General features: G+C 43.1%; 2 protein-coding genes and 1 non-coding gene across 4 annotated transcripts; 1 reads left to right on the forward strand and 2 right to left on the reverse strand.

Moving 5' to 3' along the window:
* Positions 1-25,227: 25,227 nt before the first annotated feature.
* Positions 25,228-106,055, reverse strand: Tgfb2 (transforming growth factor beta 2). 2 transcript variants are annotated; one of them, XM_051186521.1, is made up of 8 exons: positions 104,575-106,055; positions 91,367-91,450; positions 51,596-51,759; positions 35,639-35,771; positions 35,418-35,528; positions 32,765-32,942; positions 31,125-31,278; positions 25,228-28,061 (listed from the first exon to the last, which is right to left on the reverse strand). In XM_051186521.1, the coding sequence occupies exons 1-8, from the start codon at positions 104,918-104,920 to the stop codon at positions 27,903-27,905; spliced, it is 1,329 nt and encodes a 442-aa protein (XP_051042478.1). In that variant the 5' UTR covers positions 104,921-106,055; the 3' UTR covers positions 25,228-27,902. The 2 variants fall into 2 exon arrangements, with proteins under 2 accessions (XP_051042478.1, XP_051042479.1); XM_051186522.1 differs by lacking the exon at positions 91,367-91,450 and having other exon boundaries at positions 104,575-106,053.
* On the forward strand, positions 77,194-77,326 carry LOC127223775 (small nucleolar RNA SNORA70). The gene has a single exon (XR_007834656.1). It is a non-coding gene; the product is annotated as a small nucleolar RNA SNORA70 (small nucleolar RNA).
* Positions 106,056-118,416: 12,361 nt separating the features above from the next.
* On the reverse strand, positions 118,417-135,165 carry Rrp15 (ribosomal RNA processing 15 homolog). Its single transcript, XM_051186524.1, has 5 exons — positions 134,992-135,165; positions 131,056-131,321; positions 129,205-129,302; positions 127,934-128,132; positions 118,417-118,822 (listed from the first exon to the last, which is right to left on the reverse strand). The coding sequence occupies exons 1-5, from the start codon at positions 135,134-135,136 to the stop codon at positions 118,688-118,690; spliced, it is 843 nt and encodes a 280-aa protein (XP_051042481.1). The 5' UTR covers positions 135,137-135,165; the 3' UTR covers positions 118,417-118,687.
* Between the last annotated feature and the right edge of the window lie 9,014 nt (positions 135,166-144,179).

Raw genomic sequence — 144,179 nt, forward strand, 5'->3', positions numbered from 1 at the left:
AACTCCCTTCTCCAGAATTAGTCATCATTAGGTTTCCAATATGGGTCCTTCTACATCCCCAAACATCTAGACAACATGCCCACTGCACCTTAAGAATTATCACATTCATTCCAAGCGAAGAACATGATCAGGTACACCACTTGGAGTTCTAGCCATCAGTGAGTATTTTCCCTTGAACACAACTTTAAGGTTTTACCTATTGGGTTTGGGGAAATGCTACCAAAGCATGAAGACCTATCCACAGACTATGCCCATGGATCCCTTCCCCTGTAGCAAGGCCATAGGTGTATGTCAAGAGGAAAGAGGCAGTGAAGCAGGATGAAGGGCCGGGAACATCAGTGCATTCACACACCCCACATGCAACTCCCTTTGCTTTCAGGAATCTACCAGAGCCTGTTCTCATTCATATGACTTCCATTTCATCACTGTGCCCCCTAGCCATGCACAACATCATGAGTCAAATGCATGTCCTGTCTCCTATAGCTGGAACTATGGTGCCACAGTGGTGTGAGAGCTCAGAGCAAGGGGAAGTCATGGAATTCTAATAGAGGGAAACAGCAGGTGAGAGTCATTCATAGCATCCCTACAGGCACAATCTCGGTCTCAAGAATAAGGCAGGTTTATGGTGTTACCTAGTAATCTCGGTCTCAAGAATAAGGCAGGTTTGATGAAAGAACTGTGACCCATGCAACTCCTGAGAAAATGACAATGGAGGGGATATCTGATATACACTTCTGCAGATAATAACCTGTGGCTGGTAAAAAGCTCTCCCAAATTGCATATAATTTACATTGTGTGTAATTTAAGTAAATAGGCACTTCTCATTTTTTTTCTCTGTCCATGGTGCATTCATGTTGTAAAGCTGTAAAAACAAAGCTCACCCTCTTGTTGGTGCTTTGTTTTCTCAAGATTTAGAAAAAAATGTGAAATGGATGAAACTATGCAACATCTAGTCCACCATCAGCCTGGAAATATTCTGCATCATGTTTTGAACAATACTATAAGCCATAGGTATACCTCATCTTAACTGATCTTTGATGTAGGCAGAGCTGATTCCTGAATTTATAAAATGAAAGAAGCAAGCATTGCTCCTGTAAACTTTAAGAAAATGAGCTACTATGCAGGAAACAGTGTGGTATAGCCTCAGAAAAACATTGTTTTGAAGGAAGTGTCACCATCTCACCCATCATGACCTAAGGAAAGACTCCTCTTAAGTGGTCCTCCCTCCAGTATTGGATTGACAGAGATCCAATTTTTAAAAGTAGAATCAGACCCCTTTAGTGTAGAATCTCTCTTCCCCTCCCTCCCTCTCCTCTTCCTCACTCTCCCTCCTTCTCCATCCTTTCCTTTCTCCCTCTGTCTCTCTGTTTGTGTTTGTATACATATGCATATGGGTATGCACACGCATGAAAACTAGAGATCAAAATCAAGTGTCTCCCTCAGTCAGTCCCCACCTTATTCTTTGAGACAGGGTCTCTCTCTGACTCTTCTAGAACTAGAGCCTGTCTGGCCTGAGACCCACAGACCCTCCCCAGCACTAGGGATCTCTAATGAGAGTCATTGCATTTGGCTTCTTCCATGGGTGCTGGAGACACAAACCCAGTCACCCTTGCTCATACAGTGGCTCCAAGAGCCTTCTTTCCAGTCTTTCTGGTGACTTCTAGTCTGTATTCTCAGTGGTGACTGTGGTCTACAAATCCTTACCATTATTGCCTGAATTTCTAAAACCTTCTAGTTTTTCCTGTAGTGAATGTACAACTGTGACTTAACAAAACAATAGATACAAACAAAAGAGGCAAAAGTCAAAGGAGACTACAGTGACAAGGGTCACTGCAGAGCTGTCTTCATTAACACTGACTGCAAAGATACTCCCAGCATGAGGGGAAGATAAATTTGGCTTCTGGGTCTATTCCAAGCTTCAGGAATCCATCTAGCATAGGCCGTGCTACTACTCCCTGGAGAGACCGACCACCATAGCTCTGGGAAGCCAGCCTGCACATCACAAAGTGGAGGAAGATGTTGATCAGTGAAGAATTGATTGTATGTATCACACAGGGAAAGGGTGAGGGGAACAAGGAGTGATGACACAAGGGCAAGGCTCATTTCACAAGTTCTAGGCTGCTGTGGCCCATAATCAGACTCACAATTCCATTGTCCACACTGTAGAGGATGCTTACAGTAGTCATGGGTCAACATGCAAAAACCTCCACTCCCACCGTGAACTGAGTTTGAAGGAGAAGTTCTGTGTGAATAAGGTTTGTTGGGATTTTATTTTCTTTTCGCATATGGCAATATTTATCTTCAAAGTTCTCTTTTCTGGCTCCCAGGCTCCTTTGTGGAGCGGCTGGTCTTGTGTGGCCTCATTGTGACATGACTTGTGTGATTCGGTAGCTTATTTGTCCAGTGGTTGGATGGAATTTATAAACTACATACTATCATTCTAGACAATTTTCTTTTTAGTAAGAAGCCACGATTTCTCCAGTGTGCATGACTGGGACTGGAATTAGGTGGAGCACTAAAGATATTTCTGTCCCCACTTCCTTTGTTCGGGAATGACATTAAACAAAACAAATTCTTGCAATTAAACACAGAGATGGCAACGAGGCCTGAACAGACAAGTGGGGTGGGAAATTAAACATGATTTGTCTATGTTTTACGTAGGAGAGCTTGCTAACAAATGTTAAATCTGACTACTATGAGCCACAAGCATCTTCTAATTAGTCCTGGCTGTTCTCTGAAAGAAAAAAAAAAAACAATTAAATATGGAGCCTCTCTTAAAAAAAGGCCTCTTTGGCTAATTTTGGTTTGTCCCTAAACAGCCATTAATAAATGGAAATGGTCTCAGTTAGTTGTGACACTTTCCTTTAATGATGAAATGTCTACAGTGCTGCCAGACCTATTAAAGAACAAAACAAAACTCTAAAAGCAATTTATATTCTCACTTTTCCTTCTATTAAAAAGAAGTTGCTTGTATGTTTTGTTGTTGTTGTTGTTGTTGTTTACCAATAGTAATATTTCTGAAGTGTGAATGGAACTTTCGAAGTACTTGGGAGGAGAAAAAAAATCTGATAAATCCAGAATCTTGGGTGGGGCTTGAATTTTAGAATGTTAAGCAATGTGGGAGCTGGACTTAGCAGTTAAGAGCAAGTACTGCTCTTACAGAGGACCTAAGTGAAGTTCCCACACACATGTCCATCTGGAACTCCTGTTCCAGAAGTCTGGCACCCTCTTCTGGCCTCTGTGTGTGAACAAATGCACATACACATGCACACAGACAACTGGAGAGAAAGGCTTGGGGAGAACTAAGAATATGATAATGAGTCAACACCTTAACTCTTTCCAAGCAGTTTCCATTTTAGCATTATGTAAATCAGTTACTGTTGCTAAACTGCATTCCCAGGGAAATTTTTAAGCAACCACCTATGATTCCAACAATGATAACAACAAGATGTTTTGATACTGACCCAAATTTTGGCCTAAGCCTCTACAATCTTCACATAGGTCCCAACAAGTCACACACTCCACACTGCCACCAAGGCTCCAAACTAGTCTTCTAGTCCTTGTTCTAGTCCATTTCTTTCTTAGGACCCCTGGTAAACACAGTCCCAGGGGATTGTGGATTGGTCATCAAACACCATTTCCTGCATGCCCACTTCTCTTAGCAAGGCCTACCCTTGTTTTGTTGTTTTCTAGTTCCTAATATCCATGGGGACCTCAGCTGGAGATAACCGCATGGCTGTCCCAAATCCATCAGGGATTGGAAAGCCTTTGTCCCAAGGAGAGAAGGATGGAGGTGTTATCGTTTTTCAGCTTCTTCAGCAAAGCTTCACGCTGATCCCATCCTCTCCCAAGACCCACAACTTCGAAAGCCAGGGCTCCTTCTGCTAATATCAAAGTATCCCCTAGCTCCAGCAGCTCTGGGGCTGCATAGTCTCCAGTTAGTCCAGGCTTCAGCACCATCCCATTGTTAGAGTTCCATCAGTATGCTGAATCACAGACCTTCCCTTTCTCTGCATTAAAGCATCTGTGGTCACTTCTAGATGGGTCTCTTCCTAGTCTCTACCTGACTTCTCCCATTGGATCCAGGTTTGGGAGTCCCAGGGAGAGCTTTATATTGCTGGTTTGATCTAGGCCTTCTTCCTTCATTGGGTCCCTAGCAATAAAAAAAGAGCATGTCAACACCCCCACTTCTCCTCATCTTTTACTACATTTCCCCTGCTAAGTTGGAGGCCAATACTGGATATGCCAGCCACATGTCCCTCTCTCCCTGTAATTCTCCTTTTATACCTGGTCTCCACCCACCCCACCTCACCCCATCCCCAGGATATTCTATTTCCTATGGCAGCAGCCAGGCTGCCTCTGAAAATGCTTGTGACATCTCTCCCCTGATGTGCAACTCCCTACAGAGATAGGCCACCACAACACAATGCCCTCTGAAGACCCTTGTGCAATTTTATTTCATCTCATTCCCCACACCAGGGACTACACCACTCATTCATCACTCTTCTTAAATTCATGGTCACTTTCATTGTATCCTACAAACTACACCAAGTGTTGCTAAAATTTCTTCCCAACCCCTCATCCTAAGGTCTCAACAACAAATCGATTCCAGCAAAGTTCACTCTGGGGAATCAATGAATTTGTTGGGGTTCCTTACAGAGCAAGGATAAGGGGTGACTTACTGGAGTTGTGAGTTCTTTCCCCATAAAAGGTCACACTGAAGAGCCTTTACCTAGCAGAGATGATGGCTGTTTCTTAAAGTTCTATAAATGGAGGCTCCCCTACTCTACCCCTCCCTAGCCTATATACTCCAGCCTCTCCCAGAGACCATGTGCAATTAGCATCAAGGTACGTATAATAAGAAACATGGAGAGGCTGGATACTCATCTGAGGACTGTGGCTCTCCAGTCAGCATGAGCTTAATAGTCTAGTCCATGCAAACAGTCAGCAAGTCCAGCTGGGACAACCTTTTGCAAGTGGACACAGCTGAACTCTGAAAGATGGTGGCTGTTTGGCTCAGAGAGTAGTAGTCCTTTTTACATCAGTCACACAGCAAAACTTGGCACTCAGAACTTAAAGATGGGCAAGTGGATCTTATCAGTAACCCCACATGTGGTCTGAATCTTGAGGTGACACAGAGTAAGTTCATGGGAATTTAAGGGTGTAACCCAAAACATCGTCCAATGCCCTGAATCTCACTGCTCTCCAAGCACTGTTGGAACTGTTTCCATCTGCCCAGCTGAGCAGCTGAGTCATTCATGTGAACATTGTCCACTGGCATAGAACTCAAACATGTAGATGGGAAATGTCTTCACAATCGTGTCATCCAAGTCACGACAGGATACAGTGAAATTCCCAACCTCTCGAAGGGAACAATGCTCCAGAGATGCCTGTATTTTCCAGAACAGGACATTTCAATGCTTTAAGAGTGAACCTCAAGTTGCGGTTCTGACATTGCTTGTTCTCTGTGCTACAAAATTTGCTTTTGCTTTAGAGAGATCTTGATTGTTGTCACTAAGCATCAGATGAAAGGTGTGCTATTCACTCCCTGTATATATATGCCATATGCCTATTAGACTTCTATCTCTTAGATTAGTCAATTTACATTTTCTCTAAATCTATCAGGAAAACTTGGCCATTACCCTAGTGTGTCATCATCAAGCTTCAGTGAACAATTGATCATTGACTGTAATGCATTGAGAGAGTATGTGATAAGTACATAGCACCAGGTTGAATACAATTAAGGACATAAAGATGAAGGGCAAATATTAAAGTTCAGGGAATGAGACACACACACACACACACACACACACACACACACACACATTCAAGAGACCAATACCCTACAGTGTGTGATTTAATGGCAAATACGAGGAAGAGTTAAAGGAGGTGGTAAACAGAGTAAGTCATAGAAGGTTGAATAGAAGTCATGACATACAGAAGAAAGCCCACATGTGTTCCACCTTGGTAAAGGTAGGATTTCTTTTCTAGGCATTATGGATGGGACTGTCAGTCTGATCTTGAGAAGACAAACACTTTCTCTGAGCACTGTGAGATGTTAGTAGCACCTCACCACCAAGCTAGGAACCAAAAATTATCCCTTAGAGAACAACTAGCTAAAGATGATAATCACCTGAGTGAATTTTTCAGCTCATCCTTAGAGATGAATGTGCTCAAAAGAGAGGCCAGACAGCCAAGGATGGGAGTGTTGAACGCAGAATGGAAGCGATGAGATGAGCAGATAACAGTAAGGAGTTGTGTATGGGGAAGCCTCAGAGAAGAGGTGGGCCTGGGGCCAGATGTAACACAACACATAATTATGCCTAGTTTTTTCTCTTGGGCTGATGTCTTGAAAGTGATTAAAGTGCTCCCATCTTTACAGTTGAGGGTTTACAAAAGTGGATTCTTTGAAATTCTTCCAAATAAAGGGAGCAGATGGCTGCACAGAACTAATTATCTCAGGAGACATGTAAATATCTTTGAAGACAACTGAGGGTCCTACAGGAGTGAATGTAATTACAGGTGTGGAATCCCAGTTCTTTCTTTACTCTTGTAGATTTTGCCTATGAACTGGAAAGCTAACCAGAGTACCAGGAATATATTGTTAGATGGTACATTCCAAAACAGCAATATTTTCACAATTCACCATAAAATCCCTTCCCAGAGGGCTTTTTTCCCCTAGCATGACTTTGTGTGGGTAAAATCCCAGTGAGTGCCACTCACAGATTCTGGTTTCTCCCAAGTGCCTAGTGGAACACAGGTTAGAGGGAGAAACTTACCTACAAACACTGTCACTCTGCTTATGATTCTGGAGGCAGGGACAAGAAAAGGCACTAGCAAAGACTAATGCTATGGCAGCTCATCAGCATCCGTGAAGGGACAACTTCGGCAGGCTCTGTGGCTCCAAGATTCATTCTGTAATGGTTCTTTGAGGCTGTGGGCAGCCCAGTGAGTCACTCAGAAATACATCCCTTAGAAACAAAGAAAGGCAAAAGAACCCTACTTGACTTCCACAAGTTGTTTAAATGCAAGCCACTTTCTGGTTTTGCTTGTTTTCAAGTCTGCAGGACAACAGGTACTGAGAGGGTACATGAGCTATCAGTAAAGGTCATCTGTTACAAGAGCTGAAAGCAGGACAGTGGGCTATCTCCAAACCTGGCCACCTGGCCAGTTGAATGTTTCCTCCCTCCCTGCCTCCCTCCCTATCTGCCTGCCTGCCTGCCTCCCTCCCTCCCTCCCTCCCTCCCTCCCTCCCTCCTTCCTTTCTTCCTTTTTTCTTTTGACTGGCCTCCTGCATGGAAGGAGCAGCAGAGAAGAAACAATATTGATTCACAAAGTCGAGGAGCCAGATGCCCTGCTGAAAACCGAAGGAGAAAGGGGGTTCTGACCGTGATGGGTGGCTGGCAGGACAAGGCTCTGGCTTTCTACCTTTGCTTGTACAGGAAAAAATACCAGCATCTCCCCAAATTTTGTTTTGTTTTGCTTAAAAACAAAAAGGAAATAACACCAGAGTTTAAAGTAGATTTTTAAAAGGAGTGTCCATTTTCTTGTGATTTTTAAAGTGTTCTGGTAGGCTTCAATTTGAAATGCCATAAGGTAAAATATTCTCAAGAGATTTCTCCTTCCCTCTATTGTGAGACAAAATCTTTCTCATGCACGGAGTCTATGAAGATATTGGTCAATGCTAAGGGTTTTGATGCATGATGTCTTTGAAGTTATTGATCAATATTAAGGATGATTTTTTTTCTTTCAAAGGCATTTGCTTTCTAAAACAAACAAAGAAAAAAATGTGAAGCACTTTAATGGAGGCCTATAGTTAACTCGCTCCAGGACTATCCTTAGATTGATGTATAAGGAATTCACTCACCACTCCCTTCAGGATGAAGGAGCACTGACCTTTGGAACATGGCCTTTATATGCTTGTCAGAGTATTTTTAAGAATGGGAAAACCCAGGATACAGATAAACAACAACCAGTTCCAAAGCAGAGTTATTTTTAGACCTGAGATTCCAAAGTATATAAAACCACAGACACCAGAATGGTTCTCACCCTAGTCATGTGCCTTCCTGTCTCTGTACACTCTCCATCCTTTTAGCATGTGCTCACATGGGGACTAACAAGCTCAAAATCTTTGGATCTTTTTTGAGATAAAGTCTAACTATGTAGTCCAGGATAGCCTCCAAGTCTCTGAGATCTTTTTGGGGTGTGTGTGTGTGTGTGTGTGTGTGTGTGTGTGTGTGTGTGTGTTGGAGGTGAAGAGTAGAGATAACACACTAACTTGTTCCTACAGAGGCTTGAATTTTGTTAACGCTGGATGGCCAGGGATCTCCAAGGATCCTCTTGTGTTTCCCCTCCCCAGAGCTGACATTACAAATGCATGCCACTGTGAGAAGAAAAGGGATAGTTACAGTGTTGGACAAAGAAACATACAAACCAAGCAAACTCAGCAATGCATTTTCTTTTTGTAAAAAGGATAAGCCAGAACCCAAACCAGGCTAACACACCCTGGGGCCAAGGCAGTGTCCATCTTTTATCTTTGACATGGAGGGCAACCCCATCTCATCGAATTGATTCACAACCCACTGTGATTTGCCAATCAGAGGAAAGAGGAAAAGATGAGTTGAGCATTTGTGTGTGTGTGTGTGTGTGTGTGTGTGTGTGTGTGTGTGTGTGTGCTTGAGGGCAGACATGTGTGGTGTGTGTATGTGTGTGTGTATGGGGGGGGGGGCAAGAAACATCAGCCCTTGCCAGTCTAACTACTTTGATAAACAACTACAACAGAAAAACAGAAGTGTTTCTCACACCACTATGCCTGACTTGGTCCTTGAATTTGCATGTTAAGCACTTTACCGCCAAGCTACTTCTCCAGCCTGGACCCTCTTGCCTCGGCCTTCCAAGTGCTAGGATTACAGGCATGCACTAACACACTTGGCTGATAACTAGTTTTGTTAATAACTCAACCCACAATGACAAGTAAAATTATATGTTTTCTTTTGATTAAAGCTCAGTCTTTATGGAGCATTCCCACAAACTTTCTTCAAACATGCCAGGGTGATTGCAAGCTCTTCTATAAGGAAACAAGTTTGGCTATTTCTCCTAGCAAGTCTTGAGCTCTCAAGGATAAAATGGGAACATTGGATAGCTGTTATCCCTCCTTTTGTCATTATCCATCCAGTCTCTGAAAAATTGTCAGGCAATCAATTGAAAAGAACAAAGATTCCTTACATGATATTGCATATGAAATCAATAATGGAAAAGAACATTGGGGGACACCAGTTGCCCCAAAAGAGTTAATGGGCTCTAAAGACAGCGTAGATTCTCAGCCCACTCTAGAAAGAACAGTGGATGGATGGCTCTGGCGCCTGGAAGAAACCAGTTTCTTTCTCTAGCTGCTTTTATCCAACTCATAGTTACAGTTATGTTCCAGAAACTGCATCCTATTCATTGAAAAAAATGCTAGTCAATTAATAAAAATATCTGGTATTTCTTTCAAAAGAATCCAATGGAAACAACGAGAATATAAGTAGAGATCTAGGCCAGTCATAGCTGGGTGGAGCAGAGAGGCTTCCTTACCCTTCTTAGTACTTTGGTGTATGTTTGAAATTTTCCATAAGAACAATAAATTTCAAAACTCTTTACAGAGCTCTTCATTAATTTTGAGTACTAATTATTCGAATGTTCTCTTTTAAAAGGAATACTTTCTTTCTTCTTAAGATACTGGTTCTGTGTATTTATTTTAAGTTAGTACGCAAGTAACAGATTTCATTATGGCATTTTTATGCATAAATGTCATTATACATCATCCTAACCCACCCCCTCCCCGATTGCTTTTCTTTAGCTCCCCATATGTACTCTTTACTTTCATGTCTCACATGTTCCATGACCTCTCTTTCAAAGATATGCTTTCTAAGCCGGGCATGGTGGTGCACACCTGTAACTGCAGCCTTGGGCCTGAGGAGGTGGGTGCAGGAAGCTGGAGTCAGAGCTATCCTGAGACACCCGGACTACAACAATCAACAAATGCACACTGTCCTATTTAAGTCACACTGTGGTGGCATTCTGATCGCAGTAATGACCAAGTTTGGGGAAGCTGAAGGATAGCATAAACAGTAAGAACCCCAGAGACCCAAGTGTTAACTACCAATTGCAACCAGAGAGATTTTAGAGAACATCCCTTAATGCCCTTGGACTTGGCCATTTCATATGTAACCAGTGGTAGTAATGCCCATTGTATCATACAGCTGTGGAATTAAAGAATTTAAAATGGAAACAAATGGATACAGTAGGTACTTAACAACAAACCTGAGGTTTATTTTACACACACACACACACACACACACACACACACACACACAAATCCACAGAATACAAAAAGTGAGTTCCAGAGTTTACACAGAAAAACCCTGTCTCAAAAAACAAAACACAACAAGCAAAACAAACAAACAAAAAAAATTGAATTATATGAAGTACATCATATCCTGTATCTCTTTCTTTCTCTACCAAAATAAATAAATAGTGAATAGATGTTTGCTTAGACATGCATTCATCCTACATCTGTTAAGCACCATTTGTATACATTTCATGGTGCTGGGTGCAATGCAGACTAATATATAACCATTGTTTTAGGATTCTGCAGCCTAGCAGTAGACAGATATATAAATATGTGTGGCCCCCTAGGGAAGAGCTAAAATAAGGATATGTGTGTAAAAGTCCCGGTGTTCTGGGAGGAAGCTGTGAGTTCAGCTGGGAAGGGCTCAGTGAGTGGCTAAGCCACTCTACTATAGCATCCCACTGACAAGTAAGGCCTTCTCCAGAGACAAGCAGGACTCTCAACCAGTCCTCTGCCTCCTTTGGCCATATCCTAGGTGACCGCTGGAAAGCCACCAAAACGTCTCATTCACAGTGGAAGAAAACACAAATAGCTTCTGGATTGCCCAGTCATTTCAAGACAGTGCATCTGAACTGCTAATAAACCCAGAAAATCTATAGTGAGATACAGAGCAGACTGGGGAGTCCAACTGAGAGACCAGGAGGCAGAGGGGTAGAGGAGCCCTGGCAAGCCCCCTGAACATCAGGAGACTATCTCTTGCAGTTTCTGCCATCCATTAGGGGACAAAGAAGGCTTGGAAACTGGCAGAGAGAGCTAGCTGGCAGGAAAGCAAGGGTGTGGAGAGAGAGGCAAGGCTCCAAGTCCCTGGTCCCTCCTATTTTCTATTGGCACTATAAATACCATTCTAAAATGTTACGGTAACTTAAGGAGTCTCTTTTAGGAAGCATTTGGTAGTGAGTCACCAGCTAGCTATGTGTGCACACTGCTGTGACTCCTCAGAGCTCTGCCCCTGGCTCTCAGGACAGTCTGTTTTAGAACTCCCTTGTCCTGTGGCAAGGAAGAACATTTACCTTTTGCACACAAGGTCACCTTTGCTGCTGTGGCATTGCAAATCGTTCTTCCTTTTGTCTTGCTCTGGGGACTTCTAGGAGAGGAAGAGGAGAGTCATAAGCCTGGATGACATGAACTGGATCCACTTTTAGAACAAAGGGCTGAAACTAAGAGTTTCCTCAGCAAGACTGTGCTGCCTAGTTTTGTGTGTCAACTTGACACAAGCTAGAGTTGTCAGAGAGGACCGAGACTCAGCTGAGGGAATGCCTCCATGAGATCCACCTCTCAGGCATTTTCTCATTGAGTTATCATTGAGGGAGGGCCCAAACAATGGCGAGTGGTGCCATCCCTGGTCTTGGGTTCTATAAGAAAGTAGGTTGAGCAAGCCTTGGGAAGAAAGCCAGTAAACATCACCCATCCATGGCCTTTGCATCAGCAACTGTTTCCAGGGATCCTGCCCTGTTTCAGTCCCTTTCTTGACTCCCTTCAGTGATGAACAGCAGTGTTGAGGTTTAAGCCAAATAAACCCTTTCCTCCCCAATGTGTTTTTTGGTCATGGTGTTTTGTTGAAGCAATAGAAACCAGTACTAAGGCCAAAACCCCTTTGGATTCACAAAAAAGGGAACTAGACCTAGACCTTAGCTCAAGAAAACTAGGAACCGTATCTTATTCCCATATATGCTAGGTGCACTTTTGCCTGGTATCAGGCAAACGAATGTGACATTTCTCAATAATGAAAATTATCATGTATTCTATTTTAAAGTGATAATTATTTTGATTGCCATATCTAAAATTCATTTCATTCATTTCTTTGTACTTTTTTAAATAAGGATACTGAAATGTTTGAAATAGACATGTGGTGGGCATCCTCTAGAATTTGAGGGATGAACCTGTAGAGCTCACACATCTGTTGAAGTGGCTCAGCCACTTCAGGCCAAGCTGCCACCTGCCCAAGGAAATTCTACACACTTTCACTCTGGGAGTCCTCCCCTTAAGAAAGTCCTCAAGTCAGTAGTCAAGGGTCTATGCCACACACAAATGCTAGCACCTTAATGCCAGAGGAAGAACATTTGGGTTCTATTTAATCCTGCCAAGCCCTGTGTATTTCTTATCTGACACGCGCTGCTATCTTTTGAATAAAATGAGCTATAGACATTAGAATACACCTACTGCATGGACATTACACTGAAATGGTAATATGTAAATATGGCTGCTACTTTCCCACAGACATGGGGGTGTGGCCTGTCATGTTTTTTGTCTGACATAAACAATGCATGAAGACACATTTCAAGGGAGCATTGCCCTGCTTTCTTGCGTGTGCTTAGCTTTTCCTAAGACCTGTGTGACTTGAGCCAATTTATTCATGATTGTTCTTTGTTTGGTTTGAGACAGAGTCTCTCTATGTAGACACGACTAGCCTGGAACACTCTGTAATTCAGACTGACCTTGAATTTACAGGTCTCTTCCTGCCTCAGTGTCTTAGTTTGCATTTCAGTTGTGATAAACACCATGACTGAAAAACAGTTGGGGAAGGGGGGCTTCTTTCATCATTCACTTCTGGGTCACAGTTCACTTCTGAGGGGAGTCAGGGCAGGGAGAGTTCAAGGCAGGAACCCACTAAAGAGTCTGCTCACGGGCTTGCTTCCTTTGGTTTGCTCAGCTTGCTCTTATACAACCCAAGACCATCTATCCACCCAGCGGTGACAGCACCCACAGTGAGCTTGGCCCACTCACACCCATCATTAATAAAGAAAACACTTCACAGACTTGCCTGTGGCCCAATATGATGGAAGCAAATATTTAATTGTGGTTCCCTCTACTCAGATGACCCTAGTTTGTGTCAGGTGGTCAAAAACTGTAACTAGCAGAGTCGGCTCAGAAATTTTACATTCCTCGCCAATATTTCTACTTAACTGTTCCTCTTTGTTAGTAGTAGCGGTGGAGAGCTAGTTGATCCATTCATTTGCCACCAACCATGTGTGATGGCTGGACACAGTACATGTGAGCTGCGATATGTAGAGCATACAGCACATCTTACAGACAAGGCTCTTTGAAAACGAATGTGACATTTCTCAATAATGAAAATTATCATGTATTCTATTTTAAAGTGATAATTATTTTGATTGCCATATCTAAAATTCAGTTCATTCATTTCTTTGTACTTTTTTTTTATAAGGATGCTGAAATGTTTGAAATAGATACGTGGTGGGCATCCCCTAGAATTTGAGGGATGAACCTCACACATCTGTTGAAGTGGCTCAGTCAAAGCCAGGACATAGGTAGCATCTTCTGGTTTGGGGACCAGAACCTTTCTGGATACATCCCTAGAAAAAAGAATCAAGGTCCCCGCACTGCCTTTTTGTGTAGGCTGCTGTTATTGAGACTCTTTCCCATAGTGTCCAGGAATCCTCTACACCATAAGCATCTATACATAGTCCAGGCTGTGTTTTGTTTTTGTTTTTTCTTTTCTTGCTTTACAGCTGGAGAAATCTAACTCAATGTTGCACTTCTGTATACAGAGGCTGTCTTACATCTCACAACCCAATAATTGCTAACTTTGTACCAGTGTTTGTGTGTATGAACATGAGTACATGTGTATACCTATGTATGTATACATACATGTAGAGGCCAGAAGTTAAGATAAGCTGTCTTTCCCTATCACTTCCTACATTATTACTGTTGTTGTTTGGATTTTCTTTGGTTTCATATTTTGAGAATTTTTGTTTGGTTTTCTTTGTTTTGTTTTAGAGACAAGTTCTCTCATTGAACCTGAGTGGTATTGATTCAGGCAGGAGCAAGCCTTAGGGATGCTCCTATCTAGACTGACAAGCACACAATACTTCACTTAGATATTTTTTTCACATGAGTGCTGGGGATCTGAACTAGACTCCTCACATTTGCACAATGAATACTGAATGAGCCATCTCTTCAGTCAAGTATTGTTCAGTTTCATAATTGTTTTACTCCCTAAAAGATGAGTCTTGGAAAAAATAAGTATAGTCAAATTATGGGACAAGGAAGTATAAAAAATGGTTATGAATAAATAAAACTGAAGCCTAACTTTTTGATAAGTATCATCTAATTTGGAAGCTGTGATGGTTTATGTGAGGGACTGAGGTGCTGCATTCCTTGACAATAGTTTTATTTTTCTTTCATTAATTTATTGTCTGTGCCTTTCCTATACTCAGGAAGGCCAACTTACAGTGAAATAGAGTAACAGAACAGGCTCTGAGTGACAGCAGAGAAGGAAGGAGAAGAAAATTCTACTTGCTTATGGTGACTCAGGACATGCTCAGAGCAGAATTTAAAATTCAGCCATGAAGAAGCCAAGATAATCTATGGGCCACATTCCCCTTGTCTCATTAAAGAAAGCCTCCTATTGCATCAGGAAATCATACATTTCCTTTAGCAGATGACTGTAAGAGGAATTATTGTATGGCCTTTTGTATATGAGAACACAGAAAACATACAAAGCTTATATTTTACATTTTATCTGAAACAGTGCTCTACTCATAAATATTCTTCATGCCTTTTTCATGCTGTCTAAACAAAATATTATTTGCTTTTAAATTTGAATAGTTTCTCAAAAACTAACAAACTTAAGATCCTCCTATCTCAATCTTCCAAGTGCTAGGATTACAGACAGGGTGTGTGCCATCTTTCCTGACCATGATGTCAGTTTTTAACTGATTCTCTCTTCTGAATGGGCCCCCCTGCTCTGCAGGTGCAGCTTCATTGATGTGACCATATTGCCCCACCACTATCAATCACAATGCAACCCATGGCACCCAACATGCCACCACCTCACACTCATAGAGTGAGGGTTAGGCAAAAGGGACAACTAAGACAGCAGAGAAGTCCAGCAAGACAAGTCACTGTGAACCTCTAGCCATGCCTCCAGTGGATTCCTTTCTTTGGTAAAGTTTTCCTTTGTGGGTTTCTTTGAGCACTTGACCCATAGCCCATGGAATGTGTCAGCTTTAATTGCCTGTGTGGATTGGCACAAGTCATGCCTCAAAATTGGAAAGCTGTCATATATAACATAGTATTTCAGAGGGATAAATGTGGAAAATGTTTTACCCATGCATTCCTTAGAAGCAACTGTGCTCAGCCACAGGAAGGGCTGAGGACCTGGACAAGACCTAATGAGTACATCCCTAAGGTACCCAGGTGTCACTGGCTTTCAGGATGCTGCTGCCTTACCCTATTCCTGGAAAAACAGGGCCCCTCCCCACAACCCTATGGACATCAGGCAATGGTGATTGCCTGCTGGAGTATTCTGACACTGTGGTAGCCAGGGCAGTTTTCCAAGAGAAGGGGGTAATTGAGAATTGCTAGAACAGATGAGGGGTCTGAGGGCCTGACATCCCTTCGTGTGAGACTCTTAATTGAAGAAAAACTCCTACAAGTACTGCCTAAGGACCAAGTAACAGCTGCTAAGAATGTCTCCTAGTAACAGAGCACAGAATGCATGAGATCTGTCTGAGAGCAATACCATGAGGCTAGCATCTAAGGAAAAGAAACACGCTGGCATGGGTTGAACGCCTTTTCTGTTCTAGGCTTTGTGAACTTAATCTAGGATTCTAGTGATCAATCTGTCATTGTGACCCTCTTGATAAATACAGGGCTCCTCAGATAGATATTTTATTCCACTACTATCCTCACCATACAGCCAAACACCAGTAGAAAGACATATTTGTATCAAACAGCAAAGTAGAGCAAAGATCGTTTCGTATTTCATAAATTCAGATAGCTTTGTTCTTTCCACAGAAACAATCCTCATTCAAGGTATATAGTCAAAACCATCATGCTGTTACAAAAACATTCAAAAGATTATTTGGGGATCTGAAGCTACTAAATGTATCTGTTTAATTTTGGAGGTAAAATTAGCCAAGTATAAGTGGTTTCTACCATGAGATTGAATTAACTAATAACAAAACCAGAACTTTCCATCAGCTAGGGAGGGGCAATTAATAACTGCCCCCAGGGAAGGAAGGTCTCTCTTCAAGAGAAGCCAGCATGAAAATTCCCATAGAAAATGAAGGCCCACAGGAAATGTCTAGTTGAGATGATGAATCACAGACGGCCCCGCTTGTCAAACTTCCATTCCAATCTCTTTCAGGCGCCATCATGTGAAGAAATTGTTTTCATCCCGAAGTACATCTTTTTGGGAAAATAACAGTCTGTGAGCTTCTAAACATCTTGTGATGGACAGTTCACATTTTCCCAAGAGTTTGGGCCAGGCTCCCACCGTGCAATGGGATTGAAGCAAAGGATGTCCTTCATAGACCCATAATCTTGCATTTGGAGAGCAAGGCAGACATACAAGCATCTCCTACTTAAAACATGAAGCCAATGAGCCAGACAAACAATCCATCTCAAAGAACACTTACAAATAAAGATGTGTAGACTAAGGGGTATACTTTGTGACTCACTGGGCCACACTACAACTTCCATGACAAGATATTTTATTCTGTTTTGTTTTGTTGGCTATACTTTTACATTTTGTTTTGTTTGAGGGGATCACAAGGGAGGGGGTGAGAGGACAGGGAGATGAATGCAATCAGGGTGCACGAAGTGAAATTCATAAAGAATCAATAAAAAGTTAAAAAAAATAAACAAAAAGCTCCATGACACCAAGGTGATAGGAGTTCTTGGATAAATGAGCATAAGACTGCTACCATGAAACATTATGAGTATCTGTCCTCTGCTTGAGAGTTTTAAGAGTCTTTCAAAGACTAGCAGTCATGGGAAACTTTCTCTCACTAAAATGGTCCCATTTATGTGAACATGTTTGTGGCACTGGATGCATCAGAATATAGGGTGTGTGTGTGTGTGTGTGTGTGTGTGTGTGTGTGTGTGTGTGTGTGATCTTTATTGAAAATTCTTTCTGTTTTCCAAAATTATCTCAGCAGGGCTGTCCTTCCAAAGCCATCCTGAGGACTACCAATGATCATGAACCCTGACCTTGGCCTGGGATCAACAACAACTGGTAAAACCATAACCTGCAGTGAGGATTTTGCCCCTTTCCATAGCTCTAGATGTTTTTGGAGATGAGTTAATGCTGTGGTCTAATTGGGCCTGACATTTATTTACTGCCAGAACTATCTGGTCACTAGGAGGTTTATATGACCCATTGTTTTTAATGCAAAATATTATTCCTTGAGCTTCTGTGGAAATAGCTAGCCACTCTGCTCAGCATCTAAGAGTTTCATTGACAGGGTGAATTGTATACCCCCCCATCCTAACCCACGGAGTCTTACTTATGGACTTGTTTGGAAATAAACTCTTTATATTAACAGCAACAGAACTGGAGGTATGTCTCAGTGGGTGAAGACACTTTCCACCTAACTTGATATCCTGAGTTCAATCCGAAGGTCCACATGTTGGAAGACGTGAACCAAGTACCACAAGTTGTCCTATGACTTCCACACACAGAGAGGCACACAGTAACTAACATTGTAAAGCAAACCCACCTACAATAACAATTGCTTCTTATCATTGTTTTTTGCACACCTTGATATTGACTGGGCAATTTCTGTCTGAAGTCCTTTGAGCACTGTGAGGAAGTCCGTGGCTGTGATGGAAATCATGCAAAAGTTTTCCCTTTTATTGACTCAGGTTTTCCTCTTTACTGATTCAGGAGACTGTCAACTTGGACCTCAGCTAGAGGTGCTGGCTAGAGTCATGAAACATGGTTTCTTCACATGGCTTGGGTTTCCTACAGCACAGTGGCCAATTCTTTGAATGCAAGAGAACCAGATAAAAGCTATATTATTATCTTTCATGATCTAACCCAAGGTACCAAGGAATATTGCTTCCTCTATTGTCTCAGGAAGGTTCTGTATGTAATGAGAGAAGTGTCAATGTCATATAATATAAATAAGCAGGGTGAGATTGATATGGGGGCCAACTTTGGAAATCATGGGTTCATAGACTTTCCTGCAACTACAACTTTTGTCTTCCTCTTCTCCTAGATGCTGTAAACACAGCTCTCCCTTATGGCCTCCCCTTTTTTTATACCATGGACTTCAGAACCAGAGGGTGTCACCTGTACCAGATATAGGTGAGGATGAGGTGCAGGTGAAGTCCCATGGGTCCAGCTCCTCTGATCAGTGTTTTTTGACCTGGAGACCAGGAGAACATCGCCACTCCCCAGTGACTGACCAAGCTGGGATAGGAAAAATATGTGTTCTTTCTGGAAAAGAAGTAAAGTGTCACAAGTGAGTAGGGAAAGAGGACTGGAGGCAATTGGCTGTGCTCAGCTAAGGCGCAGAGACTAGACAGTTAGTTTCTTCCTTGCTGTGGCCAAACACCCAAGAGATATATTTTAAAGGGGGGGGATATCCTAACTTGCAGGTTTATAGGCTTCTGTACTGCAAGGGGGAAGGGGAAGAGCAGAACAGTTCACACCTTGTGGTAGTCAGAAAGGAGAGACAGAGGGAGAGGGAGGGGAAGAGGAGAGACAGGGAGATGGGAAAGGTAGAGAGAGAGGTGAGGAGGGAGAGGGGAGAAGGGAGAACGGGGAAAGGGAAGGAGAAAGTGAGAGAAAGGGGACCAAGGAGGAGGGAGGAGGAAGATGAAGGGCATGGGAGGCAGAGAAAACACTCATGTACTTATCTTAAGGCTTTCTCCTTTATCCCTTTTTTACATCAACTGGGTCATAATATATGGGATGGTGGCACCTATATTCAGGTATCTCATCTCATGGGTGAACCTCCCTGAAACACCCTCAGTGATACATCCAAGAGGTGTGGCTTATTAATTCCCTAGGTGAGTCTGAATCCAATCCCACTAATAATCAAAATTAACCACCACAAGGAACAAGGTCTCTCACACAGGGCAAGTTTGAGGAAGTCCAAATTTTCTCCACATCTAGGGATATACTCAGTAATTCTATTTTTTGCAAATGAACCAATGAATGGATTGGTCCAACCACAGAAAGACACAGAAGGTCAACCTCAAAGTCAGAAAAACCAAAGTGGCTATGAAGGACTTCGAGAACGATCTCACCCAGTGCTCTTCTTTACTGAAGAAACCACTGAGAAGTCGTGGGCAAGGAGATGTCACAGCCCCACCTGTGCTTCCCCTCAGTGTAACTAATTTTTAATACATTTAACTGATTTATTTGTGTGTGTATAGGTGTTCTGTCTGCATGTATGTATGTACACCACATACTTGCAGTGTCTTTGGTAATAGAAGGTGGTGTCAGATCCCCTGAACTAGAGTTACAGATAGTTGTGAGCCACTATGTAGGTTCTGGGAATCTACCCTGGATCCTGTGGAAGAGCAGCCAATGGTCTTAACCACTCTAGCACACGCATGTGCATACACACACACACACACACACACACACACACACACACACACAAGGACTTGGAACCTATGTTAAGTAAGAAGGTGCCCAGAATTTGGAGTAGACATGCTCACTATTCTGACACTCCTAGGAAGGAGGATGTGGCATTGCCCTAACCCAGGACATCAGGGCAGGATAGGAGCCTCAGCACTTCTGCAAGCAGCCCTCTTCCACACTTCTCCTGACAACAGTGATACAGCAGGCCTCTTTCCTGGCTCTCCTGTTTGAAATTAACCCCATTGGCCCATTTGCCCTGTTTGTCTTTCTACACTTTGTCACAATTTTGCTTGCTTGCTGTTTGAGACAGTGTGTCACTTAGCAGTTGAGATTGGCTTGGAACTTACTATGTGCACCAGGCTCGTCTTGAACCTATGGTAATCTAATCTGCATCACCCTACTGAATGCTGAGGTTACAGGCATGCATCACCACAGTCCACACAGGCATTGTAGTCTTCATTAAAGATGCTGGTCACATAGTAGGTATCTGTCCTCCATTTCTGGTCACCTCCCTTCATCTCTTCTGCTCTTCCACTCCCATCCTACCTGGAGGTCTTGCTTTGTCTCATTAGTCTAGGTTCCCGAAGGGGAGTGAATGAGTAGCTATCAAGTTTTAAATCCTTGAGTTGTAATTATTTCTTATGCTGCACCCTTAAGAACATTAAATTCATACACACATAGTATATACTTATAACTATGCATGTACATGCATATATACATAAGTGTATATATATACCTTCATACTTCATATTTTCATACTAGACTGTCAGATCTATAAGAATAGAATAAATTCAAGAGGTTTCTGGGCCTCCTGAAGACTCCTCAATGTTCTCTCACCAGCTTCTTTCTATATGTCCTCATGTTGGGATCTGAATGTAACCTAAGGTTCCTTCAAATTCTGGCCCATGAGCAAGGGGAAGACACACACATGGCAATGGGAAACTTGATCCAGTACTGCCATTTGGTTGAAAGTTCTGCTCAGTTTTCTGTACTGTTTAATTTTGTTTCAAGTGAAGAAATTTGTGTTCCACCCATACTTGAGAAGGAGCCAAGCTGCATGACTTCACACTGACTTTAGGACAGCATTGGATTGCATAACTGCTTAGTTTGTTTGCTCCTATCATCCTGAGATGGAAGAGCTGCTACATGGTTCAGAAAGGAACATTGGACCTATGGAGAGGGTCACTGTCACCATGGCTGGCTGGAGATTGTGGATGTTGACCAAGTGACACAACTGTTCTCTTTCAGTTGAGCCGGAATCTGCAGCAGAGAAAATCCTACTCTGAGGGAGACAGCCAGAGAGATTATATTGGACCTTTTCCTTTACCACTGGTTTTTCTTTGTTTCATTATGTCTACTCTCTTTGGGTGGACCATTTCTCTAGTTCTGACCACACAACACAAAGCATCCCTTGGTACATTTTGTTCCTTTTATTAGGTCTCTGCCCGATTACAGGAACACACTCAACTCTTCTCCAAACAGCCATAACTTACTTAAAAAACAGCAACAACAAAGCACTTCAGGGAAATAAAGGCTCACTCATGGAGAAGCCTAAAGTAATCTTTTAAAGATAAGGTCACTGGAAAGCATTTTCTTTGCAATCTCACATAAAATTAGAAAGGAAAGTTGGTAGATGATAGATAGATAGATAGATAGATAGATAGATAGATAGATAGATGATAGATAATAGATATAATAGATAAGTTTGGTGGATGATAAAGAGATGGTAGATACATGATAGATAAGTAGAGATGATATATAAATTATAGATGATACATAGAGCACATGTATGTGGCCATATAAGATACATGGCCACATGATGGAGATAGGTGACAGATGTTTTCAAAAATGATTAATAATAAATCTACAAAGATGGTAGAGGTAGATACAGAACAGATGTTTTAAATAGATACCATGATCTAATATTTACACCAATTGCTCCAATATCATAGCATCTGGTAAATACAATTTTAAAGGAGTTGTGCAAATAATATTTCCCCTGTTGCCTTTGACCTGGAATGTTAGTAAACTTGGGATCTTATTTGCCTTCATCACAGGATGGGACTGCAGAGACAAGGAAAAGCAACAGAGAATGTTGCTGGCAACTTTGGTAGTAAGTAAAGGAAGAACGAAGTCTGAATTTTGCTAAAAGTACAGTCACAACCCTTGATAGAAACAAAGGGATTAGTTGCCAAAGATGAGTTTTCCAGGACAATCTTGAAGGCTACATGTCCTGGCTTTTCATGTCTGTGTGCACCTCATAAGCCTCCTAGCTTTCATTTTGGGTTAAGTATCCTATGGATAGAGATCTGACTCCACCCCTTCAAGGTCCAATAGCTAGAGCCATGCAGCATGTTTTCTTTGCTGAAAAATTCACATTGTCTCAAAACCAGTGACTTGAGCAAGCACAGTAAGTATTCAGGTTTTTGTTTTTCCCTTAGGCAGGGTAGGAAAGATTGCCACTGGAATATTAATGTAGCCTTTATGGGTTGAAAGAATTTGGTTTAACAGCTCAATATGCTCAGGAAGAGGTTGAACTACCTCACTCCATTGCCAGGAGATAACCACCGATCATATAGGAACTTGGACACTGAGGCTTATGAAAGGTCCATATTTGCCTTCTGACCTTTGTCATTGAAGACTTGGTGTTAGGTTGACCACTAAAGGTTGACTGACCAAAACTGCACTTTCACAGGGTAGGTCCTAACATTGTTCGATTACACATTAGTTAGAATAACAAAGACTGATAATATAGTTTATGGGAACAGCTCTGCCTTTGTTTCCAGGCAGAGGGGCTCTCAAATTCTATAGCTGTGCTAGGTGCGACACCTGTAATCCCAGCAATGGGAGGATGAGTGGCCTGGGATGCATAGTGAGAGCCCATCTCACTAACCAGAGGAAGTAGAGAAAAGAACCATCTTATAGAACAGAACTCAATTCAAAATACAAAACAAAACAAAAAAAAAAAAACAATTTACTCCAGAACCGTCTCATAGAATAGAGCTAAAACCTCAACTCAAAATAAAATAATAATAATAATAATATTTTTAGCAACCATGTAAAATAATTTTATAGAAAACCAGCTGAAATTAATTTTAACCACATGCTTTATTTAAACACATGCATACCCAAGAATATTTAGATATGTAATAGGTATAAAAATGATTATACTGAGACAGTCTAAATTTTGCAAGTGTTTGTACGCAAGTCTTTAAAATTTTAGTGGGTCTTTTATACCTGTAGCCTGTTTCAAGTCAGATTGGCTATTTTTTAATTTTCCATGTACTTCATGTGACTCATGTATTGGATGACACTGTTCTAGACCCTCCTTTTGCAAACTGTATGAGTGCTCAATGCTCTGTGAGAACCCCCACTTACTCTCCCATAACATGATGTTATATAAAATATAGTTAGGGCCTAGCGAGACTGCTCAGTGGTTAAGAAAGCATACTACCCTCGTAGACAACAGGAATTCCTTTGCAACTCAGTCCCAGGAAGTCCAACACCCTCTTCAGGCTTCTGCAAGCATTTTACTCACATGTGCACATACCCATACGCACATCACACACACACACTTTTTTCTTTTTTCTTTTTCTTCCTTCCTTCCTTTATTTATTTATTTATTTTGGTTTTTGGAGATAGGGTTTCTCAGTGTAGCTTTGTCGATCAGGTTGGCCTCAAATTCATAGAGATATACCTATCTCTGACTCCTGAGTGTGACATATACGTAATTTAAAATAAAATAAGTCTTTAAAAAATGCATCTACATGAAAGGTTAAGTGTGAGAGAAAATCAGCTAAGAGGGTCTGGTTATGGACCACTGTGTTACTGTTACCATGCAATGAAGTTCATTGAACTAGGTATTTTTCAATCATTTTGGGTCTGTCCTGTTATCAGAAGGTTAATCTATAGAACTTTGAAATAGCCTCAGGAATACTTTCAAGAGATATGGGTCTAAAGAGTTTTACATATTGAGTACCAAGATAGAGATGTGTGGCCCCAATGTATGGTCTGAAAATGAAGAGTTCATTACTGCAAGGGCTGCCACAACCCAATGCAGAACAGTCAAAAGAATATCACAATGGATGCTTAATGATGAGCCGAAACAGCATGCAGGATTTCCCCTCATGGCTATTCCCAAGTAGGCAGATGTGCAAATTGGGTACTCTTCTCTTCACTGGAAGGTAGTGAAACACCTGGGAGTATGGCTCAGCCATACTACATTTGATTAGTATACAGAATGCCCTACATTCAGTCTGCAAGACCACCACCAGAAAGAGAGGGGAGGAGGGAGGGAGGGAGGAAGGAAGGAGCTGGTCAATGATGGCACACAGCTTTAATCCCAGCACTCAGGAGGCAGAGGCAGGTGGATCTCTGTGAGTTCAAGGCCAGCCTGGTCTACAGAGTGAGTTCCAGCACAGCTAGAGCTACAGAGAAACTGTGTCTCAAAAAAAAAAAAAAAAAAAAAAAAAAAAAACAAGAAATAAAAAGAAAAAGAAAGAAAGAAAAGGAAGGAAGGAGGAAAGATACTGTTAGTAAAGAGAGTGAATGGAAAAATTTCCAATGTTTTGGGGCTCCTAGATGGTTTTTTTTTTCCATTGCCTAGCCTGTATACTACTCTGTCATTCTCACCCATCAATTAACTGTGACATGAGCTAGGATGGATGACAGATTTTGGCTATCTCATTCTACACAGGACCCTGGACTGAGATTAGAGAAAGGAAAGCTTTCTTCCACTCTGGCAGAAACAAACAACAAGATGGCAGAGGAGGGACCCTTCCTCTATTCTACCTCCATGCTCAAACTGATGGCTTGTTTCTGTAACATGTGGACAACACAGCGGGTACCAAGTAAGTTCTATCATTGGAAAAGCAAGAAGAGCAGACTGAGTCTCGTCTACTTTCTCACCAGTTTTATATTAAGAGGTTGGTAACTCTCTTAAGTGGGGTACTATAGGTAAGGGCCAAGGAGATTTGAGGAATAGCACACATGTTTGTGTGTATGTGTCTGTGCACAGTGCTATGGGTAAAACTGAGACAGGAGTAACTGTTCTCAAGCAACGACCCCCAAAGTACACATGGCTTTTGTTATATCTGGCTAGCTCAGTAACTATCCAAGTTATGGGGCGACAGGGGATCCTGTCTAGACCGGTTCTTTTGGCCTTGGGATTGGCAGAACATAGTACCAGAAAGCCTAATCATGGCCCAAATATCTCTGCATTTTTTTTTCCTGGTAGACAGTCAAGCTGGGTGGAAACTAAATCCCAAACAATTACCAAATAGTAATAAATGAGAAAATAAAAAGACAGCGAAGCCTTTCTTTGGTCCTTGATAGCTATGTTTTGGCCCTGAAGCTGTAGCATGGTATTTCTGAAGTAAACAGCTATGTGACAAAAACACAGTAGACAGCCTTTTTCAGTGGAACTGTCATCTCACTGTGTACATGTGTTTTCTAGTCTCAAACATGATCCTTTGATAGGAAGAACACAGCAACATATAACTGAAATAATTTATTTACCACTAGAGCACCACAAAAACCAGACATACATTGTGTTAAAATACAGTATAATTGGTCATCAAAACACATAACAGCTATTCTTATATTCCATTTTTTTAAAAAACCATGCCAACCATAAAATTGTACTGTCGATTAACACATACAATCTGCGGCCCCACCCATATGCTAACACACCCCTCCCTCCCTCTTCTTACCCCTCCCATGGCAATATTTATTAATAGAAATAAAGACCTGTAGACCCCACAGACTTTAAAAGAGAGAGAGAAAAAAGTTCAAGAAACCTTACAAAAGAGCAGTCAGTGCATTCAGATGGAGAGATAAAATCATACAGATCAAAACCGGTCATTTTGTCTGAGAGGAAAATATATGCAGAAATAGGGGGGGTGTTTATACAGAACTAACAGAAGAGTGGAAGGGGACAGAAAATGAACACACAGGCAAATCTGGGTTTGTGTTCCACGGGACACAAGAGCCATTCACCAGCACTTGTTGTCTGTCTTCTGGTTGGCAATTCCCTTTCCTCCATTTTCACGAATTTTGAGGGAAGTTCCCCAAATAAGTATACCATGTCAAAGACATTCTCTTTTTATTCATATCTCACTATGTTGCCCTTTGGGTAAGACCATAAATATTCCATAAAGTCAATATTCTGGTAAGACCATAAATACTGTTTTATAGATTAGCTTACATTTTGAAGCTAAGTAAGTGACAAAGCCCGTTGTCAGGTCTCACCTCTGAAAAATAGGACAACATATTTCCTTAAGCCAAAGCTAACCTCAGCCATAGAGTGTTCTCACCCAGATGAAAGGAAGAAAATTTGACAAAGGAGAATTTGGCTTGTGCCTTTTCAGCCTTCAAAGAATTTCTTTCAAGGCCTGAACTTCGGGGAAATGAATAAATTGACAATTGCTGGTCTGGACTTTTTTCCCATTTGAAAAACCCAATCCAAGGGCGTATCTCTCAATTCTCCCCAAGAAACCAAAAGCCCAATTAAATAAAAAGGTGCCTCACCCACCCCCCTTTAACTGTCTATGTTTTAACAGCAACAAAATTCCACAAATATATGGACTAAAGGAAGCTAGAGAAACTTTTCCTCACCCAGTCACCAGGGTTCTGAGTTCGGAGTCTTAAACCCTCTCTAACACTACGTTTGTGTTCAATTATCTGCATTGATACATAGCCATATTTCTGGGAGAAGCTTTGCCATCCAACCTGACTAGTTAGTACTGACATAGAAGAGATGGAGGAAGACTGTGGAACTCAAACATACCTTTTTGGTTTTGTTTGTTTGCTTTGTTTTTTGTCTTTTGGAAAAGAAAAGTAAGAGGGGAAAATGGAACCAGGTATCTTAGGTCATGAAATGGACAATACATAAAAGACAAGCAGAGGAGATAATTATTTTAAAAATGAGTTTGTAGTGCAAGTCAAAATCTAGGGGTTTTATTCAAAGGTACTGGCCAGCTAAAGGAAACAAACATACAATCTTCAAATGATCATTAAAAAAAAAAAAGTCAAATTTAAGTTCAATCTAAACCATAATCATTATTACAGAATATCAAAAATATGGTATGGATCTACATATTACATATAAAGTAGTTAATGTTTTGATTTAATAGTTTGTAAAAACAGATTTGCAGATGTGTTTTCAATTTTGCTGGCTTCTAGACCCATCTATTTTAATAGTATCAGTGTGATTACATATACCAAGACAAAGGAAAACACCTGTATCAGAGCTCTACAGACACTTCACGGTCCAAAGTATGACAATACACGTCAAAACAGGTCAACATTTCACTGGCTTGCTTAAACTGGCAAAGAACCATTTACAATTAAAAGAAAAAAAGGAATCTTCCAGATTCCCACTGACTCCAAATTTTTGTCGTTAACAGGCCTTCTCAGAGTATGGCCGTCCATGAAGCTTCTGCAAGCAGTTGGTGCACAGAACATCTTCTTGGGGTTTCTATCCTCCTCAGAGTTGCTCAGTCATATAAGGACTCATGGGGGCTTCATCCCTGTATGCCCTCCTGTTTTTCCAGCCTGTTTGAGTTCAAATTCCTTAAGTCATCCATGAGTTTGTGGCCAAGAATTTGGTTTCCACTTTATACACCTGTTTTGTTTTCCAAGGGCAGTGAAAAGTTCATTATATAGTAACACACAATAAATAACCCACTGATAGCTCAGAGAAAGGGACAGGGGAAGTGTGTACTGCAGAGCAATACAGAGGAACCAGGAGAAAGAAGCAGGGTTGAGGTGTGTGTGGGGGGGAAACAATACGTACAACTCCACCGAACGGATTTTCCTGTTTTGTTTTGTTTTTTTCTTTCACATAATTAACACTAACAAATTCTTCCAGTGTTTATTTTTTTCCATTAAAAAAAAAAAAAAGATGTTTTCTTTTGTGTCTCTCACAAAGTAGGTGAAATGCAGACTAAAGCCTTCCATGGTTTTGTTGTTGTTGCTGTAATCACAGATGCCAGTTTTAACAAACAGAACACAAGCTCGCAAAATATTTGAACTAGTACCGCTTTTTCTCCAATTTTCCTAAACACTGATGAATCAAAACTCCCTCGTGTCACGAACATCATCATCGTCATTGTCGTTGTCGTGTGTCATTGTCACCGTGATTTTCGTGCCGTGGCGTTTCTGAGGACCTTAGCTGCATTTACAAGACTTGACTATCATGTTGGAAAGTTGTTCGATCTTGGGTGTGTTGCCAATGTAGTAGAGGATGGTCAGTGGCTCCAGATCTTGAGACACACAGCAAGGGGAAGCAGAAGCTTCGGGATTTATGGTATTGTACAAACTGAGGACCTGAGTGACACAACACAGGGACACACACACAAGCAAGTGATTAGTTTCATTTATTTTATTTTTAAACTTTGTACTTACATGCATGTGTGTGCACCTGAAAGCAGGGGCCAGTGGTTGATGTTGGGTGTCTTCCTCAGTCTCTCTCTATATCTATCTATCTATCTATCTGTCTATCTACCTACCTACCTACCTATCTGTCTGTCATCTATCTATCTATTGATCAATCAATCTATCTATTAATAATTTATCATCTGTCTATTTATTATCTATCTATGTCTTTCTGCCTATCTATCATCTATCTGTCTGTCTATCATCTATTATCTCTGTTATCTATCATCTGTCTGTCTGATTGCCTATCTATCCATCTATCTACCCTTCTATTTATCTATCATCTATATATCTATTTTAGGCTGATCTCTCATGGAACCTGTAGCTCATTTGGCTATGTTGGCTTGGTCAGCAAATTCCAATTATCCTCCTGTCTCTGTCCCTCACATCTCTGAGGTTATAAGAATAAATCACCACATTAGCTTTTATGTGGTTGATGGTGATATGAACTCCAAGTTCTGATGCTTACAGCATTTTATCCATTGAGTCATCTCCTCGGCTTAGAGCTCAGGACCACTGAGTAGGCAATCTTAATTATTTTTTTCTTACCTCTAAATTATGGTCAGACTGGATTGGAACCTTAGTAATGACCAATTTAGACTTTTCCCACAGGATGCCTTTTGTTCTTTTTGTGCATATTAAACAAATGATTCCATAAAATGTCAGATTACACCAAATTGTTCAGTTAGCAGATTTTCCTAATTTTTTTTCAAATCATCTACTGGCCTTTGTTATACAAAGACCCCAGTCCTCCTGCTATTTGGCCTTGTTTCTATTTAAATTTGGAACCAAGGTTCCATGAATACCTATTTTACACTCCCACACTGGTTAAAGGCTTCTTGGGCTCAGGGACTTGACTAACTTTGTTTATGTTTGTAACTCTAGGAAGCTCTTGTCTGCACAGTATATGACTGATATGCTTGGGGACAAAATGACAAATAGAAGGATAAACTATCCCATTGAAGTTCTTGTAAGAACTATAATCTATACTCGGGTATAGAAAGGATGTCTGCCTGCATCAGGATAACTTCCTGTTAAATGTCTCCACAGGCCAATGAAATGTCACAGTTTCATTTTCAAAAAATGCTTTTACTTACCCTGACTTATAATTACAGTGATGTAAAGAATGGAGGAGAAAGCAGCATGAAAGCCACATGGAGTCTTTGTTTCATCACACTTTGATACAAAGTCTTCCTTTGTAGCCCACACTATACAACAGACCAGGCTGGCCTTGAACTCACTATATAGTTCAAGCTGGCCTTAAACCCACAATCCTCCTGCCTAATGTATGGTTTCAATTGTTCACTTTCTTCTATTTTGCTTAAAACAATAATAGTAACTAACCATCCATTAACATTCCTCATGCTAAATGGGGATGGCTAAGCTTAAGAACTAAATACCAAGTCCTCCAATAGAAGACAAAGTGCTGTACATAGTTCTGCAGTTTTGTCCCAGTCTCCACCACAGGAGTGAGTGGCTCTTGTTGATGGAAGTGTGTAGGTTACCCAGTGATGACAGTGACATTTCTAAGGATGCCATTAATGTGTTAGTCAAACAAGTGACCTTTTCCTCGAGATTCCCTGGGATGTTTTCAACTGAGGACAAGAGACCTCTTGAGCGCAGCAACACTGACTACTTTATTAGGCTACCTCTGGCTTCTTGGGGAACTGTCCAAACCACATATTTGTGACCATGACAGTTATTCTTCCTCCTCCTTGAAAAACAAGCCTGGCCCCAGCCCTCACACACTCCCTCTGTGTATCAGGGAGAATTACATTTCAACTTGGCAGCCCAGCCCTGCCCGAGTTACAGCTACTGCTGTCGCAGTCCAGATGAAGCAGGCTGGCCAGAGAGCTCAGACAAAGGGACAGGCATGAGCCAGCTTCCCTCACATGGCCAAGCACGTGGTCACCCCTGAGTACCAAGCCTACAGGGGCACTGGGAAAATGACTGGAGGAGGGGAAGCCATGTTTGTCCATTTCAATTCCAGTCCAGGCAGGCATTTATAAGTAAATAGACCTCACGTTCCACTAATGCATAATTTTTCATAAGCAGGAAGAACCATTTTTATAACACAGATTGCCTAAAATAATTGATAACCCCCCCAACTCTTGAATTCAGTCAGCCAAATGCGATCTGCTGGCAGCAGACTCGTTTTCCTACCCTGCAGTGAAGGCAATGCTTCTAATGCCTCTTTAATAAGGAGATTTACAGAGGCATAAAGAGCAGAACAGAAACCTCTACTTGCTGCCACATTTTAGGAATTCAGCTCAGAAAGATGGAGCAATGGGGACTGGGTTATAAAACAAACAGGGCTACAATCCAACCTCTGGGCTATCACTGGTTTCACTTTCATCTTGGGCAAGGCACCCACACAATCTAAATCTAATTTCTTTGTTTTTAGGAAAATTCTGTTTGAACAAGACCAAATCTAAAGTTCTTCCCATCTTTAAAAATTCTACACCACGTGCCACAAAGAGGAAACTCATGGATTAATATATCAGTATATAGAGAAAATTTGTGCTCATCTGGGCTAGGGATGCATGGGATCCACTCTTTGATCTTCTTGCTGAGTTAGCCCTCTGTCCTCATTAAAGAAACTGGATAAAATATTTAGCCAAGTGTTCACTTTTGGTCCTAATCATAAAGATTTAGAGAGAAGGGTGTGGTAGTACACGCCTATAATCCCAACACTTGAGAGACAGAAGCAGAAGGAAGGTCATAAATTCAAGGCCAGCCTAATCTACATAGTGAGCCTCAGGACAACCAAGGCTACACAATGAGATCTGTATCAACAAAAGCAACCACCAACAAATGAAGTTTTAGAGATATTCACCTTAAATATATATGTGTATTTCACAACAACTGTTGAGTTTGGCATTGTTATTATTATCATTGTCATTATCATTACTGACTGAGGTATGAGTAGGAGAGGCAAATAATTCAGATACTTACTTTGGTGTGCTGAGTGTCTGAACTCCATAGATACGGACATGCCCCAGCACAGAAGTTGGCATTATACCCTTTGGGTTCATGGATCCATTTCCACCCAAGATCCCTCTTGAAATCAATGTAAAGAGGGCGGAGGCAGCAATTATCCTGCACATTTCTGTTAAAAGAAGAAAAGTTGATTTCGCATGCATCTCACCCTGAGTCAGAAAACTGAGTCATTCACTCATTCCACTTACAGCAAACACTATGAGACTGGCCTTGATGTCTCTCTTGTCATCCCACATCAACAGTGCAATACCACAATGAGTCCCTGGACTACTTTCCAGTATGTATTCTATACCCTGGCCTTCTTGTCTGTGACCTAGAAAATCAATATTCATCTTCAATGAACTAAGAGTAAACAAGAAGACAGTAGAGAGGGACAGTGTCCATCCTGCTGAACAGCTGCCATCTAGCCTCTACTGCTATTTTGTGCACACAATAAATAAAGTACAAAAGATATTTTCAGAGAGCCCATAGAGGCATTTCCCTTTGAGAACTTATCCTATGCTTTATCACTTGTTACTATATCAAGAAGTGAGTCAGAGTTCAAGAAATATCAAGTCTTGTTGCCATAATCACTGTCTTTGCTGACCAAAATATCCTCTTCTGTCTGTGATCTATGACATGGTGAACACCTCATGAATGGTACTCTGCCCCTGATATACAACTTCCAAAACAAGAAGTCCTCCCCCTACAAGGAGCACCAAAGCCCATGAATCTTCCCCTTCAAGAATTCACACATAAATGACAAATAAATTCTTGCAGACAAAGGTATGGTCATCACCCTTCTTCTGCCATCTTATTTCTACATCTCAGAAAGAAATCAAACCTCAGGTGAAGAATTCCTATAATGATGGATCTTACTGATCTAGCCAAAACCTCAAGGAAACTTGCATTTACTTTGTGGGCAAAGAGCTATCAGAACTTATCAGAACCCAAGCACATTAGAGAGACTTGTAGGAAACACTCAGGGCTAGTTTTCTCTTTTCACACCTGGTTCACTGATAGAGAGCTAGAACCACAGCAGGGAAGGAACTGTTGAAAGTCTTCAAGAAGCATCAATGATATGGCTGCCTAAACAAGACCCAAACAAGGACACCAATTGACATGCCAGCAAGGATGGGGTAAATGTCACAGGGCCCTTCTCCCAGATACAGACCTATAGGCCATTAAGGATGGCTAAGAGATGAAGAGTTAGCCTTCTCCAGAGATGCACCCCCTAATTGGTTATCCAACACAAAGTGATCAGCCAAAACATATATAAATAAGCAACACTAATTGGAGTCAAAAAGTTGCATCTATGTATTTATTTGTGTGGCTGCTGCGTGCGTGTGTAACAATAATAACTGAAGAAAAAGAGACCATGAAATTTGGATAGAGCATGGGATAAAAGTGAGGGGTTGTAGGGAGGAAGTGATGTACTATAAAAAATAAAATATTTTTAGAAATTCTTTGGAGAGAATGCTGCCATGAAATCCAAAGGCTTTACTATCCCTGTCCTTGAGCAATGACTTCAATTCAGGTCAATATATGAAGAAGAAAGCATAGGCAATGCAAGAGTTGGCAGTTGCAATCATCTGTTTTTATTTTCATTTCTTTACCTAAAGCAATAGGCGGCATCCAAAGCACGCTTCTTGCGCCGGTTGGACTGTTGAGACTCCAGTCTGTAGGAGGGCAACAACATTAGCAGGAGATGTGGGGTCTTCCCACTGTTTTTTTTCCTAGTGGACTTTATAGTTTTCTGATCACCACTGGTATATGTGGAGGTGCCATCAATACCTTGAAAAGATGCATTTGGGTAATAAACATTTAGCTTTACCTTTGTCAAATATAAGCAGCAACATTTATACAATATAGTTTCCTCATGCACACAGTCACAAACAACAGTGATGACTATTGCAGCTGCACTGACTGGCTATCATCATTCCCCACAGAAGCAGATATGGCACAATGGGCCTCGCACAAGGGACAATGAACACATCTGAATGGGCCTCTTGTCCAGGGGCAGTTCTGTTGAAGGCATGGCTGTTACTGGGAAAAGTCACTACAAAAAGTCTTTGACCTATGGTCCAAGGGCAATCTAGGCAGTTTATTTTAGTTCATCCTCAGTGTGGGCTATGTTCAAACTCTCAGCAACAGAGCACACAGCCATAGAGCATGCCTTGTCGCCTGCTGGTTCCCTCTTTTCCAGAGACCGTCAACCCAGAGACTTTCCTAATGAGCATAACCTGAGTGCAGCTAAACGGCCGTGAACTTGGTTCAAGTGAAACAGGAGTCACCCTTACCTAATGCTATTTTGGGAAGCTGCTCAGAAAGAGCTTTTTCATTTACTTTATGGCATCCTCAACACTTTTCTGATTCCATCTGAGATTTAGAAACTCAAGCCCCCTAAACATGCTCGGGAGAGTGCCAGTTTAAGCATTTAATCTCCACTCAGAGAATCTCAGTTAGGTCAGAGACCAAAATAAATCTCTACCCCTTCAGGGAGTGTTTTTCCATGACCATGGGCTGCTGGGGATTGCTAAAAGTGGACTGAGGTCCCAGGTGAGGTTATGAGGAAAGGATGGCAGATGCCACAACAGTGTTTACCATGGACTTCCCTTTCACCTTCTCACCCAATAGTTCACTGTCTTGTAAGTCAAATGACTTGAACCCTCGACACCTTTATTCACTCTGTATATTGATGAACTCAACTCCAAGGTGAGCAGGGGAAATGAGAGCCCCATTCTGTGTTTATTAGCTGCCACTGAAATCTGGTAGGGAAGCCACTTGCAATAGTGGGTGCAGGCTAGAAAGTGGTGGTTCGTCCTGACACCTGGAAGGTAAGGTACAGAGACTGAGATGGGGGACCATTCTTGTCTTTGATGAAATGTACTTGTTGGTGCTTGAAATTTTGCTTCTGGGGTTCGAAATGGATTTCCTTGAATCCTGCTATTGACTTCAATCATCTCAGCAGGTAGGAAGCTGACTTGCTTAGTTAGAGTGAGGAATAAAGGCTTCACAGACCAATAGTTTACAGTTTTATCACTAGGCAACAAGCAGTGAAAATCTGGAGTCTATTCCTTCCTTCCAATCCTTTCCATTAAAAAGGAAATATTTGCATTTTTAAATTATGTATATGTGTGGATTCCCAGAGCTTGGCCTGCCTGGTGCTTAATTGTGGATCTCTGTATCTGTATGATATCTGTATCTGTATGAAAGGTCTGTGATGACAGGTTGGATAGTCACCAATCTGATTATAGAGGAAGGCCAGTTCAGGCACCCTCTCCACTATTGCTAGGAGTCTTAGCTGAGATCACCCTTGTGAATTCCTGGGAATTTCACCAGCACCATAGCTCTTTCATTGCTCTCCCACTTTGTCCCTCCCCCAACTTGACCATCCCATTCCCTCATGTTCCTAGCCTTTACTGCTCCCCACCACCCACAGTTTACCCAGGAGATCTCATCTAATTCCCCTTCCCAGGGTTATCCATGAAGAGAGGAAGTAGGGAATACATGAGCAAGGAAGGTCAAGATCATGATGGAGAAATGTACAGAGGCAGGAGAACCAAGCTGCTGGGAACTCATGACCTCTAGACCCACAGCCGTGGTGCCTCCAGGGGACTGAACTAAGCCCTCTACATGTGGGAGACAGTTGTGTATCTTGGTGTACCTGAGGGGCCCTGGCAGTAGGACCAGGATCTATCGCTGATGCATGAGCTAGTTTGTGGGAACTGATTCCCTATGGTAGGATGCCATGCTTACCCTGCAAGGAGGGGGGAGGGGCTTGGTCCTGTCTCAACTTAATGGGCCAGGTTTTATTGACTCCTCATGGGAGCCCTTACCACTCATGGGAGTGGATGGGGAATGGGCTGGGAGAGAGGCAGGGAATGGGCAGGAGGTGGGATGGGAGGGAGAACTGTGATTGGAATGTCAAATGAAATTAAAATAAATAAAAAATTATGCACATGTGTGAGTGTATGAACTTAAGTACAGGTGTCCTTGGAGAACAGAAGAGGTAGCCAGATTCCCCTGCAGAGGGAATTTTAAGCAGTTGTTAGCTCCCTGGTGTGGGTGCTGGGTACTGAACTTAGATCCTTTGCAAGAGTAGTGCCTGCTCCTAACCACTGAGCCACCTCTCCAGGCACACTTTTCTACTTTCTTCTCTCTTCCACCAAGCCAGTCCCACCCATCCTCAAACAATGCCATTTTCACATGCAAGCTGACATCACCCCTCAGAAGACATCCTCCCAGTGAGGATGAAGCTTCCATTACCTGCAAATCTGGCTTCGAGCTCTTCACTTTTATTCGGGATGATGTAATTATTAGATGGCACAAAGGTACAGCAGGGGCAGTGTAAGCTTATCTTAAATCCCAGGTTCCTGTCTGCAAAACATTAAGTTAAGGAAGTCATTTGTACATGTGTCTAAGTCTGCAGTCAGTTCATAAGCTGTCCAGACCACATCTAGGGAGAGAACAAGAAAGAACTTTGTAACCTTTGTGGTGAAGCCATTCGTGCACGGCATCCGTCACGTCAAAGGAGAGCCATTCCCCCTCAGCTCTCGTTTTCACAACCTTACTATCAATGTAGCGCTGGGTTGGAGATGTTAAGTCTTTGGATTTGAGGATCTAGAGAGGGGAAAGAACATGAGAAACCACTCAGCCGGACACTGACAGAATGACTGAACCCAAATCAACCACAGTATTCCAAGTCATTGTTGACAGTTAGCGCCAAGTCTGTATTCATGCATTGGCATCCCGACAGTGTGGTTCCATATGTGACACATAACAACAGGCCATTTGCTCTGAAAAGTGTAACTGTGAAATCTATTGCGTGTGCTGACAGAAGCTCTGTAAGAATCTGCCATAATTTTTTTTTTTTTTTTTTTTTTAATGCTATGAAGTGACTTTGTTGTTCTGTCTCTGCACTTCTTTGATTTGGGGATCTTGGAGATGATGGTTCAGTTCAGAAGACCACTCCCTCCCTCCCAAGTCCCTGGATTATAAATCCTTAAGATATGTGGCCCTGCTTTTGAGTTAAACCGCTTGCTGGGTTTTGACTCTCAGTGTGATTTGTGATTGGTGGTGAAATCCTGCATCCTGCCATCTCAGAAGAACTTCTGGCAGGAGCAGTGTGGCACTGTGTGCCAGTGAGAGTCTGAACGGATCCATCTGAGCACTGAGACTTCAGGAAGATAGAAAAGGAGCTGTGACAGGACACTCTGTGGTTTCAACGGGAAGTGTACATCTGAGGTGGTTTCTACAACTCTCTTTTAAAATGATCATATTTTATGAACAAATCTGTGACCCTAAATCTCCCGGAGCTCTAGTGAATCCTACGCTATGTACAGCCCATGGCTTGCATTTCAGTGGTACTTGAGGGCTCAAGCCGTGGTGTTTTATACAGATCTTCGTAGTTCCCAGTCTAATTTTGAAGGTGTTTTCCTACTTAGGGATTTGGTTCCTCCAGTAAATTCATAAGCTTCTCTGATCATGGGGTCATGCCATCAACTTGACAACATTTCAAAGAGGAACACTCTACTGATTCAACAGCTACTAAATGACTCTAGAGATATCTAGTTGATACATTTTTTTCCCTGGTAAGCTGCAAAACGAAAACATATTACCAACTAGTTGTTAATGCATCCCTCCCTGACCTACATACACACACACACAAACACATTATGTCTTCACAGTTTGCTTGAGATAATGTGGCAACAAATGCTTCCTGGGATATTTGGGGTTAGAGTAGATTCACCCTCCCCCCCCCCCCCAGAGTTAAGGAAGTAGTATGAAGAAGAAAGAAGCAACACCTGGGGCTGTAGCTTGGTGGGGGTGGCGGAGTGCTTGCCTAGCCTCCAGGAGGTCCTGAGTTACATCCCCAGACTAGAGAAGGGAGGGGAAAGGGATGGAAGGAGGGAGGGAGGGAAAAAGGAGGGGAGGGAAGAACAAAGAGGGCTGGAGGGAGGAGGGAGGGATAGGGGAAAAGAAAAATGGTACAAAAGGAAATAAAAACAAAGTCATAAAGAGAAGGGAAAGGAAGAAGGATGGAGAAAAGAAGAAAAATGGAAAGGAAGGAAGGGGAAGAAGGGGAAGGGAAGAGAAAATGGAAAGGAAAGGAAAGAAGACTCGTAATTTACATGCTTAGGTACCCCCCTGAACTTTAGATAAATTTATGGCACAGGCCTGCCCCATGGATGAGCCCCACTAGATGGAAGAGTGTGGGATAATCGTGTCCCTGTAATAGGCAAGAAGTTCTTTTCACTAAAGACCAAAAGATGTGACTTCAGGGCCGGGTACAGTGGACTCTGGGCTTGTCACACTCTATTTGGTTTAATTTAATCCTCCAATGATTCCTATAAAGTAGATTAAGCAAATGGAAAAGTGAGGGAGGAGTCAAAGCCCACCCCACTCCCAAGCCATTGAACCATGTTGCTATGACAATCAGAGTGGGACCATGGGGTCACAACCACTTTTCATAGGGTAGGATTTATTCAATAATCGAAGCAAATATCTTTGGCCATGATTATACTGACTCTTGATGCTGGCAGAAGGCAGACCTAGACGAGGCTGATGAAAAACACTAACAGCATCTGTGAGTCCTGTAGGGATGAGAGGCTGACTTGTCAAAGGAGATACAACTTACCCAGCTGAGAATAAATGGCACAATGTGCCCAATATGGGAAAGAATATGAAACAATAGTGGACATGGAATTCCATCTCCTTCCCTTACTAGCAAACAGTTCAGAGCATGCCCAGACTCATCCTTCTGCTTTGGGTTTTTCTCCTAGAATGTCTTCCCTTAGGTGGTGTATTATTATATGGTAATGTGCATATTTTCTGTTAATAGTTTATTCATCTTGATGTAATTAACAGTTTGGAATACTACCCAGAACAAAAACTCATTTTCATTGTTGAAATAATTACATATAAATTACATTTTATATGATTATCTGATACTATGATAGAAAGGTTTATATTATAAATCTTGCATATCAAATTAAGTGTACATTAAATATACATGACACGTGTATGTGATTCTATCTACACAAACACACACTCACATGCATATACATAATATCAAGTCTCACTTAGGACAAGAATATCGTGACCTCATTAATCAATTGAAAGGAAAACACATACTAGCACACTGATAAAAATGTTTTATTCTCATTACACTTCTGTACACGTGTGAGTGTGTGTGGAAGCACGTGTGTCATGGTAGTGTGGCTTCAGAGCACAGGAGTTGGTTCCCACTACCACTGCGTGGGTCTCAGGGAGGGGCTCAGGTCAGCAGGCTTGCTGGCAGCCATCTTTGTCTGCAAGCCACCCACCAGCCCACTGATGGGACTTCTTTACTGGATGTAGCAATAAATGTATATTGTACTGATTTACAGCAAAGGAACTCTGGCTTTTTCTGTTGTGAGTCCACTGCAGAGTTAGGGTTGGGGCTTCCTCAACCACAGAGCATTGGAAGACCCAGTCAATGGAAACACACTTTTTTTTTTCTTTTTCTTTTTTTAAATCGGAGAAGGGCCTGCTGGATTGTTTTTGTACAGGTTTCAGAGTCATGAAAAGGTCACGTGTTGATAACCCCAAGAAAAACAGGAGGCCCTGTAATTCTGAGACAGAGAAGGGATAATTTTCTTTCTGCTTCAGTGTCTTGAACTCTCCAGACAAGGATTTCTTAAAGTCACTTGCAGTCCTGACTCCACTCTTCTCCCATCCTTAGCAGAAACAGGAAACAGCTGTTTCTCATCACTCAGAGGAGAGTCCTCAGGCTCCTGAAGACTCTCATTAAGTCCCCCTCACCATGCCTGTTTTCTCTCTCTAAGCTAAATAAACGGAGTTCCTTTAGAACAAGTACAGAGGGGCAGACTCCCAAACCTTTAATCACTGAGTGGCCAACAAGGACCGACGGTGCTTTTCAAAAGTGTCCTTCCACAGCTTTCATGATTCCCCCACGGAACTGTCTCAAAGAGTGTCTAATCACAACTCCTCATGCAGTCTTCACTTCATAGCTACCTTCAAAAGCTACAGGTGCCACTCCTCCAATTCCTCATTTATTCCCACATGTCAGCATGTTAAATTAAGTCTAATTAAGTCTAATTAAGAAGATGCGGAGTATGCGGAGTCGACCTGATGCCTCAGCCCACTGGTCCTTTCTTGCATTCAAGAAGTCACAAAATGTGCTGGGGAGATAGTTCCAGCAGTAAAGTACCTGTCCTTCAAACATGGGGTTCTGAGTTCAGATCCCCAGGGATCACCTGAAAAGTCGGGCATGTAAGCATGTATTTGTAATTACAGTACAAGAGTAGAGGCAGGAGGATTTCAGAAGTTCCCCAGCCATTCAGCCTCGCTGAATGCATAAGCTCCAGGTTCACTGAGAGGCCACTTTAAAAGGTGGAAAGCAATCAAAGAGCACATCCAATATTGATCTCTGGCCCCCACATGCATGTACACACACACACACACACACACACACACACACACACACACACACAAATAAAGTCACACAAAGGAGGACTAGCCTTTGCTACCTGAGCCTTTCTCTTGTCTTTAAACCAGGGCATGGAATGTGACCAGTTGTTGGTTCCTTCTGGATCCAAAGTCACTTGCTGCTATGTTTCTTTCTACAACTTATTGGGACAGAGGTAATTTGGTCAACGAGCAGCTTATCTTAGTCAGCCCAGTTAACCAACAGTGCCCATCCATCCATTCTAGATCCTATTCTCAGCTGGCTAGAACCTGCAATAAGCTGGGGCTCTTCTGGAACATGACTTTCTAACCACATCTGGTCTTGCCAAGTGAATTGAATTGCATGTTTCCCAATTGACTGATGATACCTGGACTTGGTATTGAGATTATGCAAGTTAATTAAATGCCTAGAAGCTAATGACGTACAAGACCAAAAGAAAAGAGAAGTAGGACTTCTGAAAAAAACAACAAAAACACCAAAGCATTCTAGAAGGTCTTCATAATGATGACTTGTATAAGGAAAATGTGTATTTCTGAAAACAGCATGACAGCTCCTCCAAAGAGTAAAGAGAATTGCCATGTGATCCAGAAAACCCACCCCTACCTATTACCCAAAAGAACTGAGAGCCCAGGTACAAACAGATAATGTATATACCAATTATCTTAGTCACCGTTCTTCTGCTGTGAAGAGACACCGTGACCAAGTCAGATTTGAAAGAAAACATTTAACTGGAAGCTTGCTTACAGTTAGTCCATGATCATCATGATGGGTAACATATCAGCTGACAGGCAGGCATGATGCTGTAGCTGAGAGCATATATCCCAAAACACAGGCAAAAGTCAGAGAAGGTGAGAGACTGGGCCTGGCATTGGTTTTTGAAACCTCAAAATCCAACCCCCAGTGACACACCTCCTCCAACAAGGTCACACCTCCCAATCCTTCCTAAACAGTTCCACCAATTGAGAATAGAATATTCAAATATATCAGCCTACCGGGGTCATCCTCGTTCAAATCATCACACCCATGTTGACAGCAACACCATTCACAGAGCCAAATGATGGAGAAAGACCAACTGCCCATCAGAAGATGTGTAGATGAGCCAAATGTGATACATGCATACAGTAAACTATTGTGTACAGCCAGGGAGGGAAGAGCAGTTCTGACATCTGCTTCAACATGGATGAATCTGGAGGACAAGAAGCTCAATGCAGGAAGCCAACACAAAACCAAAAGTGTCTCACTCACATGGAAAGCTAGACTAGGAGAACTCAGAAAAAAAGTAGAATAGTTGTTGCAGGTTTGGGGGCACAGGGTAATAAGTAATAAGTAATAAATGGGTGCAGTTTCCCAGGCTGGTGAGATAGATATCTCAGTGGGTAAAGGCACTTTCTTCCATGGTCGGTGACACAAGTTTGATACTCAGGACCTACGTGGTGGAAGTACCGACTCCCCCAAGTTGTCCTCTTATCTGAGCTTACATACTCACCTATTCACACATGCATACACTCACAATAACTCCAGTTTTGTTTTGTTTTGCTTTTTTTAAAGGGAAGAGTTTAAAATACTATCAGTGGGCAGTGGTTGCTAACCTCACAGCACTGACAACATGATTCCTATGGCAGCGAATAGAGGCAGCCAAAAGGTGAATTTTATTCTGTGTATGCATCTTATCACAATAAATTTTCCTAAATATAGTTATAAAATAAGTAACAAAACAAAGACTATACTAAGAATCTAGAAGGATCCCATTCTTCGGCTTTCAATGATTTCCTTGAAACTCTCTATTTCAAAGAAAGTAAAAATTGAGGATTAAAGATGACAAAGGCTAATACAATTTATGGAAAAAAAAGTAACACAGATCAGCAGTTAGTGTAGCTATATAAAAACCACTCTTCCACTCTCATAAAACCAAGAACAGCCACGGCATGCTAATATGTGGAAACATATATACATGTACACACATATATGTATTTCAAGTTAATACAGTAATGTAAAGTTTCTCTTATTTTTATAATCCTCTGTGTGTGTGTGTGTGTGTGTGTGTGTGTGTGTGTGTGCGTGTGCATGTGTGCATGCTTACTCTTAAGTGATACAGTGAACTTGTACAGGTCAGAGCACAACTGTGACAAACCTGACTCTTCTTCTACCTAGTAAGGTAAGTCATAGGGATCTAACTCAAGTCTTCAGGTTTGGCAGCAAATACCCTTACTCACTGAGCCATCTCACAGGCTCTGATTTCTTTTCCTTTACTGAGCTGACCAACAATAGATCTTCACCAAGTTAGAAGCAGGGCAAGCTTGAAAATAAAGATTCCCCTGTCTGGGGCTTAGCTGCCACCCATGGAGCTGCCTTCATTGTGTCACTGATACGGACAACTTATACACAACGTGTGCAAAATGCTCACATCTCACCTTTGGCAAGGCTTTGAGTTCTTCACTGAGTTACAAAACCTCTACACCAAAGGATTCATTCATCTCTCCACCCCTGGAAAGAAGCCAGCTCGGGAACAACTAGAGGTGAAAGTCACCATGTTACAGAATAGTTTAGGGGTTTTTGTCGTTGTTGTTTTGTTTGTTTGTTTTCTTAAGTAAAAGTATAGTTAAAAATTGCAGCCAGAAAAAAAAAATCTTCACCATAAAAGAATAGTACTGTAAATCAATTTGGGGGATTTGGCTCAATGCCAAGTGTGACATTCTCTTCATGACATACCACAGTATTGCAAGAAGGTTGTGGGAATTGGACATCTCTATCTGAATCTACACATAAATGACCCTTGAAAAGAATCAATTCAACCTGCCTTCCAATGGAAAGGAGATTTTACAACACGGCCATGGAGAAAACCTGTGCTAACCTAATCAGTGTCAGCCATCTAGCTGTGACAGTTTTAATGTTTCCAGTGTCCCAACTGTCATGAATGTCTTAAGTATGTTTAAATATGACTAGGGTTTCAAATGTTATTAATGAATACCAATTTAAGTGCATACTCTGTTGGCTGAGACTCTTGGATGTGCTTGACACCAAGTTATGAACTCTGAATCACAAAGCTCAAGACTGGAGAGGCTCTTCAGAAGCCAGCTGCTCCAGCCCAACCAAGCTCACTCCCATCTCTCTTTTTGTGCAGAGGCCTCTCCTCTTGACTTTACAAGAGAGGCCACCTGTCACCTCTAGACATTTCAAATTCTTCAGATTCTACCTTAATGAACATTTCCATCAAGCAGGCCCAGCTTATCATAGTCTTGTGGCTGTGCAGTTAATGGAGCTCTTCAAATATTTCTAAGTTTACTTTGAGTCCAACAAAAACCCTGCAGGTGCAGTAGACATCATGTCTCTGACTATGGCTAGAGTCAGGAAGCCTGAGGTATTCATGTCATTGGCAAAGACAGGGGAGAGAGCCTGGATGCAGAGGGAAGAGGATTTTCGAATATTGCATTTTGCTTGCTCAAGTAAAATGGGAAATTCTCTCTTCTCCATGACAGGAACTCATGAAAGGCAGTTTCCGTCAACAGCTTCCTTCGGGTCAAGTTCAAGGTGCTTCACTGTTAATCCCTCCTCCAGCCCTGCATTGGGTACTGAGGTAAGGCCCAGTCCTCTGTCACTGAGCTCTAGTCCTCTTCTTATCTTTAATTTTAGCACAGGGTCTCAGTAAATTGCTCCTGCTGGCATCGAATTTATCCTGGATCCCAGGCTGAATTTGTACTTGCAATCCTCCTCCCTCTGCCTCCATCCTGGGTAGCTGTTAATTTAGGTCTGTGATACCAGGCAAAGCTGTCTTTTCCACGTCTCTCTAAAGATTATTTCTTCAGTAAAGTCAGTGTGTGATATAAAGTATGGAAAGAATACAGAGCCTGGTGAATGTGATCCGGGCAGAGTAGGGGTGGCATCTACGGTCCTTGTTTGGGGTACACTCTTAATGAAAATGGCTTTATTTGAGCAGTTGCTGCATCCATTATCCACTGAGTCAGTAATTTGTGTCTCTATCTCTCTGTCTCCATCTGTTGTCTGTCTGCCTGTCTATCTTTCTCTCTAGCCCAGCCTCAGCATTTCCACTTTCATAGGATAAGAACACAAGAGGCTCTATTTGTATCACATTTCCATATGATTCAGAAGCATCAGAGCAGGTCACACTCTGGACCTCACTCCTGTAGTCTCCACTTAGGTAATTTATATTTTGATCACAAATACAGATGTCTTCCTTTCAACTTTGAACTTAATTGGTCTATCCAGGTTTTTAGCTTGCTGGATTCTCTCTGAATGCTACTTGCCACTCTATGTATGTATGCATCTATGTATGTATGTATGTATGTATGTATGTATGTATGTATGTACATGTCTTCCTTTTCCCCTTGTATCTGTTACTTGCTTACTCAATGTCTTTATCATGTTGGTGTCAAAACTAGCCATCATGGCACCAAAACCAGAATCTGTTGCTAGATGCAGTTACTTCCTTCCTGGCTGGTTGTATCTGAAATCACACTTTATGGTATTCTGTCTGCATCAAAGAAACTGGAATTTCAACAAGTGAGAGAGCTGCAGGCCTGTTTAGATGGGCAGTCTCTCTCACCTGAGTGAAGGATCGTTTATTCCCCCACTCTGTGACTCTTGAGAGATTCTCTGTGCAAAGGGCCCTTGAAGATCATCAGTGCTGTCATAGCTTCAGGGACTTTTGAAGTCAGACACACCCACACTCTCACTCTCTAGACCTGGGAAGTTTCAAACCTACTTACATATTAGCTAAAATGTCACGAGGTGCAGTCCCTCCTGTGGCTCTCAAATTTCATGTGGCCACCATGTCATGGACATGAGTGAGACAATTATTAGGGGCCTGTCCTCCTCCATATGGTCCCATCTTTCCTAATTATCCCTCCAGTGAACTTACTTGGAAACTAAGTCATAGGTTAGGGATTGGTGCTTCAAGGATATCCACGGGGAGGTGGGAACAAACCCACTATAACAGTGAGTATCACACACCGTGCGGTGGAGAGAACTTTGAAATGTGCATCCAAACTATAGAATCCTTCAGAGAAAGAATGTTATTTCTGACAACTCTTATTATCCTATACAGCCTTCCCCTGGCATTTTATACAGCCCTGTCCTGTATAAATTCCCACCACTAACAAACCTAAAAACACTTGGTCAAGTGGTAAGTAAGTCCCTGAATATTCTGTCTTTGATAGTGACAAATGAAAAGTACCAGAGTTTTCTACACACCCACAGACCAACCACAGAGGTTACACATTCCACCAAGAACAGAATCTCTAGGGTTTGTGATGGGATAGTGAGGAGGCCCTTTCTGCTGTGTTACGTGTTGCTAGGAGAATACGAACGGAGTGGGGAAGCAGAAAAGAGAGCTGCCAAGGGAAGGAAAGTGGACCTTCTAGAGAATCAGAGCTAGGCAAGGCAATTTTTTGTTTCTTTTCCAGAGACAGAAATGCAACTCTCTTCCTAGTCACAGTGGGCCACTTTAGGGGTACCTGACAAACAAAAGCTAGCATTATTAACCTTCTGAGGAGGCTTAGCAGACCTAGTCCTTACTACTTCTGCTAACACCGTGTCCTATAATTGTCATGGCTCCTTTGTAATTGTACCCTTCCAAGAAGTCTTAAGTAATGTATGCCTGGCAAGGACTTCTCAGGAGCCTGCAAAAGGCATCAGCTTTGGAAGAAAGAAGAGAAAGAACAGACTTTCTCCTGAGCTCAGAGATCCTTGGCCTATGTTGTCATATGAGCGCTTTCTCTTTATAGTACAGATGGAGCTCAGCACTTGATAGACACCTACAGTATACATAACCAAGTGTACCTTCCATCAAGGAGAAGAACACAGAATCTTTTTTATGCTAATGTCACTAGAAATGTGTTGAGACACCCCCTATCCCCCCCCCACACACCTCCTGTGTGATGGAAACACCTTACAATACTCTATTGTTCCCCTTTCTTTCATTCATTCTACAGATGGACCTTTGTGCTAACTGTGGTTGCACATAGGCATAAACAAGTAAATTCACTGCTCCAGGTCTAAGGGATGAAAGAGACCTTTGTCACTTGAAATTTGCCAATGCTGCAGCTCAGAGGGACATGCAAGGCCATCACAGACATCACACGGCTTAGAAGGTATTCTACCAGGAGATCTGAATTCTCAGGAAAGAGATCATGACGAATAGCATCTCATGGTTCAGGCCACAGTATCCTTCTGTTGGCTGAACTTGCTCACTCCCTAAGGCTGTACCACATAGCCTAGTACTCCACCACAGATGTGGATGGGTGTCAAATAGGTCCACGAACTCCCTAGGGCTCTCTTCTGATTTTCTTATCTGACTTCCTATTGCAATTCTCTGGTCTGACACTAACACAGACAGGTTAGAGAACATATTTCTAACACCTTGTTCCTACTTCCTGATATTGACAACACAAGTGGCCTGTACTGTAATTTATGCACATATTTACACTCAAGCTGAGCATTTTCAATAGTGGTTGGGGCTATCTGGTACTAAGCTTAAATAAGTCAAGACTTAGCCTGGTTTTTGTTTGTTTTAAAAAGTATAGAGAGCTTAGGGGTTATGGTCTTAGTTTGCTTCCTGTATTTGTATTGTGGATAAGAGAGAGAGGGAAGGTCCAGAGGCATTTGGAAGAGTCCAGAGCCGAGGAAAAGAGAAACAGATTGGACATGGCCAAGGCTAGGGGAGTGGAGAGAATAGCAAAGAATAGCAAGAGAGAAAATGCCAAGAAGGGTAAAAGAGAAAGCAAAAACAGTGGTGGGGAGCTTTCCCTTATTAAAAATAAAAGTGGGGAGGGAGTCTGGAACAGCCTGGGACTATCATAGTGGAGGGGGAGTGGGAGGAGGTAAGAAGGGCCAGGAGGCTAGTGTGGGTGCTTTGGAAAATATAAGCAGGGACTAAGGGGGCCTGGGGGCCAGCATGCATTTTGCTATGCCAATAGGTGTCACAGGTATATAACAATGGTGAGCCATATGTCCCTTCTTCCAGAGGTAAGGGAAGTGGCTCCCTTTGTTAGATGGGAGTCCCTTTGTCACATTCCTAGGAAATGCTGATTTTTATTTAGCCACCAGAAATCTTTCTGTAGTCCAGCTTGAATTTAGACTCAATTTTGGATCAAGTCAGTGGGCCTGCTCTTTTGGGGGGAGTTGGGCACCCTTTGGACCTGACTCATCACAAGCCACTTTTGGGAGAAGTCAGTTTCGTTAGACCTTATCCCCACTACAACTCAGAAATTAACCACTGTCAAGGATCTTCCTTCAAGGCTCTAATTTCTCACTATGCCTCACTTCTTCAATGCTCTACACTTGTCAACACCCTTCCACTAGAGACCATGCCTTAAATGCATGAGCCATTAAGGGACAAACCATTCCTAAACCCAAGAGTATCAATTCCATTAACTTGTTATAGGATCTTATTTTTTTTTAAGCCTATGTTGTTATTATCTACTTTGCCAATTGCTAAAGAAACAACAGAAAATGGGTAGGTAAGTACATTTCTTTCTCCATAAATAGTTGGAGAGAGAGAGAGATCTTTAAAACCATTGCAGGACATTTTCCAAAGCTAAAGGACTGAGTAATGGTTCTTAAGGACCCTTTATGATGTCACACACTTATTTTTAACAATGACCTTGTTATGAAAGCAGCTACTAAGTTCTCATTATGCAGGCAAGAGTAGTGGGGGAAAGGAAAGCCAACATGAAGACAGAGTGACCACAAGGCGAAGGACATTTGGTGATGAAGAGCATCAAAATAAAAGTTAGCTGAGGGCATAGGTGGCTCTGTTGGAAAGGGACCCTGAGATGACAGACAGGTTAGGGCACAAAGTCACCAGCAAGTCACAGATGGGCACAGACCTAAGGGACTGAAGGGAGCCAGGCACATTGATAGCTCTAGAAGTGCATTGTGGGTAGAAAGAAGAGTAGACCCAAGCCTTAGCAGGGAGTGAGTAGAGAGTGGGTAAGGAAGTCTAGGGACCAGCATATGGGACTTCATAGTAGTCTAAGGTAGAAAGCAGCACTTTTCAGACAAGTATGGCCACTGAAGGAGACTGGAGAAGCCTAAATTCATGTCTAATTGAAAACCAGAGCCAGCACAATCGTGGAGAGTCTAAACTCTCCACAAGAACTGTGACAGTTTAAAAATAAAATCAATAGCGATATCTCAGAGGTTAGGATCCAGGGAACCCATGTTCTGTTCATAATATCCACATTGGGAGGTTCACAAACTTTTAAAACTCCACTTCTGGGGATTGCGATGTCCTCATCTGGCCTCTGCAGGCACCAAGCACATGTGGTAACATGCACACATGTAGGCACCCACTCATACACACAAAAAAAATTAAAAATCAATCTGAAATAGAAAAATCTCTGTGTCTGATGGTGGGCCAGGAAGCAGTAGTGAGGGGTTAGGGGATGAGGTAAAGGATTGCCCCCACTTATTTGATTACTTTCTAGTAATTCTTCAAAAAGACACATCACAACCCCCATCCCATTCATTGTCCTTAGAGATTTATTCAAGCAAACAAGTCACAAAATAACATAAATGATGGGCAACTCCATTACCCTACTCTGCTCTTCTTATGATAGGAAACAGATCAGACCAAGTCGAACCAGAGATAATGGACAGCATGGCAGCCATTTTCTAATCACAAGCCAGTTGTAGAAGAAATATCCTCCCCCCTCCTCTCCAAGGAGGCCAGTAAAATCCAGACAGTGGTCCACTCCTGCTTCCGACTTGCCACACTTGGAAGGTCCATTACCTCACTCAAGAAAACCTTTCCCTGCAGTTCATGATGTAAAGGCTCAGAGAGAAGAGGGATCTGCCAGATCCCAAAGCAAATATGGAAAAGGTAGGAAGCAAAAGCAAACCCAGGGCAGACTGGCTATGAAGCTCCTCCTCTTCTCTCATCTAAATGGCACTTGAGCAGACATTGTAGAAAATGTTCTTCAAGGAAGCCCTGAGGTAAACTCATGGGGGACAAATCAAGAACCAGACCCTTGAAATAGGGACTACAGTGCTCAAGCTTTTATTTATAACATGCAGAAACCATCTGTAAAGTAAGGATATTGTTCTACAAGCATTCCAAAGGATGCCTGGGAATCTACAAGGGTAGTTGTGAGGAAGACACAGCCTGTGCAAGGTTTCTGTGCATGAACCCTGTACCTGGCAAATGTCCATCAAGTAAGGTGCTTGTATTGTACCAACTTGCAAATAGTTCCCACCACAGGGCTTCCTTGGGATCCCAAGGGGACAAAGTTCTGCCTTCTACACACATGGTCCCAACCCCACAGCCTTGTGCTTTCTGCTGATAAGGAGAAGAGGTCAAGAATATGGCTCCTGGAGCCAGACAGCCTGGGTGGAAATCCAGGCATGGCCCTCCTCTAACCCAGTGGCCAAGAAAGTCAATAAGTTCAACAGGCTCCAGTGTTGTTGTTTATAACATACAGAAGATTGCATTACGTACTTTTTATAAGTGTTTTATAAAGAGTGAATGGCTCTTTATACACACATGCACACTAGGAGAGAGAGCAGTTACAGCATTGTGCAACACACAGTGAATACTGTATATGTTAATAATAATTACCAATTTTGTTCTATTGTTCCTGGGTTACATTATGAAAAAGGGAGTAATAGCATTATTAGTTACTATTGCATGATCAGGTTTTTGTTTGTTTGTTTTTTAATATGGTCAGGAAGGATCAGTGTCCACATGAGTTTCTGAGTCCTGTCTACTCATGAGACTAGCTGACGCCCAGCAGTGTCGTGACTTAATGGAAATGATAACAATTTAGTCTCCTTATGAGGCAGGCATGCTATTTGATCACTTTGAAAAACCCTGAGATACTGATGTCCTTGTGCAAAGAGTACTTTTTTTATGCATCATGGCTGTTTTGTTTGTTTATTTGTTTTGGAGGGGGGATGAAATGGTTACTATGCTGTGTATGTCTCCAACGTGGCGCCAGAGGTGAGGTCAGTCTTAAGGGGATTGTGTGTTGTAAAATTCCATACAACAGGAGCACAGTATAACTTTTTTTTTTCCAGTAGCATATTTTGCAAGTCTAATTTAACAGACAGTCAGGTTTTCTGGCTGACCTCTTTTTTATTTTACATTCCCTTGGGCAATATGAGAAATGAAAGCTGAGATCTCTCTCTCTCTCTCTCTCTCTCTCTCTCTCTCTCTCTCTCTCTCTCACACACACACACACACACACACACACATACACACAGTGGGTGGGGAAGAATGGGGCAGTTTTCATTAACTCCATTTGCACTGTTCTCCCTACAGTAGCTAGGAGCCCCTACTTTCACATCTCAGGTCTAGGCCACCCAACATCCCTAGCTTTCACTCTAAAGCCTCAGAGATGCACATTCAGGGTCTTATATAGATGAACTTAGGTAGGGAATGACTTGTTCTCTCTACTAAAATGGTTCAGTTATTTTTCTCCACAAACAGCAACTCTCCATCCCATCCCCAAATATAAAAGTTTAATACATTCTAGAGCTTGAAGTGAAAAATCAAATGAATATAAATGATTTATGTTTGAGCCTCTGTTTCATGGTTTCCTTCAAGCCTGGGAGAGCTGAATCCTTTAGAAACTATGTTGAACAGAGAAGGAAGAAGGTCGGAGAAAATGAGAGGGTGGCTTTAGTTCTCCTCCTGTCAAGACTTCTGATGAAATTCACTGGAGAGAGACACACTCTCATGGTAAGTTCTTGGTGCCTTAAAGCTGTGTGTCTTTGCTCCCTATACAAATGAATGTTGCCAGTGTCGTGGATGCCAATGATCAAGAACCTACATTTCAAGCAAGCCCACCAATGAATCATACTGCTCAACACTAAAGGAAGAATCTGTCCTTAGTCTTCTTCTGTCTCTCTGTTACATTATGTCTCTGCTCTGCTTGGAAGCCACCTTCTCCTGCCTCTTCCTTATGAGAACACCTTCTCCTGGGTGCATTCAATAAGCCCACCAAGATGCTGTTGTTGGGAGCTGATGGGTTATCTTAGTGGTGGAGTGCTTGCCCAACACACAAGGCACTGAGCCTGATCCCTAGCACTGCAAAACTAAATACATACTACTAAGTAAGTATTAATGCCTGTCACTACATTGCTGCTTCTGCTCAGAATGACCCCTTACCTTGTTTTAATATACTTTAAGACATTTTTGGAAGCCTCTTTTGAGCACCAGCTCCTTGCTAAGAGTTCCCAGGCTCTGCCCTCTGCACCTGCACAAGCTATTCACGGGACATGATAACATTTAAACTGTATGTTTGCACATCTGTCTTCCTCACCAGATGCAAGGCTTTAGAGAACAGTTTCATAGTGCATATGGATTACCCAGGGAGCGCCTTAAAATGGAGTGGGTAGAGAATGGGTGTCTGCATTTCTCATAACTCCTAGGCCACTCAAGTCTCAGCCGCACAGACTTCACCTGAGTTGCTTGGTTCAGAGTCAGTGTCTGAAATCTCAGGGGCCCCATTCTTCATCTGTGTTCCAAACAGCTACCCAGTAGCTCTCCTGACAAGGGGAGAGGGGAGAGATCAGGGCGGCTGGCACAACGTAGGACAGCATGTGCCGGTGGTGGGGGCTAGATGTCTTGAGGGATAGATAGGTTAGCAGCTAGCAGTCGGGTGAGGGATGAGACAGGTTGTGGTAAACAGGAGATGAGGAGGAAAGGCAGAGAGGAAGGGGCTGAGGAAAGAGGAGATCTCGGCTCAGCTGCCCTGCTCTGGGTGGGGGGCCGGGGTGTCTGACCTAGGCATTCTGACTTTACAGATGACAGGCCTGACCTAAGGACTAAAGTCTCCCAAGGTGAATGCGCCAGTCAAAAGAGAGGGTGTACAGTGCTGGTTCTCGATTCTGTTTCTTCCTTGCTGGGCTGTTTCAGTAAGACTAATAACAAAGCAGGACTCAGATCACACAGGTGTGTAGAAGAAACTCCTAACGGTAGAAAGTATTTCACCTGCTGACACAACCCAAAGGTTACCTGGTACAGTTCGATCCGCTGCTCAGCCACCCTGGCTTTGGGGTTCTGTAGACGAAAGACTCTGAACTCTGCCTTCACCAGGTTAGAAGCATTCTTCTCCATCGTTGAGACATCGAAGCGGACGATTCTGAAGTAGGGTCTGTAGAAAGTGGGCGGGATGGCATCTGTAAAAAGTTAGGGAAATGGTTGAGAAAGATTAAACCCACCATGCTCTCAAGAAAGACCACAGTGTGAGATAGTCCCAAGGAGCCATATGGGAAATGCCTCAGAATTTCATTTCCAATGGCCAATTTAATACCATTAACAATTTAACCAGGAACAAAACGAAAATCAACATGTGTGTTTAGTTCCAGGAGAAGCAGATTAAGAACGATTAACAAACCATTTCCAACCATGTCTGAAAGCAAGCAGTTAACCCTGTCTTTTGAAGGCTGACAGACCAGTGGGAAACCCTAGATGGTTACGAATTGGAACAAGTTCATGACAGTTGATGGCTGAAGAGAGCTGCCGAGCTAGCATACGCTTTAATCAGATATGCCAAGAAAATAGCTCCTAAATGGCAAGCTTTCTGCCTGTGTGTGTTTTTTTTCCTTGAAAGTTTCACTCCAAATATTCCACTCATATTCAGCCTCATAGACTGAGTCGTTATTTTTACTCTTAAAGTTTGGGTTTTCATGCATATGACCAAGTTATAAGGAATTCTGAAAAAGAAAAACTGACCCACAAACTATCCACAAGGTCCAGCCCTCAAATTTTGGGGGGTGGGTAACATACTCTGTAGGTAGGTAGAAGGTGATCCTAGCTCTGAAATAAGAAGAAAACACTAATTTCTTTAATTTAGAGCCTTGTGGAAAATAGCATTTGTGGTCCATAGTACGCAACAATTTCAAGTTCGTGCATTGCTTAGAATTTTGCCCTTGACTATGAAATTGAGGTTATCCTAAGACCTGAGCAAGTTGTCCTGCCTCTCTGATCCCACCTCCCACATTCATTGAACACCAACAGACCACTGGCTTTTGAGTATGTTTCTATAACCTTGCAAAATTTTCCTATACATTTACCTTTCCCATTTCAGAATATCTAGAAGCTCTCTTCTTTCTGCCCTTTGTACATCCACAGGGCCTTATTAAAACATAATCATTCACAGTTATGTTTCTCTCTAAATGTGTTGATTGCTTCTGCATTGCGTTTGTTTATTTTGCTTTCCCCTGTGCAATTTTAAAAATCTGGAAAGTAGAAGCTATTTGCAAGGAGTTTCTTTTCCCTCCCACCTCCTACATATTCAGTGCAGGGTTGTGAATGCACTGAGTCCCACAAAGATCTGTTTGCATAGTTGATCATCAATGGGAATCCTAAATGAGCCATCTTGTCAATCTTAAAGCAAATATAAATACCACTCCTGAATCCCTGACAGTTACACTGGAGTGAGGGTAGCTAGAAACAAACCCAAGCTCCTCATCTTTAGGTGGTCTGCAGTTTTTGCCTCATGGGAGCCTTTTCTTATCTCTCCCCATATCCTTGAGACTGCAAATTCAGGCTCATGAATTCCAAGTTGCCCTATGAATCCAGGCTTTATACCTGCCAAACCAGAACTCTCAGAAACAAACAAACAAACAACCCCACAAATCCAAAATAAGCAGGTTTTGGAGAAATGAAGGTATTGGCTGAGACACTGTGATGGCCCTCTGTGGAAGAGATGGCAGGAAGCCTTCCGACCAAACAGGACAGTCTTTGGAGTCCCCGAGCACAGCAGTTCTATAGGGTTGCTGCTGAGACAACATTCACTTTCCTTTGCTTGGAATATACCCATCCCAGCAATCATGACTCCTAATCTCGTGCTGAACAGAACAGCTGAAAACAGTTCCGTCGCCCTGGCAGAGCCAGCCAGGCTGGCAGAATTCAGGCCCTGCTCTCTGGCTTTCCACACCCTCTTGGCCAGAACCTTCCACAGGAGGCATGGCCCCATCCATCTTCACTTATCCTCTGTGTTAGACAGCAGAGGCTTCAAACATCCTTTGAAAGCACATCCTGGAAGAGCAAGGCCAATTTTGTGTGTTTCCTGTCATTAGCCAGTGTAAACATCTTCCTTTCTCCCCTGCTCCTTCCTTTGCATGGAGCCCCTCCAGACTCATTCTGCTTCCACAAACAGCCATCTTTCACACCCCTCTGCCACAATCTTCTCCTTCATCAAGTTTGTAAATAAGTGCTTCCCAGATTTATTTTTATTCTCCTTTGTGTTTATTAAACTCTGAACAATTTCCCCCCCTTTCTGGTCTTCTGCCCATACACACGCATTTCCTTTTTATGGCTGCCTCAGACCGTGAGGTCAATTTTGTTTCTACTTCTTCTAAGCAAATCTCCAAATGATCCTGTCCCAGACTTTCTAGCCCTGAAGGAGTGTCGGCAAATATTTACAACAGCAGCTTGATGGCTAAGTGCGGTCCCTCAGCTATGTTCCCTTCGTCCCAGGCAGACAGTCCTTTCTGCTGGCTCAAGGAACCATTTAGACAGCTTATATTTCAACTGGCTGATAATACCAACCTGTGTTTAGGTTCCTGTTTTGCAAATAAAAGCAGTTAATGTGCAAGGGGGAAGGGATAGCTGAGCAGCATGGACCAGTGTCTCTGCTCAGGTTTTTGGAGCCAAGGGAAGCCACCAAGCCTGGAAGAGGATGTGAAAAAAGAACTCAATAAAAGACCCAAGAACCACCACTTTTAAGGGAGCAACCCAGCTGTCCCCTACTATCATTTGCTTACTGATCACAAGCCCCCTGACCTGGATGAGGGACTTGAGCAACTTGCCAAACATCCTCTCGTTTGTGGGAAATATTGCTGTAAATTGCTGGGACATAATGGGTCAGGTTTTAGCACCAATCAGAACTAGAACAAGGCACGAGCAGCAGGGTAGGGCTTTAATGGCTTGTGCAGCCCAGATCCACCCACAGAGCCCTGGAGGAGTGAGCTGTTTCCTCTGCCTCATCCAAGAACTCTCATCCCCCTCTGGGATGGGCTCTTGCTAAAATCCTCTGTAATTCCAATCCCAGTTTCCATTCTCTCGCCAGGTGGCCAGGTACTCTTTCTCCAGTGCCAGCCAGTTTACCCACACTGACAGCCTGGCCCACTCCTCCCTCTCAATTTCTGACCCATTTTTCAACTCAAGCACACTGATTTTCCTTCAACCCTCTGGCTTTCATACCAGAGCTGACTCTGTTGGTTTCCCATGTGCCTTGCACTAAGAAAAAGGTATGTGCATGAAAAACTGCGCGTCTTCCCTCACCTTCTTAAATTAATTTGGGGACTGGGAGAGCTGGATGGCAGGGATTTATCTGCAAATTATTTGCTCAATAATTTGCAAAGTAACTATACAGAAAGCTGAATGTAGCATATAATCACATACTGATTTATTATGTAAATTGTATTCTCCATACATAAGGACCTCAGGCTCGGGTGTTTTTTATTTGCAGTTATTTACTTCATCATAGCGCAGAGCCGACTCCTTGGGCTAAGTGACTAGAGCAGACACACAGGATCCCCATACTCAGAAAGGCACCACATTCTGGCTGAATGCTCTATGGTGGCATCTTGAAACCCTCAATAATTTTTTAATTTGTGTTGTGTAAGTAAAGTCCTCCACGACACTGGGGTATGAGGCTTGGAACCTCAGTTCCTACACTAACTTCTCCTCCCAGGGTTCTCTGCATCTACCCTTTGCTTTCTGGTGGCCCCGTCCTGACTCGGTGTTCTTAGACCACCTAGTGACCACTGTTAGCCTCTACACCTGGAAGAATTGGGGTCAGGAGCAGAACCCAAGTCATTTCCTGGTGGCAGTTGCCACACCCCTTGCTTGCAGTGCCATAGTGAAGTGAGGAACCCTGAGTGGGAACATGCCCCCAGCCCACTCTAGGTACCAAGCACCGGCCATTGTGGAGTTTACCATAGCTTGGGATGGAGCAACAGATTTATGAGATGAATATGCTAGCTTGGTAGGGCATCACTGGCAGCTAGGGTCAGGAGGACCCTAGCAACAGGTGGGATGAACATTTGAGGTAAAGGGCAGGACCATGAGGGCCATGGTCCCTGTGAGGTTCTTTCAGGGTTAAAAAACAAAAACAAAAACAAAAAACACTGTTCCAAAGAATCAAATAGTCCATACATGCAGGTGCCAGAGAAAAAACACACACACACACACACACACACACACACACGCACGCACGCAGAGAGAGAGAGAGAAAGAGAGAGAGAGAGACAGAGACAGAGAGACAGATAGAGACACACAGAGAGAAACAGGCAGAGACACAGATAGAGACTATGAAGTAAAGCAGAAAGTTGTACATGCTATGACCAATTATTTTCCTTCTTTTCTTCCTTCCTTCCTTCTTCCTTTCCTTCTTTCCTTCCTCCCTGCCTCCCTCCTTCCTTCCTTTCTGTTTGTGTCCTTCCATCCTTCTTTCCTGGTGCCTCCTTCCTGTTAATACTAGGGATCAAATCCAGTGCCTCATGCAAGTTATGCAATTGCTTCACAACTGAGCTATATCTCCAGCTGTTCTAGAATTTTCTGCATCCCCTCCCTCTTTTTCTATTTGCTCAAGAGACCCTGTGATTTTCCTTTGAAAAGAGATCCTCGACATTGCATAACTATCCCTACACAGAATAAAAAGATCTCAGGTCAGGAAAGATCTCCATGTAAATCTCAGTTCTAATATCAAATCAAGCTGAGTTTGGCAGAATGCAGCAAGGACATGGTCTAGCTTTTCTGACCCTGTCTCTTCATCTACATATCCCAGCAAACAGATACTGAATGGTGATGTCAGGATGACATGAGCAAGTGAGCAAGCGGAAGGAAATTTCAGCCCTGGATCTTGCACAAATCTCTATCCAGGACCCTTGCAAAGCTGCCAAATGGCCATTGGGCCTTTGTCAATGGGCCTGGGAGGGAAGCTCTTGTTGCCTGACAGAATTCATTAGAGGAAAACAGAACGAATAAAAACAGGAGCATGCCCCGGGCACTGTAGAAAGGGCTCTGTGTGTTCTAAGTCTTGTCCCCTTTGCAGGGAGGAGCTAGTCACCAGAGTCTTCACAGTTCCCACCATCCTCTGTTTTACTGAAAGTCCTGGCCACTCTGAAGGGTGACAAGACAATTCCATCCCACCCTCCCCCATAATGCTCAAATGAGGTCTTAAAAAAAAGTCAGGTGTAATAGCATGTGCTCATAATCTCAGCAGTTTAGAAACTACAGCCTAGACTACACATTAATTATTCTAGGATAGCCAGGAATACATAGGAAGACAAAACAAAACAAAACAACAACAACAACAAAAAAAAAACACAAGAAAACAAAAGTGAAGAGAGGTCTTACATATGTGTTCTGACAAAGAACAAGGAAGCAGAATCTGTAAGAAATACCTTAGGATATCCAGGGCCCAGCCAGGTAGACTTTGGTGCAGTGGTTCTCAACCTGTGGGTTGTAACCCCTTTGGAGGCTGAATGACCCTTTTATAGGGGTGGCCTAAGACCATCCAAAAACACATGTATTGCATGACAATCATAACAGTAGCAAAATTACATTACGAAGCAGCAATGAAAGTAATTTTATGTTTGGGGGTCACTACACATGAGGAACTGAACTAAAGGGCTGCAAGCATTAGGAAGGTTGAGAATCACTGCTCTAGTGTTTATCCATCCATTCAGTTGGTTATACCACAAAATTGACAAGGAAAGACATATGACCTGTCAAACTCTTGGGTCAAGGATATGCAGGCATTTGCTATATTTGTTAAAAACATGGGTTCTCAAAGTGAGGTTCTGGGCCCCTGATATGACCTACTGACACAGAGACTGACTCTCCAAGATGGACTCCCTCCTAAAAGCCACATGAAGCTTCCAAATCAAAGCAGGTTCCTTCTGACAAGAGTGGAGGTAAGACTCCCAGGACAGGAAGAAAAAAAAAAATAGGAAAACACAGGAAGGGAAAAAAATCCCACACCCTGAGATCTAGGTTGTATTTCCTGTTGGCTGAGAGTTGAAAACCTTATGCAGAACTGACAAAATTGATATTGCCCGCAAAGGCATCTCTAACAAAGATGTTAAAAACCATCTCTTACTTAGGCCAGAATGTTTGTGGCCTCGAGCTTAACTGTCAAACCTTCCCATCTCATTAAATCCAAACAACGCACCTCATAAAACTAGTTTACAGTTTCATCTGCCAAAGGAAATTCTTTAAGATAAGATAAATGCATAAACCAGCTCATATATTTTTAGTTAAAATTTAAGCCATGTAATCTTTAAATTTTGTTGAAAATTAAACTCTTTGAGTGATATGGCTTAAAATTATACAATCATTGTAGTGAGAGCTAAAAGCGAATCTTTAAAGAAGCCAGCATGCATATCTTGGCCTTTTCTTAAGTCTCCCTCTCTCTAAATATTGGTTCTAGATTCCGAGGTTGTGCTATCCCTTATCTTGCCTTAGTAAACTTGCTTACTTCGTTGCATTTTGACTCATCTTGAAACCCTTTTCTGCAGTGTGGGTGAGGATCTGCTTCCTAAGTGGGGAGCACTATCACCAATTCTTTAAGACTGAGGAAAATGGTCAACATTTGGTATGTTTCTTGGGTGACTCTTGTACCTTACAAGAAAACCTCTGACATAAAGGACAGAGGGGTCCTGAGCTTCAGTCCTCACAATCACATGGCAAATGCTTTTTCTTCTGAGCAATGTTCCCATCCCCGTTGATGTTTAGAGACTTTTCCAGCACTCCGGAAGAGTTTGGGAAGGAAGTAGAAGTACCCACCTGTCTTCCAGGATATTAGGTTCCAATGCTGCCTGATGAATCCATCTCCTTACAGAAATATGGTGGCCCTTCACACCATTCTCATCTTAATACCCTTCACATTGCTTTTGACCCCTGGATCCTACCATTAAAAAAAAAAAAAATGTCCACTCAACCCGGGGGCTCTATCAGTATCCTAGAGCTATTGGTTGATGGCAGATATTTCTTTTCATAGCCACTTTTGAGAACTTCTGCTTCCCATCCAGCTCCTCAATTCATGAACAAACTATGGATTAATGCAGTATGCCCATCCCACCCTCACCTTCCCATAAAAAGAAGGGACTGATCATACTGCATTCTCTGCAGAGAAGATCATCCCACTTCAGAGATACAGAAATGAAGTGTGTGGAGAGTGAAATAACTTTTATCTAACATCAAGGTGAGGTGGTTCTTTCCATCAAATGTACTTTGATTCTACACCCTCTGCCTTTTGTGAGAAGAACTCCACAGAGTGCACTGTGTGAACACCACCCAGGACCATTTGATGGGCTCTTGTAAGAAGAACAGGAAGAAACTGGTCCCCCTTCACTAAAGATCAGCCTGAGAAACTTTGATGCCAGGATCTTCATCTTCACCCCCTAACAGATGCACACATATGTGTGCACTGGTTGCAGGCAATTGAACCCTGCAGCTACCCCCAATAAGAAGGATGTCCCTAACTCCTATATTGTCCACTACCGTTCAGACTCCCACCACGTTTGCCTACTGATCCAACCCTAGTATCGTCTCTGCACTGCTCTGCTACAACCTCCCAATGAGCAGAAGAGAGTTCTCATTTCCTTTCCCATGACAGACTCCACTGCCCTGCACCTTAGCAGTGATTGGTACGGACTTGTGACATGCTTAATGAGTATAATGGTCCCTCATTCCTGACATTGTCGGTGTGGGGAAGTAGTTTGGGGGTTTATTAGACAGCCCCCAAAATGCAACAAGACAATCAATCCACCCAACGGTTGGAGGGCAATAAATCAGCTCCTATTTGTATGTGCACAGGCACAGCCAGCAAAAAAACCAAGACAATTGTGTTTTGGGGTTTTCTGAAATTTGTCTTGGCACACTGGATATAGATTCAGTTTCACTACCACATCCCAACACTGCTGACATTCAAGTCACAGCAATTTAACATAAAATGACTGAGAAATAAACAGCACATCGGCCGTGGTTTCTGACTTTCTCTCCGGCCATCCCACCTATTAAATGTAACAGGGCACCACAGCATCTGCAATTTACCCCGGAGTCTCTGAGAGGGGGATGGTGTCAGACTTGACATGCCGCTGGCAGTGTGGAGCCTAATTGTGCCAGCATCAGCTTGTGTGACTTGGCCTTCATCAAGCTGCTATTTGAGACCATGCATACTGTCAGCAGGAGTGTTTGGGCCCCTTCTTACATGGTGAAAAAAAATGTAAAATAAAACAACAGTAATGCTGGCCCATGGTGTTTGGTTTTCTTGAACTGTGAGAGACATGGAGTTTCTACTTTCTATCCCAAAGTTTCCATTACCCCCATAAAACCCTGCCTTCTTGGAGACATGCATCTCACTCAAAGTTCCAGATTTCTCAGCCACCTCCAGGCTGGCTGGGAGGTTCTGGGCTTCACAGTAAATGCTGTGGGTACTAAAAAGCAAGCCAGCTGTGACTGCAAAAGGCTACCAGCTAACACAGAAACAAGCAATAGAAGATAGTCATGGAAAGAGTGTGGCTGTACCCACATTTAAACAGCTGGATGGTGGAGGTTTCATACCCTTCCACCATGACCTTCCAGAGGCACACTGCCCTAGCTCCTGGGATGAGTCACTTCTTGTCTGTTTGCTTGTTTTTAAGATAAGATCTAGCTATAGTACCCCAGGCTGGCTTTGAACTTGTGATCCTTCTGCCTCAACCTCCCAAGTGCTAAGACTGCAAACATAGGCTGCCACTACTCGCTCAGTGCTCGGATCAGATGTTCGGAATCAGTTTTACAAGGTACAGTCTCATTCTTCATAACATGTAAATCTTTTCCCCTTCCTTCCTCATTTTCCTTTATCCACATCTCCCTTCCTTTCTTCTCCCCTCCTTTCCTTCCCTTACTCTTTCCCTTCCTTCCTCCCCTTTCCCTCTCTCCTCTCTCTTCTGCTTTATCCTCTTTCTCTCCTCTCTTTCTTCCCTTTAAACAGCTTTTGGGAGCTGAAGAGATGCCTCAAGGGTGAGGCACACTAGCAGCTCTTGCATAGGATCTGAGTTCAATTCCCAGCACCCACATTCCCACATTGAGGCTTACAACCCAGTACAACTACAGTTTTCAGGGATCTGATACCCATGCATGAACATGGGTATACACTCTCTCTCACACACACACACACACACACACACACAGGCAAAACACCCATAGACAGATGATAGACAGACAGACAGGCAGATAGACAACAAAACAGCTGTGCACTTTGCTCTCTGATGTTCAGGAGGCAACCCACACAAGTCATCCTCCTGAACCATCAATGGCAGAGGCTGAGACCCCACAACATCATTGTCCATACAAATATCCCAGAGAACAGCAATGGCTCCAGTCAAGCCCAAACAGAATGATGCCAACATGTGTTGATTACTTTAGTAAATTTAATTGGAGCAATTTAGCAAGTTATCTTGAATCCTTAATAAGAAGCATATTTTATTCTCCTTTCTGTTTACAGATGGAGAACCCAAAGGGTTAAGATCTTTCTACAATTACACCAAACATTGGCAAAGCATGGGTTAAAACACACAGCCCTTGTCATTATGGGACAATCTCCCTTTTCTGTGCTGCAAACACCATAGATAAGTAGACACCGGCATTCTCTCTGCTAGTGCAATGCACATTCCTGCAACTCTGTAGTGATCACTGTGAACTTCCACCACATGTCACAGGCTGAGCAGCTCCTTGCTAGACTGAAAATATTGCCCAAATCTTAAAAACAAACAACCAAGTGAACACACACAAACACCAGTTTGCTTTCTATTGCTGTGATAAAACTTCAAGAACAGCTTAAGAAGGAAGGGTTTCTTTCTGCTTCCAGCTCCCAGGTCACAGCCCACCATGAATGGAAGTCAGGGCAGGCACTAAAGCAGAGCCATGGAGGAGCTGCTCTATTGTCTCGCTCCTCCGGCTCCTGTTGGGCTGCCTCTCTTATACTCTCCAGGACCCCACCTGCCCAGGTATGACAATGCCCACACTATGCTATTCTTCCCCACATAAATCATTAATCAAGAAAAACGTCCCCAGACTGCCTACAGGCCAGTCAGATGGCATTTCCTCCATTGAGGTCCCCTCTTTCCTGATGACCCAGTTTGTATCAAGTTGACAGAAAACAGTGCACCATTGTGGGTTCTTCATGTCTTCTTTGTTTCTTGCTTATGGCCCCCTTTTGTTTTGTTTTGGGGACACTGTGCTGATGCATTGCTCTGCCTTGAAGCTAAAGTTAATAAGTAGCAGGGCACACCCTGCTAGAATTGCAAGCTATCTACCAGCCGAACCCAGTGGCATGGGCTGCTATTAGGAACATCTTAAATCCATGGCTTGGCAGAAAACAACAATAAAGGGAACAGATGATTCTGATTACCCAGTGGGCTGGAAGTAAAACAAGTACGTGATGCTCAGTCTCTGCGACCCTTCGGTGTCACGTGAGTGTGCATGGAGGGACTGCCTGTGTCCCTCAGGTGTGCTCACTGACAGTGGCATCCAACCTCTCTGTCAAAGGCAAAACCCTCAGAACTCCGACTCAGCCCTGTGCTGCCTCTGGAAGCTCCACTGTATAAATGTTTCTCCCAGTCAAAGGCCAACCACAGGGCTACAGGGGAAGCCCAGGTCTGTCCCCTAACACAAAGGCTTCTGATGCCCCTCAGTCCTGCTTAAATTTTTTCTCCTCATCATATCTTTTCCATGCAAATAACCCCTATGTCCCTCCACTGCTTTTCATACTATCATTTTCTGGTTGTTCCATTTGCTTCAATCTTAAACAAAACATATTCCCTTAAGCCTGAACACAATTATAGAGGCATAACAGAGGACTGTTACCTGCTCTGAACTTACACTTGTATTTTTACTTTGCATCTTCACTACAATTCTATTGCAATTCTAAACATTTCCAGTGCATGATAAAATATACAAGTCCTGACTCACCCATTAGAGACTTTTTTTTTTTTGAGACAGGGTCTCACTACATAGCCCTGGCTAGTCTGCAATCTGCTATGTAGATCAAGCTGGCTTGGAATGCACAGATATCTGCCAGCTTCATGAGGGCTGGAATTAAAGGTGTGGCCACTACACCTGGCCAAGACACCATCATCCTACACTAATGCCCTGAGGTGTCTATGTATGCAGGGTTCATCATTTATCACTATTCCATGTGGATTGAATTTGCTGAAGCTGATTTTGCAGTAGGACACACTGAGAGGAATTTGAAGGTGTAAACAGTGGACCTGAGCATCAATCAGATTGTTAAATGACGCTTCAGGGGATAAGGTATCAAGTCAGAACAATAGTCTTGCTTATTTCTCTCAATAGATAAGGAACAAAGAGATAAAGTGGATACAGACTTCAATCCACACTAAACTCCCTCCCTTTCTAGACCCTGTGTACTGGATTCTTGATTCTAGGCAGAACAGCCAAGTCTGAAACTACGCTGTCACCTGTCACCATGGTGGGGCTTCTGATTTACCCAGTGGCACACTTCAAAGTAGGTCAGCAGGCCAGCTGTATGCCTACTGAAAACAGCCAAGAGGACAGGGCTGAGGAAAGTTCCGGAACCCACTTTATCCCAACATACCCAACCTGTACTAACTAGCACATAGACTAGCTTCCAAATCACATATTCTCCAAAGGCTGGATGACTAGTTGGGAGGTTTTTTTTTTTTTTTTTTTTTTTTTTTATGTTAAGCGATAGCTCTCTGTCTGACAGGTAGAGATAGTGAGGTTGTCTGCACAGTTTGGAAGAGTCGCTGCGTTTCTCACTGTCTACACTGGCATTTCAATAGACAGCCACTCGGTGCCTCACAGAAAACACTACAGGGTTGCAGGACGGAGCTCTGTTAGCACTGGTGGGTATGTGCATGGGGCGTGCACTCTTCCCTCATCCTGTTTGTACTGGCCACACAGCTATGGGCAATTAAGATATGGGAGCATATAGGAATTACAAGAATCCAGATGAGCTGTACCAGGAAGGGACTCTGGAGTCCAGCCAGAGGTGCAATACTTATTTTAAGAATCTGTTCATTCAGGCACCAAGTAGCTTTCTGTGCTTCGAGGTCAGGCCTCTCCATTCAGAAGAGGAAAAAAAGAGTCTTTAAATTTAGAGTCTTCGCTGCAGAAGCAGCCCATGGCCAAGCCCTTCCAAATGTTTAATGTGATATTTTCATAATTGAGCTAGGTGAGAGCAAGCACCAGAGCTGAGCCACAACCTCATTATTTTATGTGTAGGGACTGCAGAATGTCTAGCTTTAATCCACTCTGAGGGACACTGGGAAAGGAAAAAGAACAAAACAACACCCAGAGAATCCAAAGAGTTAATCCTAGTAATCCCAATTTATTTAAGACTTCAGCAAAGTGAGACAATACTGTGATTTTAAGAATGGAATGAGAATTCTTAAGAAATAATGAGTTTCCTTTGGAGGCAAGCTTGGGAGCTATCTCTCTGCTTGCTTTGGGAGGCTTGTAGAAAAAGCTTTGTGACTGGGGTCAAAACTTTAGTAGAAGTCTCCTGGTTCACACAGGCAGGTGGGTAGATGAAATAGTGTAAATGACTATTCAATCTCCTCAGCAGCTTTCCTATGTGTCTTGACAGTAACTATGAATCATCCTTAAAAAAGAGTTTTGCAGAAGACAGGCCATGATTTTGCCAACGTGTTAGGGTGAAAATGGACAGAATTGACCTATCACCACCATGGAGCGTGCATGCATAGCAACACAACTCAAGTGAAGTTAGGAGTAAGCAAAGGTATGGAGATGGGGGATCTTCCCAAAGGAGAGTTCATCTGCTTGTTCACCTCTACCCTGAAGTCAGTGGGATCTCTCATTGTGTCAGAGGATGTGTGTTGTATCATAGAAGACACCCACTTCTTGTCTTATTGTGGTGGTCTCATTATATCCCTTTTAAAGACTAACCAGCATGACAGGAAGATTCCATGGTGTGTCAAAGGTGAGGAACTGGGCAGTTCCACAACTGCCTCCAGATCTATTGATTTAGCACTTGTGTGCAAAACATGAAAGCTTGCAATCCAGAATCTCTGTTCCTTACATGACTGATTTGTACACCACATACTATACTGCAGAGTGCCCATGTGATTCTGCCCTGAGCATACTGGCTTACTCTGCCCAGAGGAGTTTGAACCAGAGCCACTTGTTAACTCTCCCGATTTTCTGTAGTGTTCTTAACATCTGGGAATTCTCTTAGCCCTCATAGCCAGGAAGAGGAACTCACACATGTACTCTGCTATTACCACAAACACCCCTTCCCTCTCCCAACCAAGATGTTCATGGGCAAAGTCTTAGGAGCTCAGGCTGGCCAAACCTACCTTATTTCCCATGCTATGACTCAGGTCCAGGCAAGCATCTCTTAGTATACATAATATGTATTAAACAACACAAAATAAAAGCAAGTTCATCCTGTCTTTCTAACACTTAAGCCATAGGATGCTGATGAATGATAACCACAGTCCTTTGGGCCTTCCTGGGTTTTTCTATCACATAAAGCACCACATAAAGAGCCTGGTACTTCTGCAAACTGAATAGTAGTGTCTCCTCTTTCTATTGAAGAAGCCATAGTCCAGAGAAAGCCCAAATGTTTTGATTGAAATAACTCTCCTCAGTGCTGACTCAATGCTGGTCATTTGATCCCTGAGTCGGTCTGAATAATAAGGGCCTCCATAGACTCACATATTTGAATACTTAGTCATCAGGGAGTAGAACTCTTTGAAAGGATTAGAAGGATTAGATGCTGTGGCCTTGTTGGAGGAAGTGGTCACTGGGGATGAGTTTTGAGGTTTCAAAAGCCCATGCCAGGCCCAGTCTCTCTGTCTCTGTCTCTTATTCCACCCCCAGCTTGTGGATCAGTATATAACTCTTTATCTCCATCTCTGTCACCCTACCTGCTCCCACATCAGCTCCATGATGATAATGGACTAAGTCTCTGAAATCATAAGCCAGACCCTAATTAAATGTTTTCTAAGAGCTGCTTTGGCCATGGTGTCTCTTCTCAGCAATAGAACAGTGACTAAGACAATTTCCGAGTTCCAGTCTAGCTGCCCCTGAGAAATATAAAGCAGCCCATATCATCACCCAATCCCCATGTGGCATGCACTATAAATGCATCAGGCTAAGAAGGCCAATTATGAGGTCTTCATCATATTCCAGCTTGAGGAGATACAACAGCTTTCAAATATATAAGCTGCCTTTCAACCAGCTCTGAAAGGTTTCCTTCTCTTGGTTGTTACAGTGAACTGTTCTTTTCAGTGCCAAGTGCGGAAGTCTCCTCCTCTAAGTGCACATTAGCCTGAGGGTGACAGTACCTGGAAGGGACCATGATGGAGGATGATTTATGTTCAGGGGTCAACTGCCAGCAGCTCACAGTATACGATGACCTTCCCTGTACTATAGGAATGGGCTGGAGGTGAGAATAGGAAGAAGGAAGAAGAAGGAAGAGAGGGGAGAGAAAGAGGAAAAGAAGAGGGGAAGAAGGAGAGAGCATATGGCAGAGTCCCTGGGATTCGTTGGGAGATGAAGATGTGTTTAGATGGGTGTGCACTTGTGCTACTGATGATCAAGGAGAACCTGGGCCATAGGCAATTATACCAATGGGCAAAATAGTGTAGGTGCCCAAATGACCATCATATTCAGGGACAAAAATCACTTCTTGGTGCTCAAAACGATCCATAATTTAATGTGCTTCCTGAAGTTCCCTCTGGATACAGGACAGCTGTGAATTCCTTTCCATCAAGAACTCACTTGACATATGGCAGGCATTTGGAGCAGCCCAGCACAGGCTTAAAAACTCTAGTTCGGGCTCCAGAGATGGTGCAGTAGGCAAAGTATTCACCATACAAACACGAAGACTGGAGTTTAGCGATATAGAGACAAGGATTGCCTGGAGCAAACTGGATAGTTATACTAGCCTATTTAACAAACTCCGGGTTCCATGAGAGACCCTGTCTCAATGAGTAGGGTGGAGAGCAACTGAGAAGGCACCAAACATCAACTTCTGACTTTCGCACACTTGCACTCAAGTACACAGTGTGCACACGCACACACGTGCCCATACACATACAGGCATGTGCCCACGCATATGCCCACTCACACACATGCGTGCATGCATACCACACACATATATACACATTCAAACAGCAGAAATAAAAGAAACTGTCACTTGATCTCTGACTGTATTTTACTTTAGGAAGAAAACTGGGAGCTCTTAGAACTAATTGTACCTTTCCCATAGCCCTGTTCTAATTACACACAGGGTCTGATCCCACAACCATTTCTCTGGGATGCATGGGTCTTCTGATTCCAACATCATTCTTGCAGAAGACGTCAATATATTGTTTTAGTATCTGTATTGTATTTCTGTCCATGCAGTCTGAAGCCTGTAAGAGTTGGTCACAGAGAATGTAAGTGGGGAGGCATGTTCAGCATACTAGAATATCTGCCTTGTCCAGATAGAATCCTCAAAGCATTTTATGAGTCCAGTATAATAAAGAGGGTCAACATAGAAGTGACTGTGACTCCAATCAGAGTACCTTGTCTTAAGAGTCTGGCGAGAGTAAAAGGGGGTGAAAAAAAATCATGTATAAACAGATCCTGTACAGTGACCCCAGGGCTGTGTAGGAATCTGAAGTGTGCCATGCGGGAGGGACTATCAGAAGTATTAGGAGGAAGGTTGAGTCCCACTACAGATCTGACAGTGGGCACAATGACACCACCACACACAAATCAATTGCCTTAAATCTGATAAAGATCCTGGACAATATTTTACCAAGTGTTGCTGGCAGAAACCTAACTACCTTTGACATTCAAGGTTGGCATGCAGTTCCCTGCCACAGCCAACCTTGTTTGGAATGAGGTTCCTTCAGTGGGCTCTCACTATTCAAGGCCATTGACATTCTGTACCCCTGACTCAAGGCAGCTTAGTAAAGAGACTTTGATTTTAGTTTTGACACTTGGCTATGCTAAGCCCTTCATTGAAAATCTTCCAAGTCTTGTGGTCAGGAGGATGAAAGGTCTGTATACAGGACAGCCACTTCTTGGGAGGAATTCCTACTTGCCTCCCAAGTCATGTCACTTTGAGGGGAAACCCACAGCCTTATTCTATCTATGAACTTGGGATTCCCTTACATGGCTCTGGCCAGACCCAAATATGACCATGCATGCTGCAAGTTTTTAGTTTTGCTAAATGCAAAATGATACAAGCAAGGTATTATTACTGCACTAAAACTTACTGAGCAAGACCACACAGCAATGCCTTCAGAGGTCATTCCAGTGGGAACAATGACATGAAGCAAGGCAACTTCCACATTTACTATCCTTTCCCTTAACCTCCGACAAGGGAGGTTAAACACATTTAAAATACGCAAATAGACAATTGCACCACGTGCTGATCCATGTACACCATGGCCCCAAACTACCTTTGCAGAATCAGGAGTGCTCTGTGACCTCCTTGCCATTCCCCTGCCGCCACCCTCCATGCTGTGTTTTTCCACTACTCTAAGCACACCGTATCATTTCCAATCTCCAAACATGCCAAGAGCTTCTGGACATACCAGTCATTCTTCACCTAGAAACACTAGAAATTCTGCTCACCCTTGAACGTCCAGCCTAGGCTCATCACTCAGAGGGAGTGTTTACTTCTCCTGTGTGTTTTAACCACATTTGTCATATGGAGTATTACAGAGTCCTTCTTAGGTGTTGTAGTTGTATGAAAAGGTAACATGTAATAGTAATACCTCACCCTTATTTATCATTTTGAATTTCCAACACTACTTGCTTTCAGAAGCACAGCCATTAGCTATTTGGTTCTAACTAAAGTTTTGCAAAATATACCCTCAGTTCATAGACACTGGAGGACATGGGTTTTCATCAAAGGGACAGGACTTCAGAGGCAAGTGGGAATTCCCACTGAGAAACAGCCAACCCCCATTGATCCCAAGTCCTGTGGGTCATGAAACTTTTTAACATGACCACATGTTAGAACTAGAACCAGTATCTCTTCTGAGATCAGGAGACAGCTTTGAGTCAAAGGTAGAAAATGATGATGTCTCTAAATCACATCCAAGCTGCACTCACTGATAAAGAACAACTGTAACAATGACAAGAGGCAAGAAATATTTGGTTAATGTAAAGTCATATTATTAATACTATTCTGGGAGCAAAAGAGATGAGTTAAGAGTTACATATACTCTAAGATGAACTTCATGTCTTTCCCATAAATGTCTATAGGAAGCGTCACAAGTCTCAACGCAATGGTAATACAGAAACCCTTGTGGACAGGAGACACCCTTTTCCCTGCCACAAGGACCCATCAAAACAGCATGGTTCTTGAGGCCACACCTGCATCACTACTTGTAACTATTGGTATCAGGAATCTGTGACACAGCTGATCCTGGCTCAGTAGGACAAGTCTTAGGAAACCATCTGCTCTTACGGTTGCAAGAGTTGTTGTTGTGTAGGTAGGTAACACAGCTCTACCTGTGAAGGTACCTGCTAGGCCTTACTTGTCCAATCCCCAGGGCCCACAAGGTAGGAGAAAAGCAACCCTTCCAAGTTGTCCTCTGCCTTCCATGGGTATCCTGGAGCATATGAGCAAAAGTGTGTGTGCACACACACATACACACACACACACACATAAAGAATAAATGTAATAAATTTTTGCCATTTTTATGAAAAACCGAATATTGATTAGATCTCCAAAAGCCAGGTATACAAGGAAACTTGGAGCAAGAGAAATTGCCATCAGCACTTCCCATAGCTGAACACAAATTGACAAAAGGCTTTCTTGGGCAGAATCATCCTGTTACCTTGGTGCCTTTGGCTATCTCAAATACCTGCCAGTGCATGGGTAGTGCAGACTGGGCTGAACAATTTCTCCTCCCAACCCTTCTATTGAGTGAAGACTGGGTTTACTGACAGGCAAGTCACTGTGCAGCTGCATGAACCTGAAACAAAAAATTGGCTGAAAACTAACCCAAGTGTGCCTGACTCCAAGCCCACAGTCTTTTTTACTGTTCCCTGCCTCTGTCTCATAAAGATTTGCTCTGTAGTCCTTCAAGAGATGGGAATAGGAAAAGAAAAAAAAAATCCAAGAACAAGCTCAGTACAAGAAAGAGGTTCTGACAGAGTTAGGCACAGAAGGGAGGAACCAGAGTCTCCTGTGATGATGTCCAAGGAGAAAACTGGATGGCAGGCCATACTGTACTGTCTGGGCTAGTTTTAATTGCTCCAACAGTGAATTCCCCAAAGAGAAAAGATGGAAAAGGAGCCATGGTGCCATCACAGTAGAACTGTGCTTATAAAAAGTAAATTTATGTTATGAAAGAGATGACAAAGGAGCCACATCACTGTTCCTTCAGCAAGCCTTCTCTGGGCAAGGCTTTTGTCATTTCCTACCCAAAGCTGTTTGCTGAAGCTCAATGAAGAAGAAACTTCTGTCTTGGTTCTGATATGTGGATGTTAAAGCCTTCATGGACAATCTCCCAAGTGTCATGGCCAAGGGATCAAGGGTTTTGACCAAGGACTGCTGCCTCTTAGGAGGAATTCCCACTGGCCTCTGAAGTCATATGACCTTTGGCTTGTGAAGTAGGGGTCACTTCATAGGGCTCTAGCCAGACCCAAATATGTCCATTCTTGTGGAAAGAAGTAGTCTTGCTAATTTGTATTGAGTAAGAGTGCCCAGTGCACATAGCCCTAGAAACCATCCTCAGACAAGGAACATCTGATCACATGTTCTTATCTGATCCTCTGGCCCCTAAATATCTCTTGAGCTTCACCTTTCAGTCTGCAGATAAGGCAACTGAGTTTCAGAGACAGCCACAACAACGTACCAGCAGGAGGACAAAAGAGTGAAACTCAGGCCTTGAACGCGTAGGGAGTCCCCTTCCCACTTCCCACATCCATGTCAAACTCAGACGGGCTCATTGGGCTTCAGTGTGTAAACCCCAGTGCCTCTTGGGAGAAAGGTAAGATCACCCTGTGCCTGGTCCTATGGATGACAGTGGTATAGAGGTGCAGAGTGTTTGGGGGTGTCCTCTCAAGTGCCTGCAGTTCATGGTCAACATCCTACTTTTGTGGATCCTCCCCTCAAGTTCATGCTCACAATAGTTCCTAAGGTATTTGAGTTTCAACTTCTGCCCTTTTTTTTTTTTTTTTGGTCAGAACCTATGGTATGTGTGGGCTGTCCTTGAACTTTAAGATTAAAACAAGTTTTAAGGCAGTACCTAGAAAGTCAATCTCAGTAGGTCAAGAGCTAATCACTGTAGCTGAGTCTGACCTCATGCCATTGGTGCTGCCTGTAAGGACTCCCCTAGGGCAATCCCTTTTCATTCCCTTTTTGTAACTGAGTGGACCTATGCTTAGGAGAGTGAGGCAGTTTAGTTAGCCTCGTGACAAACCACAGGACTCCATTTTAACAACCGCTGGAGGCCTGGAGCTGGCCTTTTTCTCTGTCCCGCCTCTCTCAGCCTCTGAGATGCTAACCTTTGGCAGGAGCCCCCTTTACTTGCCTCCCTCCTGTCCTTCATGGGTTTTCTTGGCTCCAAAGTCCTTGAGCAGCACCCCCCCACACACACATATACACACTCCTGAAGTGAACATATTAAAGATCCCACAGCCAATTCATGAAGCCAGAGAAGAATTGATTTGCAGCACACCTTCAGGCCTTCCTTTCAACACTCAGGTACACTTTGTTATCCAATACTGTTTCTATCAGCAGAATACAGAGAGGCTTGGTGTTTAACAGTCCTTGCTGTTCTTCCAAAAGATATGAGTTCCTAGCACCCACCTGGCAGCTCATGACAACCTGTAACTCTAGCTCATGGGCTTTGACTCCCTCTTCTGGCCTCCATGGGCACTTTACTCAAGTGCACATAGTCACACATACACACATAGTTAAATGTTTAAAAGAGAGAACGAGAGTGCATTTAGCATATTTGCATTTCTATTACTTTCAAATAGCCCACGAACCTGCCTTTCTATGGTGTTGCTTTCTGAATCTACTTCAATATGTGCAGCTACTTGGATGATTTACTTCTGAAAGAAAAGAACCTCTTGTCCTATAAAATAATGAATTATGAAAACTGTTCTTTAAAAATAAGATAATACCCAGTGCTGAAAGCATTTAAAACACTTATGATGTTTAGTGTCATCCTCCCTCTCCCACCTCTCCATCTTCCTCTGGTGCCATGGATGGATCTCATTCGCTCTTTGCCTACACTGGGCAAGACTCCCACCACTGAGCCACATCACCAACCCTTCCTTCTCTTTGCTCTAATGGATCAAGGTGTTCTGGAAGGGAATGAGTGAATTGCTTTATGTGGTTTACATAACCTTTGATGAAACTTTCTGTATATCTCATTTCTATAGAACTGATGAAATAACCACAACAGTTTTACAAATGGTAAACTCCATGGTGTGGGAAGGAATACGATGGCAGAGGGCAAGGGTGCCTGGGCCACTGCACAATGATTCTGACATTCAAAACACCGGCTCTCTGCCAGCACATGTTTACACTCCACCTTTCCTGATGGGGAAATCCAAAGGCCATAGCTCCTACTTGCTATTCCCTCCATGGAAAGTTCTTCAGAAGTCGCCGCTGGTTCTACTGAAACTTCTGACTCATGACTTGTACCCCACATCTTGTGAGTCCCCTACACAGTAGTTGTGGCTAAATCCTTTCATTAAAAATGTAAAAAGAAAGAAACAAAAACATCCTACACATCCACAATTGATGAGTAGATAAAAGTTCTACAAGGAGTGCCAGTCCTTGGGAATTCTCACCAGGATGCCCAGTGCCAAAAGAGGCCTCAGGACATTGCCTGTCACACACACACACACACACACACACACACACACATATACACACATACACACATACACACACACGCGTGCGTGCACATGCGCGCAATTCTGAGAGTCTTTGTTTCTTGATGCAGATTGCTACTTGCAATGGGAGAGGAAATTTGAGAGACCCGTGCTTTGCTGTCTCTCCTCTTAGGCATTCACAGAGTCCCTTGAAAACACCTGTCCTTGTGCATGCTGACTGTCAGATTTCAGAACCAGGGCCCATTTGTGCAGTAGAGTTGGGTTGGGTAACAAACTCCTCAATCTCACAGACATGTGTTTTCTAAAGTTGAGATGAGTAGTATGCCCTGTGTCATATACTCCTAGGGTTTGCAAAGGAACTCTCTCAGAAGAGTAGTGCACACATATGGCTCCTGAGGATGACCCTAGCCTTGGGCTAGGAACAGGGAGTGATGGTTTCAAGAACTCATCTTCCCAAAGCACACTTCTCTACCCAAAAGGTAGCTAGTTTATTTCTAGTTAGCCACTTTGCCTCTCTTCTAGCTGGACATTTGCAATTATGTAAATTCATCCTTTGGGTTTGGTCTCCATTTCCCATTGCTCATGAGATACAGTGGTACTGCGAGGCAGCAGAGAAAAACCTGATTGTACACACACACACACACACACACACACACACGCACGCACGCACGCACGCACGCACGCACGCACGCACACACACACACACACACACACACACACACACACACACACGACTCCCCACTTTACTAAAGAAGCACAAGCTGTTGCTTAGAAACAGTCACCAAGTCAGTGGTGAGCCATCAGCCATCAAGTACCTTTGTGAACACAGCCCTGCTGAGCCTAAATGTGTGTCTTGGAGTACATCTCATCCAAGCTAGGGATGACTGCTCTTCCATAGACAACACTCACCAAAAAGCCTCATTTCACACCTTTGCTTCTAGAATTTTCCACCTCTTGCTAAAAATATTGCTTTTGGGGTGAAATTCAACCAAAGTAGAATCTTCCAAGGCAACAGGACCAGTAGCTGAATAAAGGCTCCTGCAAGGGGCCCTGGGGAGGGAGGTCCTTGTGTTTATATTTCCACCCTCCTTGGAAGACAGCCCTGGCCCTGCAGGATGTGGAGGAGCTCACAGGGTCCTGTCCAATACTAAGGCTGCATTTTCACAAAAGCACTTCAAAGGGAATTCGGGGTTTATTTTGTGGATGAATTAAAGATAATTGTGGCAACCCAAACTGCGGGGTCTCTTTAACCTTGAGCCATCAGGTAAAGGGATAGGAGTTAGCAGGACACAAGGGTCAAGGCATGTGTTCTTCTCTGGGGGAGGGTCTCCTTAGCCTCAACTCATCATGTAAAGGTATAGGAGTTAGCAGGGGACAAGGGACAAGGCATGTGTTCTTCTCTGTCACTTTGTGAATTCTTCAATTTGAAAATTGTTCCCCCCTGCCCTCATCCTGACTGCCCCATGCACAATGTGTGTCTGCACACGCGCATTCATGCACATGCATGTATACACACATAGACACACACACACACATACACACACACCTACCTAAAAGATCTCATTTGGCAGCTCTTATAGACACAGTGGTCAACACAAACTTTTAAAACTCTGCCTCAGTTCCACAACCCCTTTAAAATAAAGTGAGAATTATTGTGTGTGCACGCACAGTGTGTGTGTGTGTGTGTGTGTGTGTGTGTGTGTGTGTGTGTGTGTACGTGCTCATGTGTACCACGCAGTGTATGTGTAGGTTGGAGGACAACATACAGGCATGTTTGTCACTCTCCATCCCCCGTGTGGAGCCTGAGATGGAACTCGGGTGGGCAGGCTTTGAAGCAGCTGCCTTTACCTTTACCCACTGAGCCATCTTGCAGCTAGAACACTGGCCCTCCTTTTGTCACAGAGGGCCAGGCTGGCCCAGACTTCCAGGGCCTTGCCTAGGAGCTTGTCACGGATGCTAATGAAGATGTTGTATGTTAAGGGAAGGAGATCTAAGGCAGCTCTCCCACATAGTGGTGTGACCCTTAGCAAACAGCTTGACTTTTTACTCAGTTTCCAGGAACGTAAGACTTTAATAACACCTAACTCCTAGGGCTGTTGGGAAGGTCCAAGAAAGGTAAACAATGACCCATTTGGCTAAGCTTGATGTGTTAGGTATTAGCATGGCTGGCCTATACCAGCTGTGCTAACATATAACTGGGGGCCTTAGAACAGCACAGGGTTAACAGTGGGTCACACACATGACTCGGCTGCATATTTTCCATATACCAAGGAGGATTCAGCAGTCTGCCCTATAGACGGCGAGTAAAAAATAGAATCATCAAAGCCAGATACTGAGCACTGTATCCACACATGGAGAGCACCCCACATCCTCTGTTATCTCCTTCTAGGTGCTGAATTATCAGCAAAGGGATTGTTTGTGGCAAATCTTTGTTTACCTTTCCAGGTAATTCCCCCACTCAAACCTCCCTCTCATCAGGGAACCCAGAGCCAGCAGTCCAACCAGCCTCTATCCTATTCAGCTCTTCTCACCGTCTCAGAGAAGAAAAAAAAAATCTGTTAAATATTACACTTACAAGGTAACAGGCCTGGAATGCTTGGTATCTCAGGCGGAGCTCAGTGGTGTCTTGGCACCAGACACACATGCTCGGCAGTCTGGGGCCAAACTGCATTGGGCCACATCGTGCAACTCAAATAAAGATACTGAAAACCTTCCAGCTTATAAACATGTGTACTGCTTGCTAATCGGAGGATTATACTTAAAAAGGAAACAGTCATCTAATGAGCACCTCTCATACGACCTCCTTTTAGCTTCAGACCCTAGCATATCCAGTGCACTTTGATTCGAAATGTTGTGCTAAATGGAACCTATTTCTAGAATGAAATCTCTTCCTTCCAATATTCAGACCTGGGCCATTTTATTTCCAGGGGTTATGCTCTAATCTATAAATGACACTGAAGCTTTGGGTGGCACAATAGGTCATGGACTTGACCTTTCCACGTAATGGCAGTAAATGACAATGGCATCTTTGGTGGATGGGTGTCATGGTTCTGCGGCTTAATCATCTGAAAAAGTAGTTTAGCCTCTGTCTGCCTCGTTTTCCCCAAAAGAGAAATGGAGAAAAACAAACATTATGACCGCCAGAAACAAACAAATCAAAGTATCCAAAATGCTGGCCACAGGAAGTACTCCATAAGCATTTCTGTAACTGCTGAGCAATGCTGAGCAGACACCAAGTATGGATAAAAAGCAGTGCAGCCAGTTCTCAGCAAAGGGTAACAGTTTCCACACGTGAAAATTTTTCAATGCAGTCGGATGTTACCAGATGAGTTAAATGCACATAAAGGAAGGTGTAAACACTATTGTAGCACAGTTTGTGAACATTCAGCTTCCCAGCTTAGATGACAGGAGTACCTGGACTACACACACACACACAGAAAAGGGGGACCTTTCCATGAATCCCCACTTGCCTTCTGGATACTCACCCCAGAAGCTTACAGTACAAGCCTTTGAGGAAGAGTTAGGAACACTGACAGTGGGCTTTAGGAGGAAGGAAGGGCGGAGGACCCATCTCGCAAGGCTGCAGAACACTGTATCCCTTCTCTGCTTTTAAATGCCAGGTGCCAGTGCAGCCAGCTGTCCCCTGTGGGTGGCAGGAGGTCACACATCAATGAATGCTGGGTGACAACTGGACTGCCAGCAGATGTCTTTCTAGACTGTCTGGGAAAGGACTTCCCAGGAGGATGGCAACAACACGCACAATACAGAAACAGGTTAAGTTCTTTCCATGGCTCTCCTTACTTTGCCTTCCCTTCTGCCTCACCCATTCCTCCCCAGGTAATCACAACTGATCCCTGAACAGGTAAGGAAATGATAACATAACCAAACAGATTCTTCATGAATGAAAACAGAGCAGGTGGCGACCAGCGGATGCCTTAGTCAGCACTTATTTTAACAATGCCACGAGGAAAGGGTAGGGCAGTACCAGTGAGAGAGGAGCCGCATTTAATTCAGTCAGTGACACTTTCAGGGACTGCAGACTACATCTCTCCACCCTGTTATCCCAAGATCCGGGCAGAGCTTTTCCCAGCCACAGCCACCCACATAACTGGGCAGGTCCCAGAGCTCCCAGGCAGAGAAGCAGGGTCCAGAAAAGAGTAGAACTTTCATTCTTTCCTTGAAGTATATTGGAGTGAAGAGCACAGGACTGAATGGATCACAGCACTGACACTGGGGCGAGGGGTGGGGAGGGATGCCCTTGTGGTTAACCGCATTTTACTGGAGCTTTTTATTGATGGCTGTTGTATTGAAAGAGACATGACTAAAAGGCACCATGCCCCCAGCCATGCACCGCCCTGGGTTCTAGTGCGATTCAGCGGCTGTGGATGTCGTGAGCCAAGGTGTGGGGTGGGAAGAGGTTTACTAATGTCATGGATATCTACTTCTCTCCTCTGACTGCGCATGAGCTGGCAGAAACTGTGACTGATCTCTGCACAGATAACACTGGGCTCTCTGAATGTTCAGGATGGTTTCTCTTACAAGTTGGTTGTATCTGCCAGCCATCGTTCATGTATACTCACACTGTGCTGTGCCTACAAATCCACTTATTAAAACAAACAAAAAACCCAAAAATTGTGTTTAATACAATAGTTCTTTTACTAGTCTATCTCCACAAAAAGGATTATGTATGAGCTACTTGAAGGCAGGGGAATGAGACTGTGATATCAGAAAGAATGCAAATTCTGCAGTCGGTTAAGCCAATCAGTCATTCCCTCACAGGGTGCTGGTGTGCAATGGACAGTCACAGCAGCCTCCTCAGGAGTGTGTACCACCTATTACCTGTACGAATTGCTCTAAGGGACCTTGGAGACACTTTTTGGTGGATATGGCAAGCATGTGAGGTAAGCAGGGTGCCTTAGGGAAGCCCCAGGGTTCACAGGATTCACGCTGGCCGGTTAATCCTGTCCATCCGCAGCCCCAAGCTGCAGAATAAGGAACATGCAATTAAAACCCCACATTAAGTCAAGTTCAAGTTCCCTGACTGCAGAAAGATCAACACCTCAAAGAAGTGAGGCTTCACCAAGTGTCAGGACCCCCAGCTCGTCCTTGGACGAGTGGTGGGCCTTGCACCCCTTCGGGCTTCACTGGGCTCTCATTCACCATACCAAGTCATATTCAGTAATAAATGCCACATCCTAACAAGAACGATAACAACAGCAGCAGTGACAGCACAAATGATCTGAAGCAAAGCATTGGAGAGGGGCCTTGCCACTGTCTTGTCAATAGGACTGGGGACCCCTGTGCTTTAGCCCAGGAGGTGGGGACTTTGTACCTTTCTGCTGGAGGCCCGTGTTCCCCTTCCAAGCAAGTGGTCTTCCCACAGCACTGTGAAAATGCACTGAATAAATGAGATAAACCTTCCCAGGTTGAGATTTTCCGGGACAATCCATACAGAACTTAAAATGAGGAGTTCAAGGAGTGAGACAGTTAGTGTAGACAGGGAGGAGATGGCTCGGGAAGTGAGAGCCATTGTTTACAGGCTTCTGGACCTGAGTTCAGTCCCTGGTACTCACATGAAGAACAGAGCTGGGTACGACTAAGATGACTGTAGCCCCAGTGCCACAGGGAAGTGGAGACAGGAGACTGGGTTTCCCGCTCAGTGAAAGATGCTATCTCAGGGAATAAGGTAATGGGTGACAGAACAAAACACCCAGTGTCCTCCACTGGCCTCTCTACATGTCTCCAGAGCATATGCATGGAAACCACACACATGCACATACACACACACACACACACACATGCACACACACACACACACACACACACACCACTTTAAAAGCATGGGCCATCTACTTTGAGAAGATTGGCCTTGAGCAATTTTCTGAGGAAGCCAGGAGATGGGAAGAATGCCTCATTTGGTATGCTCTCAACTGGCACACTTTTAACTGGACATGGTCCTATTGTTAACTAGATACCACACTATGTATGGAGAAGTTTAAGAGCTCACTCTTCCAGCTTAACTGAAAGTCTAAAGACCCCATGCTTAGATGCTCTCTACCTACCAAGCCAGGCCCTGGCCCTGGCAGCCACCATTTCTCTTGGAATCTATGAATTTGACTGTCTTTAGGTACCTCATATTTATAAACAGTGTCTGCTACATTCTTCCCCTCTCACAGAAACTTGGACCTCTTCAACTTTTCTTTTTCTATACTTTGAGATGACATCAATGACATCAGCCAGTCCTTTTTTATTTTTTATTTTTTTGTTAATTGATGCTAAAACCATGAGCTGTGCCACCTACTTTTTCTTTTGAATTCTCACAATAGAAAAACAAGTTAAGAGCTTTAATAGTGGCCAGGAAACAAATAAAAAAAAGGGGGGGGGGTAATTTTCTTCAGCCCTTATGAGGCACGAAGCATTTTTGTGTGTTAGATCATTTTGTTCTTTAAAAGTCATTAAAAAGTAAGGTTTAAAAAAAATCTTCATTTTAGAGAAAATTAAAGTGAGGTTCTGAAAGCAGCCTTGTTAGATTGTAACCTGGCCTTCTCTATGTAAAGCCTGTATTTTCTTGCTACCCATTCATAACTTAATTGTCACATGCTAGGTTATTGTTGGTCCGTGGGTGGGTGGGTGAATTGACAGCAGGTTGGGGGTCAGCATCTTCAAAGTTGAAGGGCCACCTTCTGTTCCACACAGCAAAAGAAACAAGAGTCCCGTTACAGACACTCATCTGTCTAGACAGATGACTAAACAGGGGTCCCTCCAGGGTTAGACTTGAGTTTCCTCTGTTCAGCCTGTTGGATATTTAGCAATTAAAAAAATTCAGAAAGAAAGGGAAAAAAAACATTTAAAGGCTGCAGTTGTGATCCAACCCCTCCACCTCTACCCAGAGAGTAGTTTAAAAGTCATTTCAACATAGGCTACATGTGGTAAAAGTTTCAAGCACAAATCAGATTGAGACAAAGGGAGCCCTAAAAATACTCGCGAAGTCTGGCTAGAGATATGAGAACCCAGGCCCAAGTGTCCCTTTATAGCCCTTGTGACAGCAACTTGAACTCGCTGAGGGAACAGGGTCTCACCCAGGTATTCCTGCAGCTGGGGATGAGAAGCCACCAAAATACAGCTTCCCATTTTTCATGTGGGCTGGAAAGTCACTTCTCTCTTCTCTCCATGCCTTCTATGCCCTGGGGATGCTGAACTTTCCCTAACTTATAATAAGAAAAATACTCTGTGTGTGTGTGTGTGTGTGTGTGTGTGTGTGTGTGTGTGTGTGTGTTTCACTTGAAGAATGGCATGGAGATTTTAATTGAGATAGCTTTTAAAAAATTAATTAATATTGTCAAACGGCCATCTCACCAAAAGTGGTTTGACAATATTAATTAATCCACAAGCATGGGAAGTCCTTCCATCTTCTAGCATCTTCCTTAATTTTTTTCTTGGGAGTTTTAAAGTTTTTCATAGTAGAGGTCCTTCGCCCCTTTAGTTAGATTTCCTGGGGGGTAATTTTTAAAAAGCTATCATGTATAGAAGTGTTTCCCCTGATTTCTTTCTCAGTGTGTTTGTCATTGGTAGAGAGAAAGCCTACTGATGTCTTACATGCCAAGTTTGTGTCCTGCCTCTAGCTGAAATTAGCTCTGGCACAAAGTCGAACTGCCCTCTAACTATCTATGTCTATACCTACAGGCAATTTTACTCTCACACTTAAACAGAGAGGCCTTTCTGTCCATTAGGTAAGATGAATACAGAGACTTCAGGGCTGTACAAGGTGCTAAGAATAAATGACCAAAATGATCCTTGAGAGCTCAGCCCTAAACAAGACATTTATAGCATCCTCTCTAAGGCTCAGGGGCACTTCGGGAGATGGGATGAAATGAATGTAAGAACTGAAAGACAGGGAGAAGCTAAGAAATGTCTCTGGGGTAAACCACTGTCATTACAACCATGTACTCGCCACAGCCATGGGTGGATCTACACCAAAAACATGCCTATCATCAGGCATGGGGGGGAGGGCCAAATGGGAAAGAGGCCTAACTCCCACTGCTGAGCTATTTGCTACTGATGGATTCAGAGAGGGGGGAAGTGTGGCCTTCATTGTGTGCCCATTGCCTACTCCACTGGGCTCTACCAGATAGCTCCAATTCAGTGGTCACATGGAAGGCCTTGATTAAGCTAAACGAGTTATAAAACACAATCAAAAGTATGAACGTGGGAGAGGGAGTGATAGGGATGAGGGAGTAGCTTGGATAGGGATGGAGAGGAAGATTCTAGGGCAGAGAATTAGAATGCATTCTACACTTGTATAAAACGACAACTGACAAAATTAATAATAGAAAGGAATATAGGGTTAGGGGAAAGGAAGACAATATTCCTTCGTCAAGGTGGAGAGAGAAACACAGGCTTGTGGTGTTAAGATTTTTTTTTTTAAACCTATTAAAACCGCTACGACTGGTGGACACAGAATTCCTCCAGATAGTCAGTAAGTAGCTGGCCAGCCTGTCATGTGTGGAGAAAAAGCAACATATGACTAAATCCAGAACTCTCTCTCTTCCCTAGAAGTCCTCAGCACCTTTTCTATTACAGTGCATATTTGCAAAATTCAGTGCCTGTCTCATTTAACAAATATTTATTGGAGGCTCCAATCTGCCACATTCCTTCCTGTGTAGGGGGACTAACAGGCTTGGGACTACTATGGAAAGTTTTGAGCCCTGCTGGTTGACGGGTGCTGGTAGATCCCCAATCTTTTAGCAGGTGTTACAAAAATCAGTGGGCTTTAATCAAATAGTGATGGCTGAAATTCACCAAGCTGGAAACAAAACAAGAAGAAAAAACAAAGGAAACACAGTTGTCTAGACAAATGTAAAGATTTTATATCACATACCGTAATTATTAACTACAGCACTCACCCTGCATCTAATGTGTAGAAAAAAAAATAGTTTTTGCTCTTCAAAAAAACATGCATGAGCCCCTGCTTCAATCTGATGCCAATGTTGGAACCCATGGGTGTCATAAACTTACAGGAGAGAAATTGCATTGAAAAGAACAACAACAACAACAACAAAAAAAAAAAAAAGAAAGAAAGAAAGAAAAAGAAAAGACATCTTTCTCTTTGTTGGAAAAGAATGACTTCCTTGTACAAGAGAGATAGATGGTCCCCAGACCCTGGGGTCCCTTTCTGTCATCTCGCTCCTACAAATAAAATCTCATGTAAATTTGCAGTTTATCCCTTAAGGAAGAACAACTAATAGGATGACTCTGGAGTTGGAGATCCCAAGTTCATGCTCTGGCTCAGCCATCTTTCTTCTGTGTGACTATGGGGAAATGACACACAATATCTGTAAGCCTGTACGTCCTGTCTATAGAACAGAATAATAATGGTCAAATATAGGGCCCAAACAGATATTAGCCCAGAGCCCAACTATTCAGCCACTACCTGTTAGCAGTATTATTCTATTTTTGTTTATTGTGTGTAATGGTGTGTACAATAGGTGTTTATGTTCATGTATCTATGTGCGCACATGTATGCATGTGCATACAGAGATTAGGGGAAGCTCTTGGGTGTCGTTCCTCACATGTTATCCATGTTTTTCATCTGACACAAACAGGGTCTCTCACTGGCCTGAAGCTTAGCTGGTCGGCCAGGTTAGTTACAGTGAGGAGAGGGATCTGCTTCCCTCCCCTCTCCAGCTAGGACAAGCACATACCACAGGCCTGGCTTTTTAAATGTGGTTTCTGGAGATCAAACTCAAGACCTACACTAGCTCTCATGCCCTTATGCTATTAGGAAAGACAGAATCTGTTCTTCCCATCCATCAGCACGCCCACCTGAGATGCCTTTTCTTCATGCAAATATTTCCTCAAGATAAAATATGGACAGCCAGGCAGAACCACATGGTTTTACTAGAAGTAATAGGTATTCATCCAAAACAGAGGTTCCCAGAGCACCTGAGCAGCCTTTGGAAAGCTATAGATGCTGGGTCAGAACTTATCCAGATTGTCATTAGCACAGGTAGGGTAGGCTTCCCAGTTGGTTTGGATGCACCATGGAGGCAAGAACTCCTGAACTAGCTAGCACTACCGTGCTAGGATGAGTGGATTTTATATGTAAAGCTCAGTCCCTGCATACCTGCAGGTCAGCCATGCTGGTGATTGACCTTGTTCAGTTTCTGAAAAACAAACTTCCTTCTCCGTAACAACACTACTGGAGTTAATGACCCTTAAAGTCACCCTGGTCTCAGATCCACTGGTTTCCCTGAATGGGGACAATGGAAGAAGAAAGCAGCAGCCAGTCTTGGGGAAACAAGCAATGTTGACTATGAAAAACCCCCTGCTGCCTATGTGAGCACAGAGGGAGTCAGCTCCACTTCGGAGCTAAGACACAATCCAACTGAATATTAGAAAAATATGCTCTGACCATTTAGAGTTCAGAAGGATCCAAAACCAATTTAGACTCCAGTTGGTGGACAAAGTTCACATTCAGCAAAACAGCTCCAGCAGTTGCATCATACACACAACAGGGCAATTCAGAAACACAGATGTCCAGCCATGTGCAAAACAATGCTTTAATTTTTGTCTTCCCCTTCCCACCACTGACCCCGGGAGCAGGCTGGGAAAGCTTAACATCTGCTGCTACTAAGAATAGGCTGTGCTGGCGATTATCTATGAACTTGTAAGCACTCTGCTACCTTGCACATTCAGGGTCCCTCACAGCAGAGAGCTGCCACTTGCAACAGGGGTCACACAGTGGAGGCCCTTGCTAAGTGGGGACACTTTACAGTTTGTTCACTGGGTACACAGGTAAGCGTCTGACTCTAAGACCAAAGTGTCTCTGTCAGGAGACCAAAGTTGTAGACTCTGGAATCGAGAGGATAACGTGATACAAAGGCTTAAGTAAGCATGAAGTTCACGAGACATACAAACAGCAGCAGGTCTGGCTCCCTCTAGCAAACTGCTAGGCACCTAAGGACTCTGATCACAAGGGTAACTAGACAAAATCCTTGCTGTGGACAACCTCTATGGACAGTTCTAAGCATGTCAGCACCAGGAGGACAATGAAGGACCCTAATTCAGCACTTTCCTGGCAAACATAAACTTCATGAACCACATAAAGATATGCCTCAGAGACCTGGTACTTCCAGCCAGAAAAACTCATCTCAATCAGAGGAACAAGTCATTATGAAAATGAAGGGAAGTACAAGCATGTCTATCTTTCTAACATCAACCCACTCAGCATTAAGTCAGTCTCCACTAAAAAGCTCTTCCGAACTGTACAGACTAGGCCACAGTGTAGACTTAGTTCATATCCACAATAAAGAATATCTTCAACATTGGTGAACTCTTTCTCTCTTTTCAAACTCCTCCACCTACCCTGTGTCAGCTGGTATTATTTGTTTAAACTGTTGGCTGTCATCTCCTGTAGGCTGGTCTTAATGCATCCTCATCTTCTCCCTGTGCTCTCTTTGGACCCTTCTAAAATCAGGTTTGGCCATGTGACTTGTGGAATATGGGTGGTGACTGTCACCCTAAGTTAGGGTCACTGGTTGGAGATCTCCCTGAGCATAATATAGTCAACTCAGAAGGCATACTATAACAATATGAATAAGAGATACATCTTTGCTGTAGGTCATTGGGATTGGCAGCAGGGGTTTTGAGGTTGACTTCAAGCTTATAGAATAATACTATATATATTTCACAGAGTCCAAACTACCATAGCCCACCCATACCTTCAAGTCTATAATCAATAGGCTAAATGCATCTTCTCAGTGAACCAATTTTGAAAAATAAGCACTCCATATAACTCTACAATTCTGTGTTCTAGTCTCAGTGTTTAAAAAAGAGGTCTCTTGTAGACACACCTTAAGTTTTCAAAGACTATAGGAGGCTGCTTCACACGTCAAGATGGTGGTCATGCAAGCTCACATGAAAGGACAAATCAGCTTTCAGAAAATATAAAACACATCCTGCTGCTGCCATGTGGACAAACTATAATCTCAAAGGTCATCTTTCAGGTTGCAAATATCATCTCCCTCTAGAAGCTATCCTTTACCTCCCAAAGCCATGTTAAGCAATTCTTTTGGCCTCTGGGATGCCTTGCTTGAAACCAATCACAGTGTTGACTTCTGTTTTGGTTGTTTGGTTTGGTCTGCCTGGCCTGACCTCCTCACTGAGTTCTAGATTCCCTGAAAGTGGGGCTTGAACTAGTTAGCTGTAATTGTTAACTTGGTACAGCATACAGTCACTTGAGAGAAGAAGTTCAGTTGAAGAATTTCCTAGTTCAGACAGGAATGTCTATAAGATATTGCCCTGACTGCCGACTGATGAAGGAGGGTCCAGCTCACTGTGGGTGGCACTATCTAAGGTGATTCCGCACTGTGTAAGACTAGCTAAACAAGAGCTTGGGAGAGATCCTGGGAAGCGCATTCCTCCACAGTTATTGCCTTGGGTTTTTCCCTCAACAGTGGACTCTGACCTGGAAGCCAAATGAATCCCTTCCTCCCCTAAGTTCCTTTTGCCATGGTGCTAGTTACAGCAATAGAAAAGAAACTAGAATAGAGTCTATGTGATATATTCCCACACATGCCATCTGTAGACTCAATTGATGCTTCTCATTCAGATAAAGGAATGAAGTTGGCCTCCTGGTGTGAAGTCCTGCTGTTCAGAATTTAAGATTCAAAAAGCAAAATCCAGCCCAACAGAAATAGTTTCCAGTGGTGAGAGACATGGCTTTACACTTTCCCTGACTTAAATGCTGACTTCAGTATTTAAACTAAGGCGTTTCCATTTCAATTTCTTATACTGGGCTCAGCTGGACAGACTCAAAGACTTGAGAGACTAGCTTTCTGCATGGCACAAGGAAAGGTAGATCGCCATTCTTGGAGGCTAAAGCATGGTTGTTACCTCTGAGTTCAGTGCTCTGTGTCCCTAGCCACTGAGTCAAAGGGGACTATTACTAAACATGACAGCAAGCACATACTCCAACAGCTGCCATTCTGTGTTTGTTACTACAGGATGGGAGACCCAGGGGGTAGCTGTCTTTCACACACAGAGGGCTGCCAAAATGATTTCCTGTGAGAAGGGAAGAAGGAGAGTTACTAATTACCCAGAATTACTAATCAAAAGCAATCAGAAAGATAGCTCAATAGGTATAGGCACTCTCAGCCAAGCCTGACAGCCTGAGTGCAATACCAGATCCCATATAGTAGAAAGGTGAGAACTGACTTCTATCTATACTGACCATATGCACACTTGTGGCACCTGCATGCCCCTCTTCCCACCATACATCAAAATAAAGATGACTTCCGTGTACCAAATGTTCATGGCACAAGCACTCGTGCACACAGTGTCACTGTGGCATAGATTTACATGGAAGTGTTCTTGGAAGGTCTCACTCCCATGCCTTATAAAGATATTGCTGGACTTCCTGCTTCTGCCTGGGCTAGCTACTCTGTGCTCCATTCTCGACTGAATGGCTATAGTGAATCTTTAATAAAACCACCCTGTATTCAGAGGAGTAGCCATAGCTCTTCAAGGCCAATAGGATACTGAATGAACTTTTCCTCCTTGTCTTCCTAGCCCCATCTCCTAGGATATTTGTGATAGTCCTAGGATATGCCAGGGACAGTCTGGCTGCCTCCTGTGCAGCAACTCTCTTCCCATACAGCCACTCTGGTCTCCTTCCAGGCTCTGCTGAAATGTTATCTTCTTAAACAACATTTCCATGCCAGGCTGTGTGAGAATGTTACTCATCCCTCCCTCTGTCACCCAAAACTTGAACTCCCCATGGTATCTGGAGCATTTATCAGACTGTGCCTTATCCTTGAATCTTTAGTACTGATTGTCTATCATCACCAGAATTAAGATCTCTAATGGCAAGGGTTTGCTTCTGTGGTGTCCACTTGGTGCCAAGAGAAGTCACTCAATAAGTACTGTTGAATAAATTAGTATCACATGAGGAAGTCCTCTCTTCACTTTTGTTTTTCCAAGTTTGCTGCAAGCGTTCGACATCTATTTTAGGATTCTATTTGTACCTGTAGTCAATGTAGAGATATTTCCATTAAAGCCTTGTTGGGGAGTAAATTTAACCCTCTCAGCTCTTCTCCTTCTCACACCTCAGTAGTGAGCTCAGTCATGAGAGAACTGGGCAGTTCTTGAAATAGTGCGATGACCAAAAACAGAAGTAAAAACTGTACCGAAATTCTCCTAGTATAGGAGAAGATTCAGAGTACTGGTGGTTCAGAAATCACATAGAGTCCTGGGAGACATAGTGCCACACAAGTCAAATCACTACTACACTTCCTGAGAGCTTGGTCAGAGTCCCACCTGCTTTAAGAAAAATATCATTTGAACAGTGAAAACCTCAACCTCAGAAGAAGCTTAGCTTGGTTCAGACAGTGGAGTTTACATTCTTTTTTTGGCTAGATCCTAACGCCATGGAATGTGTCAGGATGGGATTCAAGCCATAATAAGAATGTCAGCATTTTGACCAAACAATATCCCAGGGAATTATACATTAACTTCTCTGTCTTAAACCTGTCTTAAACCTGCACATTAAACATCGGGTCTAAGAACAGCCTTTGGAGGCTGAAGAGATGTCTCCGTGGTTAGGAGTGCTTGCTGATTTTGCAGAGGAGCCATGTTTGGTTCCTGCTGCCATATAGGCTCATAACTGTCGCAATTCCAGTCCCAAGATCCCAGCCCCTCTTCTGTCCTCCTCGGGCACTGCATGCCAATTGTGTACATATATGCAGGCAGGCAAAACCCTCACACATATAAAATAAAAAAGAACATCCTTCAGATCCCACAGTTGCCTAGTTGAAGGCATGTGGATGAAGGGATAACTTCCTTGTGTGATGCCAAGATGCTATTCACCACATGCACCCACTTCACTTCCCTGTACACTTAGAGAAGGCCTTTGCTTATGCGGACAGAGAGCAAGGGCTTTGCATGATTAGCAACAGGTCTACCTCAATGTCTGTGGGTACTTTGGAAATGGGAAGCCACATAGTGAGAACTCTGACTGTGCTGTGGATTGGGGGCATTCCCTCACAGCACCAGCTGATCAAACAGAGGCCCTACTGGGTCTGAAGCCTTCCACACCACACCGGTGTCTGTGAGTAAACAGACCTGCATCATCATAGCATCCACAGCTCTCACAGCTGCAAACTTCAGTGATGTCAGAAGCACCTGCAGTCTGCTTAGAGCCCCTACCCAGTGCTTCTGACTCCACTGGTCTAGGACAGGCCCAAGAAAGCTGCTTTGTAAGATGCCTTGGGGTATACAAACACAGGCTATGCTTGGAATGCCATCTTTAAATCTTTGTTTTTGAAGAGTTATTTATTTGATTTTATGTGTATGAGTGTTTTGCTTACATGTATGCTTCTGTATTATGTTTGTGCTCAGTATTGTGGAGGGGAGAAGAGGTACAGGATCCCCTGGAACTGGAGTCATTGATGGTTGTGAGCCACTGGCTGGGGCCTCTGAAAGGGCAGCAAGGGTTCTTAAGCACTAGCTATCTCTCCAGCTTCCATCTGTAAATCTTAATGGGGCCGCTGAAAAGCCATTACTAAATCCTTCAATGAGTTCATTGTTGTCACTGTTCATCTAGGCATTCACAGAGAAACTAGCAGCTATCTCTACTGTTACCTATGTTTGGGTCTTTCCTCCCTCTCTCCTTCCCTCCCTCCTTCCTTCCTTCCCTCTCTCCTTCCTCCATCCCTTTCTCCTTTTCTTCCTTCTTTCCTTTTGCCTCCTTCTTTTAGACAGAGTCTAGCCTGGGCTAGCCTCAAACTCATGATTCTCCTGCTTCTGTCTCCCTAGTGCAGGGATGATCGACATGAACCTCCATACCCAGCTACTTCTAGAATCAGGCACTTCCAACCTTTTGACATTACAAAGGGATGTTGTCATCTACAACATTCATGCCTGGGAAACACACAGATGGAATTTTTTTTAATTGAAATAAAAAAAAAATCTCATATAGTTTTAAGGAGTTTGCGTTGAGCTGTGTACATAGTCATCCTCAGCCATGTGCAGCCTGGGTGCTGGACAGACTTGTGGGAGTCCAGCTTTTACACCAAGGCAGGTCAACCACACCTTTATGTGTTATTGGGATGATGAACTTAACATGAGAAAAGAGCAAGGACTGCTTGAGGGAGCATCAGATCACTGTCAGTATCGCCTACACATCATCAGCACTCATATGACCTGGTGAAGAGGGGAAGAGGTATCCTACCCCCTATCTGCTGCTGCTATCTGCTCCCAGCATCTCCTGGAATGGAGGGATAGTTCAGGCAAAGTGACAGGGAGGCTCTTTAGCAGCTTGACACAGGCTGACTCCAATACAGGTGTGTGCAAATCACAGGCATGGAGACAAATTCACCCCATCCTGGATGCTTGCACCTTGCAGACATTCACTCATGTTTTTAGTCAGTTACTATTTCTAAGACAAAAAAAAAAAAAAAAAAAAAAAAAAGCAGAGCTCTGCTGCTGCTGCATAGAAATCTGCCCTTCCTCCCCTTCCCCGATGTGTGTGTGTGTGTGTGTGTGTGTGTGTGTGTGTGTGTGTGTGTGTGTGTGCTCCTCATGACCAGCTCTTTTGAGACAGGGTCTCTCATTGGTTTGGAGCTCACAACTTAGGCTAGATGAGCTGGTCAGCAGTGAGGCTCCCTGGATTACAAATATATGCCATTGTGCCTGGCGTTGTCACGTGGGTTCTGGGGATTGAACTCAGGTCCTCCTGAGTAAGGCACGTACTTTCCTGACTGAGCCATTTCCTGGCACCCTGTTAAAGAGTCTTGCCTGGAAGACCTCAGAGGGGTCTGCTATATGGGGTAGAAAGGCCTTCCACTATATAGCAACCTAGCAAAGCCCGTGCCCTCATCTGTGCCTTCACCCTCAAGCATGTTTAGGACAATGTGAGTCCCTGAGGAGTGCTGGAGTTTCATGTGTCTTCTTCACTAAAGGAAGAGGAAAGCTCCAGGCAATTACTAACTGGAAATGACTTCGACAAAACAGGAGAAGCTAAGGGGAAAGACTACTCCAGGAACCAGGAAAGGGCTCAGCCTGCTCGCTGGGCAGAAGGGGAGGGAGAAATCCATAAGGCTGTAGGTGAAAGTGTTACAAAGTGAATGGGTCTGGCTTCAGGAAGGAGAGGAAAAGCAGGAAGAAGTGAGTTCGGAGCCTGTGGGGAGCGTGGAGCAGAGCCAGGTCACAACTGAACCCCAGTGTTCTGCACAAGGGCAAGGAACTCACCTCTCCAAACCACAATGTGCTGAAGAGACAGAGACAGAGAGAGAGAGAGAGAGAGAGAGAGAGAGAGAGAGAGAGAGAGAGAGAGAAGGAAGAAAGGAAGGAAGGGAGGAAGGAAGGAAGGGAGGAAGGAAGGAAGGGAGGGAGGAAGGAAGAAAGGAAGGAAGGGAGGAAGGAAGGGAGGGAGGAAGGAAGAAAGGGAGGAAGGGAGGAAGGAAGGGAGGGAGAAAGGGAGAGAGGAAGGGAGGAAGAAGGGAGGGAGGAAGGGAGGGAGGAAGGGAGGAAGGAAGGGAGGAAGATGGGGGAAAAAAGGAGACTGCGGACCCCCCCCCCCACTTCTGTCACCTTCAGTCACTAACCCAGGTCCTGAGGATGCATGGTGTGACCTGGGCTAACAGGAATGTAGAGGAGATTCGACAAGGGTTTGCCTTTACTCATTTGTTTCCATTTTCCCTTCCCAAACACTGGTCAGTGAATGGCAAGAATTAGCACATTTAACCCTTTGGTTTAGAGAGCTGAGTAATCTAAAAATCCAGAATTTACAAACCAAAAGTAATCTGTTTCTTACAAGAGCTACCCCAGCGCATATCAAATATTTTACTGTTTTTATTCCCATTGTTCCCCCAGCCGTGAGGCCTTCTATACCAAGATAAAAAGATAAACATATACTCTTAATAGAACTAGGGCTATTGTTTTGCTTTGTACTGGAAGACTCCAGCTCCAGCCACTTAAGAGTCACGGTAGCTCTTAAGAAGCAAGGCTAGGCATGGCAAGTTGCAAAATAGGATATCAAAAACACAAGGCCTTGGCCAGAGCTGTGAAATCATCCCCTGTCTATGTGGGACCTCCACATACACTTCAAGAGTCCTAACTACCTTAGTCTGTTTCTTTCTTTATGTCCTTGGCTCAGGGACAACTCAGCCACTGAATTCCTTGAGTGCTGGCTTGTTCAAATCTTATTTCTGTGGGTTCACTACTCCAGAACATGGTAGGCATTTAGTCAATGCTAAAGGAACCAACTGATGTTCCAAATCAGTAAGTAGCAGATGTCTGTGGCTTTGGTGACCCTCATTCTAATATGTGGAGCTGAGGGGCTTGTGCTTGGTCTCCAGGTTCAACTAGTTGAGGGCCTAACCTATGATAATCCATTTCTCATGCAAGCCAGACATGTCAACAATGGAGGTTAGAGATGATGGCACCAATGTGGCTCTTCTAGGAGCCTCCCTCCCTCTATCAGGTTAAATGGGTGGGGGGAGAACCTCCTTTTAGCACCAAGAATCTTTAATTGTACAACTACAGTGTGTCAAAAATAAAAATGCAGAACACCAATAAACTCTGCAAAAGGGTCCTCCCATTAGCACCCAGGCCTTACTCTAGGGCCCTCCAGAAATGGCCTCTGTGTGGATCAAAGGATCAATATGTTAAAGTCCTCTGTAATCCCTGCACACATAGCTCACACCTGGTAGTCATTCTTGCACCTCCAAACTAGTCATCAAACTCTTCTCGTGAAATTGACTAAAAAAAAAAAATCCAGGCACTCTTGTGACTGCTCACCTACAAGCTGTTTTTCAAAATCCTGCCTCCCTTCTGACCAGTTCCCCACTGGAGACAGACATAAAAGACTTGGTATCACCATGTCAAAGTAGGAAGAAAGGGGACAAGTATACTCACCAAGGTACCCACAGAGCACCTGGGACTGTCTGGAGCAAAAGCTGCCCACTGAGCCAGAGGGTGTTGTAACAACTGGGCAGACAGCTAGGAGTTTTAAAAAGCAGTCATTAGCTATTTTACTGAAGACATGCCCAGCCCAGAACTACACTAAGATTCCAAGTAGAAAAGAGACTTGCTGGCTAGTCTTACCATCCCCCCACCACCCTTCAAAATAGCAGGCATCTGATAACCAGGGCAAGACATTAAACACTCAAATGCATTGCTCCCACCCCGGATTTCTAGTCCCTGGTCTCCTGTTATGCCAATACCCAGCAGCCCACATTGCTCAATGCAATTGTCCTTTTGACATGCTCTCGTAATAAAACAACAATTTACAATTTATATACTGAACTGGGGGAAAGTAATACTTTGAATTTTACTGAAGATGAATAAGAAAGGTCTTGACCCCCTGGGACAAAAGAGTCTATTGTTAAGAACAAAGCCTGGGTTTTTGTTTGGCTGGCCTGTTCTTAAAAACCACCTGTCCTCATTTTTCAGCCACATATGAGAACCCATTCACGTTTGGGTCAGAATTCCAAGGGCCTGCTGATTTAGAGTGATGGGCCTACAACTTCAAAAGTCAGCACATTTTGAAAGCAATTAAACATGTCTTCCTTGGAGCTGGGCTATGCAGACACCATGAGGTTTTTTTTTTTTTTTTTTTTTTTTTTAATGTTCAACAGAACAGCAACCAGATTTAAATGCTGCTGCTTTATTCTCAGAAAAAGAAAACTCACTGAAAAAAAAAAAAAAAAAACCCAAAGACACACATGTACATATGCATTTCAAAGGGAAGAGAAGCTGCTGCTGAGTGTCAAAGCAACACCTTACTTCTCTCCAATGAGATTTTTTTTATGTGAGAAGATGGGGATTAAAATCAGTTGATTTCCCATGTCCTTACCCATGTTTCTGTATGGACAAGGCAAGCACATACCACAACCCCCAACCCCCAAGAAGATGCCAGACTGGCAGAGAAAAGGCAATTGAGTGATATGAAGCTTCTAATAACCTGGCTGGTGTGACGACAGCAGACTCTCCTACATCCAGGTCTGGCACGAATACTGTTTTTTTTCCTATAGCTTTGCATCAGCTTAGAATCTGTGTGCCTTCTGTTTGCATGCTTGCATGGGTGTATCTTCTAGAGGAAACAAAGGCCCTTCAGAACAGACTAGAACCTTCTTTTAACAAAGACAAAGTCCTCATGGACCCCTCCACACATGTCACTTTAAATAAGACAGGGACAGCCCTTCCCACATTCTGTAACTGACTATCTCCAACATCCACCCCACTAACAAGACCCCAGTGTCACGTTCACACGTGGGTGGATATGACTTTCTAGCCGGAACACACTCTTTGGTTCTGAAATGGGCAGTGTGGCAGGATAGGGGAAGTCTAGTGATGACCCTTTCACTGCACGTGATGTTGTCATGTTGCTACCACATGCTACTTCTGGCTGGCATCTGCACCCATATGCTCCCCCAAGTAAGCAACTGTGCAGATTACTTTTATGGTTTCTCCCACAGTCTGATAGGAGAGGGTATCTCTCACCCTGAGGGTAAACTGTTTGTCACAAGAATCGCAAGTTTTCTCTTTCATATCTGACTTTTACAAAGTCCTGTTGAGAATTTTGCTAAATAAAAATCTTAAGGAATATAATCAGAGATGGGCAGAGATGCAGAGGGAGCTCCTTGCTCCTCTGTGAGATGGCCCTATGTGTTTCTTGGGGGGAACCTAGGTCCTTTCCCTGGGAAACAGCACCTTCTTCAGGCCAGTACATGCCCTGATACTGAAGAGATACCATTCTGCCTATTGAACTTTGATGGCTGACACTGCCCAGAGTCATCTAGACACAGGGGAGAACCGAGGCAGGGAAGTGCTGCCCTTGAATCCTTAAGTATGCACCTTTGGTTTGCTTCTATTCCACAATGAAGCTGAAATATTAATATCCTTCCTTGTCCCTTTTCTTTCTGTCCTGATGCCTTTTTTTCTTTTTTCTTTTTTAAGCAGGGCAACGGGAAAGGGATCTCTGGTGGAAGCCAATACCACAGAGAGTAAGATCCTAAATCTCATGGGGCTACTAAGACAATAGTAACTTCTGGGGCCATAGAAAAAAGGCCTCCCTGTTTAAGCAACAAACATTCAAGTTACACAGAGACTGTATAAGCTGTGATATGGATGCACATTTTTGGTTTTATAGGTGACTGGAGCTCTGGTGGTCTGTGACACTTTGTGAGACTAGAAAGACAACAAAAGCCCCGACACATTCATATCTTAGAGATGAAACTGGTCAGAAGAACCTGGACACTCAAACTGAGAAAGAGAAATGTGAATTTTACATACAGACTATACGATGGAGTATTATGCATGGATACTTTACAAAGTAACTAAAGACTAGGAAGCAAACAATGAAAGCTCTGGTGGTTGTTTTAGCCTAGGACTGGTAAGACAGAAAACAATGTAATGAATCCACTACTTACAAAGGGTAACTTTCTCTTTAATCTAGCTGGTTGCATAATCTTAAGGGACCCTGAGATTTAGCAAAAGGCTCTCCTAGATTCTAAGTGGTAAAGAGTGGGATTAGTAGGTTTCAAATTTGACTATGACCAAGAGTCCCCTCTGGTGCTGGTTAAGAATGCAAATTACCAATCTTTTGTCTCTCTCCTGATTATCACTCACAGCTGTAAAAGGGGGTCTAGAAACCTGGCTCTGAGCAAAGAGGTCAAGAGCTTCTAGAGCACCTGGCTTACAAACCACCTGGGAATACTGTGTGGAATTTGTTGAGTGAAATTGAATGGCATCTAAAACTCTCAATCAGTGCTGAAGAGATGGTTTGGTAGTTAAGAGCACTGGCTACTCTTGCACAGGATCTGTGTTCAGTTTCCAGACTCAAAACCTCCAAGGGCATGACATGCACATGGTACACAGATGTACAAGCAGGCATGCTCATACACATAAAATAAATTTATCTTTTTAAAAGTCTCAATAAACTTCATGTCAAATTAGCTCCTGAAAAATCCTCCCACATTCTCCACACCCACAGTATCTCTCTTTCAATAAGAATAGTTGCACAACTGTGCTACCTTTTCCTCACAATTCTAAACTAGAGGGGCTTTCAACTGTTCCTAGAATCTTCCTACAACTGTTACTGGGAAAGAGAATACTGGGGCTTGACTCAAGGCCTTCCTTCCGTACCATGAACACTTGTGAAATGAGAACTGGCCATATGCACACTGTTTCATTACTGATGGTGACGTTTTCTGACAGTAGGATTCTTCCAAACTGTGTTCCCCTCCAAGACATAGTAGTGCCCACCACTCCTGTCCACAGAAACAGAAGAAAAGTGGCAGGTCAGGGCATAGTTCCCTTAGGCCTGCCTAGTGACCTCAACTAACACATTCAACAACCTAACAACCTGACTAATAGGTGAAAAACCAAATCAGCAAGGGTAGCTGTTGTTTACTGTTTTGTTTTAGTGCTTCAAGATACCTCAGATATAAACAAGACAGGGAAAGGCAGGAGGAACCCAGGGCTTCACAGACATCTATCTCTACAAGAGGTCCTTGCTGTGTCAGTGCCTGGAGTGAAGGCTACAGGTCAGATCTTGTGCTGCCTCACCAGGCAGGAGTTTGGTAGCATGCCTCCCTTCATCCCTATTCTCAACTTCCAGAGCTTCAAAAGCCAAGCAACGAAGTTGGATGTGCAAAGACATACTAACAGAGAGACATCCCAGGGGGCAGTTTCTTCAATAACCCTTTTCCTCTGCAAAGAAATGGCCTTTATCTGGGACTGCTCTTTTCTTCTTCTGGCTTAGGGTTGGAGCACACTGTCTACATTTTTCAGGACTTTCTGAGCTAGCTGCTCAATTCCCAAACTTTGTTATTAATCAAGTAGGAAGGGTTTCCATACGACCATAAAGACGTCAGAGCAGAAGTGGAAATGAGATTGAATTGGAGGATGGACTATGAATGGCCCTCGAAAAAAAGAATTTCCCCAAATGGAAAAATGACAAAGTTCTGCCACATCTGGTGCAGACAGAGTAATCGATGATAAACTTGATCTAAGAAGCACTGAGATTACCAACAATGAAACCAGTCCAGAGCTTGAAAATTAAACTGCATTGCCCAGAATATTCCCACTTATGTTTTGGCAACAATAAATATCCCTGTGCTGTTAAAAATCAACCAGGACATACTACCGAGCCATTTTGGTGCTGATACTTTCAGGCAGGATGACTGGAGAGCTCGCCAGTCCTGTTGCTTGGATCCAATTGGAGCACACTTGTTCACAAGAAGGAAGGGATGAGTGTTCTTCTGTCAGCCTGAGGTTATGTATGAATGGTGATCTGTGAACTGGCTTGTTGGGACCTAAGTGGCATTTGCCAGTGTGCTGTGGGCAAGATAGGGAAGGCCACATGAACTGAGCCAGGCTCCAAGTCATGGCATTTTTTTTTTTTAATTTCGTGAGACTGGAAAGATCCTGTTGAATTTCCTGCAACTAATATCACCAGAGAACAGTTCTCACATAGTTACTCCATGACTGTGCCTTCAGATATGTGGAGTCTCCTCTTCAGGAACAACCTGCCTCTTAATTACCAGTGAGGAAAGAGCCAGGAAGGCTTGAGGCCACAGAGACGCTCTCCCTGGGAACTGAGATGTGTGGAGCCTGCTAGTGTGAGGGAAAACAGCTGCCTGCAGAGGGTTGGAAATGCATTCAAACTATTTTCAGACGGTTTGGGCTTCACAACATCCACAGAGGATTTTCCATCTGCCTTTGGTTTCTCAAGTCATTGTGGCTGAAGAAAAATCCTAGCCAAACATTTCTAACTTATCAGGCCTAACGAATCCAAGTGCTGTTTGAGAGAATGAAGGGGTGGTAGCAGTGCACAGGACAGGGTTTGCTCAGTTCTGTAATGCTTCCCCTCTCTCTGAAAGACCTAAACCCAGTTTTCTGGCACCAGTGAAGTGGTGTTCCTAGGCTGCCCTAAGAAGTCCAGGGTTCACATTCACAGAGGAAACATCACACAGGATACTCTTAATCAAGACCGGAGGGCTCAGAGTGGGTGTTCCTTGTATCGGGGGTTTGATTCATTTATCCTCCTCAGATCATTTGGGGTGACACCTGAGAAGTCCCTGCCAGCCCTCTCACCAGTTTTCTCCCTCACACTTCCCCTCTCTAAGCTGCTTCACTGGCCTTTGCACCTTTGTACAGGACAATTCAGGGCTAGGACAGAGGAATCTACGGTGAAAGTATGTCCTCCATGTTTAACCATGGCGGTCTGATGTGGCTCAGCACCTCTCCACATGTCTGACTTCCTTCTTCTCATTAGAGGTTCTCACTAGGGGAGTTGGAACAGATCACCACTATGAGGAGGTAAAACCTGGCCCTAAGGGCCAGAAGCAGTTGTGGTAGGTGTTCTCATCAGACGTGCTACACCCATGATTCACAGCTGTTACTCTCTTCATGCTTACAAACTGAGAAACTGAGGCCCAGGCAAGTACAAAAGCAGGAACCCCTGCTACAAGGCCAATAACAGCAAAAGCTACACTTTGATGTCAGTGTCACAATTCTGAAAGCCTATACTGAGAAGGCCATGTTACCACTTAAGATAGGACGCCATTTTTCCAGCCTCTACTTCCCTTCTCTTTGGAGTAATCTCCTACCATATATTCTCTTGCTCCTATTTATTGGATCTGGCTAGTTCTAAAGCTCAGGCTCATTCTGCCTTCCCAAATCAATTAAATCTCCAAAAGCATCGTAAAATGTTTGGGAGGGGTTGGAGTATAGGTCAAAAGCAAGGACTTGATAAATCATAATTTTACTATCAACCAAGTACACAGATAAAAGCTGAACATGTTGAAGGGGAAAAAAAATCCCTCCAGTTTTGTGCAATCTTCAGAAGAGATATTTGCTTTTCTAGGAAAATATTCTGAACTTGCAAATGAAAAAAATTTCACAGAACAGAGTCATCCTCAAATGGATGTCTGGTCAAGAAAAGCCATTCTAAGCTACTCATGGTGGCACATGCTTGTAATTCTAGCACTCAGAAGGCTGAAGCAGTATGAGAAAGAGTTCAAGGCTAGCCTGGATTGCATATCCCAAGGTCTGGCCTGCATATTAAGACCCCATATTTACAAAAAAAAAAAAAAAAAAAACCAAGAAAATTATCAGTGTCTGTTTCCTGGGCTCTGTATTAAGGCCCAGAGAGTAAACCCTTTGTGTATAGAACATAGCGTGGATACACTGACATCTGTATCCTCAGATATCAAAATGGAAATGCTTGGTCAACTTCAGAGGGTGACTTAGGAAGATGAAATGAGACCCATGTAAGTATTTCAAGCCAGACCTGGCACACACAAAAGTGCCCAGTGAAAGTTTACTTTCTTCTTGTCCATATCAGGATAATTCTCTGAAAGTGTAGAACCAGGAAAGGAACCTGTACTGCCACAGCCCAAAGACACCGACTCCTTTCTTCCCCGATGTTTAAGGGAAGCAGCCTTTATATCCAGGTTTCCTGGTGCAGGTCATTTTGGAGGTTCAGTCTTGCTTGAGAGGTAACACTCACTCCTTGAACATTTACTGAGCAATGACAATGTGCTAAGAACAGAGAGGAACCAGGGCATCTACAGAACCAGCAAAAAAAAAAAAAAAAAAAAAAAAAAAAAACAGAGAAAGGAGAAATAAACAGCAGGGTCAAGACCTTGGGGACAGAAAAAGAGCCAATTACATGTGTTCAGAAAAGCCAAAGACAGTCTCTCATGGAGGAGCCATCTTCTTAAGTCTACAAGAGTCTTCAAAAACAGTAAGAGACAGTTCACCTAGTTGAAGAGACAACATACGCAGGGCCCTGAGATATAAAAATGTTTGGACAAAGGACAAAGAGAAAAGGTTGCCAGAATATAGTGTTCAGGCAGAGATTTGGAAAGAAGTAGGGCTGAACAGGAAGAAAGCAGAGCTTTCTTGACCTTAAAGGGTCTAGAGTCCTAACTACTTAAAAGAGCTGACGCCTAGAGGCCACCTGAGAAACAAGAACAGTGATCTGGATCCACTGGGTGATGTGAAGATGACCTGGGCAGCTTCTGGCACTTAGTAAGCCCTTGCATGCCCGTTATTATTCACTGAGTTGCAAATGCCATTGACTTTAGATGTGCCACTGCTTCATACACTAGAAATGGACAATTACTCCAGCTAATCCTAGTGCTCCACTGGTTATGAGATGGCACGGATGCCAAGACAACCCAAGACAGTAGTGGTGGTGCCTGGGGTGTCACATTTAAATACCACTAAAATCCATGCCGTCTTCACATGTCAGACCTCTGCAATCTGCTGAAGCAGAAGGCTCAGTGTAGAAATTTGAAGGTTTGCTGTATCTCACAGACACAGCAGGGTGCTAGATAGGGATGGGCACAAGAGTTTGACCACTCTACAGAGGGTTACTCATCATCTTGAAGAGCAAGGGGCAATTTGGATTGGGAGCCAGGAGTCAAGGAGGGTTTGTGTGGAGTCAAGGCCATCCAGACCCACACAGGAAGTATGGTGTTGAGAGAGTACAGTCAAACAACAGACAACACACTTCTGGCTATCAGAGGTTAGAAAAGAAACACCCACCCACCCAAGGCAGCTAGAGGTTAGAGCAAGACACAAATTTCTTCTAAACAGAAGGTGGAAGTAACTCTTTTGGTTTAAACAAGCCCATCCCAGAATCCCTGATATGTTATTGAATGTAAATACCTAGAGAATAATGAATTCCTTGGTTAAAGGCTATTCCTGTTTAAAATATATTAAAGAGCAGAACACCAAGCACACCAGATGCTTTAAAAGATGACAACAGAAACATCTGTTTATCTCAGCCAAAGCCACATTTTTGTCAGGCTGCTGGGAATCTGCAAAGTGGGTTCCTTGCTGAGTTTGAAGGACAGATTGGAAATTTGAGGAGACTGCAGAAAGGGCTGCTCCCCAGGCACCTGATTGCTGCCCACCTCACTTGGGAATATATGAAGGAGATGGCTGGAGCTATGGGGAACGACCTTGGCCAGTGACCCATCCTTGCACACTTCTCCCAGGCTCCTCCACCCTGCCTTCCTGAACCTTCTAGAACTGCAGCCTCAAGTGTGTTGTAATCTCTGGGCAAAGGCCCCAGAGTCACTGACCTCCTCGATTCTAACCCAGATTTGATGTGGGTTCAGCAGTGAGTCATTAGCCCTTTTCTCACATCTCCATTTCCTCTAGGAAAAACGATTTGTCATTCTTTCATATCTTTACACGGAAGGTGCCTGAGGAGGGTACAAAGAAAACTTTCAAAACCTGCGGCTCCTCGCCGTGACCACGGGGGGCGCTGTGGAGACCCAGAGGTGCGGTTAAGTGGACCACACCTGCTTTTTAATCTTGGGGAATGCCAGCCTTTAAAACATGGAGGTCTACTCAGGAGAGGCAGACAACCTCACTTGGCAACAAAAACTATACCTGCCTGTTTCAACTATAAACCATGTTTTAATTTGAGGTTTCTCTCACCTTGTCTGCAAAGCAAAAATGGAAATCTTGAAGGAGGGAAGTGCAGAGGAACTCAAGTGTAACCACCTTGAGGCATTAGAGGTAGTGCTGGCCACAATGCAATAAAAAGAGGGAATTAAAGTGTGGTCTGTTTTGCGTTAATAACAGTCATTATGGAAGTCAAGAGGTCCAAGCCAGCCTTTCTTCTCCAACCCCCCTTCCTTTCTCTGACACATACTCATATACAAACATACACAGAGAATCTTTCAGGAGAGAATATAAAAATACATCCACTGTGTTCTGATAATAGTCTCCTTCATTGGGCAGTTGGCCCAAAAGACCAGGAATATGTATATAGAAAGACAGATTCATGAATTAAATACTGTCACTTTCCCCAAAACCATCATGTCATTGGTATTCATTCTATACCCCACAACTTCACTTGGAAAATTACAGAGGTACAAGAAAAGGAGAACTGCTTAGTATTAAATGTGAAAGAATTACAAAGGAAACCTGACTATGATCTTCCAGGCTATATACTTCAGGCCACCTGATTCTAAGAGACAGAATAAGACAAAGTGGCTATCTACTTCCTTTGCTTGCTCAGGTTGTAGATTCCACTCTTCATTGACACAAATTTTTCTTCTGTGTGTTGACTGGCATCCAACTGATACTGATGGGCATTCCTAGTAAATGAAGGACCAACCCTGTTACTGAAGGAGGTCAATGAATGGGAAACGTGGGAGCTTCAATCTCACAATCACAATGTATTATACCATAAACAATAGCCTAGTCCATATTCTATTCTGATTATTTTCTACCTGATTATTTTATCCTAATATCTTTTTATCATAAAGATATTTTATTGTTGCTATTACTTTTAAAATAGTACTAGGAGCAGAATTCAGCAGCCCAAGCTAAACACCAGAGAAATGTGGCTTCCCACCATGGGCACCATTGAAACTTGAGGCTGGATAATTCTCCAGTGTATGGGGAAGGTGGGTAGGCTGCCCCCTTCATTGTGATGGACAAGAAATATCCTGGCTTCTATCTAGTGGAGACCAGCAGCAGCCTACCCCAGGACAATGAAAACTACTTTCAGACATTGTTAGTCATTACAGCAGAAGCAGTATAGAGAGGAAAGGATGGGATAGAACCCTGCCAGAGTTAGACAAGCAATGTATTCCTGTTTGCTGTAAAGAAAGCAGAAAGGAGAGCCAAGCAAATGGAGAACCCTGAAGTCCCAGCCCTAGGGAAGACGAGACCAGAGGGTTATGAGTTGGAAGATGGCTTACACTATAGGACAAGTTTTAAAGCCCGCTTGAGCTATATCAGCCCCCTCCCCCAATCTTAACAAGCAGGGTCTGGGATATAACTCAGTGGTAGGGATTGCTTCCTTGCAATACAAAAGCCTCAGACTTAAAACAGACAAACAAAAATAAACAAAAATTAAAACTACTTCCTTGTCCCTCACCATATCTCTACAGGTTTGTGTATCAATTTAGATTCTTCTTAGATGTAACAGCGTCACTTTTTCAGAATTTCTAAAGCCTTGCACGGTGTCCTTTGAATAACTGCACCTTGAACTTCAAAGGGATAGTCAAAATGTTCACCATCCACTAATTTCTGCTGGGCAAGCAATCAGTAAACTACAGCCCAAATCCACTTCGAGTCTTAAACTAACAGTATGTGAAAAGATCAATATGAAGAAATTCAAAACTAATCAGATCCCTTCTTTAAATGTTGACATAGTATTATTTATACCACCATAAATACATTCTTGGCTAAAATTCATACTAGGAGCTTGGAACCTGGCCAGTTCTATTAATATCTACTTTATTTATACAGCACACTTGGCCAAGGATAATATTTAAGACAAAGTATGCCTGGGGGCATATACAATATCTCTTATATTTTCTCTTTTAAATCTTCACATTGCTAAAAATATTGAGTTTGAACTTTATAAAATGTCCCACCAAGGGCTATCAACCATCTGTAGCGATACATAGTCACCAAGTATAATTAGGGCACATTTGTAACACTTGAGCTGAAGTCACTCCCTGAACACTGATAAGTTGGTGGAGGGAAAACGAGAAGGAAAAAGAAGCTGTGATCTTTCCCATGCTTTCCTCCATGCCCTCATGGCCCCTCTTCAGATTCACTGCAAGACATAACAGGCACAGGCCCTCCTTTTTGGGCATCACAGTGACAGCCCAGTCCCCAGGCAGACAGAAAGTGCCAAAGGGGGGAAGCTGGCATATAAACCAACCATAGCCACACTCCCAGTTTTCTTTGCTTTAAAAATACAATGGAATGATTTTCTTTTTCCTTTTGCCTTTTCTTTCTTTTTTTCTTTTTCTTTTTCTTTTTTTTTTCTTTTTTTGGAAGCTCTCACTATATTCCAGGACTTTCTAGTCCTGGAAAATCAGTTAACCTACTTTCTATAAAATTACCCACAGTCCCTGTGCAGTTGTGTTGAATCTACTATTAATATGACATGCTACTCCTAAGTGTCTACACTCAATACTGTATTTCTCATGTGAAAATACCATGGTATCTGTGTGTAGCATGTGTGTGTGTGTGTGTGTGTGTGTGTGTGTGTGTGTGTGTGTGCACAAGTACGTAGTTTTTAGGCTTTCATGTATTTGGAGGTTCAGGGATGGGCTGGAGATGAGAATCCACACATTAATCTTAAAAGGCACTGTCGAATCTTCCGGATAAACCAGGAATGTTTCTACTTTGTTTGTGACCATGGTCCTGCATTGTATTGCTCACCTTTACCCATCAGACTGAAGTGCTACTGCCCTCTACATCTAGGCAATTCCAGACTAGCAGCTAATCTGAGCTTTTGCATGTAAACCCCGAAGGAGGATTTATTCGCCCATATAACATACCTGTCTGTCACCCCCAAATATCAGTAGAATCAAGACACACATGCAGGAGAGAGCTGACTCAACCCTTTGCTTAGCCTCAATGATTCAGGACTAATTACAATGCACTCTCTTCCCTAGCCATGCGGTGGCTCTGCCCCAGATAGAAAGCCTTTCTTCCCAGGGGGTGATAAACAGGGCAATGTAAGTGTCACCGCTATGGTGGTAAGAACCATAATTATAATAATAAAATCATCCTGTTGCGCAGGGTTCCCTGCATCTGTTACTCCAGGAAATAGCAAGAGACACTACAGGGTAAGAAAGGTGACCAGAAAGAGCTTAGGTAGACACTCTGAGGACATCAAGTACAAGACAAGGCAAGTTGAATGGCTATGGCTCGTCAAACTAAAAATAAATATTAGAAGAGAAAAGCACAACCCTGCAATTCTAACTTCTGGGATAAAATTACCAAGATGGCTGCATTATCTATTTAGGCAAGGCACTGACTTCACAAAGGCAGCCAGCGAGGATATAGGCATGAAAAGGGGAGGAGAGAAAGGATAGGCCAATGAAAAGTTTACGACGGAGACTTGGAACACAGGGATGCTGAAGTTTTTATTTTTCTTTTGGTGTTTCTTCCTGGTGTTTAACCCTCTCAGGGAATCACTCGGTGCTGTTGCTGCTGCAATCACAACCTCCCTTTCTTCCCTTTCTCCCTGCTCCTCTTCTCCCTGTTTTAAAGAACTCTGAAATAAAACTACACTAACTGTACTTCGTCCCTTCCCCCAAAGAACTCCACAATAAATCACTGCTACCGTATGCCAGCTGTTTTGAGGACAATGCTCACAGAGGAGCAGAGGAATGGGGTGATTTTTTTTTTTTTTTTTTTTTTTTTTTAAGCAGCTGTCTTTCCTAGATTCGATTTCAGAATGCACAGGAGTCCTTGCTGCTTAAGAAAGCGCAGGAGCAAGTTCGAGGTTGAAAAAGATACCGGAGAATCCCCCAAGAAAAACGTCAGTCGTCCTGCTCTCACCCTAGCGAGGACTAGCTAGAAAAATGAACGGGAAGTGAAACCTACTCAGCCCAGATAGAATCGTATTTATTCTTTCTACTCTCCAGGTGAGGTCAGAAAGGGACTTGGCTACACGGTTTTGCGAGGGGAGGGGGTGTAAAAACACCCAGAGAGCGGGATGGTAGATTGAGGATTTAAGGGGTTTTCAGTGCTCTCCCCCCCTCCCCAACACCCCGCACACGCGCTAGCAATCCTGTTTAGTGCTGGTGATGCTGATATTCTTGGGGCAGTGAGAAACAATAGCAAAGGCTTGGGGAGCCCCCAAATAGATCAATATAGAAAGGGGGTGCCTTTGGGAAGGCTAGTTTGGAGGCACTTCTCTTTTAACTCTTTGTGCACCAGTTGGAGGACAACCCAGCCCCCACCCCCAAACCAACCCAGCAAAGAAACCAAGTACCCTAGCCTAAAGTCATCCGGGAAGCACTTTCTTTTTGACAGAAAGCTCCATAGTTGGTGGACCAGGGAAGGCAGAGAAATCCAAAGAACGGGGGCGTTTGGGGAAGGGAAATAGAGAAAAAAAAATTAAAACATAAGGTGAAGATTTGTAAAACTGAGGATCTCTATCCCAGGACTGGAAAAGAGGTGGAAGGAGCGAAGGACAAGAATGGAAAGGGGACGATCGGGACCTGAGGACCTGGAGAAGAATGGGCTGCTCCTAGGGCTGCTGAGGTTCTGAGGAGCTCCGGGTCAACCTTAGATTCGGGGATGGAAAAGGCGAAAACCATGGAATCTGTACTTACTTTCGGAGGGGAAGTGGGACGGCATGTCGATTTTATAAACCTCCTTGGCGTAGTACTCTTCATCGCTCCGTTCTCGCTCGCAGGCGGCTGCCCTCCGGCTTGCCTTTTCCTGCAGTAAGTCCCTGGTACTGTTGTATATGGAAATCACCTCCGGGGGGACCTCGTCCGGCTCAGGATAGTCTTCCGGGGGGCTGGTGAGCTTCAGCTTACTCAGGATCTGCCCGCGGATGGCCTCGATCCTCTTGCGCATAAACTGGTCCATGTCGAGGGTGCTGCAGGTAGACAGGCTGAGCGCCACCGGGACCAGATGCAGGAGCAAAAAGGTTCTCAGCACACAGTAGTGCATGTTTTTCAAAGGTGGAAACGTCGCTGGTGGTGTTGTTTAAAGTAAGAAAAAGTATATATATAAAGAAAACAATAATTCTCAAAGAGGGTCAGGTAAAGTTTTTTGCTTGTTTGTTTGTTTTTAATGTGAAACTTTTGCAAAGCAATCGAAAGTCAGTACCCAATAGAAAAACGTCCCTGGCTAGGGTTCCTTTAAAAAAGAAAATGCAACGCGTTCCCAGCGTGGAGATATTAATATGCGATGCTCAAATGTGGGGGGGTGGGGGCTCTCACTTTAAGGAGTAAGAAAGGTTTGTTTTTCCCCTGGAAGGGAGGGGGTAAGTGGCTCTGAAGTAGAAATAAACTTAAAAGAAAGAAATGGAGTTCAGTGTGTCAGGCTCGGGTGCGGAGTGGCGGATCTGAACTCGGATCCTTCGGTCAAAAGGGAAGAGACGAGAAGTTCCTTGGGCTGGCAGGAGACACGCAGGGCGGCAGGGAGCTCAGAGCGGCAGCCGGGGCTGCGCCGGGCTCTAACTGAGATGTTCAAAGACCGAACAGCTCGGCCTGCCTTCCACACGTGTGTGGATGAGTGTGCGTGTGGATGTGTGCGCGCTTGCGTGTGCGCGCGCCGAGGGCGAGCCTAGCGAGCCGCGGGGAGGCAGATGCGCCCCGGCGCGGCTCACTCGGGGATTCGGTGGGGGTACTGTCCACCCCAGAGATCCTCCGAGGCCAGAGCAGACAGCGATGATCCTACTCCTTTGGCTGCGCTGTGGCCTGCACCCGGCTGGGTCGCTCGCTCCACGTTGCAGCCGCCGCAGATGCCTGCAAAGGGGGCTAGCCTCCAGTTCCGTCCTGCAGATCCTGCTCCTCTAGCTCCAGGCGGCCATGGGGCGACAGAGATTGGCCACCTTCTTCACCCCCAGTGGAACAACACCGCCTCCTGGGCGCGTTGGCCACAGGGCGCCTCGGAGACTCGCACCCTTCCCCAGCCTCTCCTGGCTTCCAGCAAGTTTGCACTTTCTCGGTTAGGGTAAGAAGGTACTTGCGACCCTAAAATAGACCTCTGCTGATACCTACTCCTCTCTGCAGCCGGGTTGCTCCAGAATGACTCCTTAAACCCTAACACTTCTGCTCTTCATCCCTGTCGTCTGCCCAGGGACTCAGCTCTCTGCTCGTTCTCTCACTCTCACGCCCTGGCTCTCTGGCCGGCAGCTCCAGCAGCTCCGCTCCCAGCAAAGCTTCTGCTGCCAGCAGATAACATCACGATCCTGCCCGGGGCAGAGATTTATAAGTGCTCCCCAAACCACGTGTTTGCCTTCAACAAAGTGACGCGCTAGGATTACAGTCAGAAGTCCTGTTACTAAGACCACAGAGAGCTCGACCGTTGAGGGGGTGTGGAAAGGGGGACGGCCCGTGGGGGAGGGTGACTGGCAAGACAGATTTGCAGCAGTCACTGTCTGTGATCACCAAGGACTGTCTGTAGAGGGGCAAGCAGCTAAGCATCTCCTTTTTACACGGTGGGGCTCATTCATTCGCAGGCTCCCTGATTTTTATTAGTCTGTTTACAACCTAGCCTTCTGTTTGTCTGTGAACTAGCAAACTAGCAGAAAACAGATGCACCCCTTCCACCCAAAGCATGTTCTGTTTTACTGCTCTGAATAAAGGAATCATTCTCTTCTTCCTGTGAACCCACTTCTTGTATGGCTTGCTCCTTTCTTCCTAGACAGGTATTATTCACCACCTTCAATCTGTCCACAGCATACGTACAGGAAACCAGGATTTTAAATGTTTGATGTCTACTGTTACAGCCACTCATAGCCTGACATTTTCTACACCAATATAGATGGATACCAGAATCATTCTTGCCACTGTTCCTTTTCCTTTTCACCTTTAGTCAAAGTCAACATTTCAATTTTAGTAATGACTCTGTGGCCACACTGACTAGACAGTTTAAACTGGAAACTCTGCTGAGTGTTGCCCCAAAGTCCAGATCTCTATATCATTTCCTGGTTCAGGCATTTCGTAGAAAAAAAAAAAAAAAAAAAAAAAAAACCCAAGCCTTTAGAGATGTAGGCAGTAGATGTATGTGGGAGGGATCTGTATTATTAATAGAGGGATATGGGTAAATAGTGAATAGTGATGATAGCTGGCATGCATTACACACTGCAATGAAGAATAGTATTTATATTTCACAGACAAGGAGACAAGAGGCCATAGGAAGTGAGGTCTGTTGCTGCAGAGAACAGGAAGTGATGGGCCTGGACTTGGCAGGGACGGTCCACTGCCTGAGTTCTCTCTCACTATGAAATTCTAAGAGACCCCAGTCCCAGAACATCTGACAACCAGGAATTCGGATGTCAAGTCAGTGTGGAGGATTCAGAACAGTCTACTGCCCTCTTACAGAACCAAGATCTCCACTGCCACAGTCTGTGTTCTAAGAATCCAGCACAAAACTTCCTAACTCTTTGATCCTCTCTCCACCCACCTTGAACACAAAATTCCTCTACTCCAATGGCTCAGTAAAACCCTGGAATGAATGAATTGTTCCAACACACACCTAAATGATTCTGAAAGCCATATAGAAACCCCCATCATTGGCAGACTTCTTTTTTCAATGTCAGCTTCAGATAGAAACAGCTCTCCGGGGTTAGACAGCCATCTATGATCCTATACATTGAAGTAGAATTGATCGAGAGCAGACAGTTCCATCAGCTGGGGTAATCCTTTATCCAGCTGGACAGGGAAGACACAAAGCCAGAGCTAGCACTGCCCAGGAGGGCCAGTGTCACTTTGGAATACAGGGGCTTACTGGGGATGCTGCTGTGATAATCTATCAACACCTAGGTAGGGCTTCCTGTGAAGCCAGAGGGCATCTCACTGGGTGCTGAGACTGACCCAGGGAACAGGCATAGGTCCATCTTAGGATGGGTGGATGCAGATAAGGACATGGGCAGAGCAGCAACAAGCCCGTGTGTTACCAAGGACTCCATGCATCAATACCCACACTCTTGTCCAAGGTAGTTGTTTGAGCACTTACAGCTCCATATCCCTTAAGCCTGAGAAGGGACTTCTTCCTAAGATGCTCCTTTGGTTTCCCCAAAGCCCAGGAGGTGACAGGCACCTTCTGGGATGGACAAGCATAGCGACCTATGTCTGCAGAAGAGGAGCCTGTCTCCACAGGAGAGAAGTTCTCAAGAGCTGTGCTGGCTATGGCAAATGAATCCCGTCATCTTCAGCAGCTCTCAGGCCATTGCTTCCTCATAGTCAGGAAACAAAGCCACACATCTATTTATTACTGGCTGGTATGTCCTCAGGGCTCCCTGGGCTGCCCAGTGAAAGAGAATGCTGTATAGCATCTTGAGTACCTCAGTGCCCATCCATGAGTTCAAATTCCTGTCACTGTGACACAGGAACCTAACAACATTATTCAGAGGCTGTTCATGGCCCGTGGGAATGGGAATATATGCAGAAGGTTATAGTGAGGAATGATTATATAAGGCATAGAAAGTTGTTTATAACCCAGTTGGGGCCATGACTCTGCTACTGAACATTAGCTGCCATTCTCTAAGCCCTTCTCCATTGTAGTCAGGGGTCACTGTCAAGCATGTCTATGTCTGGTCTTTCCATTCTTCAAGTAGAACCAAAAAATGGGTCAGGAAAGGATCCACATGAATCTGCTTCATGGTCACACATGTCTTGTTTTAAAGCTTACGGTATTTTGGCCCTCTGTAATTGTAGAATGAATAGCTAAATGCACACTTTTTGATGAAATGCAATAGGAACATGCTATCAGAGTTCAGACATAAAGACATAAAGGTCTCTTAACACCCTAAAGTGAGAGGTTTGGTTTCTAGGCCAGAGGTTGAGGGGTGAGGAAGCAGCTGTTCCAAAAGCAGCCTTTGCCTATTCATTAATAGGTCTGTTAGTCACTTCAGTGATGTGGAGCGCCTACAAAACAAAACTGCTCGTGCCTGTCCTGGCATCTGTCCTTCGTGTCACAGCAACAGCCTGACCTGGGTCTCCTTCCTCTCACCAAAAAAAAAAAAAAAAATTAACTTATTTAAAACAATCCTGAAAGCATTCTACATGCCTTCTAGCATTTGAAAACAAAAACAGGAAGTGGGGGAAATATACGAAGCTGAAATTATGACAATAGGTGCAAGGATAATCCCTTCCCCTTCTCACTTGTATAACTTCCATCTTTACAGTCATTTGCATGTGTATGTATGTCACGGCACACCTGTGGTGGTCAAAGGATAACTCTCCTACCGTGCTCTCTTCCTTCTACCATATGGGTGGGTTCTGGGAATGCCTTTACTCCTGGAGTCATTTTACCATTCTGAGTTAATCTTTGATTCTACAATATAAAAACAATGTTTGGTCCATATCAGTTTTTTTTCCTCAGGATCTGTGTACATCTTAATAAACAAGTTTAACTGTGGACTAACAAGTTCTCTGTAGAATAATAAAATAATAGAAGGGGTCAAGGAGATGGCTCAGTCAGCAAAGTCCTTGCAGGCATGAGGGCCTAAGTTTGATCCCCAACACTTACATAAAAGATACAAGCTGCAGTCTACCATACAGCCCCAGTGCTGGGGAGATAAGACAGGAGGCTCCCTGGGGCTTGCTGGCCAGCTTGGAGATTAGTTCCATCAAGAGCATAGGTGTCCAGTAGCTTGAGCTGTCATCTCTCTCCAGGTTTCTCTAACATTTAGCGATGCCTCTCATTTCTTGACTCTGGTGAAATCCATCTACTAAGACAACATTTAACAAGTGGCATAAGCATACGATGCTAATGCTGAGATGCAGGGCCAGCAGCAGAATCCCCACTCCTGCTTCTATTATATCTCATCTGTGTGGTCCATAGAGACCCTAGACAGAGGGGAAGACAGCAAAGTACTTGGGCCAAATAAACATTAAAATGAAAGAAGAAAAGGCACATGACAGATAGAATAGAGTTAGGGTTCTCTTGAGTCTGATAGAATGTAAATGCATGCACGCTCACTCACTCACACACACACACATTCATTTGCATACTGGGTGCTTGTGTGTAGAGGAGGACAACCTCTGGTCATTCTTAGGCTCGATCTACCCTCTTTGAGACAGGGTATGAGACTGGCCTTGAATTCCCTGAGTAGGCTAGGCTGACTACCCAGTGAGCCCCAGGGACCCTCCTGCCTCCACATACTCAACACTGAGATTATAAACACATCTGTCATAAAGGACTATATATGTTTTTAATGTGGACTTGGGGGATCAAACTTAAGTTCTCCTGCTTGCCAGGCAAGGACTTCACTGCCCAAGCCATCTCCACAGAGCCCAAATGGGAGTATTTTTAAGATGCCTAAGTTGTAGATGGATTTGTCATCGTTCACCTCAGGGGGCATCAGACTGTGTGAAATCCTAAATATGAACAATTCTACCAGCAAAATCACCAAACTATACTTCAAACAGCTTTGTCTTTCTACTGCTTCACTCTGCAATTTAAAAACACGGAAATAAAGCAGAAGACATAGGGCAGCAGCAATTGCAAGAAAAGAAAACCTCTTTGTGGTTTTTATGACTGATGGAAAAACTGGTAAAATAAGTGTTTTAAGAAGTAAAAGTATATGAGTATTTTTGAAAACACAACTGGATAGATGGCTTTCAGAGTCTTGACCACAACTCTGATGACTGCTTCAACTCTAAGGAAAGGAAGTTCCACAACTTATAGACTATAAGAGCTCCTAGTAGTGAAATGTATCACATATTTATCACACAAATCAAGGCACCCTTGGAAGAGGATGCACTTCATAAAGGCATCCAGCACAAGGAGGCAGGGTGTCACATTGCTGTCCTAGACATCCTGTGAGGATGAAGCCACTCTCAAACATTCATCTGTAGGAATGGCTCCAGCTTTCACCTTTTCTGGTTACAGGGGCAAGTGACATGTCCCCAGGCCTTGTCTTCACAAAAGCAGTAGACTCCCAACATCATTTCACTGTTCCATTTAGAAAATACTTACTGGACAATTTTAGCAGTTCATACAAAACTACAACATCACTAGAGTCTCTAAGAAGTTTGGGTTGCCAGGAAGCCCATCTCTATGTGGGAAGAAAATGGATGAGGAGGCCAGCAAAATGCTTCCATGGACAAAAGCTCTGGTTCTAAAAGCTAGTGGCCTGAGTTTAATCCCTCATGCCAAGGTGGCAAGAACACTCTAAAATTGTTCAAATTGTCCCCTGACCTTCACAAACTCACTCGCTACACATGCACTACAGGGGTGGCACTAATAACGTAGGATGGGGATATTCAGGTTATTTGTGAAAGCACTTTAGAAAGTGAATGGTAACTTCAGAAGAGAGAAAGCACTACTTCCCCTTCCCATGTAACACCAGTACAGGGAACAGGCAGTGGGGCCGGTAGGTTGACTCAAACCTAGCAACCTGAGTCCAATCCCCGGGACCCACAGTACAAGGAATGAATGAATCAGCTCTTGTAAGTTGCTCTCTGCCCGCTACATGTTCAGTTATAAACTATAACTTAAAAATATTTAAATATCATGGGTCACAATACTAAATTTTCCTGCTGATCTTTCCTGTTTTATAAAAGCTGTTGCTCCCACAAACCAAGGACTGCTGGAAAGTTAATGTCATGTACCTGAAAGAGTTGTATCTGAAAATGTTTTGTGATCAATATTTCTACAGTTTATGATTTCTGAGTCTGGTCTGTATGTCTTTTTAAAAACAGCGACATCTTTACGGTTCCTAAAAAATGGCAAGCTATCCATCTACTAAAGAAAGAAATCAAACACAGTATGTCACTGTAACCCAAGCCTCAGTGGCTTGGAAAGGGCCTTACAGATGACTAGGTTTACTTTCTTGGAGAAGTCTGCCTTGGGATTCCATGTTGAGTAGGATCATTAGTGAGCACACTGTTCTACGGTCAGTCTGGCTATCTTACCAGCTGTAACAATTTCATCCATGCCGGTTAGTCTCATGTAGAAAGCAACTACTCAATTTGTGGGAGAAATTCCATCAGAGGACTCAGTGACAGCAGAAACTCTGCCACCTGGGGGACAGTAGTGGTATTTTACAACCTCCTCACAGCTAACTACATTGCCTGATAGGAAATCATATTACTTGTCTAGTATGAATCACTTTTAAAAACTAGCACACTTAACATTTTCAACTCAAGGATTTTTTCCATTACTGCACATCAAGTAAAAATTACAGGTTTTAAAGTGGAGCATTAGAAAACATCCTTGGGGCAAGAGATGTGGCTCAGTTGGTAGAAAGATTGCACAGCATTTGGGAAGCTCAAGGTTTGATGCATAGCAGGGATAAAAACGTTGTACTGGGGCACATGGGTCATCCAGCACTCAGGAGACAGAGGAAGGAGGGTAAAGAATTCAAGGCCATCCTCGTGAGCTTCATGAAACCCTACTTCAAAATAAACAAAAAAGCCTTGATCAACAACATCAGGACATCTAAATTATGCTTGAGTCAGCTGTCATGTGCTAGCTAAAATCTTCTTTATAAAGCCTAACAAAAACACCAGCCACTATGTGAAGTGAAAGGCAATAGTCCAAGGCAATCCACTGCATCTCAGTATTAAGACCATGGGTGCCAGACAGCACCCAGATAATCAAAATAGAAACTTTGGATTATCAGACATGCTCAAGTGAGACTTGGAATGGCTTCTCCAGCAACACATTGCAATAAACTGATCTCAATGATCAAAATACACCCTGTGGGTGAGAGAACTCAAAGCTGCCATTGCCAGGAGGAACAGCATCTCTTGTTACTTAGAGTGCATGTATCTCACACTCTCTTACAAGCTCATGTCACATTTAGGACCAGTAACTTAAAACACACTCTGTTCTCTAGGGCCTAATTTGCTCTAAGACATTAGTAGCAGCTAACACAGTAGGCCTCCTTTCTCCACAGGGGGCATTTGAAGTCACCTGAGGGGCTGTCTTGGAACTAGAAAGTAGTTAAACCCTGTTTGTGTTATCTTTATTCCTCTATATACATAACTATGGGTTACTGTGCATAATTAGGTACAGCATATAATTAAAATAATTACTAAAATAAAAACTGCAATAAAATAAATGTGCAATCTAAAAGTAGTTCACCTTATTACTTTTTCAATCCCTGTCATTTTCCTAAGTCAACAACATTACATTTTCATGTAAAGAAAGCCTTTTAAACAGCTGCCCTTTGGCATGAACTACCAGCTTCCACTATTGTATTTGCCCACTGCTAGGGTTGTTTGAATACAAGCACTGCAATATAATGGCCATCATGGCTACTTCCGGGTTGGTAGTATCTACCCAGTAGATACAGTGGACAAAAAGCTAATTCATTGTCAGGCAGGATCCTGAACATTCTCTCACACTGCTCAGAATCCATCTTAAAGCACATGGATTATTACTGAAATTTCCCATTTATCATTTTTGAAACATGGTTGTCCATGGGTAATTGAAATTACAGAAGACATAATCACGTTAAAGAGGACTATAATAAGCCAAGAACACAGGTTTCTCTTAAAAACCGGCTTTCACTCAAGAGGCATAGGGAAGCATGAAGAGAGAAGGCAAAGAGTCAGGCTTCCTTGTTACATGTTCCCCTGGAGTAACTGGTCAACCTGCTGAGATGAACCCTTCTTCCCTTTTATCACTAAGGAAGAGACAAAGACTTTGGTAGTTCAACAAATATTAGTATTTCTCAATAGAAGGCTTGTCTTCTCAGACTGAAAAATCAGTCTTACAAAAGATCTCACTATATCTATCTCTAGTACATTTGACATTAAATTCTCATTTATTCTGTCCATGACATGTTGTGTGCCCTCGTTGGCATGTTTTCATGTCTTCAGTAACCATTCTGAAGGACAGAAATGTGGACTTTTCAGGTAATTTTAACATCCTCAAATCACCAAATTTTGTTCAGTTTTTCATCTATTGAAAACAATTCCAAAATATAGCATTCCCTGTAAGTGGGATCTTGACCTAAAAGGGACTTGCAAGGACAATCAGTAGACTGCTGAGTAGCTACTGACAATGCTGACATCTCTGAAAATGTCCTCTAACCATGCCACTTACTGTAAGGTCATACATACACTTGAGGGTCACAGTGTCCTGTGCAGCCTGGCTGCTCCTCACACCACTGCCCTTGTGGAGGATAACAACACAGTGACCCTCTTGGATCTGAGCCTTGGTTACACACTCAGAGAACCCAGTGCTATTGTACAAAGACAAATATTATTGTGTAGATGTTATGCTTCTGCTACTCAGTATTTGGGGATAACTGCTGTGTCTGGCTGCCAACCTGCTGTTTTGGAGCTGATGTCAACTCACTGTTTATGTCCTTTCCATGGCGGGGTATGCTCTTTGCCTAAGACTGGTCTGGTTCTACAAAGGCAAAAAGGCAACTGTCTAGGAGCCTGATCAACAGCTGCAAGGCCACCCACGCACACACAGAGACATAGCTCTCAGCTGTCTCTCTACTATGAGCCTAGTTAGTCCTGACTCCGTATACAAATTTGGTGTTCCCACTTTGATGTTTATGAACTGATTGCATTAAAAATGCAGTATAATGATTCCAGGGTTAGAGAAACTGTTATTTATACAAAATGTGGTTAACACCTCATCATTTAAAGTGGCTGGGCTAATAACACCCACTGTGCTGTTTTCTATTTCCCTTTGAGTCTTAACATTCGCTCTGGCAACAGGTCCAGGGTGCCCTGGACAGGAAGGAACCCTCAGATAGCTAAAGGCATTTCCCGAGGAAGCTCCTAAGGAGGCATCCAGATGCAGATGGATCTCTGCTTAGGTGGTGTCCAATGTCAGGGCTTTCTCAGAAGTGCACTATAACCTACTCATGCCATTTATGGTGGCAAGACTTAAAGTACAATGCAATTATTCTAAAACTTTATTCATGTTAAAACCACAAACTATTTGTTATTAACAGTGACCTAACATTTAAGGACAATAACTGTTCCACGGCCTTTAATTGTATAACTGTGTGCAACATACATATATTTCAACATGTCCTCCAAACCAGAAAGCACAGTTACTATTAGAATAGCACTTTATGCATATATGGTATAAGTTACAGTCAAGAAAGCATAGGAGCTGATCAACACAGATGCCCACATTACCTCCTCTTCCCTCAGCAAGCTGCACCTCCTAGGCCTCCCCAAATAGCACCACCAGCTAGGGACCAAGTGTTCGAATGCCCAATGGCATTTGGCTAATTTTTAACTCAAAACAGCACTGAATATAACTCCAAAATTCATCACTGTTTCAATCAGATTAAATATATATATATGTGTTGTATGATTGTATTATCTTCAGAGTCAAGACAAGCTGAGTAGCTACACGCAGCTTTGAAAAATATTTTAATGTAAAATTAAAAGTTGTTCCTCTGTTATTTCGGCCCACAGTTAAAATGGTCACCAGCCATCTATCTGTGCCAGTGGCCACCACAGTGGCAAGGGCAGACAGTATACACTATGTCAGTCACCAGAGTGCCAGGAAGGCACTAGCTTAGGAAACCAGGAGCTGCTGTGCTCACTCTGCTTGGATGTCTGCTGACCTGCTGGATCCAGTCTTTCATGTGTATTGTATTCCTGCTATTTTTAGAAGGTGAGAGGGTACCTCAGGTACAACACACAAGAGGTTCACCCCACACTCAAAAAACCACCAATGCTAACTCCCCAGATTACTCACAGTGAACGAGATGAAAACTTCTGAGGCCCTCTAAGCTAGAATATATAGACTGGCTTACAGGATCAAGGATTATTTAAGAATAGCTAGAATATGCTTTCCATCTGTGGAGTTGTGACTAGCTCCAGGAATATTGAGCCTTGTGTTTAAATATGTCAGGCTTCTAAGGCCTCACTGCCCACTGAGGACATCTCACCTTCCTTAATCCAGGTCCCCGGGAGGATATGTTGAACAGGGCTTCAGAGAGATCTCGCCCAAGGAAAGCCATGCAGTCCAGCTCTGCTGTAGACGACAGTGAGATCCATCTGCCCTGCTAGCCGGCATGGAGTATTCTCTTGTGTTTCCAAAATTAAGTTTTCTCTGCCAGCTCACCTCAAGTAGTCTTTGTGCTCATAACCAAAAACAGGGATTACAAAGTCTTGCGAGTTCTGAGGAATCAAACTCAAGTCCTCCATGAAGCACTTTTGCATTGACTGTGGTGTTTAATTCTAATGTGAAAGATTAAATTTCATCATTATAATTTGAAATAACTCCTTATTCTGCTGTCGACACAATTCATACAACCATGGCATTGCACCTAAAACAGCCATCCCATCAATGCTACCAGGATATGAGAACTCACTTTCAAATTCTATTAGCTATATAAAGCAACATATGTTAGTAGCTAAAGCTTCTGAGATTTAAAACAACAACAACAAAACAAAACAAAACAAAACAAACAAACAAACAAAAAAACAAATCTGGGGACTGGAGTGATTTAAGGGCACTTGTTGCTCTTGCAGAGGACCTAGTTACCAGTACCCACATCTTGATCACAATTAATGGGACCCAACTCTTTCTTCTAGCCTCTGAGGACATCAGGCACATACACACGATGCACAAACATGCATGCAGGCAAAATAGCCACAGACAAGATATAATTAAAAATTAATTAAAAAATATGTGTCATTAGTTTCTTGTCAGCATGTTTCCTAAGAAATACCAATGCTGTTTGGTGTGGTGGGTTGAACTGGGGTCCTGGTGCCCAAAGAAGCTAAGACGAGAAAACCATGGGCCATGGAGGTTGTACACAAGGGGAAAAGGCTATCCAATGCCTGCAATGGACCAATTTATTTACCCATTCTCCTGTCTGTATTATAGAAGTGTTCCCGTTCCTTCAAGACCCCACTTGTGCACGTTCTCAGCTCTCTGCAGCGAAACACACTTTCTGCGTGTTTGTTGTTTCCACCTACACCCCAGCCTCCAGCTACTCTGCAATTACATTTGCCTTTGCCTTTGTTAGATACCCATACATTGTTTTATATTCATAGAGCCTACAGACGCCCAGAGAGCAGGAGAGTTTGGTTGATAGCCAGTAGCAATAGATATTCTTGTACACAGAGAACATTTAGCAAAAAGCCCTTGCAGCATTCCCTTCTTCACTCAGCTTTCTAAAAAAAATTAATCTTTTTTTTTTAAGGAATATATTTTTTAAAAGTTTATTTGTATGTGAATAGGTACACATGATTGTGTCATGTGAGTTGCCGTGTGAGCGCTGGGAATTGAACTGAGCCCTCTGCCTCCACAGGGACCGAATGATGCATAGATACATTCGGAGACAAAACACCCATACACAGAAAACACACCGGAAACAATAAACAAAAATGACACTGTAACACAACATTGTCATCTTTAGATAATGACATTGGACAGTGAGAGTCTCTCCTTTACAGAATTTAATGTGGAACCAGAAGACTTAAAAATCTTAGATGACAGAGGAATTTTAATGTATTTAGAAATCCACAGATCCATAACACACTGAACAGCTGGGTGTGGTGGTGTACACCCATAGTTCCCAAGAGGATGGAGTTTCCAAGACAACTCTGGTACCTCAGAAGTCTATTTCAAGAATTACATACAGACACGTTCACCTTAGACTCCTCATACATACTGGTTCTGTTTAAGTACTTTGAAACAAAACACAGAGGCACTAAAACCTTAGAAGACATGACCACATGACAAAGTTATGTCATGGCTTCTTTCAAAAGTGACATTTTACTTCGGTGGTAACTCAATTTTATGACGGAATAAAGCCCCCTCTGCAAGAAGAAAGCTGTGAACATATTGAAAGCTAGGCTCAACTAACACAAATCTACACCAAGACAACCCATTCCTCCTAAGCAGCCATCCACCCACTTTCACCATCCAAATGTGAGCTTCAGGAAACACTGCAGATACTTAGTGCTATACTATGTTGGAGTGTTAGTCTGTGTTAAGTAGTATCCATGTTAGTATTCCTGTATTACTACAGGGGAAAACGTGTTCACAGTGAGAGTGAAATGATAAAAACACCTGCCACATCATTTACTACAACACATGAAGTCCAAGTAAGTAGGGTGGGTGAGTCCTCTTCAGTCTGACAGAAAACTCCAGCCAGGGCTAATTGACCTGTAGTTACAGGGTCTTTGCATCCCTTGAACTGATCTGAAAACATAAACACCTGTGCCCCAGCATACCCTGGGCAGGGCTAGGTTCAGCATACAGCAGATGCAGGTGTAAGCAGGGCTCATTTTATAAAAAGACGGAAGAGTCCTTCTCAAGGACAGCACACCACACCCAGGACCTAGTTCCCCACCAATTTTGTCACTTGAGCCGAGTTCTGTGGAAATCTTGGATGCATATCAGACAGCTTTATCAGTGTTTCTAAGATTCAAATAAAAACATTACAGTTTGAATTTTTACTACATAGGTTTTCTAAGGCTTACCAACACAAATGGCACCAGTCACCCCCATGAGAGATATATGGATCTGAGTACAAACACGGAAAAATCTTGTATTAAATTCACTTTAATCATGGACAGTACTCTAGAAACATGGCTGCATGAGCGGTATGTACTCACATGTAAGGATCCCAGAGAAATCACATTTACTGCTCAAGGAAGGAAAGTAGTTCTTTGTACAAATATTTTGGGAAAATGCTTAAAGTTACAAAAGGATTAAAAAGTCAATTTTACTACAGTTTACACAGGAAGGAGGCTCACTGAAGCAGGTGTTCTCAGGATGTCGGGGTATTTACCAGATGTCCCCTCAGCTCCCATCTGCTCAGTCACTGGCGGACCCCGCCTTGCTGCCCCCAGGCTCATCGCTCTCCTTGTCCCAGTCCTTCATACTAGCTCCCATCATGAAGTCGTCTTGCAGAATCTTCCACCCGGGGCCCTCTTCTGACTTCACTTCAGTCTGAGGGAAGTTACAGAACCAAAATATTCACAGATCAATTTAGCCATAAGGAAAAATTTTAAAATTGTACACTTCAAAGTGTAGTTTTAATAAGATTAAATCAAGATAACATCAAATGACCTTATAAACTATGTTCATGTATATACAAATACAGATAAAGTGAAAACTTTTGACCCCATCAATGAAACATGAAAGCAAAATAATTTAGAGCTGGTAGAAACACAGAAAATAAAGGCTTGGTAACAATTTTAGACATTTGGACATTAATCAACCTTCAATGATAATTTATTAGAAGATCCTTGGCAATTATTTTAACGGAAGTCTAACCAACGTGTTTAAGTCAATTGCACTAAAAAGAAAAGACTGCTGCAGGGTGTTCAAGGTGGTACCACACCCAGATTTCTAATAGTGTGAATAAAATACCCCTCAGTTCTGGTCAGTCTCACTATCTGAAACAATCATGGAATCGGAGACTAATAACATGCCAAGATTACATAACTGAAGCAGACAACAAACTACGTAGCCAATTCATTTCATCCAGTCACAGTACTGGTGGAATACTCGAGCTAAGTACACAGGCCTTTCTTCTGCAGTACAACATCACCACCTTGTGGCATTAAGTAGACGACACAACACATTTCTCCAACCATTGTCCAGCACTGATCTGGGTCAGGAACACTGAGGCAACAAAATGAATATATATATGTAGTAAGCATTTTTAAAGAAAAAAAGACATCAAAATATTGGCAAGGTTCACAAGCTGGTTACCTAACTCTGCTAAAGCAACTGCTTTTAAGAGCACTTACATATTAAGGGGGAAATGTCCTATGGCATCACTTCTAGAAAAACTAAAACATGACTTAAACCATACAACCCAGAGACCAAGCAGCATATAGATTTGTTAGACGGAGAACTGACTTAGTATTTCACGTATCAGACACCCTGCTGCAATTTAACCAGAGAACCAGGTACCCTGTGCTGTTGATAACACCATGGTGCAATGCTTGCCATCCCACAACAGGAGGCAGACCTCTCCTGGGGTGCAGCCAGGCCCTCTTCCCTGCTGACCTCTGAAACTCGAACCCTGATGCTACCTCAGGTTTTCCCTAACCCCCATTTCTGTTACTGGTCTCAAGAGACAGCTGTTCCTGAGTGGCTCCTGGAACTAACCAACAGTCACAGCCAATTTAAGTACTGAAAACTTTCAATTAAGAAAGAAAAAGAAAGGAAGGGAGGGAGGGAAGGAGGAACGGATGGACAGATGAGAACTAGGGTCTCACACTGTAACCCAGGTTAGTGTGGAACAGATTACTGTAGTCCCAGCTGGCCTCCAGCTCACAGCGATCCTCCTGTTTTAGCTTTCTAAGTACGGAATTATAACCATGAGCCACCATGCCTCAGTTTCGATTCAGTTTTTTCTTTTAATTTATCAACAATACAACTAACAATCATAAAATGCATTGAAAAAACCCAATTACTCAGTTATTTCAAGTTCTGAGTATGTTACCCTTTGAGAGTCAGTAAAAATAGACTGGTACCTCAGATAGTCTTGGGGTTTCCAAAATTAGGATATTTTAAAGAATTCATAGTCTATAATTTTAATAATTAAAATTTTTATTTAAGGAATAAAATACAGCAAGCTTAGCCCACAGGAACAGGCAACAAAAACTTAAAATTCAGATTCACTTCGGTTTTAAAGTGGCCATTAGAAACATTAAAGATAACCAAGGGCTGGCTTGAGGCTACAACACATGATGACAAGAGGGAAAGGATGGGCTAAGAAAACCACGCACTAAAAAGAAAAACAGCAGGAGAAAAAGCAGGGGTCAGTCAGATGGCTCCATACTTTCTGTGCAAGCAGGAGGACCTGAGTTCAGACCCCAGTGCTCATGGAAAAGACAAGAGTGCAAGGCAAAGACAAGAGGACTCAACTGCTGAGTTCCAAGTACAGGGACAGGCTGTCTGCTACCGAGGAGGGCATGCAATGTTCCCCTCTGCCTCTGCGCACACACCCATAGGTAAAAAGCCTAGGATGTAAAGAAACAATGTGCCCCTCAATGGCTTGCTTTTAAATATTCAATCAAGACCATTCAGAAGCAACTGGTGTAAATTCTAAAGACAACCACAGCCCTTAAAGTGTTAACCAGCTTCCATTTAAGTTCAGAAACACTGACAGCTAAGGCATTCTGAGGAAGACGATCTGGAGCTATTATTAGTTCTACAGCAAATAATTAAACAACCTCATTAATTAAACACCTCATCCCATTCTGAAGGAAGAAACAGCCAAACCCTAAAAGAATAGTCACATCTAAATTTAAGCAGTCATCAGCAAGTTAATTTATCTAGCAACATGAGTTAATTTTAGCTAATCTAACAATGTTAGTACTGGCTAATCACATCTAAATACTTTTCTGTTTAAAAGTCTAGCAAACTGTTTTCAACTACAGTTGTCTACCTACAATTAACTCAGCCTACTTCATCTCACATTTGCCCACGAGATGAAGGCTACACGGGGCACTTCTTGACATTTGAGTGCGTGTAACCAACAGCACATGCAGTCTTTCCTCTCACAAGTGGAAATGAATGCCAACGGCTGCACATCATGCAGGATATCCCATCATCACACTGGTCATAAGAACTGAAAACTCCCCTCATGAATGTACGAGAGTTTCCCTGAAGACCATACACTACAGATGCAGATTCTAGGACAAGCACATTAACACAGTGCCACTTCTCCCTGGTCCTCAAAGAACACTTAGCAAGTGACATGCAAGTGTCCTGAAGGGTTTTCCCTTTCACATCTTTCCAAGTATTCTTCCAACTGACTTTTGCAGTTAATAGTTTAGGCCGTAAGTTCACTGGGGCATAGTGACACATGCCTGTGTTCCTAACACCTGGGAAGCTGAAACAACAAGATCATAAATTCAAAGCCAGTCTGAGCCGCAGAGGAAAAAATTCATCTCAAACAAGAAAGCAAACAAGTATGTGTAGTTTCCACATTCAAGTGACTAATTTATAAGACCAATTAATAAGGAGAAAAGAAAGGGAGGGAGAGAGGGAGAGAGAGGAGGAGAGGGAGAGGGAGAGAGAGAGGGGAAGAGAGGGAGAGAAGGGGGAGAGAGAGAGATTTTAAGTTACTGAAATTAAGTTACCTTTAATTACAGTTCAAGTACAGAGTTCTCAAAGAAAACCTAATTCTCCCTTTCCATAGCTAATGACCCTGAAGCACAGGTTCTGCTCATCCATTCTTGAATCCACTGAATTACAACTGCTGTGACTTCCTTTTCTGCCCTCCTCACCACATGAGTCCTTACTCAAGTCTACTGTTTGGAAATGTCGATCCCAAATCACTGTTCATATAGCTAATGCCACAGGACTGAGTCTTAGGTAAGGTTCACAAATACTGATACTCCTTACCATTTATAGTCTTTAAAAATTATGGTAAGTTCACTAACACAACCAAAAACCAAACAAAAGCATCTCAAGTGTGCCCTATGTATCTTCACATCAAACTAGGAGGTTGAAATACCTAATATTCTCTGCCAATTAATCACGTAAAGTCTTGAAGCACATCCCTATTTTATAGTTACACAACACAAAAGGAAAACCTAGAATATATAACTGACAGCAGACTATGAATCCATATGGGAATTAGCCGATCCAATGTCTAAGGAGACAAGTTTGCTGAAAGTTTGAATGAGAAAACCTGTGTGAAAGGACTCTTTTCCAATGCTGAATCCAAATAAAGAACATGAATATAACCCATCTATACATTAAATTCAACAAAAGACAAAAACACATAGACTGCTCCTATCAGATCTCTTTGGAGAAGAAAGTGATTTTAGGGGGTAAGGCAATGAAAGCAAAGTTTTGAACTAGATATCTTGTCCCAGAATATTAAGTCCTAAAAAAAAAAAACTGTAGTTGGAATTTTCTTTAGGCTGCCAGCCAGCTCCCAAATAAAGACAAGGAGACTAGCTCTTTTGATTTAACCTGTTTCTATCCATCTGTGTTTTGCCTTGCATTCTGTATGTCCTACTTTCCTGCTTCCTCTGTCTGTCTGGCCCTCTGCCATCTGGCTCCCCTTTTCTTTCTGACCACCAGGCCCACCTATCCCTCCTCTGCCTAGCTATTGGTCAAATTTTTATTAGCAGGCAAAGTGAAACAGCAACACATCTTTATATAGTTAAAAAAAATCATCAACAAATGCAACACATCTTTACATAGTTTAAAAAAAAAAAAACTATGAGCATACATAAAGGGCACAGAGACCAGGTTATAGGCATTCCTATTGTCACATTTGCAAAGTTAACCATCAAAATGTGAAGGTAAATGGCTCGTGAGTCCCACATCTGTGACATTTGAAAAGATGGACAAAAGTCAATGGGGAGGCAGACTCCCTTGACATGGATGGAGGTGACCGAATAGAAGAGACATCAATTCCCATCTTTAGAAACTTCAGCACCTCCCCAAAATGCTTGCTAGTCAACTGGACTGAAAGGAGGCAATTAACCTCCAATGCCATTGGTGTTTCATACAGTATCAGTTAACCAATGTTAAACTACCAGAGGCAGGGGACCGACCTTGCTCCTTCCCAAATTTGCATTCCACAAACCATGTCCTACCTTCTGGAGAAGAAGCAAATATCTCCATCAAAGGAAACTGATCCATTAATTATCCCTTTAACCTGGGAAGCCTACATCACTGCACAGAACCTTCTGTCCACACCCCAGATGTGTCAGTGCAGCCTCACAGTAGCACACCCGAGGATTAACTTTGACACACATCCCATTGGCATCTTCCTACTCTCTAGCTTACACCCTGTACATGAGTTTACAAATGCATTCCTTGTTAATTCTTCAAGACAACCACCTCGTTTCTTTTAAAAAGTCAGTGGTTTTTTTGTTTTTTGATTTTTCAGTTGTTTTACTTGGCTAGATTGAAAGAGAAGATAAAATCAAATATAGTATGTTAACCTTGAGTGGATTTTGGTACTCAAAAGTTATTTTAAAAAATCTTCCGAATTTTATGGTATGTTGATTATATCTCAAAGCCCTATTTTTAAAAAAATAATCTTTAGTGTTCATATAGTTAACAGCCTTCAATTATCAGCAACCAGAATTCAAATGAGGAGAAAGATAGGCAGGCAAAGAAGGGTTAATAACTTAAGAGACCTAGTAAGAGAAGCAGGCACCCTCACACCACTATCAGTTAGATTTTCTTTCTATTTGCTTTTCATAAACAATTGTGTAAGAAGGTAGTCTATATTTTTGCATTCAGTGCACAACACTTAAATAATAATAAAAAGAAAAAAACCTACAGGGCTTTCTAGAAAATCCTAATTCCTTGCAAAAACAACAAAAATCCAAAGGTAAAATTACTAAGATTTTTCTACAGGCGTTCTATTATCTTCTACATTAAAAGCAGGGGATGAGAAGCCGACTGCAGCTGTCTCTCATCCCTCTTTCTAGTCTGTATCTGGTCCCATGACATCAATCCGGCCTGTGCATGCTGGCAATAGCACTAACAGCTGCTTGCACAGTAACTGCAACAGAGACATGCTGCATCTGAGTGTAGACTCCACTGAGTGTGTTCAGGGTGAGCTGGCCTAATAACTGTTCTGACTGGGTCTGACTTGGGATTTTCAAGTCTAGAGGAGTCTACTTCCAACAGCAGCAGTGAGAAAGGATGCTACACACCACCTAGCACACAGTGACATTGCCTCATCCCACTAGTCTTACTGAGGTCCTGTGTCAACACATACCCAGTAGATTCCTGACTCAGCACATGTGCGATATTCTAATGAGATCTGGACACATTCTTAAATTGAGACCCTGCTAAAAGTGTGGCAGTATCCACATATCTTTACTCCCAGCACTCAGAAGGCAGAGGCAGGCAGATCTCAGATCTCTGTGAGTTCAAGGGCAGCCTAGTCTCCACAAAGTGAGATCCAGGACAGCCAGGGCTATTACACAGAGGAAACCCTATCTCAAAATAATCATCATCATCATTAAAAAATAAAATTTAAAACAATCACTTTCTTGTTTGTTAAGGAAGCATGTCTAAGCAAGACAAAGCGGACAAACTATTCTTTTGTAAGGATTATGTGTTAAAGACTCAACATGTAAAATGAATGTTCCTAGTCTAATTTTTACTGAATTATTTTAGGGACCTTTTGAATTTATAACAACCAGAGATGCAGTTATAACAGCTCCCTTTAGAGTTGGCAACAGATATCAGAGTTCCTTTTGTCTATTATTTTTTAGGAAGATAGTACACACAAAGGACAAAGACATCACTCTACTGACAAAGCAAAGAAACAATAGCCGTGACTCAGACAGCAGCAGGGTGCTCAGACATCTTCCTGTGCACTCTGGGCTGAGGCTCTCCCATCACCAGGATAGGGGTGTTATTACTCACAGAGAAAGCAACTTTTGAATCTCATCAGATTCCATAATCTGTGGCCTTGGTCACTAATTACAGCACCCAACATCCCCAGAAAGACTCAACTGCCTGGTGCTCAAAATGATGACTTTTTGCAAGAAACAAGAAAATACTCTTCGGATTTTAATGTGCTACAGGCACCAACACAGGTGCAGACTCACAGAAGGACAAGGCTCACCCTCAGTCAGGGTGTTGTTAATTTCAAGTTAAAGATAGAATCTTTACAACAGCTTCAAAATGACTAGTTCACTTCACATTTAGTCCATATTCCCATCCCAAACACAACTCACTCCAATTATAACTGCTGCTCATGTCAGATAGCATCCTACACTGTTTTTCTAAGTGACTACAATGAGAAACTGACTTTGAACTGTTCTCATCCATAGTCATATAGAGGGCTCTGCTTGGAGTCTTGCTTTGTCTAAACTCAACTGTTTAGGCATTTCAATAAACAAACATTAAGCTCAATTATTTACAAAGTAGGCATTCCACACATTCCATTTGCAGATCTTTAAGGGAGAGTAAAGCCCTGTCCACAGCCCTTCAAGGGGCAATCTAAGGACAATACCTTTCTCTATTCATTCCCAGGCTTCCTTCCCTTCAGACCAACTGGGAATGTCCTGAAAATGCTAAAGCCATTGGATACCTGTGTGACCTCCCTTCTCAGGGGCAAGGATTCCACAGGTCTAAGCACCAGAGTAGCACATAGCTTTAAGAGGACCTAACCATGCAGGGTCTGGGCTCTAAGACACCAAGGAAGCCTGTTTTTCCAAAGGCCTTCTCAACACCAAATGCCTGCTTATATTCCAGGACTGCTGTTTAAGAGATATGGGATAAGCAGCCCACCCCCACCTCTGCTCACCATTTAAAGACCTCACACCACAAACATTTCTATATAATAGAAATAAACAGCCCTGCTGACTCAGCAAATGACTGCTTTCTGTACGAATATGCACCAAAATTGTTTGTCCAGCACTGATCCTGGAAATTTCTGTCCTGTGGAATGCAGCCAGCTATCACTACTCCCCTCTAACAGTATCAACTTCTGATGAATGAAAATCTTGCAGAAAGTCTGTAACTAAGGGCAGAAATCACACAGGGCAATGCTTTCTTAATAGCAGCCAACAGTCTCCTTTGAAACCCAGATTTAAAATATGGCACATGCAGTGCTGGCTTTGGGGAAAGAACTAAATCCCACAAAACCTAATCAGAGCTTATCTGGCTTCTGAAGAAAAAAAAAAAAAAAAAAAAAAAGAATCACATTTTTTAAGGGTAAGTAAAATAAACTAACTTATCTTTATAAAATCTTTAAAAAAAAAAATCTTTACTATTTTAACATCATTGAGAAAACAAATCCTTCCAGAAGGTTCATATCTGGAATGGAAAAAACCAGCCATATCTCTACAAATCAAACTTTGTAAACACAAGCACTCACTGCCTCCTCACATAGCACCCCACACAAAGTGCCCAGCCACATGTGCCTATGTGAGGCATCCCTTACCCTTAATTAGTCCAGGGAAGGCCTATGGTCTAGGGAAAATCAGTTTCCTACTATGAACCAGTTATTTAAATCCTGCTCATCATATCAGATTGCAGGTAAATTAATTCCAACCTTCAACCTGTCTCTGCAATCTGTTCTTTTCTGGACACCAATACCCACCCCTTCCAACCCACATGGCCTCTGTTCAGCTTCTTGCTGATTCTGGCTGGTGGTGGCCTCCCATAAGTGGGCCACTAAAACTGGCCTTTTACTAAGAAAGAAACTACATTTCCACCCCTACCCCCTTTGTTTTTCTTAAAAACAATCAAATCTGGCCAGAGTACACACCTGGTAAAATCGGATTCTAAGAACTCAAGTCCAAATCCCTAAACAAAGAATGAGATTTATAATCTGACCCCAACCTGTGTCCTCAAGAATCCCTCATGATCCATCAGAAAACACCTTACATGCCAACCTCTATGGAGAAGAAAACAATAAAGCAAGTTGAGTTGGTCCTATTTGCCTGTGGGTCCCAACAACCATGAAGCAAAAGTATGACAGGCATGCAGGGGTAGGGGGTGGGGGCAAGAATGATGGGGGATGGAGGATGGGATATGTCAACAGCTGACATATCATTACAGCTTGGCCTAAGAGCACCCCAAAAGAGGGGTATTCAAAATGCATCTACTATACAGTCTGATACCACAGAACTTGTCAGCAAAGTCCTCTCCACACACTAGCACACCACAACACAGTGTATGGAACACCAACAAATTGGCAGACACTGCTCTCTATAGAGTGTCTATTTCACAACAGCCTTAAATCCAGGCTGGGTTCCGATACTCTGAGAACAGGACTCATGACAGTCACAATTCCTGCTACATCTTCATACATTTTCCCAACTGATGTTTTCTAATTTCATAAGCAATGGACACACCAGGCTTGCTGAAAACTGTGCAAAAGGGCACCCTCTCTGTTTGTAAATGAAGTACTGGGTAGCAAACCACCACCAAATCTGACCTTCAATTCTTTACTCAAAAATTCTATTTGGAGTTAGGAACATAGTTTGCTTACATCTTCTCACTTCAAAAGTAAGTCTTTCCATAAGCCTAACTAAAATAAAAAACAACCTGTCTGTTACATTTTAACAAAGTATCTGATGTGTGATTCCTACCATGTAGTCTTACCTGTTTGGCTTTGGGGTTCTTCCCAGCAGAACTGTTCTCATTTGTACCACCCATTCCTCGAAGGACACTGATGAAATCCTTCTTGGAAACAGATGACATCAACTTAGCTTGCTTCCTGATGGAGCCTCCTGCTTCCTTAACCTTTTCACCAACATTCCTTTGGTGTTTCTGAACAGCATTGAATAACTGTACCACACCCCTAGAGTATAAAACATCAGAGCAATGTAACACAGACAAGCACAGCAGAATACCATCTTAGCACCACAGTCTAGAAAAAGGCAAGTGCTCTCAGGTGGCAAATATGCTAATTTATTCTGGAAAGCAAACACTGAGCTGAACAACTCTCTGGTCTGCTTAGTCGACAGGCACTGTCACTCTAGTCAAATCAGGTAGCAAGTTTACTGTAAAGCATGCTGAACCCATGAGCAAATGGGTCAATAAGCTAAGTTTCCATATAATTATTTTAAAGTAACAATGGTTAAGGAGCTATTGAAAACCTGAATTGTTTTTTTCTTTTTTTTTCCCAAACCAAATGAGCACAGTATCTCAATTTCCGGGGATCCTTACAGGCTAGAAATAACAGACAAGTAGAGACAGAAATCTAGTAGCATGTGAAGACTCACTGGCATCTCACTGTATAACTGCCGCACAGATCAGAAAGTGACCAGAGTAACCCATCAACTGAAGTTACTAAATTATCACTCTACTAAACATAACTGTTATGTTTTTTAAGTAGCAATTCAATGTTGCCTCCTGTGAAACCTTTCCCAATCCCCAATTCCCACGGTTGTCACTTTGCACAAAACACATCCCATTCTCAAAAGACTCACTTCAACACATGATGAGTGATCATGCAGAAGACACCATATCCTTCCTATTCAGCTCTAGATATGGAAGGTGACAAATATTTAGATTTCATGTGTGTGTTGGGGAGGGGGGTTAGAGGAAAAAGGCCAAGGTAAACCTGACAGAATGTGTGACATATCATCCTGTAATTGCAATATAAGAGAACAAACCCAGCACCATGCATTTAGATAAGCTCCAGAGAGAAACACAGTCAGGGGTCTGACTACACATGCCCACGACTATAAAATGGGCAGATTCAGAACAAATACACACTTAGCATACCACAGTTCTGCCTCATGACCTCTAAGGGCTCTGGTTAAATTTAGTGTGTCACTCAGCTCTAAGAAAGCAGAGTTTAGGAATACACTTTCTATCACAGCCTTTGCTTTCCTATACATGTTTTGAAGGCGGAAGCAATGTCTTACCTTGTCGCAATCCTCTGAAGGTTCCTCTCTGCCTCTTTGTCTCTGACAACATCTGGTTTCACTCTGCACATCATTTCCCATTCCCGCTTCTTATCAAGCTGTGTTATAAATACGGTTATGTGAAAGAATATTAGGCATTTTTAAAAGTGCAGCAAACTTTGACATGATATTCTGTGAAAGGACAAAGGTAATAAATCAGCCAGTTCTGTGTGTCACAGGGGCTGCTTGTGAAGACACAGTTTTAGGGGCTCAGCTCCCACAGCCTGTGGTTAGCACTCGGCATGTCACGTGAGAGGCAGTCTCTGAGGAGGCCTCTGGCGCCAGGCTCTGGAAAACTGCCAGCACATGCAGCCAGGCAGTGCAAGGCAGGGTGAGGTGGCCATCCCTGACTGCCATAGCCCACCTTCTGTGGGATACACAAGACCACACTGCCCACTTCAGTAAGGGCAAACTAAACTGTCTGTTAACTTCAGGGTAGATTCACCAACTCTCAGAATCAGTTCCGAACACAACAATATCATATACAGATATTCACCTATTGTCTATTTAAACCTATTTCTCCTCTCACGGCACATCTAACAATGTTCTCATCACACTGGGTCCCAAACTCAAATGAACTGATTTCCTACCACTGTGTAAACACTTAAGGGGAGCCATAGAAAGAAGACCCACTGACAATACTTGGGCTGGTGTAAAATGGCCTCTGAACAACCTGTTCTCAGAGCCTGGTTTGACAGACTGACTGTCCAAGTCTGCTTCCCAAGCTGATATATACTGACCAAATGAACTACTCGCCTGGAGTTTCAGAAAAACAACAAAATAACGACAACAACAACAGAACACAGCTAACACTCCAGATCTAACAACACAGACTACCCTGGCTCCTTTAGAAAAGGTATTCTTCCCCTGGTCAGTGTATTTCCAAGTCAGCAGACTCAGTAGCACACAAAGTGAGAAACAAAACCTTAACAAGTTACATGGCATTGTCACCTGACTTCTACAGGTGGCCAGTCCCACAGCTGCTATCAGCTAGTGTGTTTCCATTTGCCCCTACACAGCACATCTCCTGTACTCAGAGTGGCCTGCACACTTGCCCTTGCCCTCCCTGGAATTTGGAGACTATCTATAACTATATTTTTGTTACTTTTAAAACTGGTTCTAACCTTTGCCAGTTCATAAACAAATATTCAAACTTCAACAGAGAAGCTCTCTATAAGGTTTAGAGACAACATTTGTGTTAACACACAAAAGGAATTACTAGTAAAAACAACTGTGTGTCCAGAAAGTAATGCCAGAAAAGCCCAACTGGCCCAACTCCTAAGTAGGATAACCAAAGGAGGAACAAGGGCATGCCAGACATAAAAAGCAATATCCCCAGTCTCTTTCTTTCATTTATACAGAAACTACTCCTTGGAAGGTTGTACTTCTATACTGTCAGTACAAATATGGAAAGTTACTTTTCCTTCATTAGAAATTATTTTTATAACCAAATAGTACCGACACACTGATACTTTCAGGACAGAAGATACAAAAACCTCAGCACAGCTTCTTCTATACTGCACAATAGCCAACTTACATGCAAATTTAGGTCTTTAATCAAGGTTAGACTAACTTCTACCAGCAGTGATTGACCAGAGTAAGAGTTCAGTCTGTCAGCAGAAAACCATTTCTGAACTCAGGCACTTCAGTATTCAGATTCACACAGCAGGGCTGGGTTTGCTCAACGGCCAGCACAAGACCGTGTTCCTGACTTACCCCTGCTAACGCACCCCCACATAAGAAGTTCTTAAAGTTAAATGCTGCTGGCACAAACTGCAAGGCCAGCACAGACAGGCAAATAGACAGACAGACCTGCTTCCTTTTCTCCAGCCTCTCCTGCTTTAGCTTCTCCTTCTCCTTCTCCAGCTCCTTGTTTTTGGGGAGGATGGTGGATTTATTGCTAGAAGTCTTTTTGTTAAGGATTTTAGCCATGGCATCCGCCCAGCCAGAATTAGTCCCAGCACTTGGCTCTGCGGCATCTTCCTTTTCTTCCTCACAGGAGTCAACATTGTCCTCACTGTCGGCTTCTACTGCACCATCCTCCAACAACTGGTCCACTTCTGATTCACAGCTTCCTTCTGAACATAAGAGTAAACATAAATTAAACCTCAGTGTCCTGGGCAGAGCACTGCCAGGTGCTCTGGAGGCCTGTGTCTACAGTACACATAGGAGCACCAGGGTTCCCCATGTTGCTAACAGCACCAGAAAGGGGGGGGATTAAAGTATTAATTGGTTAAGAAAAACATTTTAGTGCCAGAGTATCATTTCTAAAAACTTTGTCTCACATATTAAAATTCTGAACTTGTGTCCAGAAAAGCACTAAGAACCAGTCTGTTTTTTAAAATGGTGGATATAGCTATAAACTTTTGATTTGATAATTTCTTACATTTTTGGAGGAAGAAAACAAAAACCAAATGATACACTCAAGATGCTGAACTGTAGTGCCAAGTAACAATGGACACATAAACCTCCGAGCTAAGTTCTTCGGTGTGCTGCAGAATTTCACCATTTAGAAGCCCCAGAATACAGAGCTCAAACAGCTGATTTGTCCTTTACCCAGGGACTGCCCTTCAGATACTAATTTTGAATACAGGTTAGGCATCCCTAAATCCAAAAACCCAAATCTCAAGCACTGCAACATGAAATTCTTAACTGCCATACCGATCAACTGAATTGAATTTTGGAGTATTTCCTTGGATTTCCTGATTAGGGTTGAGGATGATCAGCCGGCAAAGTCTACAAAGGTTAATGTAATCAATGCAGCAAAAAGAGCCAAGGGCCATACAAATTCTTCCCAGAAACATCTCTGAGTACTTTGTATATTAACATCTAAATAATGCAGCTAGTTAAAAACAATATATTTATGTATATATTTTAGTCCTCAGAGTGGGCAGCACTTAAGAACTAATGACACAACACAGTTCTCTCTCTCTCTCTTTCTCCCAATATCTCTCTCTCTCTCTCTCTCTCTCTCACACACACACACACACACACACACACACACACCCCAAACTTTAACAAAGGTTTAAGAACCAACACTATCTGGGACATTAGACACAAAAAAAGGCTTTACCAGCTCCTAGAAAATGTCAAAACTACAACACTGACATCTAGTGTTCATCCTGATGAACCTGCACAAAGGAAGCAATGAGCCCACTGTGAGGCAGAGAAGTCTTCCTATGATGCAAGCCACTGCAGCTTACCACATAGTAGAGATTTAATACAACACACACACCAACCTTACTTATACAACCTAACCTCACGCTACCAATGAAAAGAATTCTAGAGGAATTTAGAAAAGTCATGTTTTTGTTCTGTTTTGATTCTTCCAGCAGCTGAAGGCCTTTGTTAGAGGTAAGAAGCTCACATGTAGCAAATACAAACAAAAAGATGGGGAACACAGGAAGCCAAGATATCCCTATTTTCTTAAAGAAGCTCAGACTCAGAAGTTTGAGTCAAGCATTTCTGCCAACTGAAATGATAATATTCCATGTAAAGAAATAAACATGGCAATGTAATAAGATCAGGCAACACACACACACACACACACACACACAGACACACAGACACACAGATACACCCACCCACACACACACACACATGAAATAAAGAGAGTGAGCTGAGGTACAGTCCACATAAAGCACCTACCTAGCAAGTTCAAGGCACTGGATTTATTCTTCCCCGAAAAGACACAGATTTCTATCCCACATGTCTCTCTGGTTCATGATAATGTTCCATTTTGTTACAACCATTATTTAAATATTAATGAAGTATTACAACTTACCAAAAGGTAACCTGAATCACTTGCCATCATTCAAGTTTAGAATACATACAACTACAGTTATTTTTACCGTTGGTGACTGTCTGGGTTTCTAAGAAAAATGTGTAAAACAGTTACATTAAAAGAGGTTTCATACCTCAAGATAATGCTCAGGCAATGACTTTCAGAATAAGACTCCCAAGAGCTCAGGATGCAATAGGAAGAACTGACAAGTGAACAACAGCCATTAAAAAGTCCTGCATGGCAAAGCAGAGAAATAACACAGGGAAGACAGAGTGCAGAGCAGGGAGAAATCTTCCCCAGCCACACATGTGGCAAAGGGTTAACAGCTAAAATACATACTCCAAACTCAAAACACAGCAATGCTTACAACATTAAATTCAAAACATTATGGAGCCTGCTGCCAAACTTCTGTAAGCTGTCCTCAGACCTCTGTGTGTGAGCAAACACAAAATAAGTAACTCGAGTAAAAACAGCATCAGAACCAGAGGCTCCAAATGCTGCTAAACAGTTTGTTTCTCTTAACACCTCTGGCAAGGGGTAAGGGCCTAAGTTCTTCATTACCATGCAATAGCTTATGACAGTTACTTCTTGGTTCCGAATTCCAAATTTACTCATCTGTTTCCTTCACACCTGTGAAAGAAGCCCTGAGTTGTTTTAGGAGTTGAGGGTCAACCATCTGTGTACTTAAGGAACTTTCAAACAGCAAACACACTTGAGAAGACTTGAAAAGCCGTGGTTTAAAAAGAGTAGGGTAGAGCTGGAGAAATGCTCAGTAGACAGGTTCATGCTGTTCCCAAGGAACAGGGTCCCTTTCTCAGCATCCACATTAGGTTGCTTACAATCACTTGTAACTTCAGCTTCAGGGGATCTGAGACCTCTAGCATCTACTGGCGCCTGCACTCACATTCACACCCCCATCACCCACCCAACACACATACACCTAATTTTAAAATAAGAAGAACAAATCTAAAGAAGGCAGGGCAGTAAGGCACAACGCAAACCTGGTAAGGAGCACCATGAGGCATTAGAAACATAAGGAGAAATCTCCACTGTGTCAGAGACTCAAGCCAATGAAAAATCTGATGGACACGCCAAGCTTTTGAAGAGTATTGTAGGCAGTCCAAGCAAAAGGTAGAGAAACTCCAGAATGAGGGCACGTCTCATGTGTTCGGCAACCAATGTGAACAGAAAACAGTCATTATCAAGCAGCAGAGAGGCAAATGACTAGACGAGACAAGCCACACCATGCAAGTTAAAAATGCTGGATTCTATTCTGGGATGTGAAGTCCTTAGTGAATGACTTGACACGATCAGACACACATAGAATTTGAGTTATCAGCTATTACACATAAGCAGTAACTGCAGCGTAGGAAGCAAGCGTCTACCCTTCCTTCTGAACTAAGAAGCTGGTGACAAGAACGATGGAAGTTCAAAAACAACAGCAAGGGCGGCCACAAAAAGGTGAAAGACCTGCCAAAATACACCACCCTTTCGTTCTCAAACTGTTATCAAATGTTCCTTTCACTTCTCTCCTTCACCATTTATTTACTCTTCCTTCATTGAAGACTATCTTGTCTCTCCCAGACAACCCCATTCGCCCACTTTCTCCCCCCTGGCGGCCTTTATTCACTATTTATTTATTTATTTATTTATTTATTTATTTATTTATTTATTTATTTGAACTCCTCGCTCTCTGTCACTCAACCTCACCCCTGTTACTTCAATCGAGACCCTTGCTTTCGCGCTTTGCTATGTCTCATGGGCACAGGCAGTTTCGCCCATCTTAGTAACAGCTGTCTGAGTGTAAACACGGAATTAAACACGACAGCAAGGCGTCTCTGAACAGCAGGGCTCCTCACCCAACTTCACTCGTCCCTCGGACGCCAACGCGCAAAAATGCAGACCCGGGCTCGGGGAAGCTCAGCCCCGACCTCAGCCACCAAAGTTCCGCCCGACCACGTCACCTTCTCCGTCGGAAGAGCGCTTGAGCTCGTCTTCCAGATTCGACACTTCAGCCTTGGCTACCAGCTTCATCTTTTTCTTCCTCTTCAGGGAACGCTTCAGCCTTTTCCCCGCGCTCACACGTGAGTCTTGAACGGCCGCGTCCATTTTGGCCCACCGGAAGTGCTCCTTCTGATAATTCAGTCCGGTTGCAACGAAAGGAACTTCTTCCTCTAGTTCCGGTGTTACAAAGTTCCGGGCCACTGGTTGTGCAGTCTGAAGTTCCGGGGTGGGAGCCGCGGGTGTAAACCGAGAAACACCTCGATCCACAGGTGTTCTCCGGAGAAAGTGAAGTCGATTCCAGGTTTCACCCCTGCCCCACCGGCGGCCTCTGAAGTCGGACTCTGTGTCCGTTCCGCCCGGCCCCCTTCCCGACAGCTGCTTCTATTTCTCTCCCCTAGAAGGTTGGTTCCCTGAGTTAGAAACCGCTTTCCTAGTCACTGTCTTGAGACCAGCCGGGAATGAATAACAGTGTCATTGCAGAATCAGAAACTCGACTTTTCACGTCTTTTTTTTTTTTTTTTTTTTTTTTATGTAAACGGACTCAGCATGTTCTAAAAAGTGTTCCAAAGCTAGGTGTTTAGGTGTTGCTGAGGATACATTCTTACTTTCTTGCTGCCCAGGTAGAGAAGAGCCACGCTGTAGTCCTACCTGGCCCCTTCCATAAAACTGCAAAACTGCCTTGTAGTAGCCAAGGTAGGGCGACAATAGGGTTACCCTCCTAAAGTAAGCCTTAAATCCTATCTAGTGCAATTTGTTCAACTAAACTCGAGCTCCACCCTTTCTTAGAAAGTCTAAAATGTAAGGAATTTCTTTGTTTTGCAAGCTGCTGTTGGAACCCCACCATAACCCAGTCCCTATCCCCAAATTCGCCAGTATTATTAAACGATCTCATCACCTGAAATACATCCCAGCCCCTGTCTATAGTGAACCAATGCTCCATCCAGATTATCCTTCCTTACCTAGTCTCTTTTTGTTGCTTTTGTTTGGTTTTTAAGAAGATGTTGACAGATCCCTGGAGTTACAGGAAGCTATGAGCTGCCTAATATAGGTGCTGGGAACTGAAGTCAGGTTCCTTGCAAGAGCAATACACACTGTTAGCCATTGAGATGTCTCTTTAACCCTTTCACTACTCTCTTCTTGTATGTCTGTCGCTCCTGCTTGCGATGTGGTTGAGACCTTTTCAGTTCCCAACCAGCCTGAGCCCTCTGTGTCCTTTCAGCCTTTTCAACAATATTCCTAGACACAAGAAAAGTACAGACTACCACCTGGCAAAAGAGCAAGGGAAAACTTGCAAGAGTAGTGGGTTTTATTTCATGTGAACAAATTATTCTTGGATTCCTGGTCTCACAGCCTACATTAGTGATCTGGACACTATCATGCATCAAGGAGACACATTCCACCTTTCATAAAACTTGCCCATTAATATCCATTCTGCAAGGGGAGTTAATAGCCCCGTAGGCAGCATTCATCAGTGATGACAAGATTTTTCTCAGTATTTCTGAAGTCAGGCTAGCAAAAGAGGAAAATGGGTGGTGAATCCTGCTAGGCTTTCTGACCTCTGTTGCAGCTGGTGAGAAGTACATCACCAGCTATGTCCAAGGAACTGTGACTTCTTTCCCAATGTGCCCCCAGTGTCCTACAGCAAAAAGAAGCCTCCCAGAACTCAGCCATTTTCTTTAAGTCTTCTGAAACTGAAAGGCCTCATTTTCCAAAACAGACATGGATTTGTCCAGTAATGAGAGCCCAGGGGAACTTTCCTAAGCCCACCATTCATTTATGCATTCAACCAGAAGGTACTTGATTGAGCCCTGAGTAGACACCAGGTACTGTTTTAGACACTAGGGATTCTTAGTGAGAGAAAGCTTGTTTGTTTTTTAATTTTTGTATATGTGATTCTCATAACTACACAAGTAAAGCAGCTACAACTGAGTACAAAAACACAGTAGGCAGAGAGCTCCCATCTATCTCTGGAGAGTCAGTCCAGCTCAGTTCCCTTCCCCTATTGCTGGCACAGCTTACTTAACTGCCTGTGTATTCGTTTGCCTATCTGGACCTCAATCCCGCCATCCCCTGCTCTCAGACCAGGTTCTGCTCTCCCACCTTGTAGCTGAATTCTATCCTGCCCTTCATCTTGGCTCTTGGTATCAGAAGAGTTCACCTGCAGTCACAACACCAGGTTTCTGAGCCTGTTGGTGGCAGAGCATCCTGTGGCAGAAGGAGTAGGTGAAGTTATAGATATCCATCTCATGGTGCACAGAAAACATAGGGAGAGACAGGAATATAGTCCCCCAAGGACAAACCTCAGTGTTTTACACTTCTAGCTAGCTGCTACCTCCTAGAACTTCCACAAACTCCCAAAATAACCCCTAGTGTTATTTAACTCATGAACCTGTGAGTGATTTCCACACTCAAGCCATAAGACTACAAAAGCAGCCAGTTATCATTTCACATCAAAGAAGAAAATGCTCAAGCTGTGGTCTAACCCCTAGTGTTATTTAACTCATGAACCTGTGAGTGATTTCCACACTCAAGCCATAAGACTACAAAAGCAGCCAGTTATCATTTCACATCAAAGAAGAAAATGCTCAAGCTGTGGTCTAACCCCTAGTGTTATTTAACTCATGAACCTGTGAGTGATTTCCACACTCAAGCCATAAGACTACAAAAGCAGCCAGTTATCATTTCACATCAAAGAAGAAAATGCTCAAGCTGTGATCTAGCATAGCAGTAGAGTGCTTACCTAGCACACACAAAGCCCTGAGTTCCATCTGTAGCAATAAGGATGTGTGTGTGCCGGGAGTGAGGAGGGGGGTGATCATCACCAGGAAAACAGAAAACAGGGAATCCATGAAGCAAGTGGTTCCCAGAAACTCAAGGCCAGAGATAGATACCTTACTGACCCAGTGGTAGGCTGAGCTAGGTACTGTAAGGGGGAAAGGGCCAGCCAAAGAAATCCACCCTGGTCCTGAAACCAGAGCCAGTGAAAGAAATACACCCTGGATCTGAAACCCAAGCTAGCCTTGTGACCATCAGGCTGTCAAGGTCACATGAATGATAGGCTTAGTTACTTTTCTATTGCTGTGATACCATGCCCAAGGGAACTTACAAAGGAGGGTGTTTAATTGGGGGCTTGCTTACAGTTTCAGAACGTTAATCCATGATCATAATGGCAGTTAGCATGGTGACAGCAGACAGGCATGGAGCTGGAGCAGTAGCGGAGAGCTTACATCTGATCCACAGGGTGGATACAGAGAGTCAGACAGACAGATACACAACACAAATGCATGCACGTGTGCACACACGAGAGAGAGACAGGTACAGAAAGATGAGAGACAGACTAGGCCTGGTGTGGGCTTTTGAAGGCTCAAAGCTCACTCTAGTGGCACACCTTCTCCAATAAGACCACACCTCCTAATCCTTCTTAAATAGTTCATCAGCTAGGAACCAGGCATTCAAACACAGAAGCCTATGGAGGACATTCTTATTTGAAATCGCCACATAAGTGTTAACAACATCTGTAAAACACAGCTGCAAGCCCACACGGGGTCTTGTTAAGGAAAATGTCAGTGGCAGCAGGAAAGAGAAGACTGACATGTGCACCAGGGTGTCCTTTGATTACCCAGCCAATGAGGAGAGGGAGGAAGGGACCTGACTTCAGGGCAGTAAAATTGATCCTTGCACTGGACTGGCACCCAACTTTGAAAAATTGTAAAATAAACAGCCTCATATTTGCAACTCTGAACCTCTGGTATTTCTTTTCTCTCTCTCTCTCTCTCTCTCTCTCTCTCTCTCTCTCTCTCTCTCTGTGTGTGTGTGTGTGTGTGTGTGTGTGTGTGTGTGTTGGGCATGCACACACTTGTGTGTGTCTTTGTGTTGTGCGGAGAGGAGTTTGCCAGAACATTATTAGATTTAAAGAAAACTTAGTGTCCCTGATGAAAGACTTTTCATCTCAATGCCAGTATTTTCTGAGCTTGTCATGGCATGGGATTCACTTTTAGCTAATTTTCTTCTCCTAATAATTTAATACTGTAGGCTGGCATATAAAAGAAAGAAGTGTATTTTTTGGCTTAGAACACTGCCTTAGGTAAGGGGCATGCATCACCCTGTTGTGGACTGCCTGCTGGCAGGATAGTACATGGATTTCTCCCAAGGCAAGTGGGAGACAGAATACACGTGCATTTTGGTCTCTCCTCTCCCTTCTGCATTTTATTTATTGTGTTGGGAACTGATTACAGAATTCCCAGCATGCTAAGTATAAGCTTTATCACCAAACAATATGCTTAGCCCCATCTCCTCCTTCAGAAGGTACCAGGGTTCAATCACAGGATCTCCACTATGATCTCCAACCTTTAAATAGTACCTATTACATTTTTATCTTCTAACATCTCACTATGGAGATTCAATTTTAGAAGAAACAAAAGTATATTCAAACAATGGCAACGGTCCCAAAGCTATGAATAGCTACTTAGGTTGACTTTTGATTCAGAGGCCATCCTAAACAGCTATTTGGCAAAGAAGGTTCTTTTTAATATGAGGAATATCAACTGACTCTCCAGTAATGGAAGTTCATATTTAGAAAACCCATCGGAAATACACACGTTACTCTTTGAACATCTATTAATGGTCTGTACATCACTCAGAGGAAAACCAACAAGAGTGAAATCATACATTTTTCTTTCAGTAGAGGGATTCAGTAATGGCCCAATTACATTCTCTACCAAAGGGTCTCTCTAATTAGTGGTTGGAGCTTGCAGGGGAGCTCTGACCTTTTGATCTGCTTCTACTAATGGAAAGGGCCTTGTGCCATGTGAGGGTGGGCATAATGAGGCTGAGCTGAAAGCTGCTAAATAACTTCATAAATCCACTCTAACAATTGTTGATTTTTTCCATGCAGTAACCATGGGATGATTCTGTTGACTTCAGCATATGCTCCGGCTGGGGCAGATTCCACAGTATCTTTTCCTGCGAACACGTCATTTATCCCAGAGTATTTCTTTTCAAGTAGAGATTAGTGGAGTGATAGGTGCTATTTCAACTTCATTTTTACAAACTACATGGGTAAAAAGTCTAAGGGGCTTATGTAGCCCAGGTTTCACTTAGGAAGGAAGTGCAAACAAGGCCCTTCAGATCACAGAAGTCCAAGGCCAGTCTTAATAAAAATAATTCAGGGTTGGGAATTACTTGCTAAGTAGTAAGAAGAGGAGATTTCAGAAGCTGGGGTAGATATAACCAGTAGAAGTCAGTAGTTGATGATAAGCAGCAGCCAAGTCCACGGCCCCAGGGAAGAACTAGTAGATGCATCACAGATGAAATAGTGACCAGATCTAAAATCTACAACCTTTCTCCACTATTTTCCAATGCCCCAGTCCATTCCTCTATAACCCTCGCAGACTTCTGGATATCTCTCTGCATGCACATAGAGATATTGACAGATATTGTGAGCTTGCAAAATACCTAGTGACAAAGAAAGTGGGATCTGGTGATTCTGTTGTTTTGTACTCTATTATTATCATATTATTGAGGGAGGGGAACCTGTCATTTAGGACACAAATAGTGGATATCGTCAACAGAAGAGATAATTTACTCTAGAGGCAAATATGAGTGAACATGAGAGGAGCACCAATTTAGGTTGCCTCAACTTCCATGTTCAAATGTGGCAGCAATTGTATGAGCAAAGAAAGTCTTCAATCAACACACTTTTCAAACAGATGGGTATAAACTTCAGATGGGCAGGTTACAGCAATCAGGGAAATCTCTGCTTTAGCAATAAATGCACTCTGATGACATTCTTAGCTTTGGGTTGGTAGAGTATAGAGGTCTGTCCATAGATCCCCAAAGATTTACCCAATGGTTGTAAGGATATTACATCACACACAGAGGTGGGCATGATGGTTCATTTGGATTGACAACTTGACTCAATTCAGGATCATTTGGGAAGGGAATCCCAATGAGAGACTGTCTTGATCCAGTTAGTTGGTGTTAGAAGGCCAAAGTGGGTGTCACCATTCTGTGTGCTTGGGTCTCAGTCTTTATGTGACTAGAGAATGTGAACTGAGTACTAGACATATATGGAGTCATTCATTCTCTCTGACTAGCTGCTAAAGTGCCTGCCTTAATTTCCCCACAATGATAGTTTAGGACCTAGAATTGTGAGCCAAATAACCCACCCACTAAAGTTGCTTTTGCCAATGTATCTTATCACAGCAATAGGAAACAAAACTAAAGCTGTGGGCAGGGTCTTATTATATAGCCCTGGCTGGCCTAGAACTCACTATGTAGGCCACTCAAACACGTAGGGGTTTGGTTGCTTCTGTCTCCTGAATGCTGGGATGAAAGGCATGTGACACCCTATCCAGCAAAATATTTTTTGAAGAGAATAATATCTAGGAATATTTCTTACATGAACTGAATTCCTAGGCATTGGGAATGCTTTTCTTCTCAGCCTTTGCAGAAGATCTGAAGGAGGGAGAACTGGGGTGTGTTGGTGTTCAGCCTTCTGTGCTGGCCTGTCCTTGGGGTTCTAACAGGATACACCCTCAGCTGCAGCCACTAAGAGCACCTGTGCACATTCACTACGTTCCCTTTTAAAGGGGCCCTGCCCACCTCCCATTTCTTCCTTCCTTTCTTTCTTTCTTTCTTTCTTTCTTTCTTTCTTTCTTTCTTTCTCTGTTTCCTGTTTCTGTCTCCCCCATCCCTCCCTCCCTCCCCTCCTCCTTCCTTTCCCCCTCTCTTTCCCCCTCTTTTCTCTTCTTCTGCTCCTGTCCCAAGAGTCTGGTCTCCTTCCTTCCCTCCCCTGTTTTCCCCATTCACTTTCCTCCAATAAAAAACCCCTCCATGTGAGCTCTGTCACATGGCATCTTTCTCTCTTGTGCACCACTTCATACAGTTACAGCAGAATGGCCACACTGCATGTGGTACAGAGGTGCCTTGCAAACATCTGAGGTTTCAGGATGAGAACTGGAGAGATAGAAGCCAATCAGGTCAGGCATGGACTCTAGAGTAGCAGTTTGGAAAATGTCATTGTAGATGGAAGAAATGCCAGAAGAGAGTTTCCTTTTGATCTCTCTTCTGAGATGCCATGCAGGGGGAAGTAACTGGAGCAGAGAGAAGGCACCTGGATACCTTGTGGTGTGGCCAGGTGGACCACCAGCTCATCTCACCCATATGCCTCACACCAGGACCTTTAAAATGTCCCAAGTGGAGATGCTCAATGGCAACCTTCTTCCTGGGACCATGGCTGTCCTTCCTCTGTCTTCTTACATTCTCCCCTGGGAAACTATCTATCTACAGCTCACCACTGGGGCTCATCAATTTCATTCTTTCGATTCTCAAGACAAGAACCCAAAGCCATTGGCTCAGAGCATCTCTGGAAACCTCAGAGTTTCCCAAGATCCTAGTTCCACAAGCCAAGCTCACTAAGAGACAGCAAAGGCTCCATCACTCTCATAGTTGCCCCAGCATTACCATACAATTCCCACCTTCTTCATCTGCATTGTGCTGCCCGTCCTCCAGTGTAGATGGATTTTTCTTTAGACCACCAACTCACAAAAAATACCCCCCAACCTGGAGACTTATTATTAATTATAAAAGCTTGGCCTTACCTTAGGCGTGTTTCTAGCTAGTTCTTATAACTTAAATTAACACATATTTTTTAAATATATGATCTTTTATGTGGCTTGGTTACCTTTACTCTGTATTTCCCATCTTACTTCCTCTCCATTTTTCTGGAGACTGGACCTTTCTTCTTCCCAGAGCTCTCTGTCCAGAAGTCCCTTCTATACTTCCTACTTAGCTATTGGCCATAGAGGTTTTTTGTTTTTTTTTTTAATTAAACCAATCACAGTAACATATCTTCACACAGTGCAAAGGAATATTCCACAACATTCCAGGCCCTCTTGTCTCTATCTTTAACTCACAAGCATACACTTATTTTCACTAGAAGTTTACATGCTGTCACTGTTAAATAGAAAGGAATGAGAAGTTCTAAATGGCAGGCTTAATACTCATGGCTCCTTCAGACTCAGCACAGTGAAAAATACAGACCATGTCTGAAAGGTGAAAGAATGTGTTGTGTGAGTCCCTCGGTGTGGGCAATTTGGTGCTTCACCACAGAAGTTCCCCCTTTCTCTAGGGGACTAGAGTCTCCTGGCTCCATCCACTCTCCATTCTTTAATGTGTATGCCAGCCTTTTCACTGTGAACAGAGCCCAGAATCTTACTTTAGAAATGGATATTATGGTGTGAGTGTGGGGGGAGGGAGTATCACTAATGTCAGTTATGAAACCCTGATCATAAGTGTTTTAACTCAATTAGCCTTTTCGCTTTATTTATGCCCCTTTCAGGGGATCTGAAGTCAAAGTTCAAAGATAAAGTTTGGATGGAGTCACCTATGAACACCTGATTTTTGACAAAGAAGCTAAATTTATACAATGAAAAAAAGAAAGCATCTTCAACAAACAGGGATGGCATAACTGGATCCTGACTTGTAGAAGACTGCAGATAGAACCATGTCTATCTCCATGAACATAACTTAAGTCCAAAGGCTTCAACATAAATCCAGCCATACTGAATCTCTTAGAAGAAATAGTGGGAGGTACCCTTGAAAAAATTAGTACAGAAGACCGCTTCCTGAACATAACACCAGTAGCACAGACACTGAGATCAACAATTAATAAATGTGACCTCCTGAAGCTAGGAAGCCTCTGTAAGTCAACAAGACAAACCAGCAGCCCACAGACTGGGAAAAGATCTTCACCAACTCCACATCTGACAGAGGGCTGATTTCCAAAATATACAAAGAACTCAAGAAGCTAGTTACCAAAACACCAAATGATACCATTAAAAAGTAGCATACAGAAATAGAGAATTCTCAATCAAGGAATCTAAAATGGCTGAAAGACACTTAAGAAAGTGCTCAACATCATTAGGCATCAGGGAAATGCAAATCATAACAACTCTGAGATACCATCTTACTCTTTTCAGAATGGCTAAAATAGAAAACATCAAAGACAGTTTATGCTGGAAAGGATGTGGAGAAAGGGGAACACTCCTCCACATTGGAAATTGGTATAGCAGATCCTCAGGAAAATGGTAATCAGTCTCCCTCAAGATCCAGTAATTCCACTCTTAGGCAGATACCTAAAAGATGC

This window comes from Phodopus roborovskii, unplaced genomic scaffold (assembly GCF_943737965.1).
Source record: "Phodopus roborovskii unplaced genomic scaffold, PHOROB, whole genome shotgun sequence".
Lineage (NCBI taxonomy): Eukaryota > Metazoa > Chordata > Mammalia > Rodentia > Cricetidae > Phodopus > Phodopus roborovskii.

Coding starts and splice junctions, on each gene's coding strand:
- Rrp15 (XM_051186524.1), bottom strand. CDS start 135,136: ATGGACGCGGCCGTTCAAGACTCACGTGTGAGCGCGGGGAAAAGGCTG. Junction 131,322..134,991: donor GCGCTCTTCCGACGGAGAAG/GTGACGTGGTCG, acceptor TCTTATGTTCAG/AAGGAAGCTGTGAATCAGAA. Junction 118,823..127,933: donor AGAACCCCAAAGCCAAACAG/GTAAGACTACAT, acceptor AACTTCCCTCAG/ACTGAAGTGAAGTCAGAAGA.
- Tgfb2 (XM_051186521.1), bottom strand. CDS start 104,920: ATGCACTACTGTGTGCTGAGAACCTTTTTGCTCCTGCATCTGGTCCCG. Junction 51,760..91,366: donor GGTGCTCTGTGGGTACCTTG/GTGAGTATACTT, acceptor AACTTTTTACAG/ATGCCATCCCGCCCACTTTC. Junction 31,279..32,764: donor GATGCCGCCTATTGCTTTAG/GTAAAGAAATGA, acceptor TTCTTTTAACAG/AAATGTGCAGGATAATTGCT.